Consider the following 142718-nt stretch of genomic DNA (forward strand, 5'->3'; position numbering starts at 1 on the left):
TCTCTTTCCCTGTCCCTTGGAGCTGACTCCAACCTTAGTTGTCAGCTCTGGCTCCAGTCTGCCCCTTGGGATGTTCCCCATGCAAATGTGGATGGAGATTTAGCAGGGAGGGAACATGGATGGACCCATCTGAGGTCTTGGAGTTGTTTGACACCCCATCAGGCAGGCATCTTGTAGCCTGGCTTCCAAGGTTTTTTTTTTTTAGAACTCAGATCTAATGTGACATTTGCTGTGTATTCACAGTTCCAAGAGCCCACCACTCTATGGGACCACCATAGTCACCCTGAGAGGAAGGCAGCATGGTCCTCTATGTCACAGGTGAGGCAACTTGGGCTCCAGAGGTCACAGATTATCTGGGGACAGAATTATCACCCTGGCACCTGCCCTATTACCCACAGTGACAACCCAGGCTTGAAGAGTTGGCTATGGGGGGGGGGGGTCAGCTGAGCTTGCAGTTGGGCCAGCCTTGGGGACTGCTCAGCAGAATGAAGCACGTTAGACTTGCTGTCCCAACAGGGACTAGGCTAGATTTAGTCAAGATGAGGCCTTATATAAGGGAAGGCACTTTATGGTAAGAGCTGGGGCATTAGACACATCACATCCCCATCCAGAGGAAGGGCCAGGCCTGCCTGTCTAGGGATGGCAGCTGGTGATCTATCAGCATAGAGGACCTGCTTCCTTCCTGGGTCACCATCTAGGGCCAGGGAAACCCTGAAAACTCAGCATCAATGCTGTGCACTCTGCAACTCCTAAAATACCAAGTTAGGTTGGATCTACTGAGTCATTGGCTGGGAATCGGGGTAGACAGCCATTTAGGCTACAGATGCTTGCACCCCATGTCTCAGGGCACTGCCAGGGCTCCCTTTGGCCATACACTATGGTTCATGGCTTCTGTATCTCCCACTTGTACCTATTTGCTGTCACCTTTATGCAGGAGGCAGGTTCCCCTGCAGTCTGCCCACCATTGCTTCTGTTATTTAGCTATGGGTGGTGATGGATTAGTAGATGACTCATTCACCTGCATGAGAATGGAGGGGCAGGAATGCAGATTGGGGACCCCCTTTCCAAGTTGCTCTCCACTTCTGCTGTGCCTCAGCTTCTACTGGGTGCTAGCAGTCTGCCTCCTCCACCAGATTACAGCAGTTACCCTGTCTACTGACATCAAAACAGCTTGCAGAGCAGAAGATGGGAGCCAATGGAACTCCCATGGGCATGGAGGCTTCATTGCAACAAAAAAGACTACTAGATGGGATTCTCTTGAGTGCTTCGTGAGGGATGAAAGCAAAAGAAAGGCCCTTTGAGCCCAAGCCTGGGAGCTTGGCCACTCACTGCCAGAAGGTGCTGACCCTCCTGTGTAGAGGATGTTGGCTTGCTTTGTGTGAACCACACTGAGGCTGTAGAGATACAGAAGTGGTCTCATGACGCAGCACCAGCAGGAGTGGTCATAGACCAGGATGCATGTGGTTCTGGTCACTGCCTTCCCCAAGGGAGCCTTTCTCCGTCTTCAGACCTGCTCCAAAGAAGCCAGGGAGCCTGTTCTGCATGACATCTTGTGACTGTTTGGGTTCTGGGCAGTACATCAATTCAGCCCAAAACAGAGAGTTCTCTCTCTCTCTCTCTCTCTCTCTCTCTCTCTCTCTCTCTCTCTCTCCCCCCTTCCTCCTCTCCCCAACTCCTGTCTTGTCTCTCTCTGTCTCCCCCCCACTAACCTCTCCTCCTCTGTGTGTGTGTGTGTGTGTGTGTGTGTGTGTGTGTGTGTGTGTGTGTATGCACATGCATACTGGAGCACAGGGCTTTGTATATGCTTCATAAGTGCTTTACTACTGAGCCATACCTTAGCCCTCAGTTTTTGACTGAGTCTCACTATATAGCTTAAGTTGACCCCAAACTGATGGTCTTCCTCTCCCCAAACCCCAAATCCTGGGATTATAGGTGCGTACAACTGTCCTCAGTTTTTTATTTGCTTTTTGAAGCCGTGTAGGACCTGGCTTTGATTTCTGCAGAGTGTCCCCTGTGGACACAGAGCCCACAGGTCCATTCCTAGTCCTGAGATACATCTCTGGCATGGATCAGGAGTGACTAACAAACCCCAAAGAGAAAAGTCCGTGTTCTTATTTCCCTTAAGATGCAAGCCAAGCCCCTGCTTTTGCACACTGCCGACTTACATCCAGCGCTCACCATGGCATGTGAAGCATGCACTTGACTTTCTCCCAAGTGGCAGGATGAATCCACTCAACACATCCTCATGTTGTATCTTCAAGGATCTTCCCCATCCTCAGAGCAACCCCTCCCCACTGTCCCTATCCCCTGAGAAACCCCCTCTACGTTAACCAGATTTCCCTTCCTTTCAGAGAGACCTCTCCAGGCTCCTCAGATACTGGACAACTTGAGTCCCACCTCACACTTGCCGGGTGGTCTGGGGTAACTCTCTGGGTTCCAAATGCTTCATTGTGCAGCACATTCCGTTCAGTTCTTAGACAAGTACTGACGGCAACTATGTCACTAATTCCCCTGAGATTCCACAGCGAGTGTCAGGGGCCGCTGAGCTTCTAGCCTGTGTTTTCTGTCTCTGTCCTGTGCCCTGGGATTCTGGCCTAGCTCTCTGCACCTTGAGCCTCTCACCCACTGCCATGAAGCCCAGCATTCACAGCAGAGGTACTCACTGGAACGCTAATGGAGCCGGTGAGTGCAGTCTTGGCGCCCTCTGCTGGAAGAGACACTGACTGTGACTGCACATCTAAACATGTATTCTTTCATCTACCTGTCAACACCATTCTCTATTCATTCACTCATCTGCCTATCCAGGTACCAATCACCCATCCATCACCCATAAGTCCTTGGATCTACTCATCCACACACTCATCTGTCCGTACGCTTACCATCTATCCACCCATCTAATCACACAATCATCATCCATCTACCACAATCCTTTAATCTACGCATCCAGCTACCATCTGTCTATCCATCCATCCACTTATCTATTTATCTAGTTATCATCCATCCATCTATCCACCCACCTAACCATATAGTCATCCATGAATCCACCCATTTATTCATCTAGTAATCTTCCATCCATCCACCCATCCATTCTTCCATTTATCCATCCATCCATCCACCCATCCATCCATCCACCTACGAGTCCATGCTCTATCCAGACACCTACTCCTATAGTTGCAATGGCTCCCTCCCTCCCTCCCTCCCTCTCAGTATCACTTATGTCCAAAAGACACCATCCCCTTCCACCATGCCTTTCATTGCAGCACCACCAGCTCTTCATCTGGCCCAGTTCCTGCACAGCCTCAATGCCAGAGTGAAGGAGAAATAAAGGTCCCAATCTGTGTGCTTTTTTCCCATTTGCAGAGCACTTTCCCATCCACCAGTAGCTATCAAAGGCTTAGTCAGGACTCCACTTAACTGATGGGAAACTGACACATGGCACCACCTAATAGCAGTACATTAGAAATAGTCTTTGCAGACAGTGAGGTGTCACTAATCTTGTCACACTGGTCAAGTGCCTCAGGTACTTGAGCCTTAGCTCATCAATGCTAAAGTTAACCATTTAATGGCTACTTGCTGTGTATGGCATGGCTGACGGACACATCTGTGGGCAGGTCACCAGGGGACCCCAACTGTCTTCAGCTTGCACTGTGACATTATACTAAAGCTTATGTGACACAAGAACATCACACAATGCCAAGGTGTATTATGTTTATGTATGTGTGTCTGACAAGCCCAGGAGGATGAACGGAGCCCAAACCAATCTTTCCTCCCTCAGGTTGTTTTGTCAACCGCCATTCCCAAATTACTGATTCAGGAACAAAATAGCCTAGGGTTCCACTTCAGGTATCTTCCCCTTGTTACACAACTAGATCGCATAATGCAATGCCACACTCTGCTTGTCCCCTTCAGAGTTCAGAGAGATGCTCTAGAACATAGAGCCTGTACCTTGCACAACTGTGTCACCCCATGAAAGTCACCTTCTATGGGTCTGATATGAGAGCTGGTTTCGGGATCTGATATTTTGCGTCAGTCATCTGTTGGGTTTGGATTCAACAGTGTCCCTGCTCATAAAGAAGAAATGGTAGAACCTCTTTGGAACAGCCAGAGGGAAGCATCTAGAGGTCGAGACGAGCAGACAAACTGAACCAGGTGAAGACTGTGGCACATGCTAGCCTCCTAGGAGAGGGGAAGGAGGCTCCCTCCACCACAGCAAAGAGGAATGCATGCATGGAGTGGGCTAAACCACCCTCCCACGCTCTTGCTGAAGACCTCTGGGAGCCAGAGGGGACTGTGGGGGTGATGTAGTAGATGTTCTTTGAGAGCCTTTAACTATTGGAAGAAAATGAGGGAATACAATAACCACAGGTCAGAGTGATTGTGGAAGTGTTTCTGGGATCTGTGGAGATTCTTTTTTTTTTCTTTTCTTTTCTTTTTTTCGGAGCTGGGGACCGAACCCAGGGCCTTGCGCTTACTAGGCAAGCGCTCTACCACTGAGCTAACTCTTCTGTGGAGATTCTTAACTAATTGCAGTGTCCCTGACACCATAGGTGGGATGTCCTCACATGAGACCAATAAAGATAAAACAAACATAAAGGTCACGGGTCAGACAAAGTGGCTTGGGCGTGCAGCTGGGTGATAGCATATTTCCCTGGTATATGCAAGGTCCTGCAAGGTCCTGGATTCAATCAAACACTCCAAAAACTAAAATCATTTTTAAGAAGGTAGACAAGACTTTAATAGGGCTTGAGCTTGTGGGTAGAAAGAGGTGAGGTGGCACTGGCCAAAGAGGTGACCAGACTGCCTACTGAAGGGAAGAAAGGCAAGCATTCCGCTGAACTGTTGCAGTGAGCTAAACTGGGTATAGTTTCAAAAGACGTTTTTTTGTTCTGTGTTCAAACAACTGGCCTTGAGGTTTGCAAGCTAGTGGGGTGCTTATATTAACTCAGGAGCTGCTGAGTTGCTTCTGCTGTTGGCACCACCATCAAGGATGCCCTGGCCTTATAGTTTAGTCTTGGCCCTACAATAGGAAGAAAAACTTTCAGTGTTTGGGCTGTTGAAGAAGCAGCAAGGTGAGGTAGAGCACGTTCCAGCTCCAGAGGGCATTAGGCCAAGTGAACTCCGTGTGATTGTTCATGGACAGAACACTGTAAAGGAGAAATGTGTTTCTATGTGCAGAGTCAAGTAGAATCTGGCTCCCGGGGCAGGGTAGCAAAGGGGCAAATGCACTATGAAGACAGAGATGCCAAGCCTTTCACCTGGTCAGTCATCCTTCAGACAGATGCAAGGTGGTGTTCTCACTGAAACAACGAAGTTAGTGGGAGCTACGGATGTACTGCCCAGTCGAAGGACTTCAAAATAAGTGATTTTCAAATTAACCAAAATCAGGAGTTGTCACTGGACTCCGACTGGACCTTTGAGTCTGTTCTTGGGGTTTACTAAAGGCATTTCTAAGATGAGTTTTTCCCTTGGTAGTGGTTTCCATCTTGTCTTCATTTACCCCTTCATCTTGAGGTATTTGGGATCCATTAGAGGCCGTGTGTGGCCATCCTGAACCCCACCTGCTCAGCTGGTTTCATCACAGGGGCTCCTAGAAACCTTCTGGCCCCGCAGCCTGACCCAGCATTCTATGACAAGGCTGTTGAGAGGGAGCAAGGATAGATCAGAAGTTGTGCTGTCAGTGGGTAGCAGATTAAGGGCTGGGAGGGGTCCCCCCATTTTGTCCCCTTGTGGTGATTTCTGTATCTCCCCCGATATAGAAAAAGAGATAGCAGCTTTCTACAGTTCTGCCTGGCAGCCAAAAGCTCTCTGTAGTCACCACAGTGTGGGCGCCTTGCTTCCCACACAGCTCCCAGACTGCCATTCCCAGTCTCAAAGCCTCATGGGGATTGGATGAGGGTGGATACCAAGGCCCTTTGAGGTAATCAGATGCTTACGGGTCTTCCTCCATGGAGTGCGGAGGCTGGGAGGTGACTAGACACAGCTCTGACTGCCACTGAGCACTAACTACTAGGCAGGAGCAAGCAGGGCAGTCTGGGCCTGAGCCTTCCTAATGGAGGATATGGTGGCTCATTTCCCAGCTGCAGAGTGAACAAATGAAAGTGGGTGGAGCACAGCAAGTAGCCAGCTCACCATCTGGCCTCTCTGACCTGGGGAATAAGGGCTCTAGGAGACAAACTATGAGGCAGAAGCATTGAACCACCCCACCCATCTATACCCTGCCCAGAGAACAGAGCCAAAGCAATGCTAGATTTCCAAAATCCTGAAGTGAACAAGAGGTATGGGAACAGTCATTCCTCTTACAACCCTGACAACTAGCATTTCTTTCTTTTTTTTTTTAAAGGAAAGACAGTCTTGTAAAGATTTATTTATTTATTTTGTGTATGAGTACACTGTAGCTGTCTTCCGACACACCAGAAGAGGGCATCGGATTCCATTACAGATGTGGTTGCTGGGATTTGAACTCAGGACCTCTGGAAGAGCAGTCGGTGCTCTTAACCGCTGAGCCATCTCTCCAGCCCCCGACAACTAGCATTTCTTTTGCGAATTAATTTATTATTTATTGTGCATGTGTATGTATGCATGGCACATGTATGCAGGTGCTCATGGCGACTAGAAGAGGGAGTCAGATGCCCTCAATCGGCTGTCACAGGCTGTTGCGAACAACCCAGCATGGGCTCTGAACTTGAGTCCTCTGGAAGAGCAGCATGTGTTTTTAACCCCTGATCCATCTCTCTAGCACCTGTACTTGCATTTTGACTGAGGAAAAGGCTAGCAGGGTCCTGGAGGACAAAGATGGTTGTCACCAATGCAGTCTGAAGTAATGCCAAAGAAAACTTCTGACTCACCCGTCTATACTGGACCGAGTCAACACAGTCCTTGACACCTGCTCTGTGGCTCTTGTCCTAGCGAATATCTTCCCTCCCATCCCCATCTAGAAGTGCATTAGAGGTGCTGTGGAGAACAACAGAGGTCTCTTTTGTTTGGTCCCCAGAGCTATCCAGCACTCCAGTTCTCTGTCATAACAGGGCTCATGGGGACCTTGGATCAGCTAGGTAGTCCACAGAGTATCATGGCAGCAGATTATGCTGGTGCCATTTTGCTAATTGGATCTGGTGCTAAGGAGGTAGCTAGAATCCTAGCTGTCACAGTGGTAAGTGTCAGGGAGAGACAACAATTCAGGAATTGTCCCCCAGGGCCCAGATGACCTAAAGCCATGTTGGGACACCTTTTCTTCTTCCCTCCCTCCCTCCTTCCCTCCTTCCCTCCCTCCCTTCCTCCTTTCCATCCTATTTTCTTCCCTTTTTCTGTGTGTGTGTATGTTTGTGGGGTGGGGGTGGGGTGGGGCTGTAGGTGTCAGTGCATCTGTGGGGGTTGAAGACCAGAGTCTACCTTGAACACTGTTTCCCAATTAAATTTAATTTTTAAAGAGTAGAATCGATACTTTATTGTCATTTATAATCGAGGGCAGTTGGATATAAATTTTCATACTTCATATTTTTTTTCACAAGTTAAAAATTGGCAAGTTTTAACCAGCTGGTGGCTATTTTGCTTTTTCAGGACATGATTAGGAAAATTTATTAACATGGACTCAAGCTTTTCTTTGTTAGCTCCAGAAAATTTCACCCAGCTTTTGACCCCTTTTCTGAGACGTTGAAGATTAGCATGCATTTGGCCCCACAGTTTGCAGCAATGTCCCAGCAGTCGTCCGCATCCACATCAAGGAACAGCACATTGGAATACAGTTCAGAGAGGGATGAAAGGAACCTGGTCATTCTGCAAGGTCCACAGCACGGGCCTGGGAAGTCGAACACCGTAGAGTCATCTCCTGAAGCGTCCAAGGCCTCCTGAAAAGCTTCTAAGCTCTTAATCTGCTTCATCCTTTTGGCTGTTGTAGGAAGGCACCTGATGAGCTACTGAAGAAACAGATCTGAGGAGCCAGATAGCATGCACTAAATCTAATATAACTTATTATTGTCCTGTGTGCATGCTTGCATGCGCAGGCGCGCGCATGCACGTCCTTAGCTCTTAGTTATACAAAATGACCCGTAGCTGTCAGCCAGCTGTTTCTCCCACATCCTAGAGCTCCATCAATAGGTGGAAGTAGCCTTAACAGTCAGAATGTAGCCTACACACGTGCACGTGACCCATAGACTTCGAGTTTGACTATGCAACGCTGTGTATCCAAGCTTCCAACAGCAGAGGTCGCTGCTGAGCAACAGTTCCTGTAGCGGGGAGGGTATCAGCCAGGTACTGGAGATGGGCTGACTACAGATCTCTCCCTCTCAGAAGAGTGGAGAGTAAAAGCTGACCTGCGCATACATTCGTTTTTCCCACCCCCAGTGCTTTTGCTGACACTGTGATTATAGTCGTTCAGACCATCCCATCTTTTAGCGGCACTGGACGTCGCCCATGACATTTTACCCCAAGAGCACAGAAACAGGAGCTGACTGGCTTTACCTCCTTTGTCACCCAAGAGCATCTGGCTGACTGGACAGAGAAAGGGAGTACCTGGGGTACTCCAGGTGGGTAAAAGGGAGTACAGTGACGGGTCGGTTGGAACAACACCCTGCATGATCGGGTGCAGTCTAGTAGCCAAATGTGTCTTCTCACATTCAGAGCAATGGGCCAGGAGTGAAGACAGAGGGGTCTCTCTCACAGGCGCGCTAAAGGAAGCTCATTTGTTGCCATGTCTATGATCTTGGGCTTGGAGTTTGGAGGACCTTGGTTCCCTAAAGCAGTGGTTCTCAACCGCTCTTTTCCTAGTGCCGCGACCCTTTAACAGAGTATCTCATGTTGTGGTGATCTCCAGCTATAAAATTATGTCGTTGCTACCTAATCACTGTAATCTTGTTTGCTACTGTTATGAATCGTAACATAAATAGCTGATATGCAACTTCCAAAGGGATTACGACCCACAGGTTGAGAACCACTTCTCTAGAGCGTCCAGAGGTTCTTCTAGCGAAGTGGGCTGGGCTTATCCCCAGCCAGATGGACTTCTCATGACCCCAGGTCAATCCAAGAACAGAGCTGCTACATAAGCCCAAGTGACGGATCTCAGTCTTTATATAGAAGTTTTGTTGGTGCCCCATAGGTTGCAAGGACTATGGTAAGAATACACAATGTTAGCCCCCAGAACTGCTTCATCCTACAACCCTGGCTAACCCTGTAAAGACTTCCTTCCAGGAAGGAAGCTTAGTTTTACCCACCTAGCAGTTTCAGATTTTTATATAATTGTTTATATAATTGTTTTATATAAAGTTTATATAATTGTTCCTTATATAGAAAACTGTCCTGTCCCCAATGATTGTCAGTGTGTTTGAGTGAAAGTCACCCTGTTGGACCACAAGCCATCTTATTGTCTTTGTTCCAAGCAGCCATGTAAGCGCAGAAGTGTCGCAGGCCACTGTCAGTCCTGCAGTAAGAACAGACTCCACAGGGACCTTCCTAATAGATGGGCTCAGATAAAGGACAGGTCCCACCTGGAGCACGGAGCAGATCTGGAAAGAGAAGGAAGGAGTCCGGGTGGAGGGAAGCAGCTTCGCTCTTTCCTAGCAGCACTCTGAGGTGGTGAGGAGTGTACAGCGAGGCCTGGGTCCTAGGTCAATCTCTGATCCTGCTCACGAAAGAAAGCATTTTATCTTTGAACCTCTGTGGGCTGTTGGTTCCTTCCACTCTGAACATACAGTGAGCATACTGGGATATGGTGCCTGCCTCATGCAAGCCCCATTCCCCGTGAGTAAGGGGTCCAAACAAAGGACAGGGCAGAGGTGGTGACATTAGATCAATTAACATTATACCATGAAAGGTGGGCTTGCTGGCAGACTCTGTGCTGCTGGCTTTGAAGAGACAAGTGGATCCCATGGCCCGTGGGCAGGAGAGCTTGGAAATGTATTTTCCTGGTTGAGTTTCCAGATGAGACAGACCAAGGTTTGGACCCTTGATTGAAGCCTGTTAGACACGCAGCAGAGGTCTCCAGCTACCCTCTTGTCCAAACTCAGGACCTACAGAACCCGTGGGGCAATACTGACTTTGGGGAAATATATAATGTGACATAAAAATATATAATTCAGGATTTTTTTAAAGTGCTGTGTAAGAAAAAAAACCCTCAATTATTGGTATTGAAGAGTGTATGGTAAAATGTGTATCCCTATATTGTTCACTGGAATTATTAAATTACAGAAAAATTTCAAATACACACAGAAATAGAAAAGTAGCATGAACCCAAAATACTCATGGAGAGTGAGGGGGAGAACATCCCAGTGTCTCCCTTTCTCTGTTCTGATGTCTATGAGTGTCTCCTATTGGCTGAAAGCGGCCAGAAGCCATGGTAAAGGATGCTGAGAAGGGCAGCTTCTGGGTTAGCCCCTGCAGTGCGTGCACAGACACAGCTTTCCTTTCTTGCTCCTTCCTCTGAGACTGAGCAGCCTGCTGACGGATCAAAGGTGGATATGAGAGCCAATGGGCCTGTGTCTGGCACATCAACAGGGGCCTGAAGCCCTCTCAGAGCATTATTGGGGCTACATGAAAATGCACAACCAAAATTAACTTATGACCGATGTGTCTACTTTTCTTTTTAAATTTTATTTCTTCGTGTATTTTATGTATACAAGTATTCTATTTGCATCTGTGCCTTCATGACAAAAGAAGGCACCAGATTCCATTACAGACGGTTGTGAGCCACCATGTGGTTATTGGGAATTGAATTTAGGACCTCTGGAAGAGCAGCCAGTGCTCTTAACCATTCAGCCATCTCTCCAGCCCCTTACCTACCTTTCTTGACTGTTAAAGCCATGCTAAAGACTGCATAATAATAATATAAAACTCTCATGCTGAATTGTGTGTCTGATACTATTGATGCTTGTCACCCCATTTTATAACCTTTGTCACTTGCTGACTCCTGTGCTCCTCTTTATCCCTGCTAGAAAAGATCTGTTAAGAGAAACAACCTTTGTTCTCTCTGTGTGTCAATGGGGCTCAGTTATCCAGGACAACACCTAGGAGGTAAATGAGTTTGTGGTGGGAAATGGCAGGGCCAGGGGTATAATTGAGACAAGGCAGGTGGTGGTGGTGGTGGTGGTGGTGGTGGTGGTGGTGGTGGTGGTTATGGCGGCGGCGGCGGCTTTGACTCGTTCCATAGAACTGGGAACTGAGTTCTTATAAGTTCCAGATGAACGAATAAGGTGACAAAGAAAACAAGACACATTTCTGTGTGACAAAGTCATCTAAAGGGGAGGTGGAGCATGATGTCAGTCCTTAGCGGAACACAGAGACCTCAAGAAGAGCTGGTCCACCAGAGGGAGTAGTGGAGGGGAATGTAGGCAAGCCCACCAGACTTAGCCACCAAAAACCATCTCATGCAAGACCAGCGTGGTGTGGAAAGCCTAAAGCTGCAATTAGCCATGCCCCTTACTGGTTCTGTACCCTCGATTAAATTTTCTAACCTTCATGGGCCAGACTTTGTATATCTCTAAAGCGAAGTAATAACAGTGCCACTGTGGATAGAATGAACTGTGCTTGGCACTCGGAGGACGCTTGTCAAGGCTGGGCTCTGAATTCCCTGCCTTCCGGGCATCCCAGAGTGGCCAGAGCTGTCCACAGTGCTGAAGACACCCTTTCCTTCTCCTCCTCCCTCCCACCCTAACTTCTTCCTTTCTCCTGTGGCTCCCCAGAGCCCTGGTGTTTGAACAGATTCAATTTTCCAGATGATTTCTCTGGAATCCTGAGGGAAACGGAGAGGGAATGAGCCATATCTGAGCACTCCCCAGGCAGGAGTTTCAGGAAGCCAGCAGACAACAGGAGCAGTGAGTGGCTAGGACACCACACAGACCTGGGAGACCTCAGGTCAGAGAGTGCTCAGAAAGTGTGACCTCTGAGGACCCTGGTGTGAGACCCTCACGGCTAACAAAGATCCAGTGCCAACTCTGAGAGGCCACCATGGCAGGTGAGTCTGCTTGGAGGATGCACTGAAGAGGGCAAAAAGAACCAGGCTGGGGCAGGAGGGTGATCCTGGGCTGATAGGAATTCTCCATCCTTGTCCCCTGTGCTACTGTCGCTCTTTTTGGTTTGGTGCCTTTGTGCAGGCAAATGCTTCTGTCTTTGAGCTCCAGGGCTCTCTCTGATGGGATCCTTCAACTCCATGAGTGTAGCCTCATAAACCAAGCAACCTATGGCTACCCAAAGGCCCATCTCCAAATCCAAAAAATACAATCCCCCTCCCCACTTCAAGGTTGCCCGTTAACCTATTATGCCCAGTGCAGAGGGACTGGAGGATCTTGCACCCTTTGCAGCAATAGGTGGAGGTAAATATGGCTAAGCCCAGAGACAGAGATCTGTTTCCATGTTCTACCAACCCATGGAACATCAGTGCAAAAGGATGTTTAGAGAATTTAAGTTGCAAACTGAGCTCTCTTTGCACAGTTGGGGAAACCAGGGCACGGACCAGGGCAGAGCTATGGAGAAAGGTGGCCCCTGCTGTGTCCTGCTAAAGCCCATGAGCCCTTTGTGCACCTTTGTAGGCCATTGACTGCAGGACTCTTGCAGGCAGTCTTACCAGCAGGACCTTAGGTCAGGGGTCCAACAAGTGTTTTGCAGGACCAGGGGAAGGAAATAGAGCTTCCTCTCTGTGTTTCAGTGTCCTCATCTGAACACATAGAGGTTAACTTAGACATCAGCATCTTTAATGTCCTGGTGTTCCCTATGAGATAGATAGATAGGTAGATAGATAGATAGATAGATGACAGATAAATAGATGGTAGATGATTGATAGACAGATGATAGATAGATAGATAGATAGATAGATAGATAGATAGATAGATAGATAGATAGATAGACAAAGATAGAATTTGTCTTTGGCTGGGAAGTTGGTGGCTAAGTTCTGGTTCTGATTTGGTCCCACCTTTTGTAAGACCTCAGACAAGTCACTATACCATTCATAGTCAATTTCTTCCTCTGAAACTGAGAGTCAAGCATGTGCTCGGTAGCTTCCGGGATGCCCCATCAAAGTCTGAGTCAGGGCACTTCAGGAAAAAGACTGTGAGAGAAGTGACTGCCACTTAGAACATTGAAGGCTCACACTTTGTTCTCAGCTGGAGACAGACAGGGACCCTGTACATCCAGAGCTCACCCCACAGCCCCAAGGGATTCATTTCCAGGGCAGGCAGACCTCCACTGGATGCTAGGAGACCACTAAGTATCACAACAGAGAGCGGGTGAGTGCACAGGGCTCAGAGACAAACGGAAGATTAGCCTTTTATTCCCTAGCCCTGAATCGGGAGGAGCTGAGTACTTAAGGCTTCAGTCATCAGGGAATGTTGGAAACTCCGAAGATGGAGAGGCTGAAGCTTTGCAGGAAGCTAGACTCAACCTCCTGTCTCCTTCCTGCTTCACTCTTTCTGAATCTTCTGCCTCCCCTCAAAGATCCAAAGATGGGTTGGTAACGAGCATTCATCTCACCATGGAAACGACACAATCTTGTTTCCATAATCTACCAGGTATCTGTTTGCACCTCCATTTTGCAGGTTGGAGACTGCGACTCAAAGAACCTCTGTGCCTAGCCCAAAGCTAGGAGACCGTGAGTGAGCCTTTAATATGGTTCCAAGGCTCTCACCTACCTTTAGTATCAAACATGATTTTTAAAGAGCTGCTCTCCCCAGACCCTTTTTGATGACATTCCAAGAAAACCTTCCCTTCCCCTGAGCTGTCTCCGAGTGTAGGGTTGCTGTGAGCTCTGCCTCCTCCAGGAGGCCCTCACCGCTCTCGTTCTTTCCTATCCATCCTCCTGTCTATAGCCCAGACTCATGGCTAACTCTTCCCTTGGCTGAGTTCTGTATTCCTACTTGCCTGGCAGTTTCTTGGGAGTCAGAATGGATCTTATTCCTTGCTGGGGTTCTCAAAATGACTACACAAATGGTGTGGGCAGAAAAATGGCCAAACCCTGTGGGTGGAGGAGAGGCTGTGGTGTTTTCAGGCAGAGGCCAAGAAAAAGTTAAAGGTGGTACCAAGACCCTCTAGCAGTAGAATAGTCCTCAATGGCAAGGGATGTGGTCCTCGTGCCCACATCAGACACAGCCGAAGTGAAAGCCAGCCATTGTCTTCGCCTGAAGCTAGCCTGCTAGAGTCTTCAGCTCTCTGTGAGCCCCTGTAGGCCGCTGGCTCTAGGATTCTTGAGACACGAAGTCTGGGCAGCAGGGCCTTAGGTAGTAAAATCTCACAGCTGTTTTGTAGGACAGAGCCAAGTGTACTCACTCGGAGGGAAGTCCAAGTGTCCTGGTTGAAAAGGCCCTTTGGAGTGGGGGAGGAGCCAAATGGACTTGGGTCATATCCCATCTCTCTACTAACTCTGTGCTGGTTTCCCTAGCTTCTTCCTCTATGCAGTGGGGTGGAAAGGCCATTTGTTCCAGGCAGGTGTGTGAAGGATGTGAGGAATGGGCTCACTGGTAGTGTGAACACTTTAGCTTCCATTCTTAGCAGGTGAGCTGCTGCACTTGGCACGTGTGCTTTGTTCCCAGAGCCTTGGGCTCAGCAGCCAGGACCTTTGGGTGGAGCTGGGCTTGTAGAGAAGCAACAGGTCAGGGAGACCGTGGTCCTCCTTAAATAGGTAGGACACTGAGTCCCTAAGCACTGGCATTGTGCGGAGTGCTGTCCACAGCACTACATTGTCACCACAGTAAGACTTCTGAGCAGTTTTGCTGTCCATATTCCCAGAGGAAGAAAACAAGGATCAGAGAGACCCAGAGACTAGCCTGAGATCTATGGGGGGAGTCAAGGGGCTGGGTGTGGATGTTATTCCTGTAGGTGACATCCTGTTTGGGCTCCATGCTTGGGACTCTGCTAGACATCAAGGCTTATCCATACCTTCCTCAGGTCTGCAGCAGGGCTGTCACCCCGAAGGCCAGGACTGGACAGCGCCACACTGGAAGACCTGCCGGCCCTGCCAGGGCCCACGGGGACTCACGGTCAGACATCTGAGGACAGTCTCTTCCATATCGGTCTTCTCTGTGGTATTTTGGGGTGTCTTGCTGTGGGCTGACTCTCTTTCCCTGCCAGCATGGGCAAGAGAGACCTTCACCCTTGGGGTGCTGGGTCCCTGGGACTGTGACCCTATCTTTGCCCAGGCACTCCCTAGCATGGCTACCCAGTTGGCTGTAGATCGAGTCAATCAGGACGCCTCACTGCTGCTGGGCTCACAGTTGGATTTCAAGATCCTCCCTACAGGCTGTGACACCCCTCATGCCCTGGCCACATTTGTGGCCCACAGGAACACAGTGGCTGCTTTTATAGGCCCTGTCAATCCTGGGTATTGTCCAGCAGCAGCTCTGCTGGCCCAAGGCTGGGGCAAGTCCCTCTTCTCCTGGGCCTGTGGAGCTCCAGAGGGAGGAGGTGCCTTAGTGCCCACTTTGCCTTCTATGGCCGACGTGCTACTGTCTGTCATGAGACACTTTGGCTGGGCTCGCTTGGCCATCGTGTCCTCTCACCAGGACATCTGGGTAACCACAGCCCAGCAGCTAGCCACAGCTTTCAGGGCCCATGGGCTGCCTATCGGACTGATCACCTCCTTGGGACCTGGAGAGAAGGGGGCCACGGAGGTTTGCAAGCAGCTCCACAGTGTGCATGGTCTGAAAAGTAAGTATAGCAGGGCCCTTCCACACTGTAGGCAGCCTGGACTTCACAGGGCAGTAAGGAGGCCCTGTCTGTATCAACTGAGCTAAGCACTTGCCATGTGTCTCAGCAATGGTCCTGTAAGCCACCCGTGCTGAAGGCTTCCTTCGTTAGGGAGAGCAAAGAACTTGTCACACAGCAGTCAGGCAGATCAACAGGATCTTAAGCTCTGGTTCAAATGTGGGCTGTTGAAGCCTAGGGCATTCTTGGCGCTTGCCTTTGAAATGAAAGCTCCAGGGGTGTTACAGAGATCTCATCACAGCTTAGCATTATAAAAAAAGAAAAGAAATAGGAGAGAATGAAAAGAATAGATTTGAGAATGAACTAAATAGAACAGTGCATGTGTGCATGAGTGTGTGTGTGTGTGTGTGTGTGTGTGTGTGTGTGTGTGTGTGTACATCCATGTATGTATATATGTAGGTCTCAGAGCTACTTTCATTGTACCCCACAGGTTCTGGTATATTCTATTTTCATTTGATTCTAGGAATTTAGAAATTCATTCTCTGGATTCTTTGATGATTCATTCATCATTTAGTAACGAGTTGTCCAATGCCCAGCTTGTGTAGTTGCTCTTGCTATTGATTTATGGCTTTATTCCATTATTATCAGAGAGAATAGATAACAATTATTTCAGTGTTCTTTTTTATTTGTTAAGAATTGCCTTGTCTCCTAAATTGCAACCACGTAGTCATCCACTGCTACTGTGTTTAGTCCTCCACTGTTACTGTGTTTAGTCCTCCACTGTTACTGTATTTAGTCCTCCACTGTTACTGTTTAGTCCTCCACTATTACTGTGTTTAGTCCTCCACTGTTACTGTGTTTAGATCAATCAGCGCCCTCACCTCCAGCATGGACTGTTTTACAAAATCAGATGTACTGATGGTTGGCACATGCATGTTCAGATTTGCAGTAGCCTCCTCCGAGATCATTCCTTTATCAAGCATGCTGACTTTATCTCTTCTGGTTCTTTAAACTTTGAAGTCTATTTAGCCAGATGATAGAATCATTATAGTTGCCTGCTTTCTAGTTCCGTTAACTTGGAATGTCTTTTATTATCCTTCCACCAAAAGGCTGTCTTTGTCAGTGAGACATGTTTCTTACAGACAACAATCGGTGGGCCCTGTTGTTGTTTTATCTAATCTGTTAATCTATGTCTTACAGTTGATGAATGGAAGCTGTTAACTTCAGCATTGTTATTGAAATGTATGAGTTCATTTCTGTCGCTGTTACTTTTGTAATATTTGATCCCTTCCCAATTCTAAATTGCTTATATACTTTTGTATGTAGTTTATTCTTTCTCATGTCCTCATGCATATGTTTAGCTTTCCCATTTGTTATTGTGCTAGCCTTTTATATAGAAGGATAGTAAGAAAGATAGCTTTGCTAGGTATAATAATTCATGTTCTCAGGTCTATCATAATAAAAGCAGATTTCTTAACAGAAATTCTAAAGCCAAGAGGTTATGGACAGTACTTCAATCTCTGCTATTGTTATGATAGACCTGTCCCAGATGTGACTTTGTGCTTAGCTTTGTGGCTTTTAACATACATTCTTTGTTCTGTTCATTTGTATTCTAACTATTATATGATATGGGGATGTCTTGTCTGTTTGGCATTCTAAATACCTCTTGTATTTGAATAGCCCACTAGATTTGAGGAATTTTCTGTTCTTTTCTTAAAATGTATTTCCCATGTATTTAACTTGAAATTCTTCTTTTTCTATGTCTATGACTCTCAGATTTAGTACTGTGGTGTCCCTGAGTGGATCTCATATGTTAGCACTGAATTGACCTCATTGTTCTGTTCACACTTTCTTACTATTTTATTTTCTCCACTGTCTAAAAATTTGAATTTATGTACTTTAACTTCAAATTATTCTCTGTCTTATACTTGGTTCATTCTGCTCTGAGGCTTTCCACTGATTTTTTTTTTAATTTGAGTTTTTGAACTATTCACTTCCAATATTTGAACTTGACTTCTTCCAGTACTTTTTTTTAAATTGATGATGATGTTCTCTCTCTCTCCCCTCTCCTCCCTCCCCCCTCTCTGTGTGTGTGAGATGTAAGTATGTGGATGCCCGTGCTATGGTACACATGTGTGTTCTGGGGACTGAGCACAGGCTGTATGTCCCCGCCAGCGGGGACCCAGTTATTCAGGGTCCCGAAGAGGCTTTCTACCTGTGGGCCAAAATGGGGGTGAAGAGAAGAAGGAGACCAAGCAAAAGTTCTGTTGTCAAGGTCTCGTTTATTGGGATGAACATTGCAGCTTTTAAGGCTTTCAGGTAGGGGGAGTGACCTTTGTGAAATATGAAGGAGGGGGAGATGAGGGTATAGGCAGTGATAGCTGGAGGCAAAGAAGTCAGGCGATGAGGTCAGGTGGTGGAGACACTGGGTGTTGACTGAGGAGATAACTGGTATCTGCTCGAGCTGAGGCATCCCTTGAATGTTATACTCCTGTGCCGTAAATTCATGGGAGAGGCTTTATCCAACAATCTTAAGATTTATGGCAGTCATCTTCGGGGTGAGTCTCTGTGGCCAAACAGCCCAGAGTCACTTTGAACCATGCAGTCAAAAAGCGGCTAGGCCCAAATCCAATATGGCTCCGTGCAGCTGTAGGTCTGCATCATTGGGTGACTAGCATTTTTACCTGCTAAGCCATCTCTCCATTCTCTTTCTCCAGTTTTCCTCTCTATTGGATCCCCTTTCATAGCATGATTGACTTGTTTCACTTGCCCTTTATCTGTCTTCTCTTTTAATTCAGCCAGTACCTCCTCTGTAGGCTCTTCGATTCTGTTGAACATTTTACACTCATTCTTCAGAACTTTCCATTTCGAGCTCTGTTCCCTTCTATTATGTGTGCCCTTCCTAAGGAATTAATGATTTTCAAGCTGTCACATTGCCTTGGTCGTTCATATTTCTTGTGTTTCTCTATTGGGGTTTATGCATCCAGGATTGGGTTGTTGGTTGGATTTTTTTTTACCACCCCTGATACTTCAGTGGAAACATCCGCAATGGTCAAGTGAGCCTAGATCGTAGCTGGCCTGAGGTGCCATTTCTTTCTTCATTTCAGCATTTCTGCCCTCATGCCGTGTGCTCAGGGTACTGGCTCTGGTCCCCAACTACTTCAATGTCCCGTATTCTGACAGCTGATACATGAGTCATTACAAGTAACTCAACAGTCTTCATTCAGAAACCTCAAGCCCAGCCCCAAACTGGCCGTGCTAGTATTTATGAGAGGGACTAAACGTTCTAACTCGCCTTTCTGGGGATCCTTGACTCAACATTTGAATACTCAGCTTTGTGAAATGTCCCCCCAGAGGAGATCTGGGAACACGGCAGTGACAGGCTGGGTCTTGGCATGAGGACCCTGAAACTGGAGAAGGAACAGACTCCGAAGGGGATATTTGGAGGTGAAGAGGGCTTCCCAGTGAAGGCGGCATTAGTGTGGGATTGAGCCATGAATTCAGATAAGGAGGAGCATCCGAGACCGAAGCACCAGCTAACGCAGGCAGTACAGGCAACACGTCTCATGGTGGAGGAAGATGAAAGGCAGTTTTACTCTTCACCGCTGGACCAGGGTGGGAGTGGCTAAGGAGGCTGTGAGACCAGGCTACTGCCACCTCCGCAGGGAACTGAGTTCCAGCCATGATGCTAATGTCCAGATTCAGGCGGCCGAACAGTGAGGGACACTGTAGGAGTTCCTTGCTGGCCCTATTAGCTGTGTGTGGCCTCTGGCAAATCACAAAAATCTGTCTGTGCTTTCCCCGTTCGTTCTTTTCAGTGTTCTGTGCTTTTCCATAGTTCCTTCAAGGGCACGAGGCAGTTTAAAACTCCGAGCTAATGGTGTGTTGAAGAGGAGATGGATATGGCCAGTCAAGAGAGGTGCCCTGACTGATTTTCTCCTTAGTTATGTGGTTCTCGGCTCCCCCTTGTGGCCAAATACAAATATGCTTCCAACTTCCCCTAAGAGAAAACGGGGTTGTCTGGGAGAGTGCTGGACAGAAGAGTGGCAAAGCAGGCGGGGAGTGGCTAAGGCCTATCCCAGTGAGTCTTTCTCAGGAGCTCTTCTCTCTGTTTAGGTTTCAGATAACTCACAGCCACTACTAGCCCAGCAACAGCCCCTTGGGGTCGTAGCCAAGAAAAGAGCTCCATCCATGCTCTGACCTCTGTGTAACAAGGGACCGGCGCCCCAGCACGGAGACCTCTATTCTTTTGTGGTAGCTCCATCTTCCTGGGTTTTCTAGGAAAAGGACAGCAGTTGGGACTTGACCTCATCTCAGCGAACGGTGACCTTCTCTGTCGTGGCTATAAGCTTGTCAGGAACCTGAGGTGGGAAGAAAGCAAAGAAGCAGAGGACATCTGTGGAACTTATCCCTGAGTGGGGTCACTCCATCTTGTGCTTGGGGAGGCAATTAGAGGCTGTGGTGTAGACGGTCCGCTATAAAGAACAGTACCTGAGAAAAAAAGCTTGGGGGTGGGGTGGGGGAGTTTTCTTGGGTCTTCAGTTCAAGGTCAGATGGGTCCATTGCTTTGGGCCTGAGGTGAGACAGCACTTCCTGGTGGTGGGAGCAGTGACTCACCTCCTGGCACCAGGAACCAAAGTCAGGAAGAGGCAAGGATAAATTTCAGAGGTGTGTCCCAGTGACCTACTCCCTCTAGCAAGGTCCCACATTCTATCACCTCCCAACGGTAGCACGAACTCTAAACTCATCCAGGGAAGAAGGCGGACTCCACCAACCAGAGACCAAAACTCCAATACATGATCCCTTTGGAGGACAGACACTTCATAGCCAAACCATAAAGGATATTTCTTTTACTAAGGCAAAATGTAGTTGTCTCTGCTTAGACCTTTAGGTGCCACCCAAGGCCACAGTTAAGGTTAGAAGCTGATTATGAATGAAGCAAAATGTGGTCAGACGGTGGAATATTATACAGCCATATAAAGAATGAATTGTTGATGCTTGTTATCAAGATGGACCTGGAGCACTTCAAGTAAAAGAAGTCAGATAATGAAATATCTGGACTAGACAATCTATTGAGATGGGCAATAGACTAGGAAGGGGGCAGGGACATCAGTGGGGTGACAAACATTCCCACAGACTAAATAGTGGTGATACAATTATGCAAATACATTCAAACTACCAAAATGTACACATTTAAGGATATGATTTCTGATATGGAAATCATGTTAATTAAAAAATATAATCACAATGTCATAAACCTATAATCCCAGTGCTGGGTGGAACGGGGCAAGAGGATCACGGTTTGAGGCCAGTGTGCACTACATGACAAGACTCTATTCCAGAACACACACACAAATCTTTTTAAGTACTATAAACTGGTAGTGAGCCCTGGGTTCAAGGCCCAGCTCTACTACTATGGTGCTTATATGCTCTGGAGAAATTCATAAACCTCTCTGTGCTTTAGTCTCCTCTCCTGAAAGGTTGATAATGATAAAGATACGGCTTCACGTTTTGGTGAAAGTTTGTTTTGTTTGTTTATTTGTTTGTTTGTTTGTTTGTTTGTAGACAGGATGTTGCATTGTAAGCTTAAACTCATAATCCTCCTGCCTCTGTGTCTCAGTGTCCTGAGTGGTAGCATTACACATGTACACCCCACAGTCAGTAGTGAATGACTAAATGTAAGGGCACTTGGATCAACCATAGATAATCATCAGTAATCATCAGGGCCAGAGGGTCGGGATGGGCGAGGGGCTGGTGCAGTTTCTGGGATGGAAAGCCAGAGGGTCATCTTAATGCAAGGGTGCCCTTGATTGAGAAGATTTTTTTCCATCTAGATTTAGTGGCCTCAGCCATAATTACATTCCGTTTGAGGCAAATCTCAATTATACCCTGAACGCTTTGGGGCTGGGGCTACAAGTGTGACCACAGAATTTGGGAGCTCTGAGGGCCTCGGGATTGGGGGTTCTGACAGGGGCTGGAGTGCACAGGTGACCCTGCATGTCCACCCCTCCAGTCGTGGTTCTGTGCATGCACTCAGCGCTGCTTGGAGGCCTAGAGCAGACAGTCCTGCTGCGCTGCGCGAGGAAGGAGGGCCTGACAGATGGCAGACTGGTCTTCTTGCCCTACGACACGCTGCTCTTTGCCCTGCCCTATCGTAACCGCTCTTACCTGGTCCTGGATGATGACGGGCCCCTTCAGGAGGCCTACGATGCAGTACTCACCATCAGTCTGGACACCAGTCCTGAGAGCCATGCCTTCACTGCTACCAAGATGAGAGGAGGGACAGCTGCCAACTTGGGGCCCGAGCAGGTGAGTGTGTCAGTTTCTCTCCAGCCTTGGAGGGTGGAGCCCGAGTCACTGTATATGCACACTTTCCCCATCACAGGCCTTCCTGGCTTGGGCTTCTGACCCACCTGGCTAGCCAGCCACACTCCACTGTGGCCACATGACATGTGTCTGCCTGCCTAGCCCTAAGTATGGGCTTGTGGGCTTGTAGGCACTCTCCCTCCCTCTCCCTCTCCCTTGAGGTTTCTCCTTGATCTCTCTCTCTCTCTCTCTCCCTCCCTCCCTCCCTCCCTCCTTCCCCTCTCCTACTCTGTTGTAATCTCCAGTGACAGTGAACTCCATTCCCATAGTCTTAATTTCCACCACTCTTCCTTCATGCTGCCCTACTTCTCTGGGCTCAACCTCTCTAGCAGGTTGTGAAAACCAGAAAAGAGTGTGGGGAGGGAACTTTCTGAGGTCACCCCTGTGACTCTAAAAGGTGTTAGTGATGGGATGTGGCTCCTGGCTTGGTTTTGGCTTTTCAGGATTCAGCTGAACTCCAATGCCATCACCACCACCACCTCCTCCTCCTCCTCCTCCTCCTCCTCCTCCTCCTCCTCCTCCTCCTCCTCTCCCCTTCTCCTCTCCCCTCCTTCTTCTTCTGGTTTTTTGAGACAGGGTCTCTCCCATGCCCGCCCTAGTCCTGGTTGTCCTGAAACTTTGTAGATCAGGCTGGCTTCAAACTCAGAGATCTGCCTACCTCTGCCTCCTGAGTGCTGGGATTAAAGGTGTGCACTACTGCACCTGCTTCTTAATGAAGCAAGATAGTAGTGGCTTGAGGTGCTACAGGGATGCAGGTGCTGAAGGAGGAGTCATCTCCTGACACCTGACATCACATGCCAGGTGTCAGGGACCTGTTGATAAAGAAGACAGGTTTCATTCTGTTGGGGAACACACACAACAACCAAGAAACAAATCTAAAGGGGTGGTACTGCCCAGAAAGTAGACCAGGATCAAGGGATGGAGGGGTTGGAGTAGAGGAGTAGACAACAGGGACAGGATGCCAGGAAGGCCCCCAGGAGGAGTGACACCTGAGTGGACCAGGTGTCACCTGGTGGGCCACAAATTAAAAATGTCTTTCTATGTCAAATTCATACCACACACATTATATATAATATCATTGTCATATACTGCTGGGCATGAACACGCTTGCTTATGTATCCCATGTTGTCCTTATATGAGACAGAATTTAGCTCACTTTGTTACTGTGTGTGTGGAGCTCTGGGGGATCAGGAAGCATCAGGAGGAAGAACTAAACAAAGAGCAAAGAGGCAGAACCTGCTAGCACCACGGATCTGCTGTTGGAAGCTTTGAGATCCATCTGAGTTAGAGGATAGTACAGCACTATAGTGACCGAGGAGACAGTGGGGTTGTTCAGTGGAGCTGGGGTAATGTGTGGAGAGATGATAACAGTCTAAATGATACTGCAGGCCCCTGAGATGTCTAGGGTGCTAGGATGGAGGACTTTCTCTTCCACAGGTGTCCCCACTCTTTGGAACTATCTACGATGCCGTCATCCTGTTGGCCCATGCCCTGAACCACTCTGAGGCCCATGGAACGGGGCTCTCAGGGGCTCACTTAGGGAACCATATAAGAGCTCTTGATGTGGCTGGTTTTAGCCAGAGAATCCGGATAGATGGGAAAGGCAGAAGGCTACCCCAATACGTCATCCTGGACACAAATGGTGAAGGAAGCCAGTTGGTTCCCACCCACATCCTGGACGTGAGCACACAGCAGGTGCAGCCCCTGGGAACGGCGGTACACTTCCCTGGAGGGAGCCCTCCAGCCCGTGATGCCAGCTGCTGGTTCGACCCCAACACACTATGCATACGAGGTAAGGTAACTCACTGTCCACCCACTAATCTTTAGTCTGTCTAGCCATCCATCTGTCCATCCATCCACACACCTATCTTTCCTTTCATTCATCTGCCCACCCATCTTTCCTTACACGCAATCTTGTCCGTCCATCCATTCATCCATCCATCCATCCGTCTACCCATCCATCTGTCCATCCTTCTGTCATCCATCTGTCCATCCATCCATCCATCCATCCATCCATCCATCCATCCATCCATCCATCCATTCATCCATCCATCCTCCCAATCCATCTCTTCATCCATCTGTCCATCCATCCATTCATCCATCCATCCATCCATCCATCCATCCATCCGTCCATCTGTCTACCCATCCATCTGTCCATCCATCTGTCTGTCCATCCATCCATCCATCCATCCATCCATCCATCCATCCATCCATCCTCCCAAGCCATCTCTTCATCTAGCCATCTTCTCACCTGCCTACCTATCCTTCCATCCATCCACCGCCAACCCACACACTCACCCATCTACCCACCGACATACCCATTCCACCTGTCTCATCTCTCCATGTTTACTTAGCCGTTCTACACTAAAACTCTCCGTGTGGGTAATCAGTCCTACAAAGGGGGCGAGAACAGATATAAAGAAGAGTTATAACCATTCATGGGGAAGCCTCACCAGTAGCTGAAAAGCACCAGGAGAAACCAGCGAGGCTTCCCTTGGATGATCAGGACTAGAGATGCTCCCAGCTTATAGATCTCTTAAGTGCCCATGGTTTTGTGCATAGGCCATTAACCTCCACAGACATCACAAAAGAACTGAAGTTCAGAAAACCTTGGTGACTTGCCCAGAGTCCCACAGGAGGGCAGTGGCTGAGCTCATGCTGGATCCAAGTCTGCTGAATCCAGTACAGGATTCATTTTCCTTATGACCACTGGGGGGCTGTGAGGAAAGACACCCACACAGTTTTGATGTCTGTCATTCATCCATCCTGTCTGTCATACTTTATGACACATGACTACAAACTCGCATATGTGTATATAGGCACATGTGTACAAGCAAATTCTTTAATGCACGCATGATCATTATGGTGACAGTGACAGGTTTAACCAGACTTGTATATGTCCCTGTCCTGCCTCACACCTTCTGTGCTTGCTTTTGTCCAGGCTCAGCCAACCCTCATCTTTTAGCTCTAATCTATGGACACAGCAACCCTTGCATCTTCCCTAACACTCGCCAACCATCCGGCCTCCCTGGACAGGAACACTTGTATCCCTGACCCTGGTGCCACCTCAGCTTGCCTGACTACATCTGCTCTGCAAAATGTGTGTTCTAGCACCGAGCCACACCCATGCCTCCTTGGTCCGTACACACCAGCTCCTTCTCAGAGCATCATTCACCCCAGTGTGCCCAACCACAGACTATGTGTGAACATGGAGAAGCCTCCTGGGCAGGGAGGGACTGAAGCCTTCAACTGCTCACCTGCCCGTCTTTTCTTCTACAAATAATGATTCCTGCCCCCTGCCCCACCACTGCTCACGCTCAGGAGTAGGAAAGAACAGGACAAAGACCCTATCCTCCCACCGATACTCTTGAAGACAAAGCTAGGTCAGACCCTCCAGGGGCTTCAGCCTGTGACAGTCAGAGATGGCTAGAGCCCACACAGGGTAGGGCGGCAGCAGGGCCAGGAGGGACTGGTCACTAGTAACCCCTATCTTTCCTTGCATAGGTGTGCAGCCCCTGGGCAGCCTCCTGACTCTGACGATAACCTGTGTCCTGGCTCTGGTTGGTGGATTCCTTGCTTACTTTATCAGGTGAGGTTCACCGGCCTGGCCCAGACTCTTTAAGTCCCTGAACTATGGGGTCTCCCTTGGCAACCTACAGGGGCTCTCCCCACCTCTACTTCTAGATCTCAGGGCCTCCTTTCCCTTTCTTAGCTGCACTCAACAAGAAGAGCTAGGAGTCCTGGCTGCCTCCTGAGAGGTCTGTTTGAGATCTGAGGTGGAAGCCTGTGACACTGGATGAGGCTTTGCTTCTGAGTTTCAGGTTCCTATTTGTGCAGTGAAGGGCTAGCCAGGCCCATCCCAGGGAACCCTTCTCTTTGCAAACACATCATCTATGTGCATGAATTCAGATGCTCCTGAGCCTCAGTCATGCTTGGAAGCCTTTTCATGCTCACCTCTAACAAAGCCCAGTAGGCCCATCAGGCCCTGGGAAGCTGCAGACCTGAGACCAAGGCCAATGGGCTCTGTATTGACATCACTCAGCTGCCAGCCTTGAAGCTGGCACGGAAAGATGAGGAGGAGGTCGGCGCTGAGTCAGAGGCAGGGCCAATAGCCCAGTTGAGCCCCACTTTCATCTTCAGGTTAGGCCTCCAGCAGCTGCGGCTGCTGCGGGGCCCCCATCGGATCCTGCTGACACCTCAAGAGCTCACCTTCCTCCAGCGAACCCCCAGCCGGCGGGTGAGTGGGCAGACCTGGGCTGGGTAGGCAGAGGGGCAGGCTTCGTCTAGACTCTTGACCTCCCACCCCCATATCTATCCCAGAGGCCACATGTGGACAGTGGCAGCGAGTCAAGAAGTGTGGTAGATGGTGGGAGTCCACAGTCAGTGATCCAGGGGTCAACAAGGAGCGTACCAGCCTTCCTGGAGCACACCAACGTGGCCCTGTACCAGGTGAGGGCTGCTGCCACCACACACCAGGCCTGGAATTGGCTGACTGGCTGTGGCTAGTTTGGAAGAAGCCAATCAAAGGCAGTCTTAGGCTTCCAGGGGCCCCATCTTTTGGGATTTTCTTGGTTGCCCCAGCACATGGACAACAGCTCCAGAAATGAGAAACAGGAAAAGACACATTGCTCCTGCCAGCATGGTTCATGAGGCGGCCTTGGGAATAAGTCTGACCTTGGGAATCAGTCTCAGCTACTTAGCTTTGGCCTCCGCTCAGGTCACCCACCTGCTCAGTGAGATCCCCAGTCCCTAAAGCAGTGAGGCCAGGACTCAGCCACGGACACTTCCAGGTAGAAGCTGGGTCTCGGGCTAACAGGGCACCTATAGAGCGAAAGGTCAAACAAGCAAGGTTACGTTGCTGAGAACCCAGCCATTTCCCAGGTACCAATAGTCTCAAGTTCAACTACTTACTAATACACGGTCCTCTGCCTACGGCTGCTACAGTTACTTAACACGGCTAATTGTTTCCATAGGAAGCAGCGTGAGGCTCCTGTTGCTAATTTTTCCACCTTTCCCCCTGGGCAACCCCACCTTTTCCTTTTCCTACCAAAAGGAGGCTTTAATGACGCACAAAACACAATAGCCAGCAGACTGCAGGTGAGGCTGCACGGAGGAGGCAATCCCCAAGGGACCAGAGTAGAGGACTGGGACCACAGTGAGAGTTGGGCCTCATCTCACATCTCTTCTGGAGCCCCAAGTCACAGCTAGCTTATCACGGGTACCTGAATTCTTGACGGCAAAGACTTCAGCTAGGACCCTGTTTCCTACCCTTCCCTCCTTAGCCCCCGCCTTTTGGTTACCTTGCTTTGCAGACTGGGAAGCTGAGGCTTCAAGCCTCAAAGTTCTCCAGAGCTCCAGGGAGATCAAGTGACCAAAGCCTGCCCCTGGTCCACCCTGAGTCTCAATAGAAGTCTGTTTACTGTTCCCATTAACCAGGCTAGGCCTAGCTCAGAACACAGAAGAGGCATGCGCATGGGGTGGACACTGGGACCAAAGGTGGTTGGAGTGTTCTGTGTTTAGTTCTAGAGAACTAAAGCAGGAAAACTCTTGTTCTTGCTTAAACAGGGAGAGTGGGTGTGGCTGAAGAAGTTTGAGGCAGGCACGGCTCCTGATCTGCGGCCCAGCAGCCTCAGCCTCCTGAGAAAGGTAGGAATGCAACTGGAGGCACATGCTCAGAACGCCCTCACTGATCTGGATTGGTCCCTTTTATCTTGATCACCGCCCAGTGCTAGCAACCCATCAGTCACATGGTCACCTTCACACACTAGCATCCCACAAGCCATGTCAACATCCCAACAGAAGCCTCACCATAACTGTCTGGGTGCAGCTCTTCCTCTCCCAGCAATGGAATCTGGGTACCACCACGTGCCCTCAGACTGTGCCTGCCTCCCTCTGCCCATCCCTGTATCTGTTGTTTCCTCGGGGCCAGGCAGAGTCCTAGGATTTGGAGATGGTGTTCCTGAGAAAGCTTCAGGCACCATCACTGGCCTTCCCCCAGAAGTATCACCATCAGAGAGGAACATGGGAGGAAGGGCCGGACCCGGGAAGACCTCAGGTGCTGTCCTGCCTCCATGGAACACCCAGTTTCTCTATAAGGCAGAGCTAATACTTCCCAGTCCATGGGGCTTGTGAGGAGGGCAGGGCTGTATAGCACGGCCTGGAACTGTCCTCAGCAAGACATGCCTTTGAGAAATGGGGAATTTCATTCCATTCTGACTTGTTATTTTTTATTATTCCCAGCATCAGCTATTTTAAATGAAGTTCAGAGAGATTAAGTGATTGGAGGTAGTTAGGTATTTCCCTTGTAGCAGCTTCTCTAAGAAAAAAGAGCCTTATACAGGGGTCAACCACGTTTGTAAGTTGCTTGGAGGTAGCCACAGAACTCCCCAGAGCCTTCATTGTACTGTTCTGGCTGTCTATTGCAGTATACTCTAAAATACTGTATAAGAAATTTAACTGGTACTTAAATGGATGGTTCTGTTCAGTTTTACAATGGGTGGGGACTGGTCTATGGGGCTCAGAGGTCAGAACTTGGCCTGTGGGCCAAACGTGACCCAAGGCTTTTCTTTACCAATAAAGTTAGGACACAGCCACACTCTCTCCTTTGTGTCTATTGCTGGCTCCTTGCCATGGTGGTGGAAGTGAGTGTTTGTGAAAAGGATGTGTAAAGCCTAAATATTTTCTATCAAGATCATTTCAGAAAACCTTGTGGTTTCTTGGTCCAGAGGGACTGAAGAACTTCATCCACAGGCAGGGCAGTTTAGCTCTACAGGGTATGAAGTCTTCTTTCTTATATTCTGAAGGCATCTACTGGGCTCTCTGGATCCAGAGAAGGGCTCCATACTTGGGGTGCTGCAAGCCATAGGAAGTGGAAACTGCCATTTCCTAAACTCTGAGCCCCAAAATGTATAAGGCCACCCCACTTTGCTCTGTAGTTTATATTAGTCACTGAGCATACTCAGAAGGGGTCAGAGGTCACCTCTCCATGGCAGGACTGTCAAAGGCTTTGAGGTCACTCTTTCTCTCCATGCAAGCTTCTGACTTGGGCATGTCAAAGGAGGGAGAACATTTAGTTGAGTCCTGAGTCATCTCAGTGAAGAGAACCTTGCCAGATAAGGGCTGACTCTGTCCTGCTTGGGCCCGGCCACTGGGGAGGCTGCTTTCTTTCACTGCAGGTAGAAACCCTTGAGTTCCTCTTCCTCCTGCAATCCTGTGGGCTGCTGGGGAGAGGATGAGTAGTTTCTAGATCAATGACTTCAGTCAGGTTGAGAAATAGACCTAGATCTGACTATTGGAAATACTGACAGTTCCCCCATTCATCCATTCATGATGCTTCCACTCATTCATCTGTCCATCTATCCATCCATTCATCCATCCATCCCATCCATTCATCCATCCATCCATCCATCCCATCCATCCATCCATCCATCCATCCATCCATCGATTTGTCTATTCATCTATCAATCCATCTGTCCATCCATCCATCTATCTATTTGTCTATCCATCTATCCATCCGTCTGTCCATCCATCCATCCATACATTTATCAATTTGTCTATTCATCTATCAATCCGTCTGTCCATCCATCCATCTATCCATTTGTCTATCCATCTATCCATCTGTCTGTCCATCCATCTATCCATCTATTCATTCATCTATCCATCTATTTATCAATGTGTCTATCTGATCATCCACCTACCTATTTCCTCATCCAATCCCTGTCCATTTATACTCATCAATTCATCAATCATCCATTCAATTATCCCACCTATCAACCATCCACCACCATCTACCCACCCACTGCTCATCTACCTCCCTACTCCCCCCCCCCTTGTCCATCTCCATTCACCTCGTTACTCATCTCTCCCAGGGGGCCTTGATGAAGGGGCCCCCAGAGGACTCTAAGGGGCCTTTTGCCTCTGCAGATGCGGGAGATGCGGCATGAGAATGTCACTGCCTTCCTGGGTCTCTTTGTGGGCCCTGAGGTTAGTGCGATGGTGCTGGAGCACTGTGCCCGTGGCAGCCTGGAGGACCTGCTACGGAATGAGGACCTGAGGCTAGACTGGACCTTCAAGGCCTCCTTACTGTTGGATCTGATCCGAGTGAGAGCCTCCCCAGGAGCTGAGCCAAGGGTGAGGGGTAGATGGGAAGCGCTCAGATTTCTCATGCCTTTAAATATCTAACAGGGCCAAAGCAGAGCTGGGGCCAGAAGGCCACTGGGTCCTGTGGACATTCCACAGTCCTTCTCACTCCTCATTGACCCCATATGCCCCCTCCCAGGGTTTGCGGTATCTGCACCATCGACATTTCCCCCATGGGCGCCTCAAGTCCAGGAACTGTGTGGTGGACACTCGCTTTGTGCTCAAGATCACTGACCATGGTTATGCAGAGTTCCTGGAGTCTCACTGCTCTTTCAGGCCCCAGCCGGCCCCAGAAGGTCAGCTTGGGAGCAAGGGGCCATGAGTCGGTTGTGATACATTGGCGCTTTTGTGAGGCAAGGGAAGAGGGGGGTCTTGTTGGGACCTGGAACGGAGGGCTTTTCTGTTCTGGAAGAACCTGAAACTCTTAACCTGGGAATCCAGGAGAACAGATGCACTTAAGTTCTGTCAAGAACAGGGCATGATGGCCGTGTGACCCTCTTCTGTGATTGCAGAGCTTCTGTGGACGGCTCCTGAGCTGTTGCGGGGGCCTCGGGGGCCTTGGGGGCCTGGGAAGGCCACCTTCAAAGGTGATGTTTTCAGCCTGGGCATCATCCTGCAGGAGGTACTGACCCGAGACCCACCCTACTGCTCCTGGGGACTCTCAGCAGAAGGTACACGTCTTCCTCCCCTTCTTGGCCTCCCTGGCTGCTGTCTCTGATAGCTAGGAAGTTCTGACTTTCAGGAAAGTTGGGTACACATGCCTAAAGCATGTCTCCCACACATATCTGCAAGTGCGCCTTCCTGGGCCACATGTCCCTTCTTAGCCCATCACCACCCTGTCTCAATACAGATCTCAGTCCAGCTCTATTTACACAGCACACACCCACTTTGAGTCTCAATGCTCTCATCTTTAAAATGGAGTTCCAATAAAACTGTTGGATATTAGGCTTTCTGGCTGATGCGGCCAGGCAGCATCGTGTTTGGAGGCTTGGTTACTTCCCCAGATGGTGTGTGATCCAAAGTCTCTCTGTCTCCATTTTCCAGGTGTTAGCTACACATATTTCCTTCGTTGCTGTCCACCTTGTAGGCAGCTTCTTCTCTTGCCACCCAATCCCAGGGCCAGGCTTCAGAAATGTCCCTCTATTCTGTGGTCTCTGTCAGGGCTCCCTGGACCTTAGGATGCTCCCGCAGTTGTCCCTCCACCCCACAGATCTGCCCAGCCCCACAGATCTGTCTCCTTACCCAGGTATGGCATCCTAAGGAACCACTGTTGAGAACACAGGTATGTTGCGTGTGAACAGTGGATCTGGTACAGCAAAAGTACCTGGACTGTGGCCATTGTTCTTACGCTGCGTTGTTTAACCTCGATTATGCTGGAACTCAGGTCCGGGAGGATGGCTCAGTCGTAAAGCTCTTACCAAGCAATCATGAGAACCAGACCCAAGTGTGGGTCCCCAGCACCCACGTAAAAAGCTGGGGATGGTGGGCACAGCACCAGGGAGGAAGAGACAGAAGGAGCCCAAGGGATGCTGGCCAGTTTAGCCAAATTGGCAGGCTCTAGTTTACTGAGAGATCCTGTCTTTAAAATACGATGGAGATTGATTAGGGGAGACACCCAACATCAACCCCTGGCCTGTATATGCATGCTATCCATACGGTGCTCCCCCACTTCTGCTCACCCACCCCCATACACACCCTACCCAGAATGCTGGAGCCCCCACACTGTCTTCAGCTTTAACGATCTGCTGACTGCAGCAACGCCGATGACAGATGCTACTCAGAAATCCGAGCTGCTTTGAAATGGATTTACATTTCATTCATCACGATGCAGTCGGTATGCTTTTAAAGCTCAGCTGCCCACATGTGCATGGTCTATAACCCTTCCATCTGCACGCACTTCTTTGTAAGCGCACAGTCTCTCAGTCCCTGTGGTTTGAGGCCCTTGGAGTCTGACGCCTGAGGCTGGGACCCTCTAGACAGACTGAGTGGAAATCAAGCATATTTTCATGTCTGCTTTTTACTGTCCTGGATAAGTGCCCCCCACCCCATCCCTAGGAACCTCGGTTTCCCTGTCTATAATGTTGGACATTAATAGACAGTGTATGATAGCACTGACCTCTAACTTCACAGCATTTGGGGAGCAGAGGCAGGGGGATGGCAAATTTGAGTACAATTTGAGCTATATTGTGAGTTCCAGACAAGCGTGGATTACCTTGTTTAAAAACACAGCAATCAGGGCTAGGGACGGAGCTCCGTTGGTAGAGAGCTGCCCAGCACGCACAAAGCCCTGGGTTTGACACTTAGCATGGCATAACCAGCCATGGGGGCACGTGGCTGTAGAATTGGGATCAACGCTTGGGACACATCTGAATCAGAGATTTAAGATCATCTTTGTTTGAGGCCAGCCTGGGAGAGACCCCGTCTCAAATAAAAGAAACAAGCAAATAAAAACCAACCAAAAAAACAAAACAAAACCAAAACCATAAAGAGACAGTGATCCCTCACTATGCCTATCTAGGGCAGAGAAAAGAGGACTGTAGAGGAAGGGGCTGCTCCTCACGGGCTCCATGACAGGAGGGCCCCAGGCCTCCTTAGGCGTTCCCGTTATGCCCCGACCTGCATAGACCATGTAGATGACAGAAACCTATGTTAAGCTGCAGGCTCAGAGCCTGAGCACAGAGCCCAGCTCCTCATCTTCCCAATCTTGACGAATTCTTGGCTCTGCCAGTGGCAGGTGTCTGGAGTGGGTATGGAACTGGGGCACAGAGTGGCAGAGCCAGACAGCCTTAGAGCCAGAACACTGGTCTCTCTGGCCTTGCTATAGTGGATGGCCCTCCCCCTGCAGAGCAGGAATACCTGCCTGCTGAGGGCTGTATTCTCCTCACCTTTGCGTAGTCTCTGGATGAACAAGGCTAGAACAGCAGCCTTGGGTTGGGGAGAGCCTGTCAGGTGCCAGGCACCACCTTCCGCACCTCCTCCCTCAGCACCCTTCAAGAGGTGGCCCTTGCTAACCCTATTTCACAGATGAGAAGACTGAGGTTAGGGGTTTACTATCTTCTCCACCACCCCATAGAGAGTGATAGCATATTCAAAATTTAAACCTAGTTCTCCTTGTCCAAGTCTTCCTCTGACTACAGCCTGAAGAAGACCCAAGAGAACAGCAAGGCAGTGTGCACTGACCAGCCATGCGGGAAACATAGCTTGGGAGCATCCCTAGTGTCCAAATTCCCCCTTTCTACCCTACCCCAAGACCCCTCCCATAATTCCTCAGGGTGCCTTGACCCAAGGTATCCATGGGGTTTGCTGCAGAGATCATCCGGAAGGTGGCATCTCCCCCTCCTCTGTGCCGGCCTCTGGTGTCCCCTGACCAGGGTCCCCTGGAGTGCATCCAGTTGATGCAGCTGTGCTGGGAGGAAGCTCCAGATGACAGGCCAAGCTTGGACCAGATCTACACACAGGTCAGTGCTCCCCAGAGAAGCAGGTGCCTATAAACAATCCTGTCCACAGGCTTCACTTGGCCCTGCACAGTCTCATGCATTTCCAGGACCTGGAAATGTCAGGTAGTCAGGGGACATAGGCCAGCAGCACCACTCTGAGGAGAGCCATGTTTGCTGGTGCACTCCCAAGTGCCCAGCCTGTTTTAAGTCTCTCCATCCTGAAGGTGACCCTTTGACACACATCACCATGGTCTTACCTCTGTAGAAGATTAACGAGGCAGAGACAAGTACCCAAGGGATGTGCTTGGTGACCTGTCTGTCTGAAGAGCCTCACCCAGAACCAGGCCTCCTGGCAACTGAGAAGCCCTTAGTGACTATGGAGACAGCCCTGGTTCCCAAGTCACTGAGAAGGTTAGAGGGACTCTGGGGTCCCTCTAACCTGCCTTGGGACTGCAGTGGAACAGCTGAGGCAAGCCTGCATGCGTTCTCAGGGCTGTGTGGGCCTGACTGGGCAGGACAGCCCTCCTCCAGGGCTGGTCCATCAAACGCAGGGGCACATCTCTGCCTCCTGTTCTAATCTCATGGTCCCTAGCCACAGCACCAAGTTACCAAGGTGATGTTCAACAAGCCTGAGGGGCAGCCAGAGAGGGGCAGAGGCAGCATGAGGGGCAGAGACAACCTGCAAGGTTCCTTGGGACGCTGGCACACATGCCATGCATACTGTAGCATCATGGGTAGCACCCACTTCACAGAGGGGACCTGAATTTCAGAGTTACCAAGCTCCAAGTTTTATGATGGGGGCTGGGAGGGTGGGATGAGTTAGGTTCCTAAGACACTAGGCTGTTATCTTCCTGTGGAGGTTAGAAGTCACCCTAGCTAGGAAGTTAGGGGGAGGAGGCACTGACTCTGAGTGAAGGGTGCCTGTGAGAGAGACCCCTGGCAAAGAAAGCCAGATGAGCACTGTGCTTGGCATGACAAAGGAAGGATAGCATCACGCAGCAGGAAGGACAGAGTCAGGAGACCTGGATCAGCTGCGGCAACTCTTACCTACTGGCGTGGCTAACTAAACTCCCCCTTTCTCTTAGCCTTTTTATATGTTGGCTGGAAAGAGGTGTCATTTGTGGTTCAGTGTCCTGATATGAAAACCCAAAAGCGGTTTCTTTCTGCTGGGCACCGGCAGTACTTGTATTTCTTGAGAACAATGGGTTTTATCCTGTTTCCATTTGCTTTTGTTGCTAAGAAGCTTGTATCTAAACAATGATACATTTCTACCTGCAAACTTCACTCCTGGATTTAACTTTTTTTTAAATCTTTAGTCGCTTTTGGTCCTAATACCATCAGATATTTAAAGATTGAAGTGGAGTTTCACATATTTTATCTATTTGTCTACCCATTCATCCATCTGTCCATCCATCTGTCTGTCTATCTTGTCCATCCATTTATCACTTATCCATCCACTCACCATGCCCCCCATTCATCCATTCATCTATCCATAATGACTCTATCCATCCACCCACCATCACTGTGAAACCTGGGTTTGTTGATGATGTATGCTTGCGGAGACACAAACTCCTCTGCCAAGCTTCTCTTCCTACTTGCCCAACCCACACAGAGGTTACCCCACATCCTCCAGTGCCCTTGTCTCCTGCTGATCCACATATCATCTTCCCTTTCATTCCACCTCCCCAGGCTAGGGCTCTGCTTGGCTCACTCCCAAGCTGTGTGCAGGAGGCACTGATCCTTACGGACGAAGCTGAGCTCTTGTTTTCTCTTCAGTTCAAAAGCATCAACCAAGGCAAGAAGACAAGTGTTGCTGACTCCATGCTGCGGATGCTGGAGAAGTATTCCCAAAGCCTGGAAGGTCTGGTCCAGGAGCGGACTGAGGAGCTGGAACTGGAGAGGCGGAAGACAGAGAGGCTGCTCTCACAGATGCTCCCCCCGTGAGTGACCTGGGGGTGCTGGTGTGCCTCTAGTCTCCCCTCCTATAGGGCTGTAGAACTCAGGAGGTGCTCAGGGAGCCTGGTCTCGATGAGCTTGCTCAGTAATTCATTCCTACACACTGTGAGCACACGTGTGTGAGGGCACAGAGGTCCTTGTGCTCACAGACATGCATTAGGAGAACCTGGAATGTTATGCGCACAATTGTTTCTTCAAGGAGAGGAATGCAAAGCCAGTTTTCCACCCACTGGAGCGGAAAGGGTTTTCTAGCCTGGTGATCTCTTTGCAATCTGTGTGGCCAGGGCTGGCACCAGGTGCTCCCCAAGACCCTTCTCTTAAAATTGTTTTTCTCAGTCACCCTAGATCACCCATCTTTATGGAACTTTACAAGAGTTTCAACTTTACAAAGAGTTGCAACACAGTCAGGTCTGATCTCTGTTTAGCTTACTCGATTCCTCAAAGAGATTTAGGGATGCTTCGTTGTGCATGCGGGATTGAACTCACCATCACAAGAACAGTCTTCTCCAGATCATGCTGTGCTGTAGGTAAACAACTCAGGGTCAGACTCCTGGAGTTTGAACCAACACTGGCTCCTGAGTGTTGTTGCACTAAACTGCCTTCTTGCCTCCAGTGGCAGGAGAAGGGTCTTAGGGAGCATCTGGGGACAGCTCTGGCCACACAGATTGCAGACTCACCTGTCCGCTCTAGCCTTCTTCAGGGAAAACAGGTTTTGCTGTTGAAGGAGCAACTCTGTGTGCATACTATTCCAGGTTCCCCTAGTGCATATCTGTAAGCACACACACCTCCATGCCCCCTCACATGTGTGGGTGCTTCAGTGTACATGTATGTGCATGTGTGTAAGGACAGAGGTCAGCCCCAAGTGTCATTTCTTAGAATACTTTTCATGTTGCCTTTTTGAGATACAGTCTTTCTTCATGGCCTACAATTTGGCTGGACTGACTAGCAACTCCAGGGACCTTCGAGTCTCTATGTCCTCGGTGCTGAGTTTACAAGCATGCATACCACCCTGGGCTTCTTATTTGGGTTCTGAGAATCAAACACTGAGTGACCTCCTCCCCAGCCTCATTTCTTCTCATCTGTCTAACATATTTGTCTAGCCTCTCCCCATACATTAAACACTGAGCTATGCATATCAGAGTTGAGCTCCTACTGCCCTATATCCCAAGAGCAAAGAGTGGCCTCAACCCTGAGAAAGTCAGGACAGGTGTGTCCAATGTGGCCGACACACTGGCCAACTGGGGACATCTTCCCTATCACATCCCAATCTCTAAGCTGGAAAAACAGGGTCCTCATACAGCCCCTCTCGCCTCTCAGGTCTGTCGCCCATGCTCTAAAGATGGGAACAACTGTGGAGCCCGAGTACTTTGACCAAGTCACCATCTATTTCAGTGACATCGTGGGCTTTACCACCATCTCAGCCTTGAGTGAGCCCATTGAGGTGGTGGGCTTCCTCAATGATCTCTACACGATGTTTGATGCTGTTCTAGACAGCCATGATGTGTATAAGGTGAGGACAGCAGGAGACCTGCTTCTAGCTCTCTCTGTAGCCCCCACTGCTAATTTGTTTCTGTTCACTCAGTTTGAGCACTTGTATCAATTAACTATCCCTGTGTAATGAATAATCTCAAAGTCCAGTAGCATACAAAGAAACCATCTGTTACAAACCTCAACATGAGCTGGAAGAGGCTCCTGGATTCACACACATCTGCAGCCAGATGGGCAGCTTCCTGATCTTAGCTTGGTTTTCTGAATCTCTGGAACCTGGACTGGAGGGTCTGGGCTCTGGCCCAACATCACTCTGAGATGGTTCACCTGCAGAGCTGGCTTCCAAGAGAGGGCAGAGGGCATGTTAGCCCTTGATCTCTTGCCTGGGATTGGCACGCTGCTTTTCCTGACAAATTCTGTTGGCCGAGGGGAACAACTTGAATAGGTAGAAGACGTGATATCAGCTGTAGGCAGGGGCTGTTGCAGCCACATCACAGGGGATGTGGATCCAAGGAAGAATGGAGTGTGTCATTTGAGTTTTTTTCTCATGAGTGTTCATGAGTCCATGATCTGTCTGTCTATCCTTTAACATTTATGGGCAGGCCCTTCTGTGCTTGGAACAAGGGTACAGAGACAAGCCAGCTCTGGCTCCCACCCTGCAGGAGCTCTCAGACCCATAGGCAGAAGATAACAATAGCCCCTGTGACAATGAGAGAAGACTGAGGGAGCGAGGGAGAAGGCTGTCTAGTTTGGGTAAGGCCACTTCAGCAGGCATTGTGGGACCACAAGCAAGCACTTGAGGCTCAAGAGGGCTGCAAGTAGGCAATTCCAGATGGGTCACTGCAGAATGTAGCATGGGCCAGCAGTAGAGGTGAGGAGACAGGTTTCAGGGCCTTGGGAGAGGCATCAAGACCTTCTGTGACCTCTTTCTGGTGTGACTCTGGATCCTGGGTTCGGTTTCAGGCTGGCCAAATATGTTGCTTTGGCCAAATGTCTTCCCCTCTCTGGGTCTGGTTTTTATCTGTGGATTAGACAACCCCTATCCTGGCAGTTCACCAGAGACACAGAAGTGTGTCAGTCGCAATTGGGAAAGCAAGAAGTTCACTGCTTCCTCCAGAGCTCAACTGTGCTGTAGAGACCCTCCTGCAGCCCTGTCTCCTGCAGCCCTGCCTCTTATGTTGGTCTAGGAACTGATGCTCACAGGAAGCTCCAGATAACAGAGAAGGTAGAGAGGGTTTTCAAATGTTACCCTACCCAGGCCCTATTTTGACCATGTCTGTGTGTCCAGCAACTCCTTCAGACCGCAGCCGTTAGGAGACAGAGGCAAGGGCAGCTTCTGGAAAATGTCAGGAAATGGAGCAGGCAAAATGCTTTCATTATTTGTAGTGCCCCAGCATTTACTGAGCACCTCCTTATACAAGATGCTGGGTTAAGGGCTTCGTGTGCATGAGGATGAGATGGCGGAAGTGGAGTGGCGTGTGAACTTGAGGGCTGACCTTGCCATTGGACCCTCCGTCCCTTGTACGAAGTTCACCCTCTTCATGACAGTTTCTCTTGGGATAAGGTGGCAGGTGACAGCAGGCCCACAAGTCCTCTGGAGTTGACCCAGCTCTTCTCTGTGTGTACTTGTTGCTGCTGCTCCTCTGTGGACCTCCACATTTCTCTGAGTGTTCGAGGCTCACACCACCAGACCCTCTCACATGACCTTTTCTCTTTCTGATTCATCTTCCTTCTCCCTCTCCCCCTGCTCCCCTTTAGCCATCTTTCCAGTCTCCCAGTCTTCCTTGCTTCCCAGACATGAGTAGGTGTTCTTCTTGGCACTTTCAAATCTCCCCTTGGCAGAATTTGTTGATTCAATCCAGAGTCACAGAGAGGAAGGAAGCCTGCCCGGGTCTACACAAACAGCTGCAGAGCCATGAGGAAACCCAAGTACCCACAGGCTACCACAAGCACTCTCTCCTGCAGACAGTACAGTGGTGACCACCAGACACCTCTGCCACTGCCACTGCCACTGCCACTGGAGACCCCAGCCTCTCTTCTGCTCTCCCTGGGGACTCCATGGCTCCTAGTGACATCTGGAAGGCCCACAGCCCACACCCCGGCCTCCTGTGTGTCCCACAGATCTCCCTGAACCTCCAAGCTTTGATCTGCTCTGACTTACCCCTGGCCTGTCTCTCCTGCCTCTGCTAATCTTTTCTCACACATGTGGCCCTCCCAGCTCTGAATCATGACTCGGCTCTGCTCTGAACTCTAGCCAAGAGGCCTGCATCTTCCCGGCAGAGGGAAAAGAAATCAAACAAGGCCTGCACACCCCTCCAGATGTGGGGAACAGCAGGCCCAGGCTCTGTGATGTGTGATGTATCTCTCATCACTCCCACCCATCAACAGCAGGATCTAGTTACCGCTTTGAATCTTCTCTGGGCTGAGAAGCAGCCCTATAGCTACTTCCTGCATGGGTGGAGGTACGGGTTGGGGTGAGGGAGAGTGTGGGGGATAGTGAAGAGGGTGGGGTGGAGGGACCACCCCGGGATCAGCATTGCTGGGTAAGCACTTTTCTTTACATAGCAAAGAATTGGGTGCTGGGGGAAGGGGAGGCTTGGGACAGGAGAAAAGGGACAAGGGCAGGTGTGGTTCCCCAGCTTGGCCTGCCTATGTGAGGAGTGAGGCCCTAGCCATCAAAGCCATCAAACAGCACCAAAGTTTGCCCACCCTTCTGAGCCCAGATCTCCCTTTAGTGAAGCACAGGGTTGAAATGCAGGTGGCTCAGGTCCTTTACCTAGTCACCAACATGAGGCCAGCCATGGCTGACTGCAGCCCTTCCCCAGTCTCAGGCCTCCACTGAAAACCTCTCACACGGAGGGAGAGCTTGGCCTGAAGTCTTCACAGCATGTCTTATTTAGCACTATGAGTGCCCTTTTTGGGATGATTTAGCCCTCTGTACACATGAAGCTCAGAGAGGGCAAGATTCTTTCATGGAGGTTGCACAGCAAGTCGGTGGCACAGTAAGAGTCCGTAAGCATGCACGCTGGGATGCAGCCCTTTGTCTTGCTTCTCCTCTGTGGTAACCTCCCCTCTGAAGGAAGCACATACATTACAGGCAGCCATGGCCTCACTTGCCAGTGGCTGCTCATCACCGGACAGCTCTGGACACACCACCACCTCTGTGAGGGCCAGTGTGGCTGACCCTGCAGTGCTGGGATGTGGGGAGGTCAGCTGGTAAGAGCAAGGTACATGGCTGACATGGGAGTGAGGCATGATGGTGTTCCGAGAAACAAACAATTCTGACAGTAGAAGGGTGCAGTGGAGGGGGCATCATGCCCCACCTCAGGTCCTGAGGCTGCAGGGGCTCCGTGGGGGCAGTGTATAGCTCACAGGGAAGAAGCTGTGGCTGCAAGGGAAGCCCCTATGTGTGCAAGCAGCAGAGCTACAGTGGTTCCAGAACTTTCTTTCCTTCTTCTACCTCTTCCTCCTCCTTTTTAATTTGTGTGTGCATCTCTCTCTCTCCCTCCCTCTCTCTCTCTCTCTCTCCCTCCCTCTCTCTCTCTCTCTCTCTCTCTCTCCCTCCCTCTCTCTCTCTCTCTCTCTCTCTCTCTCTCTCTCTCTCTCTCTCTGTGTGTGTGTGTGTGTGTGTGTTTGAAGAGAGAAAGAGTGTGCATGTGTTTATGTGCATGTGTGTGTAGATAGAGGGACAATTGTGGAACAATTCTCTCCTTCCATCATGAGGGTCTGGGCTCAAGCTTAGGTCACCAAACTCAGCTGCATACACTCTTACCCATGATTCCATGATTCCATCACACACACACACACACACACACACACACACACACACACACACACAACTTCCAGTCTCCTTTTGAGACAAGTTCTTACTATATAGTTCAAAGATTTCTATCCTCAAACTTAAAGCAGTCCTCCTGCCTCAGCCTCATGAGTTTGAGAATTGCAGACTGCTACAGGCTGCCCTTGAAGCCACTTTCTTTCCAGTATCCTTGGAAGCCAATAGTCAGGACACCAGACTGTCCCTGATAGCCATCTTCTTCAGATGGAGGCCTGGCTGGCTGTGTGACTTCACGCATACTGCTCCCTGGGTCTGCTATCAGAGACAGAGCAGACCTGTCACCTGCCTTACAGACAGAGGCCACCTGAAGCTCGCAGCGCTCATCAGTGCCGAGTGCCTGGGCCCAGAAGTCTGTCAGAGCTGCAGAATGTGTGAGATCTGGAGGTGGTAGGGTGAGAGCTATTGATTGGTTGCGTGTAAGTTTGGTTGCGTGACAGGCTGTCCCAACATGAGGTTGTGGTTTGCAGGTAGAAACCATAGGGGATGCCTACATGGTGGCATCTGGGCTCCCTCGGCGCAACGGAAATCGGCATGCTGCTGAGATTGCCAACATGGCTCTGGAGATCCTTAGCTACGCAGGCAACTTCCGGATGAGGCATGCACCTGATGTGCCCATCCGTGTCAGGGCCGGTCTGCATTCAGGTAGGCAGGGATCATGGTCAGGCTATATCAATCCCCAGAATTCCCAGGGGCAGGGGTTGGGCCAGCTCTAGTGCTGCATCTGGACCTCTGGCATCCTGACACTCTCTCTGAAAGTTTTGTTTCTGGTCACCCTTGGTTACCAAAGGGTCTAGACACTCAGATTCATAAATCTTGGTTCAAAGTTTTCTGACCTTAGCATCTAGTCAAGGGCAGATGATTCCATACGGAGAAGTCGATAGTCTGATTGAAGAGACAGAAATATCCTATAGTCATGGGGACAAGTAAATGTCTGTCGACCTGGGTGTGGAAGAGGCCTCACAGAAGGTCTCTATGCTCCTCCCACCCCATGGCTCCACCCCCATGGCTCCTCCTCCAGGATCAAGAGCAGAGTGGAGGACTCTTGTAGCCTCAAAACCCTCACTGACCTCTACAGTCTTCCCCTGCAGCTCCCCAGCATTCTCTCACCCACACTCAGCCATAGTTTCCCAGGCCTTTGAAGCTCATCTCCTGCCCGCTCATCTTCCCTTCAAGACAGCTCAACACCACTTCTCCACGTTGCTTCCCTTATCCCTGGCTACTGTTTCCCTGTCTCCCATGGGGCCGCCGGGCCCTAGCCCAGAGCCTAGCACATGCAGGGCCTCCCTCAGAGTTGCCACTTACTCCAGACACCATGATCCTCAGCAGGACACACAGAGGGTGGTGTGGTGGCATGGGGGGTGCCCTGTCTGGCCCCTGAGGTCCCAAGCACATTTGGTTTTCAGGGCCCTGTGTGGCAGGTGTTGTGGGTCTCACCATGCCTCGGTACTGCCTCTTTGGGGACACCGTGAACACTGCTTCCAGGATGGAATCCACTGGACTGCGTGAGTGTCTCCGACTTCTATCCCGCCCCTCGTAGAAGTCTTTCTCAACAAACTCAGACTAGCTACGGGAAACAGTATTCAGTTACCATGTCCCCTCCTGGTGGCAGCAAACCCTAGGCTTCAGCACAGGGAACAGAAGGGAAAGATGTGTGTTCTTTAACTTTCCATGGGTTTCTCTGATGATCTCGTGGGAGAACTAGCAGAGAAGACAATGATCCAAGAGGCAGGAAACCTGGGTCCTCCCCTTAGCGCTGCAACCAACCAACTTGCCCAGTGTCCTTGAACAGGCTCTGCCTGGAAGGCCTTGGTGTCCTCCCTTTACAGTGAGGTGACCTCTTGCAGCTTCTGATTTTACTTGGCTGCATGCCAATCCCTATTATGCTAGGTCAGCTCCAGTGCCACCATGTAGAGATCTCCAACATTTTAGGCCCTTACATGGGGAGAAGCTATTCTGGTGGTTTGAAGAAAGCAGCCAACATTGCCACATCTTAGGACCTGTCTCTAGGTGTCGATGGTGCAGTCTTTAATGTGCACACACTGTGTGACTGGACGTGGTAGCCCTACAGGCAAACACTGTATTCCTGGGACACCACCTCCTAACACTTCATTTATGCAGTTTGTTTTGGGGGGGGGGGGCTTTTAGCTATCAAGGGGAATGAGAGGGTTAGGAGGAAGAACCACATGCATAACTGTGTGGTGTGACTGGCTGGGGCTGGAGTCATAGGCTCTTAGGAAGTAGGCTGCCACCGGGCCGTGGCTTGATTTCTGTCTGTCTTCTCAGCATACAGAATCCACGTCAGCCGAAACACTGTCCAGGCCCTGCTTAGCCTTGACGAAGGCTACAAAATTGATGTCAGAGGTCAGACCGAACTGAAGGTGAGGGACTGCCCTAGAGACCGGGTTCTGGGTGCAGGAGGTCTCAGCTGGCCAGTTCGTATGAGCTGGGCATAGACGTGATCCTCTATGGCCCCCAATTTAGAAGCAAGCAAGATTTCTTCCTAGGAGCTATTTGGTTCTATTCTAGAGTCAGGGGCACAGCAGAGAAGTTTGTGGCCACTGATGATCCACTTGAGTAGCACCCTGGTGCCCAGCCCACATAGCACATACAACCCTCAGAGCAGTTGTGAAAAGAACAAGATATCTCCACGTTACATAGTTGAGTGAATCCAATTAGAAAAGCAAAGGCTAGCTCATGACCGATCCAATGATGGCTCTGAGCTTGTGTCTTCTCTACAACACTCCTGGGCTCCTGTGCATCCTTCAGAACCCAGTTCAGACATCACCAAAGCCTACCCTGTCCCAAGAACATCCGTGCTTACTCCAAATAGTGGCTACCATAACTTCCCTGTGCATCCATTGATGGCTTTCCATGACCACGGTGTGATGCTGGGCTCTGAACTTGTCCATGAGCTCCTTCAAGGCAGAGAAGAGTCTTGAGCCTTGGTTGCCTCCTCTTCTTCCTCCTCTTCTTCCACCTCCTTCTCCTCCTCCTCCAGTTCATCTGTTAGGGGAAGACCTGATGAGGAGGCAGGCACCCTAGTTAGTGTAAAGCCCCTGCCCCAGGATTGGGACTGGACCTCAAAACCAGGCACTCCTTATGATTCGTGACACTATGGGGTGTTGCCACAGCAGGAAGTGTAGCTGTAGGAGACACCGAGGGTATGGTCCTCAATCTCTTAGGGGCCAGTGTCTGCCTGTGACACCCTGGGATTGACATGGCTAGAGGAGGCTGGGGGTAGGGGAATGAGCCCAGGGTAGGAATGTTGGACTTGGGGACATGAGCCTGGTATGTCCTGAGAAAGAGGACTGAGTCAACAGAGAAACTCTTCGGGCTGGAATAGCATAGGAGCCCAGTGTCCTACAGCTCCCTCCCACCCAATCCAAGGAAGGCTGCAGAGTCTTCCAAGGGAAGATGGGAAGGAATTCTACACAGTGCATGCCTCAGCTTTTGAGGATCCCAGGCCTGCTTCATCTCTTTAACTGATAAGTATTCTATTACTAACCCTCACAATGGCTTTAGGACATAACAGGAAGCACAGACAGGTGAAGTAAGTTGGTCAAAGCCACACAGCTGTAAAGAGGGAAAGCCAGGCTTCTCCTTGCCTGGAGATGTTGCCCAGAGCCTGGGCCTCTCACCTCTTCCTCTTTGTTCCAGGGGAAGGGCTTGGAGGAGACTTACTGGCTGACAGGGAAGACAGGATTTTGCAGATCCCTCCCTACACCTCTGTCCATCCAGCCTGGGTGAGTGAGGGGTTCCTTAAAACCACTTCCCTATTAGGGGTGACCCCCGTTATTTTAGATTATCAAAGGCCTGACTACTGGAAAGACCTGGGAAATACATAATTTGCCTGGCGTTAACTAAGTACTGTCTCTGTGTGACAGAATGGGTGGCAGCTGTGATTGCTCCACAGCCAGGCTGAGCCACCATTTGGGGTGCAACTAGGGTCCCTAGGATGCTCACTTGGCTAGAATGAACACTTCCTGTGTCCCTATAAAAGCTGCATAAACAGGCCACCTGTGGGCATGTCATGCACCCAGCACTGAGGGTCTTTCTCTTCTGAGCTGTCCAGCTGTGTTCTTGTCGCCATCTGCCACAGACATGGGACTCCTCTATCAAAAGGACATCAACAGGCAGCATGAGGAAGATCCTTTAGAGCTTGGGCCTCTGACAGCACATTCTCTGTCCTCCATCCTTCCACTGAGGGCCATGGGGAATATCAGTGGGTTCCTCCAACAGGCTGCTCCTCGCTCCCCTGCCCTCATGAGCAGCCTCCACAGACAAAGGCAGCAGGCATAGGTGTTATCAGAGGACAGAAGGTTCTGGGGCCATGATGTCCAAGGGGCTTAGTCCATAGGGGAAATGGGACTGGAGGTGCACCAGCCCCTCCCAGATGCCTCTAACACATCGGTTCTCCACCTGTGGTTGGCCACCCGTTTGGGGTCACATACCAGATATCCTGCATACATTCTGATTCAAAACAATAGCAAAAATCACAGTTATGAACTGACAATGAAATAATGTCATGGTTGGGGATCACCACAGCATGAGGGACTGTATTAAAGGGTGACACAGCTGGGACTCACTGCTAAACCTGGCTGCTCTGAGCCATCGGCTTGGCCCCTGCCAGTGCTTACTTTGCCGGACACCTTCTCAGGGGCTTCTGGGCCACCCACTAAAGCACACCTCAGGTCTTCCCACCCAGGGCCTTTGTTCTTGCTGTTGCTATGGCTTAAGATGCACTGCCACTTTTAGGGGTTTCGTTTTGGTTTGTTTGTCATCGCGTCATTTTATTTATTTGCTTGTTTGTAGCACTGGAACTGAATTCAGATTGTACTCCTCCACTGAGTCACACCCTCGATAGCCTGACCCCTTCCTGCATTCAGGCCTCAGCTCACAGCCCGATCCCTCGGTTCATCTGATCTGGCCACACCCTGAGGAAGGCCCAGTCCCCTCCTGCCCTGTCCCCACCCAGGCTCTATCCATGCCCGCAGTTCAGAGAAGTCCTTTCTGCCCCAGCTACTCTGTACCAGGACTGGGATCTGCCGGCTTGGTTGCAATTTATCAACCCAGGCTCCCTAAGCTGATTTTTTCCATTCCTAGGCAGAAACTTTAGAAGGTGCCAGAAACGTTTTCATCTTCTGGCTCAAGGAGGGAAGAAACTGAAGATTAGCCACAAGGAGCATGGCCTGACCCAGAGCCTCAGGCAGGCAGGGAAGGGTCTGTGCTCAGAGCCTACGTGTGAGCTGTCAGGGATCTGCATCTATATATGCACACACACACGCACACACACACACACACACACACACACACACGTATGCAAGCATGCACACACACACACACACACACACACAAGCGTGTGTGCACAGCATCTGGTTACAACACTATCCCATCGAAAGTGAGACTGAGATCAGAGGCAGAAGTCTACGCTGATTTTGTGATGGCAAAGCCATCTACGGGGCAACAGAACTGAGAGAGCCCCACCCCCATCATTCCTCAAGGAGACACCACAAAGCTCCCTTTCTCTTCTCCTCTGCTCTTGCAAACCAGCATCCATGATGTTCCTGAGAGCTGGAAGTGTGGTTCAGTGGCAGAATGCTTGCCTAGCGTCTATGCAGTATTGGGTTTTACCCCTGTGTAGTGCTGTGAAGTCTTGGCTGTTCCTCAGATGCCTGCTTCATTCTCAAAGCAGTTCTGGGGGTTAGCCAGCTCGGGGCATCGTGGGCAGAGCAGACAAGAAAGTGAACATTTATGGGGGATGTCCAGGGAACACCTTGTCCCAGGGCCTCCCAGATCATATTCCAAGTAGAGCACAGAGGGGTGGCCACAGAAGCAGAAGACAGCACATTTGAGCATTGGGATGTTGCGGTACAAAGGTGGGACGCATTAGGTCAGTATGTCCCATGTACCCACTGTGCCCAGTGTGCACCGTGTGCCCAGGGCAGGCTGCTGGGTGTCATCAGACATAAGAGAGAAGGTATGCCTGGCACCTTTAAAAAGCCCTGCAACCTCTCTCTGTTGCTCCTCTCACTTTATGACCCTTGTCTTTTCTTTCTCCTCAGAGACCCATGGCAGGACCATATAAACCAAGAAATCCGGACTGGCTTTGCCAAAGCTCGCCAGAGTCTGGCTGAGCCCAGGAGTTCAGGGGACACTGGGCCAGGTCCCTGATAGCAAGTCGGTGGGCAGGTGCCAAGGCAGCCAAGATGCCCCCATCACCCCTGCCTCCTACGAATGTCTGCCTGCCACCATGAGTGGTATGAGGAGCTGCTGTCTTCCCTAGTGACTCTGGGGGTGTCCTTGCCTCCTGTCAGGAAAACAATAAAAATGGAAATACTCCCTTCCATCCTGCAGTGCTTCACTTCATGTTGGGCAAGCCATTTGATGCAGAGAGCCCACTGTTTCCAAGTCTCTTGTTCCTTATGGAAGACCCTGTCCACAGCACATGGCTAAGGGCCCAAGGCCAGGGTAAGGAGAGCCTTTGCCCCCAGTGGCCGGTGCACACACCCACCCCCTACTCTGTGTGTGTGTGTGTATGTGCGTGTGTGTCCTCTCTGTTATCCTCCCTACAAGCATCAAAAAGATTCTCAAAATGCCCAGAGTATACCCTTGGGCCCATAGGTAGCATCCAGTCCTGACTATTTCCTTGCCTCACCAGAACAGGTCCAAACTTCAGCACCTGAGAGCACAGTGCTGAGAGGCCAGTGTGGGGCCCCAGAATCTTGAGAGAGGAGCCAAGAATTTCTTGGCTGTCTGGAAGTGAGAGTTTGGAAGAATAATACTGAGGAAGAAGAAGAGGAGGAGGGGGAGAGGGAGGAGGGGGAGGAAGGGGAGGGGGAGGGGGAGGAGGGGGAGAAGGAGGAGGAGGAGGGGGAGGAGGGGGAGGAGCCCAGCTCATTAAACAGCGGCATGTCAAAGAACAGTCCCTAAATCCCTGCAGCTGATTTCAGAGCCAGCAAGATCAGCTGCACATGTAACTCATTTTCCCACTGATGGCTGGGGCCCTTTGGGAGAGGGAGATGATGGTAAGACTCTACCTGGGGGTTCTGGAGAAACCTGTGTAGGTCACTGTGTCCAGATTCCCTTCAGCTGGCCTTCCCTACCTGCACAACTTTGCACTGAATCCTTTTGAGCCTGTGGAGACATTATGCCTGTCCACCAAATCATCCTGCAGATGCTGAGAAGGGAAGTCCTCCTGGGTGTTGGTGGGATGTGGCTATGACTTGTGTGGTATAGCTACGGGGGACCTGCTTTCTACGGGGTCTTCACGCTCTGCCTTAGGCCTGTAGCTCTTACCAGGAGGCTTCCCCTGGGTCTGAGACATGGTTAGATAGTGAGGCCCTCTGGAGACTTGGATGTGTCCTGAGGCACACAGAGGTACTGCACATGATGGGCAAACACAAAGAAGTTGCCTTCATCTGGGCCTCAGTGTTCCGTCTGTGAGCGTCGGCCATCACACAGGTCTCCGAGTCTCGGTCCCTACTGTACCACAGAGACCAGATGAATTTACTACCTTGTGGGCTCTTGTGCAATCAGAGGGGGTCAGGGAGCAGAAGCCACACAAACTCAGGGTGTAGGACAGATGTGACTTAGGATGTAAATGTGCAAGTGTCCTGACCCATAAATCTCTGTGGAGCCTTACCTAGACACCAGAGCTCAGACACCTAGCAGGCAGACCATATGAGCCTGTGTGAGCTGTCTCTGTGTCATGCAAACACTGTCTATGAGTCTCTGTGCCTGTGCACTTGTGTTCTGTGTTTCGGTGTGCATGTATCAGTGTCTATGTGGGCCTGGAGATCTGCAAGCCTGGCTTCAGCATGTGCGTTGTTGAATCTGAGTGTCCATGTAAACCCTGCTGCGTGTGTCATGCAGTTCACCTTTGTATGTCCTAGAACACGTGCCCATGTACGTGTCATGTCTAGTGTAACTGGCTTTACCCATGGGCTTTTACACTTGAGCAGTCCAGGAGAACAACCAGCCAGCTGATCACTAAGATGTCCCCACTGCTGGCCCAGGCAGCTGTTCCCAGGCTTCTGCACAGATGCCTTTGGAAGAACCAGGGGATTTGGACCTGGGGTGGGGAGTGGGACCCTAGTTCCAAAGTTGGCCCACTAAGCACAAGTAGTTGTGTGAGTTGACCCCTCTGAAAGTGTTCCCCTGCCCTACACTTCCCTGTCATCCAGAATTTGGGAGTGGGCTGTACCCCCACTGTGCCCTGCATGCTGTCTGCTATGGGTCAGACCTGTCTTTAGCTCTACCATGCCCACCACCCTTGGAGGAACTGTTTGCCCATCTTATGGACCAGGAGATGGAGAGTTGGAGGGGGTAGTGTGCCCTCTCCCTTCCCTGACCCATGCCTTCTAGTGCCAGAGAAGCTCCACCTCCAGAAAGCCATGGTCCCAAATGTGTTCCCAGGGATTTGCCTCCAGGACATGGCTCTCCTCTCCTAGCTCTGGGGCCTTTGGTTAGCTGGGTGCAGTGGCTCTGGAGAGGAGCCAGCCTGGAGTCTGCATGAATGAACTCACACACTCATGCAGGGCCTGAGCCTAGGCTCTATGCTGTCTGTCAGCTGGCAACTGAGATGTCCCTCTGTCCCACCAGCATGGGCTGTCTATCCTTCCATCCTTTCGGAGTGAGATCTGAGGGAAGGGCCATTCCAGCCTCATTAGGAGATGGGGTCACACTTCAGCAGATGGGGTTCTGGTGGAGACAGGTGATTGGGAGCCGATGGTCCCTCATCATGTAATAGGGCACAATTTGGGCAGTGGACTTGGAACACTGCAAAGTCTTTAGCCAAAGCCAGCTCTGCATCTGTCTGCCCCATTGTAGCCTCCCAGAACCCCCAGATCTGTTGCCATGGCACATTCTACACTCTTCCCTGGGGCCCCTCAGGGTGCTCCAGCTTTGCTCCTGTCACCACCTATCTAAATGGTCTTAGCTCTTTCCAGTGCCCAGTAAACCACCACACACCAGTCAAAGCCCACCTGAAGAAGCCTCCTCCAGTTGCTATAGACCCTCCCTCCCCTCTGAATGAGTTAGCAGTTGCTATGGCTGGCATCTCTGGGGTGGCAGCCTTGTTTAGTTCATTTAGCCTAATGCCTAGGTAGACGCAGGTGAGGGGCTGAATTAGTGAGTGGACAAATAAAGCCAAGGAGCCCATAGGCGTCTTACAAGCAGTCCTTCCCTGGGATGCTCGGAATAATGCTCACACAGGACCCAGTGGTTTAGGCTCTACAGCATGTCAGATGGCCCTAGCCTGTCCTGAGCAGCCTCTGCTCACAAGCCCACAGCAATTCCAGCAATGCATAGCCTGTGTATTCCTTTCCAGACCTTTGACTTCCACCCCCTCCTGACAGATTTCTTCTTTCCAGGTCTCCGCTTTCTGCTGTTTCCTACAGGAAGTCTTCCAAGACTTCCCAGAAGCCTTTCTCCCACCCCTGAGTGCTATGGCTTTTCATTCCCAGCCGCTCTGGCTATACTGATCTGAGTATGCCTCTGCTGCAGACCTGGGGCTTCCTGAGCAGGGCCTTGCTCTAGGGACTTGAGTCTCTGATCAGTGGAGAAGGGACTTAGTGTGGCAGCAGTGGTAGTGAGGCTACAGTGGTTAAGTGAGCACCAGTGTAATGTGAATGGAACACTGCTCAAAAGAAAGCCAAGGCTACACTTCGTGGGAGGCCGTTAAATACTGCAGAGCAGGGACACAGGGATTGGCCATCTTCTATACAGTCTCTAGACAGCCTTGAGGTCCTTTATGAGAAGCCAAGGTCCCCAAGCCAACCCTGGCTGCCCCCTGAAGGGTCTAAGGTCTACAAGGCCCTCTTCCCTAGTCTTCACTCACCGAGCCTGTTCAAGGTTCCAGTCTCAGAGAGATGTGTCTTTAAACGTCCACTAGGGGGCAGGCAAGGCATTCCAGACAGGCTTTATGAGCTACAGGCTCCTGGGCTGGCCTTCCCGCTGGAAGAGTGAGGGCAATGGTAGACTCACTCAGCTGTATCCACTTGACAGGGGGCTCCACCTAACCACTGAAGGGCAGCAAGAGATCTCAGGCCCAGTGTCTTGTCACCACACAGAAGGCTTGGAGGCATTGAGAGGCATGTATCAAAGGGTTGGTTGGTATTTCATTAGTCACACTTTCTACCAAACGACAAGTAAGTTGAGTTCATTTAGAGCATGTTCCCTGGCTCATGTGGCATATTGTACCCTCTCCTGGGAAGCCGGCCAAATTGTCCTATTTACAGACAGCGAGACACTTGGTGGCCTCCCACTGATTGGCTTGGCCTTTCTTCTGAGCCCCAGACCTACAGATATCTCCTTGGAGAGTCCCAGGTCTCCCAACTATGCAGGGTACAGCCAGATGTGTGTATATGCATGTGCGTGCACAAATGTGTACAGGTGTGTGTGTGTACATGTGTATGTGCAAATTGTGTGCATGCACAGGTGTGTGTACATGCAATTGGAGCCAGAGGTTGAATCTGAGTCTTCCTTGATCGTTCACCACCTTAGTTTTCTCGCTGTACCCAGAGTTTACTGATTGGGCTGGCCAATGAGCTCCAGTCTCAGACTCCCCACCACTATGATTAGAGGAGCATTTCACCACAGCCTCCTTTCTCTGGGAGTGCTGGGCGTCAGAACTCAGGCCGCTGTGCCTGCATGGCAAGCACTTTACTGACTTAGCCATTCCCCCAACCCTAAGGCCTGGGCTCCTTCAAGGCTTGGTCTTCCCCTGGGGTCTGGGCATACTGTGAGGCTCTCAGAGCATTTTCATGCCACACCAAAAGGAAACTAATGTGGACGGGTGTCTGGGACTCCATCTTCTCCACAGTGCCACGAGGTAAGTAGGGGCCATCCTTTTAGATGAAGGTATTCAGGTTGGGGTCAAGGTCACCCAGCCACCCTATGGCAGAACTGAACCTCAACTCCAAAGCCACCTCTAGCACCACCCTCGCAACCTCATGAGCTGCAGTAATAGGTAACACGGACACACACACACACACACACACACACACACACACACACACACACACACACACACAGTGAGGCCCAACAGTGGAATCATGATCATTCTGGGGTGAAACCAGAAAAGCAACCGGTTAGGCCAATGTCATGAACAGATGTCTACGTGGATGGAGGGGCTAAGGTGGTCACTGTGAACAGGGGCAAGGTCAGGCTGATGGTGTGTCAGGCTGCAGGAGAGCAAAGGGAAGGCTAGAGGCCGATTCAGACTTCTGCTTCTGTGCACAGCAAAAACCCCATAATGTCTCTCCAGTCCCTCCCTTGGTGGCCTTTTCCTGGCTCCTGAGCCCAAGAAATACAGACCTCCGGCACCCCTTGGGGACATTTTTGCAGGATCAGCATGGAGCTCTACATGAAGTCCCTCTAGCCCTTGCCTCTGGAATTTTCCATGAGAAAGGGAGGAGGTGGGGAAGAGGGAAGCAGAGAGGGAGGGGCTGGAGAGGAAAGAGAGGGAGGGGACTGGAAAGGGCTTTTGGTGGCGATAACCAAGGAGGCTTGAGAGAGCAGGAAGGGGAGAGGGGGCAGAGGACATGTGTGGTTGTGTGATTTGTGAGATGGTACGAGCAGTCCAAGAGACAGGAAAAATGGGAGGGGTGGTATGAGCTCCACCACAGTGGCATCATAGGTCTTAAGCAAGGGAGTGGCCTGGTCCATGGCTGCCACAGGGACATAGGAACGAGAAAGGGGACCTTAGACTAGAGAGCTGTCCTGGGGGAAGGGTGAGAACACAGGAGATGTTCCAGGTTCAGAGGGGAGGTGGGAGGTACTAGAAGGTAGACATGGGGAAGGATGCAGACCAGTGGCTGTGTGAACTGTGGACAGAATCCATTTATGGTGGTGGTGAACTGAGGGCTTTGAACGAACTCAGTAGACTGAGGAGCTGGAGGCACAGTGAGGAGCAGGGAGACAGGAGAGCAGTCAGCTCCCTTCTAGGTCTGGCAAGGAAGAGGCCTGGAATTAGGGCTTTGTCCCTACTGCTGGAAAAGTACACAGGGAGAACAGCTATGTAGAATGCTCCTTCCTCCATACTGTGTCTGCCACAGGAAGCTGGGGACACCTACGGACCCATGCAGACAGGATCAAGTTTGTTCTGAGGAATGGAGTTCAGACCTCAAACCCTGGTGTCCTGCGTGCCTGACCCAGAGGAGTGAGATAGCCAGCAGGCAGCAGTCACCAGCCTGGAGAGCAGAAGTCCTAGACACCCAGTAACCATTTCCAAGACGGCAGGCATACCCCGGCCTCCTTGTATCTGTCTGGATTAATCACAGGACCCCCATGGCTTGCTGTCTGACTGATGCCAAAACATGCCTTCCCACTCACCCCTTTTTGTGCCTTAGGAATCAGCTGAGTAAAAGACATTTGGCTCATGTGTAGTCTAACACTGAGAAAATCTGCTTCTGGGCCCTGAAGATGGCAGCCCAGTTCCTATGAGTGTGTCTACAAGTGTGCCTGTGTGTCTGAGTGTGTGTGTGACTTACACACAGAAAGGACGCTTTCCCCACATCTCTAGTATACAAATGAGGATTTGGGGGAGCTGGGACATTTTGTCCCTCCATACACACAAGATGTGAGCCATAGTTTGCATTCTATATATATAGTGTATGAGCGTGCATGTGTGCTGTGTGTGCTGTGGTGTGTTCTGCACGAGCCCTGCATGCTTGTGTTGAGTGTGTGTGTGTGTGTGTGTGTGTGTGTGTGTGTTTGTGTATGTGTGTGTATCTATGTGTGATGACTATGTGACCTCTCTCTCTCTCTCTCTCTCTCTCTCTGTGTGTGTGTGTGTGTGTGTATCTATGTGTGATGACTATGTGACTCTCTCTCTCTCTCTCTCTCTCTCTCTCTCTCTCTCTCTCTCTCTCTCTCTCTCTCTCTCCCTGTGTGTGTGTGTGTGTGTGTGTGTGTGCGCACACACACACAATCTATGCAGGTGCACACACATGCTTGCACGTTCATGTGAAGGTTAGAGGTCAGAGCTGAGTGGCCTCCACAGTCACTCTCCACCTTATTCATTCATTTTTGGTCTCTCACTGAACCTGGAGTTCACTGAATCCCAGGGATTAGCCTGTCTCTTAACCTCCTCTATCCCCCAACTCCTGCTCTCAGTCCAGCCCAGCACTGAGATTAGAAAGCACCATGCTCAGCTTTTAAAGAGGGCTCCAGATCCAAACTCATGCATTCATGATTGACCAGCAAGCACTTGATCAACTAAGCCATCAAGAGATGAGCCCTGAGATGACCTATCAAGAGCTTGAGAGATTGGAGACACTCGCGCCTATGTGACGTTTTGTGTCAGGTGACAGGTCTTGTTTCTGTGACCATGCTCCAGAGATCTCTGACTGTGTGGAAGGCATAGGTGTTGCAATGCTGACACACAGTGTTGGTGGAGCACGTGTATGGCCCTTACCAGCAAGTTAGTGACTGTCCTAGGATTGGGGATGTAGCGCAAGAAGCTGAATCCACTTCCTACCTCCGGGGTTCTGTGACCTTGAGCTGGTCACTTACCATCAGCATGCGTCACCTTCAGGATGGACACGATATTGTCATTGATGATGACTTAAAAACCTGACTTATTAGGTATATCAGAGCTTTTCTGTGCTATAACTCAAAAGTTGCCTAGTCTAGCCTTCCCTTACCAGCTCTGGTAAGGAAGACTAGTGATCCTGGAAATAGGCTCCTGAACTTCCAACCAAGCTCTCACGCCCATGGGGATGCCCTGAGATGTGATCCTAGGCTGGGGAGATGGCTTGGTTGGTAAATGTGCTTGTTGACCAAGCACAAGGGGATCTCTCCGTTGTCCTTTTGTGCTTCAGCTCCTTGTCCCCCCATCACACAGCCCCATGTCCAGAGCCATCCTAGTCCAGGTGCCTCTCAGAGGGAGGTCCATGGACCAGCGCCTCAACACCTCTACGGTTCACTAAAGATCTGGATTCTGGGGCCTCCAAGGTGCCAACCTGCTGAACCAGACCCTCTCTGGAGGCCACAATCCACTTTAACCACCCTCAAGAATCTCATGTTAGGAAGTGTGGGAGCAGGAATCTCTCTTCTCTGAAGAGGTTGTGGTGTGAACTGGCAGCTCTGCACCCAATGTGAAGCATGTTGAAGAAAGTTGAGCTGGGCTGAGAACTGGACTCTTCCTGTGTGATGACAGGCTGTGTTCTCACCTTACTGACCTAGAAGGGAGGAGGCAGACAGCATTCCCTGAAGTGTGGGAAGGTGACCCTAGTGGTGAGGATCAACCACCATTGTGGTAGCCAGATTCCAGAGGCTCTGCTGAGTGTGGGACTTCTAGGAAGAGGGAGCCTGATGTCTACTGCAAACTCAGCCCAGGCAGGACCCTGGCATCTGGCCTCCATCTTAGGAAAGGGCCTCAGGGAACCACCAGGACAAGGTGACCATTGTGAGAGTTTTGCCAGGCCATTGCCCATGTCCTAGCTGCTGGGTGCGTGGAGCCTGAGGGGTAAGGTCTGTGTTACAGCTCTCCCAAACCAGGCCTCCCAGGGCCTTCCTCCACACTGTTACCATCTTCCTGTCACCCATGGAACTCAGGTTTTCCCAGAGGGAAGATGATACCACCGACCAGATGACCCAACCCTACACCATCCTCTTCCACACTGCCATCAGCCCCTCACCACCCCTGACGCTGGGCTCCATTCTACTGAAGATGATCTTGAGGCCACAGTGAGGATGTTGAGCTGAGGGTGTCCTGTTCCCTGGCAGGAGCCTTGTCTTCTACCGGAAATTCAGTTCTGCCAATTGCAGTACTGCCTCATGGACCATGGATAAGGTCATACCATACCACCCTCATGACGATCTGACCTACAAATGGTTAACCGGGAAGCCTGTGAGCTGGGTCTCCCCACTTCCCAGCAGTCCCCGGCTGCAGTATTGTGGTTTCACGGTCCATGGCTCAGCACAGACACGCTATGAAGATGTTTAGAGCTTCATGTTTGTCTTAAAAGTTCTCACTTGGCACCTTGCCATTCCCTGGGGGCCCGGGGAGCCTGTAGGGGGATCAGTCACAGTGCTCACTGCTGGTACTCAGAGCCTGGAGGCCCCTGTGTGATGGCGGGGAGGGGGGTTGGAGGAAACTGGGCCTCAGCAACACCTGCTACCCCTGCATGGATGACTCGGACTTGTTCCACTAAGAACAGAAAACCAGCCCTCTGGGGGTCAGCCAGGCTCAATAGACGTGCTGGCTTCAAGATGACCTACCCAGAGGTCAGAATCTCTGAGCCTGCCCCTAAAAGGAGCCATGATGACCAAGGCAAGGGGAGATCTCCAGAAAAGCATTCACCCTGACCCCACTCCACAGCCCTCTTCCCTCCACTAAAGCCATTCATTCCCCAGTGCAAATCACACACCTAGTTCCTATGTGGGCCTGTCTCCCTGGCCCCCAGCATTGGCTTTGGCTTCAAATTCTCTTCTCTGATATGCCTGAACTGAACTTTCTTCTTGTCCCTTCAAGAGACAAGGGTCAGAGTCATGATCCTGAACAGTCATGGTCAGCACCCTGTCTGTCTAAGGTGAACAGGGGAAGAATGGGGGAAGCCAGGGTTCCGGCCCGGCAGTCAGGGCCCTAATAGCAGCTGATGGGGAACTCCCTGGCTCCCAGGAGCCCTCATGGGTTGTAGGCAGGGTCACAGAATGAAGAAGGCAGAACTGAGCACTACATTCTGGTGCCAGATGGAAACCTGTGCTTGGCTCCTGACTCCCAAGTGGTATTTACCAAATAAGGAGGACTGAGCCAAAATAGGTGTCCGGCGAAAAGCAAGGGAAACTAAATTAGGGATCTGATCCTTCTCGTTCTGTCCTACAGGTAAGCAAGGACAGGAGGCTCACAGAGGTTTGGCAACATGCGCATGTGCACATGGGCTGCATCATCGCTGGCTTTCTGGGTCACTAGCTCCTACACCTCAGGCGTTAACCTGCCCGAGCAAATTCCTCCGGAGGAGTCTTAAGCAAGTGTCTGAGAGCCACTCTCGCAGAGCAGAATCAGTAAGTAAGGACCCAGGAAATGTTATGCCCCCTGTCTGGATAGAAGCACGTCCATTAAAACACCAAAGGTCATGTCTGATCTGCCACCTAAGGACTATGTTGAAAACACCCAGTTTCTGGCAGATGGAAGGACAGAAAGCCGCCTGCCCTCCATAGGTCTTAGAATAAAGTGTGGCCCATGCCTCCTTGTGAATGAGACCCTGCTTGGTTTCTGGCATCTCTCTCCTCAAGACTCAGACTCTGCCTCCTGGGGGGTGGGGGGCATGTGGGGGAGTGTAGGGGAGGGGGAGGAGTGTAGGGGAGGAGGGAGGAGGCATGTAGGGAGGAAGGAGGAGGAGTGTAGGGGAGGAGGAAAGGAGTGTAGGGGAGGGAGAGGAGTGTAGGAGAGGAGGGGGCAGGAATGTAGGGGAGGAGGGAGAGGGGGGAGGAGTGTAGGGGAGGAGGGAGGAGTGTAGGGGAGGACTTTTACACTTCTAGATCAGCCACCCTCCTTGCTCCCTAACTCCTCAGCCTCACCTCACATCTGCCCACAAAGAAGATGCTGGACAATTTTATTTCCCAGCTTTCCAGGGCCCATGGAAGAGGGTCGTCACTGCGTTCTTAGCCCAGGCTGTCTTATGTGATCTCCCCATCCATCTGATCTGTGGGTTTACCATTTATCTCACTCTGCAGAAACAAGTGGAGGTCAGAAAAGTCAAGCAACCTTCCCCAAGTCACACAGTGTGACAGTTCAAAGGGCAGAGATGCAGAAGGTGGGGGCTGAAGAGTTCCGGCTTGGTCCTCAGTCCCAAGAGACCTCTGTAGTGTGGGGGGGGTATGCATGGTTGCCCCTATATCTTCTATCTCTTGGGGAGCCCCATCCGGGCACAAAACCCCATGTGCTTCTTAACCACAACCCCATCCCCTGGGAGCACAAGGGAAGCGAGCTGCTCATCCTGTAGCTTGGGCACCAGCCCTGCCCTGCCCCCACCTTAAGCCAAGCTGTCTGAATCTTTGTTTGTGCTCTGACCACACTCCAGAGTAGCCACAAACCCCTTTCTTGGTACATGACCCCATGGACACGAACCTGAAAAAGGTGTCGGACACCTAAAGCTGCAGATGAGGGGAGGAACATTCTCTAACATCCATTGGGTACAGGCCCATCAACTTCATCCTGTCCTCGTACTATGTCCAAAAGAGCAGCTCTTGTCATCCCATACTTTGCAGAGAGGGAAACTGAAGTTCAGTCTGACTAGATAGTACAGACAAGGGCTGGGGTGCTCCTGGGAGCCAGGACCCTGTGAGTTCCTGAGGTGGGGGTGGGGGGACAGGAAGCTTGGCTACTCTGCTGCCCTGACATCAGGGGATGCCTCCTTCATGAAACTTTTCCTGACCGTAGTGTCAGTGTTCCCACTACTCAGCACTGAATTAGATGGGAGGGAAGGCCCAGCTCCACTCTGGCTCACCCTGCTTGGTGCTGCTTACTCTCACGCTGGCTGCCGTTAAGATATGGTGGACGGCTTTGAATCTTTGCTCATGCTCTGCCCATGCTCCAGAGTAGCCACAAGCCCCTTTTTTGGTACATGACCCCATGGACGCGAACCTGGGAGAACATTATGAATGCCGAACCAGGGACTGGAACACAGTGGTAACGCTCTTCTCCCAGGATCACCCATCTTTCAGTCTAGACCCAGCAGGACACGGTGCCAGTGACTGAGAAGGCTAAGTACTTGAAAAGGCAGCAGCTTTGGGTAAGTTGTGAGACTATCATTATGCAATTCAAGCTATGCGAGCCTCGGGTCCTCCAACTGTACGCAGGGAACTGACAAGTCTCAGTCAACTGGCTTTTCATACATATTCGCCGTCCTATCCTTCACCCCAACTCCAACTCCTGGCCTCAGTTTCTCCATCCGTTAGTTGGAGACTTTGACAGGCTTAGAGATGACTTAAAGGCAGGATACCCGAGGTACGGGGGAACCCCCTCAGGGTCGTCCCAGGGCCAAAGAAGGGTCACTTCCTTCCGTGCCCGAGGTTGTCAGTCACCTCTGGGTGAGCCCACCCCCACCCCACCCCACCCCCGCCTTAGTGCGGTGGCGCCAGGATTTCCTCCGCGGACCTGCGGCTCCCCGCACCCCAGACCTCGCATGCCCACGGCTGCACGTGCGCTGCCCCCGCTCAGTTTCCTTTGTGATCCTTCTCCCTCCAGACGTTTTTCGGTTTCAAGTGCCGCCCTGGCCCGGGGCGGGCGATTCCAGAGCAGAGGTGATGTTCGGTTCCTAGGTCCGCGCAACTGGCAGGGCGGTGTTAGGACCCCGCGGCTCCCAGCCCCAGGGGGCGTGGCCGAGAGGGGTGCTATTTAAAAGGCGGGAGCCGCCCCCTTGCCGCCGGCTGGAGCGGCGCTAGAGCAGCCGGGCCACGGCGGGCCAGACCCCCGGGGTTGTGCGAACGATGTTCCGAGGAGTCGGGCGGCGGCGGCGGCGCTGAGCCAGGTAGGGGCGGCGGAAGGCGGCGGTGCCTAGGGAGCTGGGGCCGGACTCTCCTTCTGCACCCGGGTATTAGCTTATCTACCCAGGGAAGGGTTCGGATAGGCGTTCCCATTTGACAGCTGGGAAAATCGAGGCCGGAAACTCCGTGCGTGCCTCGGAGCATACAGCCAACCTAGCACTTAAGGATTTGAATTCAGGTCTGCCCCAGGCGGACATGGGCTTTCCACACCATCACTCTTGTCTCTGGAGGGGATACCCAGCACTCTGGGAAGACTTGAAGCCTCCCTTCTTTATGGATAGGAGGAATCCCCTACCCCATCTCCTCCCTGACATTTCACATCATATGCTCATTCCTTTGGGTTAAAGTCTGATCCCCTGAGATGTGGGATGTCTCTAGAATGGGCTGCCCTTAGTGATTCACTGCCCTGTGAGCCTTGAAGCTGCTCTCCCAGACCCCTTTTGCCAGTACATCATAGCAGATTGAGAGCCCTACCACTCAGTGTACTCCTGAGCCAGGCCCAGGACCTGTGGGCTCCTCGGCTACCTTAGGAAGGAAGTCTTGGCAGTTGCTTTGGAGACACAGGGCTTGGATTCTGATTCTGACTCTTCTGTTTACTGTACAAGTGACTTTGGGTAAGTCATTTCTCTGAACCACATGGTCCAGGAGAGATTTCTACAGGGTGCCAGTGGGGTCTGCACTAGTAGAGACCACACAGCACTAAGGGACTATATAGATCTGGCTCGGTCCCAGTTTTAGCACACGTAGGGCCTAGGGATCAGGCATTTGGCCTTCCCAAACCTCCGTTCCGTCCTCTGGTCTGTATATGGGAATTATAGTAATCACCTCACTTGGTGGTCATGAGAATTAAAAGACCCGTAATCGACCTATGGCTTAGAAAAATGTGTGACCTCCTTGTATAGTAGGGGCAGTCTTATTTTTATTATAGGATTGCCCCCATTATCTGTCTGTCTGTTTCCCTCTGTCACACACACACACACACACACACACACACACACACACACACACACAGAGAGAGAGAGAGAGAGAGAGAGAGAGAGAGAGAGAGATTCTTTGACACCTCTCCAATCAGAATCCAGCCACCTGCCTGCAGAGCTAGGACCTCTCTCCTCAGCACCATTGGTACTGAACCTTCAGGGAAGGACACTGTAGGGCCTTAGTGCTTTCCTGGCCACACCCCACCTCATCATCCCATGGCTAAGGATAGCTAGTGTCCGAATGGGAACTGGTGTACGCTGCAGATGAATCACCCAGGCAGAACTTGCCCTGGGGGCCATACTAGTGAGTGTTGGGACTTGACAGTGACCCAGGGTTCGAATGCCTCTGGTCTTCCCTGTGGGACTGAAGATCTCAATGCTGCAGATGGGGCACAGCAGGGAGTTTCTCCATCATATTTCTGTGGTTCAGTGGGGGCTGTCCCTTCTGGATATGCAGAAGCCCTATGGTGGGGTAGAACAGGACTTGGCAGAAGAAGGAGAGATAGGGTCCCTTTGGGCATCCCCAGCTTAACCCCAGGTCCTGACTTGTCCTTACTGCAGCCAAACTTCTGACGTAATTCAGCCACTTGTTCCCTGAGAGAAGTTTAGTGAGCATATACTTAAGGAATGAAGCAAATGAGAAATGGGGGGAGGAGGGATACAGCACCCAGGAGCTTGAGCAGGAACATCCTGGACCAGGAGGGAGCAGCAAAGCAGAGTCCCCAGGCAGCCAGGAAGGTACTGAGGTGACTGAGGAGTCTGCTGAGGGGGGAAAGGTGGTAGGAGGAGCTGATGGGCGAGTGTGTGAAGCCTGAACACTACTGGAGATTTCAAAGTGATTTGTAAGATCTGGCATGTGACTTTGAAACGTCACTGGCTGCCATGGATGGGACAGATTGTCCCGTACTGGAGGGAAGCAAGAACACAAACAGTGGAGTTGGCTGTTACAGTGAAGGTGGGCAGCTTTGAACCTGGTGGGCTAGGGCAGGGAGGGGATGGGGGGGGGATGGAGGGAGTTGGGAGACCTCTCCTCATCTGCATCCCACAGAGGAGATTTGCCTGCCGCTGTGCTCTCTATCTGGCTTCCCTGTGTCATGAGGTGTACCCACGGGTACTTTCATTTTAAAGGGTAGGGAATCATAGTGGGGTGTGCTCTGTGCCCCACACTGGGCTGTCCAAAGCTCAGCAACTTCAAGAGCCCGGAGAACACAAGGCATCTGTGGGGGACCAGAAAAGGCTCCCCAGAGGATCTGGCATCTAAGCTCCACGGGGTGAGGAAATATTCAGCTGCAGGGGAGGCAGAGGAAGTGAGGGTTCCAGAGGTCCAAAGGAAGCACACGTGTGTACATGTGTTCAGGGCCCAGAGAGAGTGGGGACAATGTCAAGTCAGGTGGGAGACAAGAGTTGGCCCAGGGAGGGCTGGCTGCCCAGGGCCTGGAGATGAAGGCCGGGGGTTTTCATTTAGCTCTAAGAATGCTGATGTTAAGCAGGTGGGGACTTCATTTGAACCAAAGGAACAAAATTTCCTCATAGCCTGCAGTGAAAGTGGAGCACTGTGGGGCAGGGCTGGGCTCTGGGGGAGCCAGGAAGGAGAGTCAAAAGGCCCATGCTGGCCCCTGTGTGTCTCAGCAAGATGGACAGCCACTGCACTGAGATTCATCCCCAGTGGGTTCTGACCGTCAAAAGAGCCGGCACAGGCCTGCAGATCTCTCCCAAGGCCGTCTTCAGAGTGACAAGTCTCATTCTCTTACCGAGCACCCACCGTGGGAGACCTTCAGGTGAAGGGCACAGAGTCTAGTCTACCATTTAGCTGTGTTGTCTTGGCTATATTCCACAACCTCTCTGAGCCTGGGTGTTGTTTTGGTTTGGTTGCTTGCCTTTTCCCTTCTATAAAATGAGACATGTGAGGAAACAGAACTGAGTCCTTGTGGGGATTAACTTAGTGCTAACCGTCAGGTTTGATGGTGCTGCTGCGACAGTCTCACAGACTGTCTCAGCTGTCCGCAACAAAATTCGACACAGTTGACATTTAACCCCGGAAACAAGGTCAGAGAGATGACAAGACCCGTGTAAGGTCACCCAGCAGGAGCCTAGCAGAGATGGAGGGAGCAGATATCAGCCCTGAGGGCTGTGGGGTGACACTCAGAACTAGATGTGGGGTGACACTCAGTACGGGAGTTAAGTCAATGCATTCAGTTGTTAATTAATTAGGTTAACAGACTGATCTGTGTTTCCCCAGCACCTGGCTCAAGTCCACAGGGATTCACCCCTGCTCAGGGCCTCTGAGGTCCCTGTGGGCCCATGGACCTGGGCAGCCATAGCCTTCAGTGAAAGTAGCTGGCTGGCAGCCTGCTGGGGTGGGGCTTCCTGTCAGTGCTCCCGCCAGCCCCTAACAATGACCAGGTCTGAGAATTCCAACCAAAAGTAAAAGGTCAAAAGGAAGGATTTGCAAAGAATGAAATGTTCCATTTGGGGCTTAGGACCTGGGATGGGGGCCTGTCTGGGGCTTGGAGGGAAATTGAGTCAGAGGCCCAACCTCCCTCCAGCCCTGCCCTAGGGTAGCTCTGTTTCCTGAGCGCCCATCCTAATTGCCTTCTACCAGGTTGGCCTTCTTTAATTTTTTGGTTACATTTTATTTATTAGAAGAGAGGGGTGCATGCCTGGAGAGGAGTGGAAGTTCAGGACCCATCATGTGGGTCCCAGATCAAACTCAGTCCTAATGGCAAAGGCCTTTATCCCTGAACCATTTCAATGGCCTCGGGTGGGTTAGGTAAACGCAGATAGTCACACATGCAAGCTTTAAAAGTCTTGCTTCCCCTGAGTAATGACTCAGCTCGACTTCAAACTTGCAATTCCTGGCCTCCTACCTCAGCCTCACTACTCTCAGCTCCCCTGAGGCCCTGTGCGCAGCCCACATGCCTCCTGCTTTCCTGGGTCCTGCTGGCGGTAGAAGGAGCCGTGGTCTCAACATTCCTCTTTCCTTTCCACCCTAGGCAGAGCCATGAGCTACCAGATCCTGATACTCCTGGCCATGCTGACCCTGGGCCTGGCTATCTCTCAGCGCCGAGACCAAGTGCCCTGTAGGACGGTAAGACAGAGTGCAGGCAGAGTAACGGGTACCTATCCCACCTTTGTCCTGAGAGGGAGGGTCCCACAGCCCAGTCCAGGAACAAAGGTTAGAGAACCAGAAAAGGATAGAGCTTTGCCTTAGTATTTAGTATTTGTTGAGCATACACTAGGCTGTTGAGCCTACTTACCCAACAATCCGATTTGTTTCCATTTTACAGAAGGGAAAGTTTGGAGACCCAACCAAGACCATTCAGCTAGTGACAGTGGAGTCTTCTGGCTCTCTATTCCTCAAGTTGTCCCTCTTATAAATGGTTGGTCTTCTAGGAAATCCTGGGCTACACAAGCTGGGAAAGGCTCCGCTGTACTGATCTTCCTGGGTACACATCCCTTCCCTGGCTGGGCTCCTGGACTTGGCCTGACTGCTGGAATGTTCCTCACTTATTACAGCCGGGTCAAATGCCACCCTGCTCAGGAAGCCTCCCCCACCATTGACAGACTGGTTTCCTCTCTTGCTCCCTCCTCTGGCTCCACGTCCTCCACTCATCTCCTTGCTGAGAAGACTGAGGTTATGTTGCTTCATGCACAGCCCAAGACTGTCTTACCTGGCCAGCCACGAGCTCCTATAGGACAGAAACCAGGCAAACATTCGGAAGACATTGTGACCCCGCAAGGCATAGGGAAAAGAGCCTCTAGGTTAGTGGTTCTCAACCCGTGGGTCGTAACCCCCCACAAGGGTTTATATCAGACATCCTGTGTATCAGATACTTACATTAGAATTCAAAGCAGTAGCAAGGTAACAGTTATGAAGTAATAGCAAAATAACTTTGTGGTTGGGACTCACCACAACATGAGGAACTGTATTAAAGGGTCAGTGTTAGGAAGGTTGAGAACCACTGCTCTAGGTATACTTGTGAGGCAGGACTAGAGAGAGACAGGCCCTCCACCAGCTGCACTTGGGCACAGAATGGATAGCTGCATAAAGAGGGCAGAAATGCCAGAAGCCCTTTCCTGGGGTCTGTGTGCCCTGCTGTGCCCACCGATTCCTTCTGGGAGACCTCCTGAGAGGCTCACACCCCAGAATAATGAGAGCCACGACCCCAGATCTCACCATGTGCTCACAGCCTTGGAGGTCTGAGGCCTTAGATGGCGAGGGCTCTGGCACCCACAGACAGAGGGCATGGGGCAGGGACTCTCTGAGAAGCATGAGATAGGAGAAGACTTTCTGAACTATCAAAAAGAGCTCTATACCCAGCTGCAGAAGAGACATGTGACCCTGTGGGCCCTAATGTAGAAGTGACAGAGATGGGATTGAAATCCAGCCTCCCCTGAGCAGGGCATTGCGGGAAACTCGCCTCCCGTGTATGGATGGGAAGTGAAGTTGGATAGCATGTCCTCCCCCTCCCCACCTCAGGAAGAAAACAGAGCAGTGGCTAACACAGCAGAGGGAGGGAAGATGCTAAACCCCAGCCAAGGCCCCCATCATCTCTGCACCAGAGACGTCTGACTGTCAGTCAGAGCTCAGCAATAAGGGCGGGGAGGGTACCAAGAGGGCCCAGCCCCTCAGGCTCCTTCTGAAGTCTGGGCTGGATCACAGAGGTGGGTACCAGGTGCTTCCCTGGACCTTTGCGGTATCTGATAGACGGTCTCAGGTTATGCCCCACCTCACCCCATTCCCCTTGGGGTCATGGTTCCTCTGGAGCTGATGTCCTGGGGAACCTTTGCTTATCCACAAAGGAGAGGACATGGGCGTGCACTTACATGGGGGAAGTGGGGCATGTACACTGCAAATGCAGAGTCCGTCGTAGTGCGTGGTGGTGTTTGTCCAGCCAGCCTGGGTACCTGGGCAGCTGAAGACTCAGTTTACACAAAAAGAAACGCACACTAGCACTGAGTTCATCTTACTGCTGCTTACAGCAGGGTGGTCCTGGGAGGTAGGTGCCAAGTAGGTGTCTGGTTTCTGTGAGTGGCAGTGATGGGGGTTAATGGGTCTGCTAGAGCCTCAGTTGGCAGCTTTTCCTGGAGGTGTAAGGCTAGTCAAGGTATTTTATGCAGTAGGCATTCACACAGGTGCCCATGTCAGATGGTGCCCCACCTCACCCCATTCCCCTTGGGGTCCTTGTGGGAGCCTCAGAGCTAGGTCAGGCGGGGAGGCCAGACTTGGGTTTCTTCCTTACTACCTCAGCCACTGGACCTCTATGGCACAGGCAGGTTACTGCCCGGGCAAGCCTTGACCTCACATCTGGACAGCAGGTGAGCTGGCTCACTCTGCTCTAATGCCTCTTTCTGTCTTTAATCTGCATATCTGGATTAGTTCTTCTCTCTCTGGCATTGATTGAATCGAGGGCCCTTACTTAAGCACAGATGTCTGCGACTCATTCATAAAAGACATTTCCAGAGGACTTTCTTTGGGCCAAGTCCAAGACACCCATGTCAATCAAAGTGGCCCCTCTCCTCTCAAAGCTCACTGTTTGCAGGTCCCCATTCGGTCATTGTTCAGGGGCACCAAGCCATGGGAGAAGGCACAGTTAGGGAGGGCCTCTGGGAAAGACGTGTTAGGATTCCCGGTGAGGAGTTCTCATACAGATCTGCTCCATGCATGTCCACAGATGGTTATGCAAGAGTGTGAGACCAGTGCTAGTTGTGGTCACTGTGTATAAACTGGATTGGGGTGAGTGGACAGGTTGGTCAGTGGCACAGACAGTCTTGATGGACTCTGTTCTGTGTTTAGGCCAAGGGTACCATAGGCACGTGGGGTTCGAGCAGTCTGTGGGCCTTGAACAGGTGGGTAGTTCGGTAGGAGTGGAGGGAGACAGTTTAGATGCAGGGGCAAAACTAAGCTGGCTGACGTAGACATTACACTCTTTGCTAGGGAGGGTGGGATACCTGAGGTGAGAATCTGGGAGCCACCAGATGGAGACATGCATTTGCATGGAGTTATGACCCTTAGAAACGCATTTTGTGGAAGGAAAAAGGAAAAGAATTGCCAAGGGCCCTGTGTTCGAATCCCAGCTCCCTCCACATCAGCTGGATGATCCTGAAGTCTCTCTTACCCTCTCCAGCCTGGACTTTGGTAAAAATATATAGTTACGTCAGAATGCCCCTTTATACCGAGTGGGCTGTTGTAAGGCTCTGACAGGGACACCAATCTGAAAGTCCTGATGTGTAAAGTAGGTGCTGGGAGGGACAAGTTAATTTTGGGATGAGAAACTGGAGCGTCCATGTTGATGTGTCCTATAAATGGTCATCCGGTTAAATTGTCATCAGGTGACACCTGTTGTGTCCTGGCATCCCTTTACCCTGCTCTGTCTCCTTACTCCTACTACCTTTGGGGTGCTGTGCTGGACCAGACCACCAGAGTGGAGCCACTGATGCGGGGGTAGATAGCAGCTGCAGAAAGGTTCAAGTCCAGAGCCCACTCCAAGTCACAGGAGGAATGTGGTCTCAGGCTAGCTGGACCAAACCAAGGAACTGGCAGGAAGGCCTGCAGGTCTCCCTTTTGCAAACATCTTTTCCGGATGACACCTTGAGCCTAAAGCTAGGACTGTATATCTAGGATGTGGCAAAGACCCAGGTGTGGAACTGGAAGCTATGGGCCCACCTTGGTCATGTTGCTTCTTGGTTCTTGATCACTGAGTGAAACATGTTTTAGTTTCCCACAGAGCAGGACAACAGTCAACACATACGTGTTCTTAGCACTATCTACTATTTCTCTGTCTACTGTTCCCTTCTGTTTAGCACCGGCAAGACTGCCAGTCAGGGACAGAGAGCAGCATGGGGGCATCAACTGGGTGGGGGCAAGGCTAACATCCCAGGTCTCTGGGGTAAGCACCCCATGCTTGGGGAGAGGGTGAGCATCTTTCCTACAGAACCCTGTCCCCATCTATTGTACTGTCCCCATTAATGCCAGCTTCCTTGCAAACCTTGCTCTCCCTAGGTGAACAAGGAGGCCTTGTGCCACGGCCTCAGCCTGCTTCAGGTCCCCTCGGTGCTCTCATTGGACATCCAAGCTCTCTACTTGTCCGGGAACCGGCTGCAGAGCATCCTGGTCTCCCCGTTGAGCTTCTATACAGCACTTCGCCACCTGGATTTAAGTGACAACGAGATTAGCTTCCTCCAGCCGGGGGTCTTCCAGGCCCTGCCCTACCTGGAGCACCTCAACCTGGCCCACAACCGGCTTGCCGCGGGCATGGCATTGAACAGTGGTGGTCTGGGCCGCTTGCCCCTTGTGGTCTCCCTGGACCTGTCTGGGAACAGCCTGCATGGCAGTCTGGTGGAGCGGCTGTTGGGTGAGGCTCCGAGGCTGCGCACGCTCTCCCTGGCAGAGAACAGCCTCACTCGCCTGGCACGCCACACCTTCTGGGGTATGCCAGCCATGGAGCAACTGGACCTTCACAGCAACGTCCTGATGGACATTGAGGATGGTGCCTTTGAGGCCCTGCCCCAGCTGACTCACCTCAATCTCTCCCGCAACTCCCTCACGTGCATCTCGGACTTCAGCCTCCAGCAGCTGCAGGTACTTGACCTGAGCTGCAACAGCATTGAGACCTTCCAGACGGCCCCAGAATCACAGGCCCAGTTCCAGCTGGCCTGGCTTGACCTACGGGAGAACAAGCTGCTCCACTTCCCTGACCTGGCCATGTTCCCCAGACTCATCTACCTGAATGTGTCTAACAACCTCATCCAGCTCCCTACAGGGCTGCCCCAGGACAGCGAGGACCTCCATGCACCGTCGGAAGGCTGGTCAGCCTCTCTACTGTCCAACCCCAGTCGGAATGCCAGCATCCACCCCCTCTCCCAGCTCCTAAACCTGGACCTGAGTTACAATGAGATTGAATTGGTCCCTGCTGGCTTTCTTGAGCATCTGACCTCCCTGCGCTTCCTCAACCTCAGCAGAAACTGTCTTCGATCCTTTGAGGCTCGGCGAGCGGGCTCCCTGCCCTGCCTGGTACTTCTGGACTTGAGCCACAATGTGCTGGAAGCGTTAGAACTGGGTACCAAAGTCCTGGGGTCCCTGAAGACATTGCTTCTGCAGGACAACACCTTGCGAGAACTTCCACCCTACACCTTTGCTGGCCTGGCCAGCCTGCAGAGGCTCAACCTACAGGGAAACCAGGTCAGCCCCTGTGGGGGACAAGCAGAGCCAGGTCCCCCAGGCTGTGTGGACTTCTCTGGGATCCCCACCCTCCATTTTCTTAACATGGCGGGGAACTCGATGGAAACACTCAGGGCAGGCAGCTTCCTCCACACCCCACTTACTGAGCTGGACCTCTCTGCCAATCCTGGTCTGGATGTGGCCACGGGAGCCTTGGTGGGCCTGGAGGCATCCTTGGAGGTCCTGGAGCTTCAAGGCAACGGGCTGGTGGTACTGAGAGTAGACTTGCCCTGCTTCCGTCGTCTCAAGCGCCTTAACCTTGCTGAGAACCGCTTAAGCCACCTGCCTGCTTGGACACGGGCTGTGTCCCTGGAGGTGCTGGATCTGCGGAACAACAGCTTCAGCCTCTTGCCGGGCAATGCCATGGGTGGCCTGGAGACCAGTCTCCGGCGGCTGTACTTGCAGGGAAATCCACTCAGCTGCTGCGGCAATGGCTGGCTGGCGGCCCAGTTGCACCAGGGCCGAGTGGATGTGGACGCCACTCAGGACCTCATCTGCCGCTTCGGCTCCCAGGAGGAGGTGTCCCTGAGCCTAGTGCGTCCAGAGGACTGTGAGAAGGGGGGGCTGAAGAATGTCAACCTCATCATCATCCTTAGCTTCACACTGGTCTCCGCCATAGTCCTTACCACGCTGGCCACCTGCTGCTTCCTCCGCAGGCAGAAGCTCAGCCAACAGTACAAAGCCTGATGGGGCTGGGGGAGCCTCTTCCCACTCCCTGAGGAAGCCAGAGGGGCAGGGAAGCTGGGGTCCAACTCAGGTTACACAGTGGCCAGGGACTTGGTGTCCCACACACTGCCACGTGGACTACATACGTGGTCCAGCTGTGGCGCTCAAAGTGGGACAGTTCACTGAACAGGGGATGCCAATAGCTCTCCACTGAGCATGTTTCAGGCCACACCCATCTCCGAGTACTAGTAAGTGAAACACGTGCCTATCCTCTGGCAAGAGAGGCTGTCACAGAACCACACAGTGACCCCGTCGTATGATGGGCTTGAGGTGGGGAGGCGATGGGCCCCCAGACCCTGCAGCCCCCAGCTGGTCATGGAGAACCATCCTGACTGGCCCGTGAGACTGGCCCGTGAGAGGATCTGTCTGAGCCTTTTCCACCCAGAGCTCTGTCGCATCTGCCGATAATGACTTTCAGCCTCTCTGGAAATGAAGAACTTGTGACCTGAAGAGAGAGCCAGAACTCACCCAGAGGTCTTAAATCTAGCCTCCTGGGCTAGACTGCAGCTCCACAGAACCAGCTTCAAGTGTGGTCACCTAGGCTTCCACGAGGGCCCGGGCCATCCTGTGGCCTGCCTCTGACAGGCCTTTCTCTCCAGCACGCTCTTCTACACACACACTGACCCTGGTGCTGCCTGTTCCCCAAGCCCCTGCTCAGGCCTCCTTCCATCCCGGCCCCACCCTGGCTTTTGAGCCAAGAGAGGGAGAGCCTCAGCAATCTGGTTCTGCTTTGTGCTCAACTTAGCAGCTGCAGAGGCAAATTCAAGCCAACTCTCAGAGGTTTCCATGTTATCTGGGTTACACACAAGAAGAAAACAAGGTTCCTTACGTGTCTCCTCTGAGAGCCTCGTGGCTGAGAGAGATGCCGAAGCCAGAAATGAGTCAAGTCCATGCCCTCCCACCTCTGGGGCCGAGGCCTCGCCAGTGCGGTGCCTGTAGGCTGTCAAGTGGACAGGAAGGGGCCCTACCCTAACCAGGATCCAAGCATACCTGCTGCGTATACCCACTCCCTCTCAGACAGGCACCCACAGACCCTCTGTCTCCCTGCCTCAGTGACCCTTCTCTGTAGAAGAGTATGAATTCTTCCTTCTCTTCTTGCTTCCCAAATCTCATCCCTGGAGTTTGAAACCATTGGCTGTAATCTCCCCACTGAACAAATAGGGAAACTTAGGTGCAGGGCCTTGCTCAGAATCACACAAGTCAGTGGAAGAAACCGTGGGGGGGGGATGCAGCTGCAGCTGCAGGGGGTTTGCTTTGTTTGCTCAAAGCCCTGAGCCCCATGCCTGCATTTCCCTCCTCTCAACAGTCACAGCAAGGCCGGCTATCATTCCAGTCCTCACCAGGCATGGGAAATAAGAGGGTAGAACCCCCCCCCAACACACACCCGAGACACACACACACACACACACACACACACACACACACACACACCACTCACTCTCCAGACCCATGGGCTTCAGGGAGAAAGGGGAGCCCTGGGTCCAGTCACAGAGCTTCCATCATCAGCTCCTCTGTGCTCCGCCCACAGGCTGCCACAGCATCAGTAACCGTCCAAGAAGATGAAAACACCACTCTCTGCCCCACTCTACAGGGGAGGGAACTGAGGCCCAGAGAAGGTTAAAGGCTCAGAGAACCGATGGGCAGATCCGGGGCTAGAACCCTCACTGGGATAGCTCATGGCACTAGGTGCTGCTGCACACGGCACTCCTCGGCCTGGAGGCCAAGGCCTGGCCCCTGTGCCCGAGCTCTGAAAACACTATATCAATGCTGCTCTCACTTCCCAGGACTGGCCTCCACCAGGCCCTGGGACCTGCTCTTTGTATAACTCACATGAATGTATTAAAGTATAATTTTGGAGAAGCTGCAGCCTGCCAGCCTGCTTACTTCAGTAGCCCATACCCTCACACTTGAGTCCTGACCCTTTCTACCCCCATCAGGGGCTTTTGATCCTTGTGAGGCATCTGCAGGGGGTGGGGGGGAAGGGAGAATGAGGCTCTTGGCCTCTGTGCCCTACCCCAACTCTAAAAACTAAAATGCCTGTGGCTCCTTCCTACCTGTCTGCAGCGATGTGCCTGCTGCCTTTCTCTGTGCTCACACTCCCCATCTTAAAACCAGTGAAAGGCCCCGTACCACTTTCCCATCTCGCCTTCCCTCACTCTCTGTGGCAGGTCCCCTTCCCACCCCACCCCACCCCACCCATCTCCTCAGCCCACCCTACCCTGCCTTAGCTGAGGTCTACCAAGGCCTCCTTGCAAGATCTCCGCACTTTTAGACCTTTGTCCCTGGACTGCAGGGCCCCTCACCTCACCTCAGCCTCCTTAACTCCATCCAGGAAGCTGTCTTCTCCTTCTCAAGCTACTTGTTTTCCAGCCTCTCCGTGTGCCACCTCCAAATGATGGATGTTTAATCTGTCCCTCCTAACTGCTTCTATGGAAACATCCAAGCATCCCCTGTCCCACACCCCAGCCAGAGAGTTACCTGTCTCCTGGGGGCTAGAGACTCCAGGGAGGATTTAGTCTGCAACCAGGTCAACTTGGAAGAGGGTGGGGAAGAGAGGGAGGGAAGGAGTGAGGGAGGGAGGATTGAGGAAGAGAGAGGAACTGCCTCACTGAGGGCAGGCATGGGGAAGTTGTCAAGAGAGTCTCAGGGAGAGCAGCATCAGCTCAGCACCTAGGCACTTGCCCTCTGCAGTCTGCTCAGCCTGCTTTTCCAGCAGCCCCCCACTCCGACCCCGGCCTCCCAGCACCCTGGACACATCTCCACAGCTGAGTGGCCCCTGGCCCTCCCCGGATGGACAGCCTTGCCTTCTAAAGATCCCTTCGAATAATTTTTCTGCCTTCAGCCCCTCACCACAGTACTGATCCTCAGCTGTCTTTCTCCAGAGGAGAAACTGAACTTGGGTTTCACCGGGCAGAGCTAGGGATGGGGAAGTACACAGTAGGGGCTCAGTGAAGGCAGGGTTGAACCAGGCCATCAAATGGGCTGGGTCTGGGAGTCACTCATCCAACAGGACCCCAACAGGACCCTGACCTCCTTTCCTGGCAAATAGCAGAGTTATTCACCTGGCCTAGACCCCTCCCACCCTGTCCCCAGTGAGACAGAAATTCCTGTTTTCAGAGAAACACAACACAGCTGCCAACTAGGTCATCAGAGCACCCGGTTCTCTAAGCTTTCAGCCAGTTCCAGGGAGAGGGAGGCCCTCGAGTGCCCTGCCTGTCAGAGGCCACCTCGAGTGTCATCCTCAACTCTTCCAGTTCAGTAGGCTCTTGTGGTGCCCCACCCCCTTCAGCTGCCTCACTATCTCAGTCCTCCTGATCCAGGGGTCTGGGTCACTGCCCACTGCAAACAGCCCGGTCCTCCAGACAGCCTGCAGAACCTTGGGGGGTAGATACCTGCTGCCCCCAAGCCCCTTTCTGCTGTCACCCACTACGTATTGACCATAACTAAGGGCATCCAGCTAAGTCCACGCTGAGCAGTTGATGGGACCTTATTCCTACAGTGTTTGGAGGGATTTCTATTGTATCTCGAGATTCTAGAGCTGAGACCTAAACCCTGAATTCCCACTCTGAAGCCAGTGATTATTATTTTTTTATTGGTTTTTGCTGTGGCTGCCGTTTTGTTTTTATTATGTTTTATTTATTTGCATCTGTGCACGTGTGGGTGGAGGTCAGAGTATAGCTTGTGAGGATCAGTTCTCTCCTACCATTGTAAATATCAAGGCTTGAAATCAGGTTGTCAGGCTTGGCCGCAAATGCTTTTCCCCACTGAGCCATCTTGCTAGCTTCAGGTTCTTTGTTTTCTGACTCCTGTTTTGGGTGTCCTGTGGTCCAGGTTGGCCTCACACAGATGACCTTCAGCTCCTGTCTCCTCCTGCCAAGTACTGGGATGACAGGTGTGTACTACCAGCCTAGCAGTGAGCAGCATGGCAGCCCTAGCATCTGACCCTAACAACCCCAAGCTCTCCCCTTCCCTCCTCTACCAGGAATACCCCACTCACCCGACTCACCCACAAACTCCTGCTACCACTGTCTGAACAGACTACCTCTTCTGAGGAGATGGCCTGGATTGCTTTCTCCTGCTGCCTGTATCCCCATGGAACCCTCGCATCTAGCACTGTGTGTATGTCTGGGCCACTATCAGAGTGAGAACCCTGCAGGGTGGGGGTGGGGGAGAATTCCTACCCAGAATCCTCTGTGTGTCTCTAGGGACTGTAGGCTCAGAAAAGATTTCCAGAATTAATGGCCCCTGCCCTCCAGGACTTAGGAACTCTTGGGCTCCTGACTAGTCTTCAGACAGACCCAGGGGATCCAGAAAGGGCAGAGGAGGGCAGGACATGAACTTTCCAGAGCACATAAGTGTGCTCGCTGGCTAGCCTCTGCTGTCCTGTCTCCCCTTGCCCTGTGGACTCTGTGTTATCTCTGTTCTTCCATTCTCTATACTACTCGTCCTCTCATCTTGTCTCCCCCCCACCACTAGCACCTCTATCTCCTTGGAAACAGTTGTGCTGAGAACAGGAGGACTGGGGGCTGGAGGGGAGGTCTGGGCTGTTTATAGGAACTAGAGTGGCTCCATCCATCAGCTCTGTTTGGAGCTCAGACCAAACATAATAAACAGCCTGGCTCCTCCCCAGCTGTGCTCTCCCTGAACTCAGTCATCCCAATTTCAAGCTGGTTCTCAGGACCCAGCTCCCACCCCACACAGCTCCCACCTCCAACCTCCCATCAGAAGGTCTGCCCAGAGAGAACCCTGTCTGTGAAATCAAACTCAGATCCGGGGCCACCTTTGCTGTGGAAGTGAGGGCAAACTGCCCTGTTGTGACTCCACTTTCCATCTGTATAATGGGCTCACTCATAAACAAGCTTATTTTCAATGCCCGAGTGCTTGAACACACTCGAGATCCTGGGTGCTGGGTCTGTGGGAAGCCTGGGGACAGTTAAACAAAGCCTGTGCTAGGGAGGAGAGGCTGCAGCACAAGCCAGGAAGCTGTCTGTGGTGAGGGAGATTTTGTTCTGAGCGTTTGTTTGCCTCTAGGCACAGGTCTCACAGCTGGAGCAATGAGAGGCTTGGAAGGCCTCTGGGCTGCCTATGGGGACAGCAGGGTGTCAGTGTGAGGCAGAGAGGTCCAAGGGGGAGCCCCATCTGGCTGCAGGAGAGCCAAGCGCAGTGAGGGTTCATCCTTGTGCTCTCCGCTCTTTCAGCACCACTCAGCATTCTGGAATCTTCTCTCAGCAGGAGAGCTTCCAACTTGCCTGGCTCCACCTTTCCAAGTTGCGGACTCTGTTGTGTGTTCACCCCACCTTCCCTAAGACACCCTACAAAGTGAAGATTCGGGAAAACCTACAGACCAGCAGCAGCTGGTGCTTCCGATGAACCAGAGAACAAACGGAAAGTAAAGAAAAGTGTGGATCAAAGGAAAGGAGACAGCTGAACAGATCTCTGAAAGCAGCGATGGCTGCAGCCATGGGGACCCCTGAGTCTTCTTTTTAATTCATTCTCTCTCTCTCTCTCTCTCTCTCTCTCTCTCTCTCTCTCTCTCTCTCTCCCTCCCTCCCTCCCTCCCTCCCTTCCTCCCTTCCTCTCTTCCTCTCTCCTCCTCCCCTCCCCCTCCCCTCTCCCTCCTTCCTTCTTCCTCTCCCTCCCCCTCCCCTCCCCTCCCCCTCCTATATATACATTAAGAACAATGACAAATTGTGCTGTACTATGACAGGAGAGTCAGGGAGACAGGGAGTGGGACCTAGGAGAGTTCCCTCTGAGGACCTGCTGGGGGCTGAGAGATAAGGAGGGGCTCTCTGGATGATACCCCCTTAGATATAACTAAACACTTTCTGAGAACAGAGACAGAGCCGTGGACCTGGGGCTGAGGCCGGCTCTGCACTGAAGGCAGTGGCCCCTGAGATGCCCCCCTACCCTACCCCAGAGTTCTTTGATTCTGTTCTGGAATCATGAAGGAAACCAGTGGTGGTGGGGAGGGGTTGAGGGGTGTAGGGAGGGACCCATGGGTGTGCCCTGCGTTGTGCTGAGGTCATGAGAAGCCCAATTCCAAAGGCCCGAGTTTTCAGAAATACTGCTATACTTATTAGTTTGCCAGAGAACGAATGGTTTCTGGTCTCTCCACATTGTTCATGTCAGCCCGTCCCACCAGCTTCCCCAACCATATTTCATCCTTCTGTCTGGGCTGCTGTAAGCTTTCCCTGGAATTCAGTCATTGCTGACCAAAAATAAACTGTGTGCAAAAACAAATATGTGTAAATTAGAGATTTTCACTCACTGCTTTATCAAAACATAGGACTGTATAGTCTCTGTGCCTTAAAACACACTCAACCGGGGTTGGGGATTTAGCTCAGTGGTAGAGCGCTTGCCTAGCAAGCGCAAGGCCCTGGGTTCGGTCCCCAGCTCCGAAAAAAAGAAAAAAGAAAAAAGAAAAAAACACACTCAACCATATTTCAAAGAAATCCCCTCAAATAAACAGATGTACCTCTGTTTGTGTTTTGGAGTTCATGATATTCCAGTATTAATGTTCTTGATGTGTTTAGCCACTCATCATGGAGGGATGTTGCTTTCATTTTTTACACTCTTTTGGAGAATTTCATACATGGATACGATGTCTACATGATGTCTCCCCTTTTTCCCTGCCTCCAGCTTCTTCCATCTTCCCCAGCTCGCCCACAAATTCATGATCTCTTCTGTGATTATTATTGTTATGTATGTGTATGGATTTACACACATACATACATAAATATAACCTACTAAGTGTGTTTATTGTTCATATGTGTTTTTATTTATGGCTGACCACTTAGGGTCGAATAACCCATCAGGGGCCTCCTCCCTGGGGAAGGCCGATTCTCCCTCTCTTAGCAGCCATTAATTGATTGTAGCTCTTCATGTAGGAGTGGTATCTTAAAAGATTTCCTGCATGCACATTGGAATGTCAGCTGGTGCTGTTCTTGTGCAGGTCTTGTTTGTGTGACCATATTGTTAAAATGTTGTAGGTTGATGTCTGTATGCAGGTGAGGACTGGCACAAGTTAGGTCAAGGCCATGAATGGACAGTAAAAAAGTAAGGCGGGGACAAAGTTTTTTGTAAGGGGAGGGAGAAGGGAAAGTGGGAGAATCAAGATACAGATAGAGAAGGACGACCCAGATCCGGGTGGTCTTAAAAGGCCCTAGGTATATTTCTTAAGGGATGGATTTCTGTAGGTCAATTTATCTTATCTAGGTGGACGGTTTATATCCTTATCAATTGGTTGTGTGTTTATTGTGTGGATGTATTGTGGATTGGGAATTTAACATATAAAGGTGATTGTTGGGCTACAGTTTGTTGAGTCTTGATTACACCGGGTTGTTGGGAGTTCTTACTTTAACTACCAGGGGGCGGTTACTGGGAGTGTGGGCAGAGTCTGTGGCAGGGATCCGCCATAGGCCAGCCCAGGCTGGACTTCTAGAGCCCTGCTCTTACTGGGTAGTTGGAACCAGGGAGTTCTTAGCTAGCAGAGAGCCACAGAGAGACACTAGTCAGAGATAAATTATGGTTAGTTCCAGATGGCCTTCCGGTGCCGGAACTAACTCTAGAGACCAGTGTGGCAAGGTGCCGCAATGGAACAGCTCTCGGATTGCCTGGTCAGAGAGTACTCGGGGGCGACGTGGAGCCACCAAGATAAAGATACCAAGTAGTGCTATATGGCCCCATGGGTGCCAGCACTAGAGCGGGATAAAAGGTTACCTATTTTTTTAATATTTACCACAACCAAATGTCATGGACATACTTACCTAGCAGGGGAGATGCCATGGTTGGGAAGGTGGTTTTTTCAGGGCAAGGCGTAGCCATTGTGTTTCAGATGTCCTGACTCCTGAAATTTCCCAAAGTTCAGGAAACTTGACTTCATAATTTGTGGTAATAAGGAACTAGGTTCATGCTCTCCCCTGCTAATGAAGATGATTGACAGTGGTGATGATGATGAAGGTGTGATGGTGATGGTGGTGGTGTAATGATGGTGGTGGTGATGATGATGGTGGTGATGATGATGAAGAAGTTGTGATGATGATGAAGGTGTGATGGTGGTGGTGGTGGTGGTGGGGTGATGATGATATGATGATGAAGGTGATGAAGGTGTGATGGTGATGGTGGTGATGATGATGACCACGACAATGAAGATAATTCACAGACACAGCTCCTACCGTACATACACTATTTTACAATCACTCTGGTCCTCTGGCTCGGGCAATCTTTCTGCCCCCTCTTCCTCAGTGTTGCCTAAGCCTTAGGTGTAGGGGTTGAGCTGTAGATGTTATCAATCAGGGTGGGCCAAAGCCCTCGGACTCTATGTCTCTGGAAGCTTCCACAGACACAGCCCAGTGTGTGCTTCTGAATTCAACCAAATTAACAATCAGAAATAGCCATGGATACAAATAGACAGAAAATAGACATCAGATGGTAGGCAAAAAATAAGTAATATATTCTAAATCCCTGTTGATTTAGAATTTTACAGAATGTTATGTATATGATCGCTTTGCCTGCACTCATGTCTGTGCACCACATGTGTGCTGGTGCCTAAGGAAGCCTGAGGAGTCAGATCCTCTGGAAAAGGAGTTTACGGTCAGTGGTGAGCCATCTCAGAGGTGCTAGGAACTGAACCCATGTCCTCTGGAAGAGCAGCCTGTGCTTAATTGAAGAGCCATCTCTCCAGCCCTGATTTAGAATTTTTCCATTAAGTTTATTTATTCACTTTACATCTTGATTGAAGCACTCCCTCCCCTCTCAGTTTCCTCCCTTCACATGTCCCCTTCCCACCCCTTCCCTTTCACCTCCCCTGACACCTCAAGCCACTGCAGGACTAGGCACATCCTCTCCCACTGAGACCAGACAGGACAGCCCAGTTAGGCCCAAACTCGAGATCCACCTGCCACTGCCTCTTTAGTGTGGACTAAAGGCGTGCACCACCACACCAGGCTCTTCTGGGATTTACATGTAAGTTTTTAATTTTAAGATGCATTACCATGTATATGTGTGTGGTGTGTATGTCTGTATTATAGGTGCATGCATGCTGTGGCACACACGTGGACTCCAGATGACAGCCATCAGTGTTTGGTTGGTTCTCTCCTTTCACTGAAGGTTCTGGAGAGAGAACTCGGGTGGTCCGACCTGCATAGCAAGCCTCTTCCCCTCTGAGCTGCCTCGCCGGCCCACATTTAAGTTTCTAAGTAGCCCGACATAGACCTCTACTTATGAGTCGTGCAGAGATCAAACTCGATTTGCTTTCAGGTGAATTTATTGAAATTCACAGGTCACTCTGTCAAACAACTATGTTCTAATATGTATTTGGGATCTATCTGAATTCTGGTCTGTCTCACTGGCCTGTTCCTATACCGGCTCCCTGATGTCTGGTTTTAATTTAGTTTGATACCTGCAAGACAAGTCCTCTTGCTGGTGCTTTCTCCACTGCTCTGGGATATCTGTGGGAGTCTCTTTCCCCACAGAAGCCTGGTGGTCGTGGCTCTTCCTGTATATCTCTTGTAAAAACTGCTTTGGAGTGGAAATGTGCTGAGGTCTGACCTTTCGTCTGTCTTTCTTTTACTGTTGGTTTGCTGTTTGTTTTGAGGCAGAGTCTTTTGTATCCCAGGCTAGCCTTAAGCACTCTATATAGCTGAGGGTGATATTACAATCCCAGACTATATGGCCCCAACTTCCCACACTCTAGGATTCAGACATTGCTACCACACCTGGATCACACACGACTTAGAGTTGGTGCTCCCTTGTTCAATTTACTTCTTAGTATTTAACTATTCAATGTTGTAAATGAGTTTGCAAATATTTATAAATTTACAAACATTATAAATGTCAAAAATCAGAAAACCATTGATTTTTATATTTACCTTTTATTTGAGAATTTTGTCATTATTTTTTTGATTTTATCATTATTTTTGTCATTTGTTTCTTTACTAGAAGCCCCTGGGCTTCCCTGGCCACAGCCATTTAGTTCCTGTCTGACCATCTGACACCTCTCCTCGCCTCTCCCTAGCACCACGATTTCCTTCTCTGGCTCCTCCTCCCAAGGCCCTGATTTCCCTGGTTAGTAGGAACAGGGACAGAGTCTACTCTCTAGGCCAAAGATTGAGTGCCGATGGTCTTGGGCACTCAAGGCCTTCAGTCTTGCTCGATTTGGCCCACACAAGCATTGATACAGTTTTGATTAGTTTACAGTATTTAAAAGCTGGAGTAGTTGTTAGACATAGAAGTCTGGGCTTGTCTCTGCGTAGTGTGTGTGTGCGTGCCTGGACAAAGTAAGAACAACAGCTGACGAGTGTCTTCCTCTGTCGTTCTCTACCAGCATCCTAGGGTTCTACTGCTAGACACCATGACTATGGTGTTCTTACAAAGGAGAAGAAAATAGACATAGTTTCACTTCAGAGGTTTAGGCCATTGTCACCATAGCAGGAAGCATGGCGACATAAAGGCAGACATGTCAGTGGACAGGCAGCTGAGAGTTCTGCATCTGGATAGGCAGGCAGCAGGAACAGCAGGTGAAGCACTGGGTCTGACTTGAGTTTCTGAGACCTCAAAGCCAACCCCCTCAGTAACACACATCCCCTACAAGCCACACCTACTCCAACAAGGCCACACCTCCTAAGAGTGCCCCTGCCTGTGAGCCTATAGGGGCCATTTTCATTCAAACCTCCACAACCACACTTATCCTTATTTTGGTTTGAATTATCTTTTGTTAAAGAATACGAAGAAAACAAGGACCTTTTGCTGTTGCTTTAATTTAATTTATTTATTAATATATTTAGTAGTGTGTGTGTGTGTGTGTGTGTGTGTGTGTGTGTGTGTGTGTGTGGTGCATATGTATGGGGTGGACATGTATGATTGTCAGAAGACAATCTTGCAGAACTGTTTCTCTCCTTTCAACTTTTAGTGGATTCCAGAGAGCAACGTGTGCTTGCAGCTTGTGCCTTCACCCTCTGTGCGTCTCACCAGCCCTCCACCATGCTTTCTGAGACAGGGTCTCTCACTGAACCTGGAACTTGCTGACTCAGCCATGCTGGCTGCCCAGGGACCCCTGAGATCCTCCTGACTCTGTCTCCCCAGGACACGACAAGCACACACTACCATACCTGGCTTTTTTGTTTTTTAATGTGGTCTGGAGACATAAACTTAGGTCTCCATGTTAGTTTAGCAAGCACTTTACTGTCATCTCCCAAGTTCTGATTTTTCTCAAGATGCCGTATAATGTGGATCATAGAGTAATGTGTGGCAGGAGCTATGGAATGGCACCTCCCATCTTGACTGTGACTTTCTCAAGGGCAGGGCAGTCTGTCTTCTCAAATCCCCAGCACATAACACAGAGCCTGGTTTTGCTGAGAGTACAGAAGGGCCCTTCCTTTCCTCCCACACCACGCACATGTATTAAAAAACGTAAGCCCACCAGTCAATAAGCACTCAGAACCTGATTGTGCCCTGTCCCCTTGGCAGTCAGCAAAGCACACAGACAGACCATTTTCCAAATGAGAGTTTTGACTCATAAAAGAGACATAAGATTCTATAGGGAACCAGTTCTTCTGAATGCAGTTGTCAAAATGTTTTTTTTTCCTTAAACCACACTGAGATTTCACAAGTTCTCATTAGCATATGACAAAACACGGCAGGTGTTCTGACTTGTGCTTTCCAGGCCCTGATGGATAAAGGATGTTTTCAGAGACCCATGGCAGCTCTGACACAGCTCAGAGAACTCTGACTTCTGCCTGTGGCACTATGGGATTGTGGCCCGTGCCCGAGGAGGGAGAACTGCTGCACATCAAGGAGAGGCTCATGGTGGGGGGGAAGGCCTAGGGCTTGGTTTGGGTGTCGTTTCCTCAGCCAAGTTCTACCATGGACCTTGCAGGTCACAGTTGTTCCTTCAGAAGTGTGAACAGCAGCAATGACACCCAGAGCCTGTCACTATCATCCTCATTTAGGGTGGGACATGTTGGTCCGCCTGTCTGGAGGCCCCTTTGGTGCTACGTTCAAGAATTTCAAAAATGTGTTATGTGCTTTGACCCAGAAATTCCATCTCTAGGAATCGGTCCTAAGGAAATAAGAAACTAGTCCAAGAAAAAAAAGTGTGAGAATGTTTATAACAGCCAATGAACATATCCAGGTTTTTTGGAGCCTGGTGTTTATATAATTTAGGAGGGTCCCTTTAACACAAAGAATGCAAAATAAGAGTATGGAACTGTTAGATCCCTCTCGGGCCTTTGGAACACCCTGGGCAAATGAGTGGGCTTTGATTGGTTTCCCATAGGTTCACTGCAAACATTACACTATCAGTAGTCTTTAAAAAGTAGACAGAGTCTTAAAGAACCAACAGTTGGGAGTTGACATAGTGGACTACACTATGGCTGCCTGGATGGGAGAGAGATCGGCCAGCTGCGCAACAAACATAGAGCCTATTCGTTGACTTGGGAAAATGACCAAAACACAAAGTCTTAGTCTCCTCGTTGCTGGGACAGCCACCTGGCACAGCCACTTAAGGAAGAAAAGATTTGTTTCTGCTCACACAGCAAAGGCACAATAATCTAGCCTCTTTGCCTTGAGGCTGTGTGTCTCAACACGTAAGCTCTCAGCTACTGCTTCAGCACCATGCCTGCCTGCCTGTCTGCCTGCCTGCCTGCCTGTCTGTCTGTCTGTTTGCCTGCCTGTCTGTTTTTCTGTCTGCCTGCCTGTCTGTCTGCCTGCCTGCCTGCCTGCCTGCCTGCCACTACACTCCCTGAGGTGAGGTCATGGACTGTAATCCTCCAAACTGTAAGCCCTAAATTAAACACTTTTTTTTTTATAAGTAGCTCATGCTAGTTTATCACAGCAATAGAACAGTAAACCAAATATGGTGTGACCAAAGATCCCAGTTTTTGGTCAAATCACTTACTAGTTATAAGTTATGGTTTGAATGTAAAGTGTCCTCCACAGGCTCCTGTTTTCAATGCTGGTTCTCCAGTGGGCAGCACTGTTTTGAGAGTCTCCAACAGCTTTGGGAGGTAGGGATGTCCTGGAGGTTGCTGGAGGTTGGTCCTTGGGGATAAATTATCTAGGTCCATTTCTAGTTTATCTCCCCTTTCTGGACCACTATGATGGGAGCAGTTTCCACCACACACTAACCACCATGAACTGATTCCAGGCCTTCCTTGCAATGATGGGCTGCCCCATGACCGAAATAAGTCCCTTCTGCTCATCACCTGCTCTGTTAGGCTCACAGTTTTACAAAAGGAACGTAGATTTTGTCTTGGAGTCATGGCTGTGCAGAGCCTCAAAAGCAACTCCAAGGTCCAGCAGGACACAGCAGCCTCTGACCTGCTCATGCCATGGCCTCCAGCTCTAAGCAGGCCCTGGACAGAGAAGAAGCCAGGCAGGAGTCAGCTTTCTGGAAGAGAGTCTTATCTGGGCCACTGGGGCTAGAACTAAGAGGACTCAGAGCTTGACCTGACTCCTCCCTGGGAAAGTCTACAGATGAAAGGCAGGTGGGAGCTTCCATTGGTGGCAACACGCACAGCAAAGGCTGCAGTGAGAGTGGCCTCCTCATCCTTAGACCTTGGCAGTTGGAGTGTTTCCTGTATGTGACCATACAAGGCACCAACCAGGCTAAAGGATCCCTGCCCTGTCAAAAAGGGATCTCTTACAGAGGGCTCCTCAGCAGGAGAGGGCAGGTACAAGTGTCAGTCAGGTGCTATGGGACACAAGCCAGGGATCAACTGTAACAGGTCCAAAAAGGGAGATGTTTGTCTCTTGAGAGCAGACCAGAGCTCTTGAGAGCGCCACCCAGAGGGGTCTTACTGCAGTTACCAGGGACCCCCACATCCTTATATCTCAGATCCCTGCCCAATCCTGAGATTGATGCAAAGTTGCAGAGCAGGTAAGAGAGGGGTTGGGGATTTAGCTCAGTGGTAGAGCGCTTGCCTAGCAAGCGCAAGGCCCTGGGTTCGGTCCCCAGCTCAAAGAGAGAGAGAGAGAGAGAGAGAGAGAGAGAGAGAGAGAGAGGCAGCAGGGTGAGCCCTGTCCTCTCTGGATGCCTCAGTGATGGCCACAATGGGACAAAAACTCAGAAAGAGTGACAAATGGCACTTCATTTGTTCATCTTTGGAATGCTTACAGATGGTAAACTTTACTCTTAATACTACTTCAGTTCCTGTGTCTGTGGCCTGTCCTCCCAGGTGCTAGGATCACAGATACACACCACCACACCCAGTGAATTGTTTACTTATGAGCGTTTAAGAACTGTCTGTATTTTTGAACCATAGTCCTTTGTTAAATAAGTCTCTTGTAACCATTTTCTCCCACAGATTTGGCTTGGGCTGTCTTAGATTTTTTTTTAAACTCCTTTTAATTTTTTTTTATGTTTAGTTTTAAAGCACAAGTGATCATCTCGATTAGACATACATTTTGTTCTTATGAGTCAGTTTTTTTGAAAAGTTATCACAAGTAGTTCAGTATTGCCTTAGGAATTTCAATAAACTTGAGTCATCAAACAAACTTCTGCCATGACTTTTGGAAGAATTTCAAGCTTGTGGAGGAAATGCAAGAATTATACAATCCCCCTGCCCCCCCCCAGCTCCCTCTGCATTCATGGATTCTTAGTGGTTTTAACATTTTGTCACCAACTCTCTCCCTATGTATACATTTTTCCCTGACCCATTTGAAAGTGACACACATAATGTATTTTCCAAGGTGGGGAAGATATTCTTTTATATAGAGAAATTTAACATAGATGTAATGTGAACTAAATGTGGTAGTTTGAATGAGAATAACCCCACAGGCCCATGCTTGAATACTTGGTCTCCAGTCGATGGAAATGTTTGGGAAGAATGAGAAGGGGTGGCCTTGTTGGGGGAGGTGTCTTGCCAGGGGTGTGCTTTATAGTTTTAAAGTCCCACACCAGGCCTAGTATCTCTCTCTTTCTGCCTCCTGTGGATCCAGATATAAAGCTACTTCTCCAGCACCATGCCTGTCAGCTTCCAGACATGATGATCATAAACCAACCCTCTGAAACTGTGAGCAAGCCCAATTAAGTCCTTTGTCTTAGAAGAGATGCCTTGGTCCTGGCGTCTTTTTACACAATAGAACAATAGCCAAGACACTAACCATCAAGCAAGAGCCAAATTTCACTAAATGACCCCATTATCCCTCCTTTGTAGCACCCTTTCCATCCCTGGCAAAGTCTAAGGTCTCCTTTAACACTGGTCAGTCTGCCACTCTTTCAGAGTCATTTATCACATTGATCCTTTAGATGGGTGCAGATTGGTTATCTTGTAGACAAGTCTTTAATTTAGTCTTGTCTGGGTCTTCTCTGTCCGTCCTGATTTTTTTAGTTGGAAAACACTTTGTAAACATAAAACTAAATTGTTCTTCCTGCTCCAAAGCTGCCATAGGATACACTGAGCTCCAGAACACATGGAAATTGGCCTTCCCAATAGCCAGTCCTTCCTCCAGGAGACATCAGCTGTTGGATTTAGTGCTGTTCTGAGATCTGTCCAGAAAGAGCACCAGCTCCCAGGTGGAGTGCTCACACCCCATCACTGCCTGTTCCTCACCTGTGGCTCTGAAAGACTCAAGCTGGTCCACTTTCCAAGAAGCTACTGGAACCTGGAAAGATGATTTCAAAGGTTCTTGGAGAAGAAATTTCAGAAGCCATGGAGCCTCCACACCCTCTTGGGTTACACCACCTTCCTAGAGACCCTACTATTCAACTGTCCAGAATCTCTCTGACACCAATCCTTCCTGGGTCTTTATGGAATCTTGCGTATTTGCTGATAGTGTTGGTCATTAGAGATCAATTTAACCTTTAGTGTCTATCCTCATCCTTGATGTCAAGGGTTGGGGCCAGAAGTCCAGAGATTTTCCAGTGATTGGCTGTCAGTGGGTGTTACCAGAGGTCTCAGCCATCCTGGTTTTAGCACCCAAAGGACACTGGTATCATACCAAGGATCTACAGACAGAGATCATATATATGTTTCTTGTTTATCTCAGCATGACCCAAGAGTAAAGCATGTTTTCCTCAGGAAACTACAGGAAGGCTCTTTCCATCAGCTCCTTTTGCATCTGTAAGATTTCTCTCCTTATAACAACAAAAAATGAGATTTGACTGATTTCTAATACAGTCCCTTTGAAAAGCTTTGAGATTATGCCAGACATGATATATAACCAGTGATTCCAGCATTTGGGCAGTGCAGCAGGAAGATTTGAAATTCAAGGTCATCATTGGCTGCATAGTGAATTTCAGATCTAGAAAAAAAATAAATAAAGAACCAACTAGGGCCAGGGAGATGGATCAGTGGCTAAAGTGCCTACTTGTGCAAGCATTAGGTCCTGAGTTCAGATCCTCTACACTCATAAAAGCCAAGCATGTTGGGCTGGGGGAGCGGGGCAGAGGCAGGCAGATCTTCGGGTCTCCATGGCCAGGCAGTCTAGCTAAACAATGAGCTCTGGATTCAGTGAGTAAACCTGTCTCAGAAAATAAGACGAGAGTGATAGAGGAAGATACGCAAAGTCCCCTGTGACCTCCATGCATACAGACAAACATACATGCTTGCTTATCATATACCATGTGCCCATAAGCACGTGAACACACACACACACACACACACACACACACACACACACACACACACTCACCAAGCAACTCATGATCCAGGCTATGAGATCTTCTTATCTGGGATGAGAGGCAGGAAGACCAACACTGTTGTCAGAAAGAGCTATGTCATGATTTCTATCCCACCAACTCTAGCTTTACACGTGTCTGGGGAGAGAGAGGTAAAATGAGATTTGATGAAAAATAAGAGTGGATGGGAGATCCTAGTAGATTTTTTAAAAAGATTTTATTTATGTATGTGAGTATACTGTCTTCGTCTTCAGACATAACAGAAGAGGGCATCGGATCCCATTACAGATGGTTGTGAGCCACCATGTGGTTACTGGGAATTGAACTCAGGACCTCTGGAAGAACAGCCTATGGTCTTAACCACTGAGCCATCTCTCCAGTGCCCCCTAGTTGACTTTTGTCTTCTCTAATGGTGGACTTATGCCAAAAAACATTTCATTTGGCCATGGAGCTCCTCACAGCCAAGCCCCTCATGCTACGTTGAGCTGGACATTGGCCTGTGGTGCTCCAGGAAAAAGGAGTCAAACACTAAAAATGGTCATCGTTGTCTTGGCAACTTCTGATCTTCTGGTCGATCCCATTATGGTTTTACCCATAGCCGTATTTCACTGTCTGTAATTTTACCTCATACCCATGAGACCCAATGCCACAAGCTAGTGAGACAACTCAAATAGGTAAAGGTACTCGCTGACAAAGCTCATGGCTTGTGAGCTGAGACCCACACGGTAGAAGGAAAGAAGTTATTCTCTGACCTACACATGCAGACTTACATGAATTAAAACATAGTAACAATTTTTCAGACTATAAAAAGATCCGACCTCACCAGACCTTCACATTTCTTTATACGGTTCACTTCTATGACACGCAAGTGCTCACAGGCACTTGATATTTTAAAAGGTGGAAAAGTGACCTTCTACCACAAGTTGACATTGTGAATCGTGGCTAGGGTGAGGTTATTTGGTGGCTTTGCTCTTTCAACAAGGGTGTCAACTGACCTATGTCATTGCAGACATCAGGGATCGTCTCCTCAGCAGCTTCAGTAAGAGGCAGGCACTGCAAATGGGGAACTGCCTCAAATCAAGGATCAGAACTGAGGTGTCAGTATATGCCTGTAATCCCAATGAGTGGGAGGTGGAGGCAGGAATTCAAAGCCAGCCTTGGTGGCTACTTAGCCAGTGTGAGACCAGCCTGTATAAGCGATGTGAAATCCTGTCTCAAAAAGACAAACCAAGTGGGGTCTGGAGAGATAGATCAGAGGTTAAGAGTGCACACCCTTCTTGCAGAGGACCCAAATTTGGTTCCTAGAACCCGTATCAGACAGCTTACGACTACCTGTAGCTGCAGTTTCAGGGACACCCAATGCCTCCAGCCTCCATGAGAACCACGCTCATTTATACACACATACCCTACACACATAGTTAAAAGTAAACAACCTGGACAGCTCAGTGAGTGAGGGTCGTTGTCACCAGGTCCAGAACCTCACTTCAAGCCCCAGGTTCTACGTTCAGAAGGAGAGAACCGACTTCTGCAAGTTTCCTCTGACCTCCACATGTGTGCTGTGGCATACAGACTCCTACACACACAGTAAACAAATAAATAATAAACAAACAAACAAATAAATGTGATACAGTTTTTATTTTAAAGGAAAATAGCTACACATCAACCAGTAATCAAACTGCCCTTTCGAGGCAGGGTCTCAAGTTATTCCAGTCGGCCTTGAACTGGCTATGTGCCCAAAGATGACACAGAATTTCTAATTTTCCTTCCAGCATTCCCAAGTCCTGAGATTACTGTGTGTGTACACTATCCCAGATTGGGGTGCTGGGGATCCGACCCAGGGCTTTGTGCATGCCAGGCTGCATCGACCCTAGGTTGCTGCCATTTCTTCCTCAGTTTGTCTCCCAGCCCATGCTCATAAGCGATCTAGCCTGTGCCTCTCACCTGGGACTGCACTCGGGTGGTCTTGCCTGGCCTCACTATGCTCTCTCTGTTTTATGTAATAGGACCTCACTATGGTCTATCTGATTCCCACAACCCCACCATGGTTCCCCCAATCCACAGCTCCCACTGCCACATAGTTGCCCGGTAGAATGTACCCTTAAGTTCCCCAGCCGTATGCCTCAGACCACCCTTCTTACCACTACAGGATCTACACCCCGGCTGCCCGTGGGCTGCTCACACTATCTCCAGTCTTTTCCATGTCTGCCATTCTCAGTGCTGCCTGTCTCAGCCTTCCTGGCCATCCACAGTCAGCATCAACACTGCCTGTGTCTGGACAGCTTCAGCCCCCTCTTCCCTAGTGCTTTCCTAGGGCTGGCTCTGCTCTGAGGCCAAAGACACAGTCACAGCAGTGGCTCAGGCTCCACCTCCAAGCTCTCCACTCCAGCAAGGAGATGTCTCAGTACAGGAACAGAGTACAAAGACTGGATACAAATGGAGAGAAAGCATTGTATTTGCAACAGAAAAAACTTTCTTGGCTAGGATGGTAACAAAATAACAAACTGCTCAGCTCCTAAAGCTGAAGGCTGACAAAGTTTGAGATCAAGGAATTAGCCAAGGTTTGCACCCTCTGAATATTAGAAGGGATCTATTCCTGTCTTCCAGGTTCTGGAAGGTTCTAACTTGTGGTGAAATAGCTCCAATCTACACATGGCCTTCTGATATATGTGTCTTCTGTCCACATTTTAAAACTGCACCAGCCATTTTAACCAGTCCCCGTCTGCAGTGACCCAGTTTCTGGGGTTAGGCCTGCAACAAATGAAACTGAGGGGATGAGTAGGACTCACCCCCCAACAGACAAGCCCAGACCCAGAGGACAGGCCCCCAGGAGGGGGAAGGATGGCACTGACTTCTGCCAGGCTGGGACCAGGAGAAAGCTGGAGCACAGGCTGGTGACCAGGGCTGCTGGGTCACACAGATGAAATAGGTACTGGGCTCTGAGGAGGTGGGAGTGGGCCTGGTTGAGAAAGGAAATGAGGAAGAGTCGAGGGAGTCAACCTCACAGGAGAGCTAAGGAACTGACCTTAGTGGCATCCAACGTCAGACCCTGTCAGATATGTTAACTTCTCGGGATATTCTCGATTCTCCTAAACATTTATTTGGGAAGATGTATGAACAACTTCATATTGTACACGTGGGTGCAAGTGCTGGTCGAGCTGTCCAAAAGTCATGCTCTGGTATATTTCTCTAGCTGTTTTGAGACAGTCTTTTGTGGGCCTGAGACTCATTCAGTCTAGGCTGGATGGCCAGCAAGCCTCAGGGATCTGTCTGTCCGCAGCTCTGGGGCTAGAAGCACATGCCACCACACCTAGCTTTTTGATGTGGGGTTTTTGATGTGGAGTCTGAAGACCCTTGTGTTTGCACAGCAAACAAGCACTTTACTAACTGAGGTATCCCCCCAGCCCCTCGTAAACATTTCTATACGGTAGAGATACCATCCTTCTGTTCTAGTTGAGGACAGTATAGCTCCAGAGTGCTACAGGCTGATCAAGGCTGAGCAAGGTTTGAACTCAGGAGGTCTGACAGCAAAGCCCATGCGTGTCCAACTCTGAGCACAGCCTCTCCCTCAGCACCCCACATTCATGCTCAGCTGAACTCCAGCCATCTTCTCGGGCTGACTCATTGAGGATGCTCGTGTACAACTTCCTCAGTCTGCATTGGATCTAAGCCGTAGCAGAATTCGTTACCGGCTCAGGTTCAGTCCACAAAGTTAGCATTCTACCCTTACCATGTCCTGAAGGTTTTCAAAGGTGCTTCAGGATGCTTTGGTATTTTGGGAATGAAGTTGTGTAGGCAACATAGCCTAGATGTCTACAGACCCTCATCTGGAGGAGGCTGGAGTCAGCAGGTCCATTCCCAGTTTCTAGTGGTAGTGATGATTCTAGAAGGCATTCTGGGGCTTTCGCGGGTGGTGAGGGAACGCAGCTCCCTTATCTACAGTAGATACTGGTAAAACACACTGTGGTATCAGCCTTTTCCTTCGCTGTCCCCTCTCCTGACATTCTTACTCTTGCCTCACAGCAACTGGCAGCACGGAGCTCTTGTTTCACAGAGGTGGGCGGGGGCATTGTTTATTCGTTTGTTTGATATTGACACAGAACTCAATACAGCACAGGCTTTCTTGAATTTTCTATGTAGCCAAGGGTGACCTTGAACTACTGATCTTCCTGTCTCCATCTTCTTGATAATGGGCTTACAGGCGTGGGCCACCACATCCAGTTTATGAAGTGCTGGAGAGAGAACCCAGGGCCTCCTGCACTGAGATGAGCAGATTCACATTGAGTCATAGCAGACTCACAATCTGCTTTTGTGGGAAGGCAAACGATAGCAATATTGGACGAGGGTCCCTCCTCCTAGCCTGTTCTTGCTGCTGAATCAAGAGGGAGTCCCCAGGGGACTGCCAGAAGCCCTAAGGCCCATCAGAACAGCCTCTGCCTCTTAGGTATCTTCTACTCCACAGCCTAAGTCACATTTCTAGGCCCAGCTGAGGGTAGGTAGAGAAGCCTGAGGCCAGGTCGCTTCCCCCCATGACCCTTAGCAGGAATGCTATGATCCCCAGACCCCCAGGCCCAAAGGAATAGCCTGCCCTGGGAGAAGTTATGACAGGACCCCATGACAGCCTTTGAGGACTTCCTTATTATCTCTACAGCAATACAGGCCTGAAAACAATCCTAGAGGTTCTGGGGAACCAGGTCTTGCCAAGTCACTCCCCTGCCTTAGGCATGTAGCCAGGTCATGCTGGGAACAGCAAACCAGGCAGGGAGATGGGCAGTTCTGACTCTGAGAATAAATTGTGCCTGTGGTTCGCAGGCCGGACACAGCAGGCACAGCAGGCACAGACCCTCTGGAGGAGAGAAAGAAGTCCTGCACAGCATCCACACAGTGCAGAGCTCAGATGAGAGTCCCGTTGGCTCTGCCCTCTCAGCCGATGCTCTTCTATAGGGCAGCACTTGCTCACCTGTGGAGAGGGAAGAGGTGCCAAACACTCGGTGGACCTCATTACTTCCCTCCCATCATCCCCTTCTTCCATTCTCCCATATATTTTATTCACAGCAGAGCCACACCCCACAGACTATATCATAGACCCCCTCCCAGCAGCTCCAGTCTTAGGTTTGCAGTTAGACTGGCTGCTTTGTAAAGCCTTCTGAGGAGGACAGAGATGATTAAGAAGGGAAAGGTCAAGTGCAATGATTTGAGTCTGCTCCCCAGAACCCACCCAGTGGAAGGAAGGGGTCTTCTGAACTGCACACACATGCCACCGAGGTCTGTCCCATAAAATAAGCAAACAGATACAATGTTTGAAATGGTTTTCATTCGTATGCCGGAGACAGGGTCTCACTATGTAGCTCTGGTGTGTCGGAACTCACTATGTAGACCAGGTTAGCCTCCAAGTCAGAACTTCAATTGCCTCTGCCTCCCAAGCTCTGGGATGAAAGACATCCCACAGCAGGTCTTGTTTATGATTTTTAAAAAAGTATTGTGGAGGATGTGGGATATACAAAGTCAGGTCCCAGATCCAGGCTTTTCATATATAAACTTCGATCCCCTCTCACCTACCAAAAAGCCATCTCTACTGATCTCCACACATCAGGACTGCTTTCCTGTGCATCCTGAGACTTAAGGTAAAGCTGCCTGCACTAAAGGAGCGAGGCAAGCTCTGAGCTTTTAAGGCCATGAAAGGTAAAGAGCCTTAGACGGTCACTCTAAGGGGAGGCTGTCCTTTGTGTCTCTGTTCCCAAGACTCAGCACACTCTGATCTCATGGCACAGGATAAATGTTGGTAGCAAGCTGCTGAACCTTATCTAGTTGAGACTTCTGGATACTCACGTGTGTGTCCAGGACAGAAGGGATGACTGAATTCAAAGCCATGTCTGGGTGTGAGGCCAACCACATCCCTGGGAACCAGAATATTTCTTCCTCTTATGCAAGAAGTCAAAGCCGTTGGCAACAGCTATAGCCTGCTGGCACCAGGTCCCAAAAGGGTCATTGTTTGGCAAAAACAGGAAGCCACTGAAGAGGAAGTGTGATCTCACCTTAGTGAACCCCTGAAGAATGGCCCCTGAAAAACTGTAGGACCTGCAAGTAGGCACTGACAAGTAGCAACTGTGCCCCCCCTGCACTCAAGATTAGGACTGGACCAATCTCAACTCTGGGGGCCTAGGGCAAGAGACAGGGCTGGGAAACCAGGGCTACGTTCTAGTTCTGTGTGACCTTGGGCAGGTCACCAATGCTCTTGGGACACATCTCTTCTATTGCCAAGTAGATTCAAAGCTTGTCTGTTCCCCCACAGCTTTCCAGTGCTTAATATATTCAGTAGAAGGGAAGCCTAGTGGTTTCACAGCACTTCACAGTTAGGGAAGTGCCATTTTATTCCATCCAGCCCTCCAGCAATGAAGCCAAGCAGTACTGAAGGTGGGGCCCTTAACCCTATCTGCCAGAGAACACAGAAGATCAGAGCCAGAGTTCAAACCCACATCCCCAGCTGTGGATGGAGTCTAAAGTCAGCTCTGAAGCAGCTTCAGTGATGGGTGTGTGCGCCCTTAGGTTGGAGCAGAGCCAGCCCTAGGGGACAGACTGGCTGAGCCTGGAGGAACCATCCATGGGCTTGAGGCGCACCTTGCAGCCTCTGGGTTTCTGTATACTTATTTTCTCAATTCAGCCCCTTACCCTTTGGGTGTCCCAAGTTCCTCACACTCTTCCCCTCAGTGTCCCGGTGACCTGGGTGTCTGCCCTGCCTAGTTCGCTCAGTGCTGAGACTGAGGGAGCCCACAAGCACATTGTTACCACCTCAGAGAACCCCAATTCTGTTTGGCCATTCTCCCCACTCCCAGTGTTCACACTAGATCCCAACTGCATTAAGCCAGGCAGTAGAGGGCATTCCTAGAAAGGCTATAATTAGATGGAACAGGACCCAAGTTGTCCCACTCAGAGTAAAGAAAAGGAATCCCAACCCAGGCCAGAAGAGCCATCCTCACCGCCTCTCTTTAGCCAGATAGCCATAGGGGAGCCTGGTGCCTCCACTGCCGCTGGCTGCCATCTTGCACTAAGGCGAAGGGGGCTCAACAGCCATCCTGGAAGCTAGCTGAGGCCAGGAGAGGTAGAGAAGCCAGTTGATGGCAGCTGTGTATGTTGGGATGGGGTGGGAGGATGCAGCCTTAGCCCTGCAGCCAGGTGACACAGAATGGGGCTGCTTAGCCCTGCAGCCAGATGACATCTATTTAGCTCAGGGGAGGCGAGGTTTGATTTCAAATGCCATCAGTTACCCGGGTCTCTTCATCCTCATCTTTCTGCTCTGAGGCAGGAGGGGAAATGAGCCTGCCTCCCCCACTCTGGCTCACGAAAGGCTGATGGCACCCAGCCAGAGACCACAACTTGTTCACAGCTTTTTGGAATCTGTCCATTCTTCCTGTCTGTTCTGCCAGCTGAAACAGTTCCTCTCTCCTGCATCTGGTCCCTGGCCTAGGCCAGGGCCACCCTGCTGTTATTAGCAAGATGGATGAGGTGGAGAGACCAAGCTGGAACCCTGACCCATCTTGCTCCCTATGTCCTGGCAGCCCCTTTGCTCAACATCAGGTTCCTCTCTTCCCTGCAGGAGCCCTGGCTGCCTGGCAGTCTGTGGAGCATAGAATTCTGAAGGCATAAAAGTCTTCAGAGATGAACCAGCGCAACCTTCTTGGGGTAGAACGGTAGAAACGGAGGCCTGGATGTAGGCCAGAGATCCGTTCCAGATCATATTTAGGAGATACTAAAATCCAGGTGTCCCGATTCTGTTGTCTGTAAACTGTTGTCCCTAACAGTTGGGGTAACTTTTTCCATTCTGTGTCCCCAGTGTCACTCAGCTCCTTGATCAGATTCTGTCACCACAGTGTCGATACTGTCTCTGAGATGGGTGGTGTCTCTCTATATTTGCCCAGTCTCCACTCTCAATCTTGCCCTCATCTCCATCAGCCTAAAGGTTATTCTCAGTTTGGACATTCCTGCCATTGCCTGCTTTACTGTCTGTGGCATAAGATTCAGTGTCTGCGGACTTGGCTTAGAGAGGCCGACTGCCCTCCCCCCCCCATCTGTCAAGTACGAGCTATGTGCCTATCACTGCCCGCACTTGTAGCTTCTTTCAGTAGTCTCCCAAGTCCCAGCATCGTTGACTTGTGCAATCCTTCCCAGAGTGGGAGGGTCTGACCCCAGCATTTGCTCCACTGCCCTGTGAGCGCTTACAAACACAGGCCTGTTCAGCATCCATACTGCCCCTCACCTCTCTCAGTTTCCCCCCTGCCTGTGTGTGGCTTCCTCCTGTTGGCTCCAGGTCATCTGTTTATAGCCCTGGGAGGGCAGAGAATATGAGTGGATGCTAGGAGAGGCCCATTTCTCGTTCCAGTGAGGACACAGCCCATCCATCTTCTTAGCAGCCTTAGGTGTGAGTGTGTCTGGACTAGAGATCTCAGGCTCTGAGAAGCAGGCCAAGGCAGGGACTCTATAGAGTCACGGGGCAAAGCTTAGCAGACTCACCCCTCTGAGTGTGGCCAAGAAAAACCATGAACTCAGATCACAGTGCTGGGATTCCAGGAATCAGCTCTAAGGGGTGAAAGTCCAGAATGTGAACAAAGATCACCGTGGAAGAATTATTTTCATAACGGCAAAAATTTGGAAATGATCTAGAAGTCTGGCAGTAACAGAAAATACATTAACATATATTGGACTAGAGAAGCAACATATGGCCATTCAAACGATATTTGCAGAATTGTCATGAATGGGGTCTGTGGTTTGGATGTTGAATGTCCCTCCCAGTGGTTTATGTTCTAGAAGTTTGGTCTTTAGGTGGTGACATGAGAGCTGATGGAATGTCTAAGAGGCGGAGGAGCCTAGTATGGTAGGTTGTTAGGGCTGTGACCCCAAAAGGAATTACTGTAGCACTTTTGAGAGGTTATGATGTAACCAGTCCGAGAGGTTATAATCTAACCCTTCTGAGAGGTTATAATGTGGCACTTCTGAGAGGTTATAATGTGGCACTTCTGAGAGGTTATAATGTGGCACTTCTGAGCCTAGCTTACTTCTCTCTGCTAGTTAAATTTCTATTGCTGTGACAAAGACCACAACCAAAACAACTTAGGGAGGAGAGGGTTTATTTCCCCTCCCATGTTGTAGTACCTCAAGTCAGGCCAGGCACTCAAGGCAGGAACCTGGAGGCAGGATCCCAAGCACAAACCATGGGAGCACATTGTTCTCTGGCTTGTTCCTATGGCCTGCTCAGCCTGCTTTTTTTTTTTTTTTTTTTTTTTTGTTCTTTTTTTCGGAGCTGGGGACCGAACCCAGGGCCTTGTGCTTCCTAGGTAAGCGCTCTACCACTGAGCTAAATCCCCAGCCCCTCAGCCTGCTTTTTGATGTCATCCAGGATCACCTGCCCAGGATGTCCTGGGCCCTCCCACAGCAATCATTAAGCAAGAAAATGCCCTACAGACTCATCTATAGGCCAATCTGATGAAGGCATTTTCTCAGTCAAGAATTCCTCTTTCCACATATGTGTAGGTTCCTGTCAAGTGACAGAAACTACCCATCACACCAACTCTCCAGCTTCCTGCTCCAGATGTCTTCCTTCCACACCACATCCACCATTCACCTTCTGTGTAAGACCCTTGCCAGAGTCTGGCCCTCACTGCTTAGACTTGCAGCCTCCTCCAAAACTTGGAGGTAATAGGTATCTTTGTTGTTGTTGTTGTTGTTGTTGTGGATTTGGCCTAAAGCTTGCATATATGTTATTTGGTTTCCCCAAATTGCACAAGAATCCATATGAAAGATGCTAAGGGTCCCTGCCCCCAGTTGGTTCTGACTGGTAAATAAAGTTGCCAGCAACCAATGGCTGGGCAGGGAGCCAGAAGTGGAATTTTAGGATTCGTGGGCAAGGGGACCAAGAGGAGAAGGGAGAATTGCTGTGCCAGAGATCCAGGTTTGAGAACTGCAGAAGAGAAAGCGTACCAATTGTGGAAGAGCTGGGAAAAAGCAGCCCCAGCGGGCCCTGCAGTTGGGTCTCAGGTAGCAAAGATGGAGTAAAGATTTTAGTAATAACTCAGGATTATCAGTGGGGAGGTGTGAGCCATGTGGAAGTTTGGGAGTGGCCTAGCCATTGAGCTGATTAAGGCATAGTAAATATATGCTGTATGTGCATACGTGTGTGTGTGTGTGTGTGTGTGTGTGTGTGTGTGTGTGTGTGTGTGTGTGTGTCTTTCATTCAGGAATCCAGAACACTGGGGCTGATAGCAAGGAACTTGTGTCACTGCCACTGGGCAATCTGAGTAGCATTAACTGTAATACATTGTAACTCACGTAGTTGCCTCTGATAATTCATTATAGTGACTAAAATACATGGGAAGTGTTAGGGAAGAACAGTGCTGGCAGATGGCTCCACAGGTAAGGACATGTGCCACAAAGCCTGATGGTCTAAGTTCAATTCTTGGGAAGGAGAGAATGAGGTCCTACAAAGAGTCCTTTGACCTTACACAAGCACCATAGCACAATCACGCATATGCGCATGTGCACACAGGTATGCACACACAAACAAATAAATAGACTTAAAAAATTTAAAGGGATAAATAGAGTATAAAACCATGGGTGAGATAATCAAAATTAATTTTAAAAAGCATCAAGTCTGTGAGGAAATAAACTAATGGATGACAAGGTGGTGAGCTTGATTTCCCTGTTTACCATTTCCTGTGCCCTGTAAACTCTGCTATATGCTGCTCTTCAGTTTTCTGTCAGAAAAAATATTTAAAATTAGACAAAGAGAAACCGATGAAATCAACTTTAGCCCCCGCTGTGATGCCTATGAAACACATGACCTTGGTCAAGTCAGCCCTTCCTCTTTAAGACATCATCCCCTCATCAGGTTACCTACCAGTTTTTCTTTTCCTTTTTCTTTTCTTTTCTTTTCCTTTGTGTGTGTGTGTGTGTGTGTGTGTGTGTGTGTGTGTGTGTGTGTGTGTATGCGTGTCTATGCCTATTCCTTTGTTCCAGAACTCTCTCTCAGGGTTCCCTTCAGAGCACTGGAGACCCAGAAGTGAATCAGGCTCTGAACATAAAGAAAACTGTAAACGTTCTTCACAGTCAGATGAAAACTTGGCCAAGATGCTCCTTTTCATCTATGAGATTGACCATAAGCCAAAGGCGGGAGACCAGACCCCCTTGGCAGTACCGTGGGAAAATGGGGCTTCTCACACCCAGTCTGCTGGGAATATGAAATGGTAGGAGCCATATATGGAGAGGAATTTAATAATCTCTAGAAACTTTACATATCTATATCCTTTGACCAGGCAATCTCGCTTCTAGGAATTGATTCCAAAGATATGCTAACAGAAGCAAGACACACATGCATAAAGCTATTCATGGCTGGATCCTCTGCCATGTGAAACCATGAAGGGCCCATTAATAGGGATGGGTTTGCCACAGGAGGTCTGTTCTGACCAATAGTCTCCAGGGCACAACATCAAGTGAGGGAATAAAGCTGGAGAAAATAGTATGGTGCATTAAGAGGATACACAACAATTTGCACAATTTCCTTAATTGAAAAACAATAGTTAAAATAAAAAAAACCCCACATATTAAGAAATTGAGATGGGGTCAACGGAGTAGAGGCAAAAATATCCTCACTGAAAATACATCACTTGTAGAATATTTTTAGAAACAAGAAAATATACTTCAAAAGAATAAAAAAAACTAGGATTGGCATGATGGCTCACCTGGCTCCCAGCCATCCATCCCAGGAACCCAAGTGGTGGCAGGACAGAACCAAGTCCCCAGAGTGGTCAGACATCGTGTCCATATTGATATTTCCAGCATTAGGGACTAGACATCCAAATATAGGCACCAAAAGATCTGAGCAAAATCCTTCTAAGCCTAAGCATTCCTTAAAATAGCAACACAAACTCTTCAGTTTGGGTCTTTATAATAACTTTGCATTACATTTATTTATTTGTTTATATTTATTTATCATTTGTGTGTGCAGGCCTGGCATGTGAGTGCAGGTCAGATGACAACTTTAGGAGTTGAGTCTCTCCTTCCACCATGTGGTCCTAGAATTCATACTCAGGTCACCACTCCTGGTAGCAAGTACCCCTACCCACGGAACCGTTTCACTGGGCCAGGTTTGGCTTTTGTCCCAGTCTTATATAGCTTAGGTTAGCCTCTACCTTACTGTGTAGCCAAGGCTGGCCTTGAACTTACTGCCTCAACCTTCCAAGTGCAGGGTTTGCGGGCATGTATCACCTCACCCAATTTATGTGGTCCTAGACATCCAACCCAGAGCTCTGTGGCTGGGCCAGCATTCTAACTGAGCTACATCCCCAAGGTTTCTCTGTGTAGCCCTGGCTGTCCTAGAACTCACTCTGTAGACCAGGCTGGCCTCAGACTTAGAGGTTCCCCTGCCTCTGCCTCCCAAGTGCTTGGATTAAAGGCATGCGCCACCCTTGCCTGGTTATGGGTGCTTGATAAGTGTCCTTAAGAAAAATAGATTTCCAGCTCTGCCTACTGAAAAGGGGTAAGGTAATGTGTGGGACTCTGGTCTTTTTTATTTTTTGTTGTGTGCCTGAAATTTTCCACAGTAAGCACCTTTGCTGCCCTCAAGGAGCCTGAAGACTCAGTCACACAGGCTAAAAGATGAGCTTCCCCTCGGAAGGGAGAGGGCAGCTGAGTTTCCCAGGGGTGACAATCAGCAGGGGTGAGGTGGGGTTCCTGCAGAGGAGGAACATTAGTGACTGGGTGACTGATTCCTTCTTTCTTTTTTTAAATTATGTTTTTGATACAATACATATTTCATTCTTCCTCATATTACATCCCTGCCAGTTTCCCCTCCCTCAGCTCCTTCCAGTCCCTCTCTCTCTCACCTCCCCCCCAAGTCCGCTTCTCTTGTTCCCTTCAGTAAAGGACAGATTTTCCAGGAATAATAAGACTAGGATATCCCCTCATGTTAAGGCTCTCCAAAGCAACTCAGTAGGAAGAAAGGGTCCCCAAAACAGGCAAACCAGTCGAAGATAGTCTCTGCTCCCACTGTTAGGAGTCCACAAGAAGAACAAGATACACAACCATGACATATTAGCAGAGGACCTAGGTCAGTCCCGTGCATGCTCCCCAATTGTCAGCTCAGTTTCTGAGCTTCTATGAGTCTAGGTTAACTGAGTCTATGAGTTTTCTTTGGTGTCCTTGACTCCTCTGACTCTTAGAATCCTTCCTCCCCCTCCTGAAGCAGGACTCCCAAGCTCCTCCTAATGTTTAGCTGTGGGTCTCTGCATCTGCTCCAATCAGTTGCTGGGTGAAGCTTCTCTGATGACGATAATGCTAGGCTCTGGTCTATGAGTGGAGAGTATCACCAGTAATCATTTCACTGACTTCCGTTGTTGTTGCTGCTGCTGCCGTTGTTGCTGTTGCTGTTATTGCTGTTGCTAGTAGTGCTTGGGTCTGTCCTGGGTCTCTGGGTTATCCAGCCTCTGGCTCCTGAGCTTCCAGGCAGTGTCAGGTGTGAACTTTCTCTCTTGTGGCATGTGGCATGGGTCTCAAACTGGACCAGTCATTGGTTGGCCAGTCCCACAAGTTCTGCACCACCTTCATCACAGCACACCTTGCAGGCAGGACAAATGGTAGGTTGAAGGCTTTGTGGCTGGGTTGGTGTATCAGACACTGGAAGCCCTGCCTGGATGGGGAATAGCTCTATGTTCTCTATGCTAAGGGCCTGCACTGGCCATGAAGCCCACAAGTCTTTGGCTTTCTCCAACCTATGGGGCCTCATCTCTGAAGCAAGGCCTGGGAGCCTCAGATGAGTGCTCTGTAAATCTAACCCCCCCCCCGGGGGGGAGGCAGGGCTTGCGTCTCATTCTACCTTGCACGCTTCTTGACTACAAGAGAGTCACGAGTTCTTCTCCCGCTTCCTTGCTGGAAATCCAGTTGTGTGATGTCAGTGGCATTTCCCTTCAGAAAAAGGAAATGAGGGTAGGGTGACACTTTCCAGGAAAGGAAAGTGAGCCTGGCCCCACCCTGCAGCCCTGGGCATAGCCAGCCAGCCCCGCCCACCTGGGGTCAGGGACAGGACTGAGACTGTCACCATTCAGAGGCCCCAGCACAGCGCTTGACTTTGCAGCAAGCTTGATTTGCCCCTACAGAGTCAGCACCTTCTCTAGTACCAGTGACCCAGTTCCCAGCTATACAGAGGGGTCAAAGTTGCTGGAGGAATTCATGAAATGTCCCAAGGTAAATCCTTTGTACCAGAAAGAAAGAAAGAAAGAAAGAAAGAAAGAAAGAAAGAAAGAAAGAAAGAAAGAAAGGAAGGAAGGAAGGAAGGAAGGAAGGAAGGGGGGGAGAGAGAGAGAGAGAGAGAGAGAGAGAGAGAGAGAGAGAGAGAGAAAGAAAGAAAGAAAGAAAGGAAGGAAGGAAGAAAGAAAGAAAGAAAGAACGAATGAACGAACTTGGTCGAACTCAAAAGGCAAGACAGGAGAACAAAAGTCCAGGTCACATGTAGCATCTGAAGACGTGTCCCCAGAAAGTCCCTATAGGGCTCCCAGAAGGCTGTTCCTCACAGATGTCTCCAGTACCTTTATTAAATTAAGCTAATATCCCACCAGGCAGGGGTGCTGCCCACCTTTAATCCCAGCATTTGGAAGGCAGAAGCAGGTAGATCTCTTGAGTTCAAGGCCAGCCTGGTCTACAGAGCAAGTCTTAGTTTTAGGACAGCCAGGGCTACACCAAGAAACCTTGTATTGAAAACAAAACAAAACTAAGCCATTCTCTGATCTTTAGCTTTTGGCCTCTGTAACATTCCTTAAAGTGCTATTTTGCATACAAAATGAAAACAAATATTAATCTGTCTAATGTAATTGCTATATGCTTTTAAATTGTTCATTATGTGTGTGTGTGTGTGTGTGTGGGTGGGTGGGTGGGTGGGTGGGTGTGGGTGCGTGCGCACATGCGCACATGCAAGAGTGGATGCCATGCACACATGGTAGGAGTTGGTTCTCTCCCCCCATCATATGAACTTGGGAACTGAACTCGGGTCATCAGGCTGGCGGTGAGCACCTTTACTTGCTGAACCATCTTACCAGCCCCGTGTGCCTTGGAATTGGAAAAACAAGTGGTAGATGTAATATGTTTACTACTATCTAGCAAACTGGCCACTTGAAACATTGATTGGGAGTTGATAATCAAGTTGCTACACCGTTAGAAACGTTGCCTGATGTTCCCAGAGGACTTGCTCAGCGTCCCTCCTTGCCATCCCATACTACACAGCGCAACCCCAAGCTCACTCCTTTCTCCATCCCTAACCCTTTGAGCCGTCCACATGAGTTCTCAAGTTGACCATGGCTCCAACAGCTGGACAGACCCATGGAATGTGATCAGGTATGGTTGCCCTAGGCACCCGGGCACATTGATGCCGTAACAGCTTGGAAATACCCCTTACCCTCACCCTGCCCTCTCTCTTCTTGCAAACATGGCTCGGGTCATACTTTCCACCATAGCCCCCACATGGAGGGCGGCTGGCTCGACTTCCTATGCACCCACGGGCTGGGGTTTTCAGGGCTCGGAAGAGTCACATAGGTACATGCTGTTCGGTGAGAGTTTGTACGTTTCCGTGTGTAAGGTCTTAGTGTGGGTGTGCAGGTGTGTGGACGAGTGTGCAGATGTCTCAGGTGCGTGGCAGTGTTCCCCATGTGCAGATGTCTATTATCTGTGCTGGTTGCTATTGGGTATAAATATATACAACTGAGGCATGTACATATACTTGTGTTTGCACAGGTAAACCTTTGTTTATATGAGCATCTATCGCTATGCAAGACCTCACAACTCAAACGAGTGTGTTCTGAGCAGATGCACATGCGCAGAAGTGTATGATACTGGGATATAAATCAGTACGTGTGTGTGCATGTTTGTGCTTTTTTTGTAAGTATGTGTTTAAGTATGTTCATGTACATAAGTGGGGGGTATAGATATGTTTATGTAAGGTTTATGCAACTTATGGGGGCATCCTCATGTAGAATATGGGTAAGTGCCTGTGTTTGTGCTTGGTTGAATGAGTGTGTGCTGAGTTTTTTGAGCCAGTGGAGAGGTACATTTGTGGGGCAGGTGTGCCTGTGCATGTGGCAATGGTAGCCTCTTGCTATCTTTTCTATCTTTCCCTCCTGGGAAAGCACAGAACTTCTGAGTCCTAACCTCAGCTAGTGGCACTTCCAGGAATGGGATTTCCTGAGACCTAAGGAGCACAGTAGGGTAGGGGTGAGACTTGGGCTCCTCAGAGAACAGGGCAGAAAGCCTTCAGAGCACTACAGTAGACAAGACTGGTGACAGGGCCCTAGCCCCCACCATAGTTGTCCCCAAGTGTGTACTACTAGGAAAGACACTGATTTAAGCACAGTACTTGGGCTTTCAAAGTCCCTCCTTTTTTCTGGTTATGACATGAAATAACCCTGTCAAGTCACTTATATGTCAAGCAGGGGCACAGTTTCAAGACCCGGGCTGCAGTGTTCCCTAGAGTTAAACTACACACCCACATCCGTATCCCTAGCTAATTCTTATGAGCGTCCATTGCTTGGGGAGGTTGAGGCCCAGTGAGTGAAAGCCAGCCTACTCTATGCGTTCTCCTCCATCCAGCCTCTTTTCTGGTAAGACTCACTTTTGCTCAGGTGAGAAGACACCTCGAGTTGGTAAAAACATACACTACCATGCTTGCTATGGCCCACAGCCTTCTAAATGAGGAAACTGAGTCAAGCAGAGGAACTAGGAAGAAAGTGAGGTGCACCCAGACTTCAGATGCCTTCTTCCGTCATCAGAATGGTTGCTTCCAGACTCGAACGGCCATGCTAACCCCCACATGTGGTTCTGTGGTTGGCCACAAAGCCTAAATATAGCCAGCAGGAACTGGGGAATCCCCACTGGTGAGTGGAGATGGCCATTCCCCAGGTGTCTGCTGACCTGCCTCCCCCACAGGCTTGTACTGTCTAGAGAGAGCTGGGTGTCTGGGAGGATGTACTGGAGGCCATGCCGAGCCTGGAGCACAGGCTGTTTTATTTCACTGGACAGCAGAGGAAACTGAGGGATGAGAACGAACCCGTTTGAAGCTAAGGAATGCCAACATCACCCCTACTGTGTCTTCTTTATCTCGAGCAAGGGACACAAGTCAAAGAGCAGGCCCTCAGAGCTGCTTAGACTTTGCTTAACACTGCAGCTTCCGGGGTGACTCCCCCTTGGCTGCCTCACCTGCACAGTAGGGGGTGCGTTGCCCCCTTGTAGGAGGATGTGATTGGGATCGAGGGAAATAAGGCTCTTGGCACCACAGCAGGGTTAGCACTACTTCTAGAACTCGGTAGAGGCCATGCTTGCAAAGTAGAAGAAGGGTAGGCAGTGTGCCCCCCTCCCATCAAAGAAGTAAGAGCACCCACACAGGCCAGGGAGGCCCCTGTGGCAGACAACAGATGATGGCCATCATCCACGACTGGCCTCTGGAGAATTTGCAGTTCTCTGAACTGAAACCTTGTCATTTCCCATGGGAAGATGGAGTCCATCACCTTTCTTCTAGAAACTGTCACCTTTGGAATTTCCTCAATGAAGAGGAAGTGGCAGAAGTGACATCACATCACTTCCTAAGCGTAACACTAGCTGAAGGCTGGTGATAGTGACGATGATGACATCCCTCGTGAGAAAGCCCCTGCCTCTGCTAATGTCACAGTCAACAGCCAGCCTCAGCAGAGTGGCATGCCTGTGAAGGACTCTTCAAGTGACTGCATTCCCCAGACAGCCCCGACCAACGCCCTCACCCCTGTGACCCATCCCCCCATCTCCCCCAGCCAGGGAAGGTCACCTAGAGCAGAAGCCACCTCTCCCCTAGATTCTGCCAGAAGGCAAGTTTGAGAGCAAAACAATGTCATTGTTCCAAGCCATTGTCTCAGGTGACTGGTGACAAGACATTGAGTTACAGGGACACCCTTGCAGCTCATGGTAGAGATTCTGCAATCATCCCTCCTGCCTTTGTGTCACAGGCTGAGTTACAGAACTCAGGTTGGGGCCCTTGGACAGGTCACCAACTTTTATGACAAATATCTGTTTGTCATATGAGAACCTCTCAAAGGAACTGGGGTTTGAACAGAGCAGCTGGGAGCAAGGAGACATGAGTTTTAAGGAGCCTGGGCAGAGAGGAGTTCTGAGGGGCCACACTGTGGTGCTCCATCCTGTAAGGACCTCTCCACAGGATACTCATGGACCGACCACAATATGAGGGGAAGCCCAGGTGGGCTGGTCAGGCCCTGGCAGGCTCTGGTCAGTACTGAAGGGGGGAGGGACAGAGGAGGGAACAGCCTGCAAGAGCATACCAGATGGGGTCCAGCAACTGAGGTCAGCCTCTGAGACTTCTCAGAAAACAGAAGGAAGGTTCGCCTTCCCTCCCCCTCTGGCCCTATCTTCAGAGATTAAGTCAGGAGCTCTCCAGAGCAGAGTTGGAAGCATCCTTATCAGCCATGTCTGGGGTACTTGGAAATGTGAACCCTCCTTGACTGCAGCCCAGCTCTGAGAAAACACCAAGCAGAAACATGGTGTATCTTACCCCTGCAGACTTGCCAGCCAGTGCCCCAGGGTCCTCTTCATCGATCTAAAATGTGTGTTGCCTCTTGGAGCTACACTGGGTGTTAGAGGAGCTTTGAAGTTTTTCTGTCAGTGTGGCCCTAGCCAACACACCCCATGAAGAAGATTCCCTACCTGGTGGAGAAAAGTAGGGTGCACAGGCTGTCAGGCCTAGGGATCTGCAAAGCCTTTCATACACTTGCAGCATGCCAGTGCCACTCTGAGTGCTTTTCCCATGTCACCTTGTGTAATTCCCACAGCACCCCTCCAGAGGGGTTCCATTAGTACCTTGCAGAGAAAGAAACCAGGGTCCAGGGTGCTGACCAAAGCAGCAGAGTGTCAGGTGCAGTGCACAGCTGGAGATTTGGATGGGGGTTCAGATCCCAAAATGCTGTCCTGCTGTGCTCTAGTGAGGAACAGACCCAGCAGGGCTGAGAGCTCAAGGGACCCTGAGCCCCCCGGGGCTTCCCATTGCCCTCAAGGTTTGCACACAGTATGGAGGAACGAGAGGTTGAAGGCACAGGAGGGGGCTCAATGCCACCATTTGGGAAGATCTTGGGAGATAGGACCATTTGGGTGTTAAGAAGGTTTGCTAGGTGGGTCACATAGAGAGAAGAATGAGTCCTGGGCAGAGCGTGGAGACCCAGAGTTCTGGCTGCTGTGGGAATGGTATCAGCTGGAGAGGCTGGAGCACAACAGCTCTCAGGAGCCAGCAAAACAGTGAGGGCCACCATGACCACATAGAAGAATTGGGTTTTGTCCCAAGGGTAGGGAGCTATGGGAGGGTTTTGAGAGAGGAGGATCGTGGTGAGTCATGTAGCCACAGTGGATACATGTATGCACGGTGAGGAGGGAGAATGGAGGGGGAGACAGTATGTAGGGGATACAGTTAAGAAGAGAGCAGGCGAGCAGTAAAGTCCACGGAAGGTACGGAATGGAGTGGTTGTTGGGAAGGGGGAGGTGGGAGGTATAGAGCAGCCATCAAGAACAACCTCAAAGGCAGAGAGTAGAGCCAGGCTCAGCTGACAGGTTCTGCTGAGGACATACCAAGCACGGTTGTTCAGGGGCCCGGCTCTGAGCTCAGCCCTGACTTGGGAAGATGTACATCCATGTCCTAACAGGAGTGTTCGGAGTGGATAGAAGGTGACTGGCCCCTTTCAGCAGATTGTTGGCTGAGGTGACTTGGACAGAGTAGGACTTAAGATCCCCAGTGTCAAACACAGAAGGACAAACACCTCACAGACCCTACTCTGTACCCATAATGGCCAAGGATCTGACCTTCTCAGGCCTCTGCTTTGTGTTCTGTTCTGGGTGCACAGCATGGACGCCAGATCAGAAGGCCTCCTTCCTTTCTCTGACTTGCTGACTTGGCTTCCTCTGGTCCTAATGGACCTCAGGCCTTCCCCCAGCGTCAGCAGCCTCTGCTAATCTACAGCTGGTACTGAGCCGAATGAGCTCTCAGCTTGCACGGAGGCCTCAATGTTTGTGCTTTGAACTAATGAACAGACTCCAGCTGCCAAGACCCGGCTTCTGCCCTCCTGTCCAGTTAGTAGTGCCCTGGGACACGGACAGTTCTGAGGCTCCCAGTTCTCCCACTACTCGATATCCCTGACAGTTGTCTGAATGTTGGGACAGGAGGTCTTAAACTCCCTTCAGTTTCAGGAGCAGATCTTGGTACATCAAAGCCCCCCCCCCCTGCTCCAGCTGAACTGGAATGCAAGAGGAAAGCCACTGGGCAGATGCATCGTGACCTTTTAACCTTCTTTACAGAACACTGGGCAGCATCCTATGGTCCCTTCTCACAGGGGCTCAGCGATGAATGAAGGAGGGCAAAGCCATGTGATAATGCAGACTAGAGCTTAGGGGGAGAGGCTCGTGTGCCCATGCCACCTACCCAGGGTTGGGTCTGGTGCTTTGCTGACAAGCGACATGGACTCCTTCTGTACCCTGCATCCTGTCCCAGGGTGAAATGAAGAGGAGGGGTAAGTGGACAGCCCAAGTGAGCATGGGAGCCATGTCCCCTGCTGACATTTCTGGACCACTGCCAGACCAGGGCCTCCTCTCTCCCTTCTCTCCCTTATTTTTCTTTTGTTCTACAAGCTCCTGTCACATGATCTCCTCTGCTTTTTTTAAACACAGCAGGCTCCCCATCCCAGGGCTTGTGTGTAATAGTTCCCTCCATTTAGAGGCATTCGCCAAATGCCAACCTCTCCCAGGCCCATAGTTAATATTTCTATATCCATCCAGCTCTTTTTCTTTTTTTAAGATGTATTTATTTATTTTATGTATCGGAGTACGCCATTGCTCTCTTCAGACACACCAAGAGGGTGGTTGTGAGTTATGGTGTGGTTGCTGGGAATTGAAGTCAGAATCCCTGGAAGAGCAGACAGTACTCTTAACCTCTGAGCCATCTCTCCAGCCCTCCATTTAGCTCTTTAAAATAGCCATTTCTCGATTTTATAACTCTTATCTACTAAAAGTATGCATTTCAAGATTTTGTTTCCTTCACAATCGAGTAATTGTCACCAACACCAGTTTCAGAATACCCTCCCACCAAGATTCCAGACTCATCAGCAGTAACTCTTCTCTCTGACTAGGGCAGCCACGAGCTCTTGTCTTTACGGATTCGTCTATTCCGGATAGTTCATGTGAGTGGAATGTCAGCATGCGGCCTTATGTGACCGGCTCCTATAGTGCTCCTTTTACTCTCGTGTTCTCAAGGTTCATTCACATTGTACTTCAGTTACTTCACTCTGTTCCTGGCCAAATACTATTCTATTGCATGGGTGATACCACACTTGTCACCAGTCACCAGTGGGTAGGCTTCTGAATAGTTTCCACATCCTAGGTATTACAAAAAATGCTAATGGACATTCATGCTGGCAAGTTTTCCTGTGGGCATGTTTTCATTTCTCTTGGGACATTTCCTAGGAATGAAATTGAGGGGTCACTTGATCACTATGTATACTAATCCTTTGAGGAACTACCAGACCCTGCCACAGAGGCTGCACGGCATTGCCCAGTAGTAAAGCAGGGCTCCAACAGCGACACTTTTGTATCGACACTTTGACTGTTAAAATGATGGGCTTGTGTGACTAGGGTGGCTGTGGTCTGACCTGTGCTTATCTGCTGGCAAGTGATGCCATCTTTCTAGAACCTTCCTTGCCAGTTGTGCAATCTTTATGGACATGGCTTTTCAGATCTTAAGTGAGTTCTGCAAGAGTTCTTTATCCATTATAGTTACAAATCTCCTATTGGATACATGATTTACAAAAATTGTTTTCATTCTGTGTGTTCTGGCTTTGGCCTTTTGGTGGTTTAATTTGAAGAACAAACTCTTCTCATTGGATGATGTCCAATGTGTCTAACTTTCCCTTTGCTGCTTACACTGTTGCTACCACATTTAAGAAACCATGCAAAGGCTACAAGGGCTCGAAACAGTGTGTTCTTCTCCTAAGAGTCATACAGTGTCGATTCTTACAGACTTTGATACATTTTGAGTTATTTTTGTATTAGTGTGAGGTGGGAGAGTGACTTCATTCTTATCATGTACCAGCTGCAATAGCTCCCATGTTGGAAAGTCTATGGGATGAGATTGGTGACCTTGCTGAACGGCAATTGCCCACAAATGTCCTTCCAATTTTAACTCAAGTATTATTTCCGTAGGAACCATGGCCGACACACCCCTCACTCTGACCTCATCATGTTTAGATTCCCAGCACTTACCTGTACCATACAGAAAGGAGAATACACGTGTCTATATAATAGCAGACAAACTAACACAGATGGTGGGCTATACAATATAGTTACGGTTTGTAGATCACTCATAGATAATACTATGGTTAAAAGATACATTTATGGGGTTGGGGATTTAGCTCAGTGGTAGAGCGCTTGCTTAGCAACCACAAGGCCCTGGGTTCAGTCCCCAGCTCCGAAAAAAAGAAAAAAAAGATACATTTATATACTAAGTATAAACAAAGATACAGGCCTGAGCCAGATATTGGAGGTTCAAATCCAGCTCTGCCAATTTACTAACTGCCTGGACCCTGTGCATATTGTTTAGCCTATCTGTGCCTCAGTTTCCTCATCTATAAATTGGAGATTTACTTACTTCATGGGGTTGCCATGGTAACATGTAAAGGACATGGCACATGAAGTGCTAACGAGGGATTTGTTATTAAGTATGACATTCCAAAAGCTTTAAGAGTTAAGGACAAACACACAGCTTCTCCCTCGGACTCCTTAGTAGTCTGCTAATGGGAGATCTTCATCATCCTCTCTTCACTTCCTCGGTTTTCCCAGATCACTTCAAGGACTAAATATGTACGAGTGCATCTCCATCCATGTTGGCCAGGCTGGTGTCCAGATCGGCAATGCCTGCTGGGAGCTCTACTGCCTGGAGCATGACATTGAGCCTGATGGCCAGATGCCAAGCGACAAGACCATTGGGAGAGGAGATGACCCCTTTAACACTTTCTTCAGTGAGACAGGAGCTGGCAAGCATGTGCCTGGGCAGTGTTCGTAGACCTGGAACCCACGGTTACTGATGAAGTTCACCCTGGCACCTACCGTCAGGTCCTCCACCCAGAGCAGCTCCTCACAGGCAAGGGAGATGCTGCCAATAACTATGCCCGTGGCCACTATGGAAGATCATTGACTTGATCTTAGACAGACTTTGCAAGCTGGCTGATCAGTACATGTGTCTTCAGGGCTTCTTGGTTTCCCACAGCTTTGGCAGGAGAACTGGCTCGGGGTTCACCTTCCTGCTGATGGAGCAGCTCTGTTGATTACAGAAAGAAATCTAAGCTGGAATTCTCCATTTACCCAGTGCTCCCCCACCCCAGGTTTCTACTGTTGTAATTGAGCCCTACAATTCCATCCTCACCACCAACACCACCCTGGAGCACTTTGATTGTGCTTTCATGGTAGTCAATGAGATCAGAGAAACCTCAACATTGAGTGCCCAACCTACACTAACCTTAACCACCTTATTAACGAGATTCTGTCTTCCATCACTGCTTCCCTCAGATTTGATGGGGCCCTGAAGGTTGATCTGACAGAATTCCAGACCACCCTGGTGCCCTAGCCTCAAATCCACTTCCCTCTGCCCACTTATGCCCCTGTCATCTCTTCTGAGAAAGCCTAACATGAGCAACGTACAGCAGCAGAGATCACCCATGCCTGCTTTGAGCCAGCCCACCAGATGGTGAAATGTGACCCTCACCACATTTCACTTGCTTGCTGCCCGCTGTACAGTGGTGAGGTCATTCTCAAGGATGTTGATGCGCCATTGTCACCATCAAGACCAAGTGTACCAGTTTGTGGACTGGTGCCCCACTGGCTTCAAGGTTGGCATTAATTACCAGCCTCCCACTGTGGTACCTGGTGGTGACCTGGCCAGGGTCCAGAGAGCTGTTCGCATGCTGAATAACACCACAGCCATTGCTGAGCCCTGGGCTCACCTAGATCACAAGTTTGATCTGATGTATGCCAAGCGTGCCTTTGTGCACTGGTATGTGGGTGAGGGCATGGAGGAGGGGGAGTTCTCTGAGGTCAATAAGGACATGGCTGCCCTAGAGAAGGAGTCTGAGGAGGTTGGGGCACAGAGTGCTGAAGGAGACGATGAAGGTGAAAAATATTAACTCACGTGCTGCAATTTTACATCTCTGTGGTCCCATCTTTGACTTTGCGTGTGTTTTAAGTGTCCTAAACTATCAATAAAGGTATTTCCATTTTAAAAATGTAAAGACAGGTACCCTGTGTGTTTTAGGTACCACTGTGTCTTCCTAGCCTATACTGTGCTCACAGGGAGGACACTGGATGCATGCCCTTTGGATTAATGAGGGAACAAAAGCATGTGTGCAGGAATGAGCCACAGATGGTTCTAATCCCACCCTCCCACTGTCTGGCTTGTGATGTCTTTGGACCTCTATAAAGAGAGGGTGTTGGAGTCATGGGTGATTTTTCTGTTTGGATACAGGACTCTTCAATTAAAAGGAACTCACTTTGAAAAGCAGATAACGGAGGCTGCCGTTCCTCCATGAGTACCTCTTTCCCAGAGACTGCTGGACGGTGTGCAAACCACCAATGCTCCCCCAGCTCTCGGCAGCCCATGATTCAGAGGCAGCTGATATCTGAAGCACTAATTCAGGCCAAATGCTGGAGGTCTGTGTCCTGAAGCTCGTGGGAGGTAGAGTGGCACATTCCAAGGGGGAAAACATCTTCCCACAGAAAAGAAAGGGGTAAAGTGCCCTAAAACCTCTGCTCCCTGCAAATGGAACGGTACCTCTTCCCTCTGTTCTCAAGCCCTTCCTTCACCCTCAGCCTCTACCCATACCGAGGCACTTTGACCTCTAAGTTCAGGCTTCCTTCTGCCCACCCATCTGCCAAGCATCTGCCCATGTCACTAAGACACCCTCATTTTATTGCTCGGATGACCTGTGGGAGGCCAGTGGGTGAATGGGTGATCCAAGGATATAGCACAGGAAATGATAGCAGAGGAAAGACTAGACCTTGGGCCCAAACTCTTGCCTAAACCTAACTCCGACAGCAGAATATCAGTGCGGCACTAAAACCCAAGAGACCAGGGAAGACCAGCCCAAGACGTGCTGACAGTCAGCCATGTCCAGCAGCCCCTGAAAGAGAGAAAGGCCAAGAAGGTGTCCCAGGCAAGTCCCTGGGTCAGAGGTGCCCAACCATAGGCAGAGGCAACCTGGAAATGGAGTGTCCCAAGGGTTTGAGCAACAGTCTCAGGAATGTGAACTTTGGAGTTAGGGCAGTCTTCCCAGGTCACCAACAACCTATATTGGCCTCAGTTTCTTCCACCAGAGACATAAGACAATAGTGTCCACGCCACTGAGCTGTTGTGAGGGGAAGCAAAGCCTTTAACTCTGCCAGCATGGTGTCACCTCACAAACACTGTTACTGACTGTCCTTGGTACTGGGGTGCTGACGGTTGAGCCTTCCACATCCCCCAGGTCTTAGAGTTCACCCGCTAAGAACTCACTAAGTTCATCAGTATTACAAAACACATCCCTACCAAAAAGGAGGCCAATTTCTAACATGGACGGTGGGCAGAGCAGAGCCAGCCTGTGGCATGGCGCACTGGGGACAGCTAAAAGACATAGGAGTTTGCTGCATTGACCTCCACCTCAGGACAGGAACTTCATTTAACCAAAGGAATGCACAGAGGTGGGATGGTGTTCGATGGGTGCAAGGAAGGGCAAAGGCTCTTGCCTTGTTCTCAGTCCTAGGGTCTGCAACTTATCAGGGCAAAAAACAGAAGAAAATGAGGGTCTCTTCTTCCACCTCGGGATGTGGGGAATCAAACTCAGGTCATCTGCTTACATGGCAAGAACTTTCACCTGATGAGTCATCTCTCCACAACCCTAGGTCTTTAGAAAGTCTGCAAGGTGCTGAGGAAAGACCTTCCATCAGGGCCCCTGGGAACACTCCCAGAGACAGGAACTGAGCCAGAAAGAGTGGGGATGGTGACCCAGATAGAGGGAAGAGCTTGAGGAGAACCAGAGGGCCACACATGGCAGTTGTGATTTGGGACAGACAATATGATTCCTGGAAGACCAGGCCGACTACAGGATGATGTCACCACTTGGGAACCTGCCCCGTGTCACCTCAAGAGGCAAGGTAACTAGAAGTGAGGCTCTGATCCATCACTCTGCCTTCCCTGGAAGGGATTCTGGATCTATTCTGGGCTCTCCTGTGGGACGGGGTGGGCCGAGAGACTGTCAGCTATCCTCTTGACCCGAGCTTCCTGACATTCATATGAAAGTCAGAGTCTCTGATGGCGTGGTTCCCCCTAGCCCCAGTCTCTCTACCCCCCAGGAGGGGTGATCAGAGTGGGTGTGACCCACGTCTAGGATTATTCATCAAACAGCCAAAAGAAAAAAAGTCCCAAGAGACGCCCACAATAGTAATAAAAATAACAATTCCTTAAATGTATTCAGAAGCACTGGAAGCCGGTTCACTGTAATGCATCTCCCTGTGAGGTCACTAGTCTCTCGTCCTCTACGTGGAGGAAACTGAAACACAGGCAGGGAAGTGACTCCCCTGAGGCTGTGTGGGCTGGTCATTCTGAGACAGCATCTTTAACTGTGTGTGTGTGGGGGGGGGTCCCAGTTGGCAGGTAAGGGGACAGCCATCGTTGTCGAGTGTGTTAAGGGGACCACTGCCTAGGGGCATTAACTCTGTGAGCCTCCCCATCCATTTTTTAAAGTTACATTTGTTTAATATTTATATATTTGTATGTTGGGAGGTGTGTGTGTGTGTGTGTGTGTGTGTGTGTGTGTGTGTGTGTGTGGTGTAGGTCAGAGGACAACTTTCAGGAATTGGTTTTTTTCCTTCCTTAACTTGGGTCCCAGGATCAAACTCAGCTTGTGAGATTTGGAGCCAAGTGCCTCTCCCTACTGAGTGATTCTGATGATCCGAGGTTCCCCATCTTGACAGCTGAAGCTGGCCTGTTCAAAGGGGCTCAGTCAGGCCTACTGCCTTCCCTCCCGGGTCAGCAGTAATAGGGGACACTGAAGCCAGGTTAGTAGCAGGTGAAAGGCCAGCCAGTGGGGTAGACCATTCGCAGCAGGAAGAACATGTATGCTAAGAGATGCAAGGGAGTCATAAGGCTCGGTGTGACTGGATCGAGTGGAGGCGTATGGGAACAAGAGGGGCTCTATCTGGGGAGGCAGAGGTTTATCTCCTAGGAGACCTATGGACATACAATGGGGAGACTAGGGCCCAGAAAGGGGTGTCTGTTTGTCTCCAAGTGCACTAGATACGGGAGCCATGGAAAGGGTATAACCTTTCCTCCAGACTTTGAATTATCCCCACAAGAGAGCCTGGGCAGAAGGCTCCTGGCTCTGGTGTAACTATGGGGGCTTCCCAAGGGTGTCTATTTCATGGTGGAATCTGGTTGGCAGAGCTGCGTCCAGATTGTACTGGCACCACCTGCTAAGTCTTCTCGTGCTGGGAGGTAGGGACCCCCTTGCCCTGTGAAAGGTAAGGTGTGGATTGCCTAATGTCCTCGTCACATTTATTAGCAGGTCAAAGACCCTGCAAGGACTACTTCTAGGTCAGGTTCACTCTTATGCAGTCAGACAATGACTGTCCGTGGACCACTCCCAGACAGGGCCAGTCTGCCAAGCCTTCCAGGAACAGAGGAGACATGATGACCCCCTGCCTGCATGCCTCTGACTAACAGACCCTTGGGTCTCTGAAGCATCACAACACAGCCTGTTGCTAAAGCAACCTGCAGACCTAATGGACCTGAGGTTTGACGCCCTCACCCATTGCTCACACAGAGCACTCTGGGGCAGGTTTCCCCAGCTTAGTGGGCTAAGGGGAGAGTTAATCAGGAGGAGGCAGCCATGTACATTTTAATGCTGAGGAAAGAGCAGACTCCTCATTGAGCTCCTCTTTCTCCCCCTCTCTCTGTCTCCTTCTCTCCCTCTTTTTCTCTGTCTCCCTCCCTCCCTCCCTTCCTCCCTCCCTCCCTCCCTCCCTTGATAAGCCAATAGCTTTGGCCCTAAGGACACAGATTTAAAGTGAATGTCCTAAACCACCTGTTCCTCCTTATCTAGGTCATCCTTATCACAGATAGGACATGGCCACCAAGTTAGGGCAATGCCAGGAACATTCTGGGCACCTCCCATGTTCTCAAGCCCTCAGAATCAGGTTCAGAGCTCCCATCAGTGAGAGGCTGCACCAGCATAGCCTGTACTCAGCTTTGCCAACAACCTTCCCTTTGAAGCAGGACCCCTTGGGAGGCTCCCATACTTACACCAGTGAGAGAGCCAAGAGTCCTTTACCCAGGGCTCCTTGTGGGATTGTCTCAAACCCTGGACGAAGGGCCATGCCCTTCCCATCTGGCTGCCATATTGTAGTTTGTTCTAAGGTAGATAATCACCTCTCCTATGGGCCCCAGCCTCCCCACCGTATGGCCATAGGTTGCCCAGAAGACATATTTCTATCTCCCCAATCGGTCCCCCCTCTTCAGCCTGGGGAAGCACTGGCTCTCTGGCCCAAAGACTTGCCTGGAAGCCTCCCTCAGGGTTTTCTCTCTTCCAAGTGCTACCGTGTGGTGAACCCTCAGGTCTTTTGAGCTGACTGGAGCAGGTCCTGGGCCTCCTGAATCCAGTCTTCATCCAGTCATCTCCCAGACCCTTCAGGAATTTCATTTTCCTAAGTCCCAATTGTCTTCCATGGTGCTGTGGTTCAGATCAAGCCAGTCCCTCTGTTTAGGGCTCAGCCTGAGCCTCCAAAAGTCTTCCTAGCTGCCTCACTAGGCCTTCCTCTGTTCCTTGCAGGCATCCCTGAATAAGAGTCCTGCCTCAGATCTGCTGCAGAACCAGGGACCCAGCCTGCCACACACACATACACACCCTCTTTTTCTTCACTGGGTAAGGAAAACCCAGGATGGCTTTGAACTTCCCATCCTCCTGTTGTTGCTGTGTGCTAGGATGACCAATGTGTCCTACCACACGTCTTCATGCCCGGTTTAATACTATTATGCTTGGGAAAAAAGATACATTCCCAAGAGCCATAATGTTAGGAGACATGTATTCATGGGCACGATTTTCAATTCTGGGCACAGGTTTAATTTTTTTTTTTATTTAGCTGATGTCAAGCAGTTGTTACTGGACACTTATCAGAAAGTATAGCATTTATAGTTCTGAGTAATTCATTCAAAACACACTAAAACTTCCAGATTTCAAAACAGTCTAGAGGGAACTAGAGAGCTGGCTCAGCCATTAAGAGCACCCACTGTTTCTAGTTTGGGATCCTAACAGCCATGTTGGATGTCTCATAGCTGTGTACCGTAACTCCAGCTCCAGGGCATCTGGTGTCCTCTGCTGAACTCACATGGACGGACACACACACACACACACACACACACACACACACACACACACAATTAAAAATAAAAATAGCGGGGTTGGGGATTTGGCTCAGTGGCAGAGCGCTTGCCTAGGAAGCGCAAGGCCCTGGGTTCGGTCCCCAGCTCCGAAAAAAAGAACCAAAAAAAATAAAAATAAAAAAAATAAAAATAGCATGCAGGGTGTGGTGGAAGACACTTTTAATCCCAGCACCCGGGAGGCAGAGGCAGGAGAATCTTTGTGAGTTTGAGACTATCCAGGATTACATAGCCAGACCCTGTCTCAATATAAATTTAAAATAAATCTTCTGGGCTGCAGAGTTGGCTCAATGGCTTAGAGCACGGGTTGATTTTCCAGAAGATCTGAGTTCAATTCCCCAGCACCCACAAAGCAGTTCACAACTATCTATATAACTCTAGGCCCAGGGGACTCTGCTCTCTTCTGGCCTCTGTGGTCACTGACACACATTCAGGCAAACACTCATACTCGTTGAACAACAAGTAAATCTTGAAATCGGACCTCTGGATGTCTGCTTCCCTGCTTTCTTCACGTGCTTCTTTCTGTGACAGAGGTGACAGGTCACCACTTCAGCAGCAGATAGTGTGTCTCTGCAAAGCTCGAGTCGGCATCATGCTACTGAAGTCCTGTGGGTTTCTTAGGTAGCCACCCGTGCCCTCACCACAGGATGTTGAGTTTGCATTTGCATAATGTCTGCTAGGCAGTGGCCTCGGCCACCTCTGAAGGAGACAGTACAACAGTGTCATTGATCTTTCCACAAGTGGAAGGCGCTGGAGCTCTTCGCTCTGAGACATCAGTGTTTTTGTAGCTGTTTCTGGTGAGATTCCTTTTGTTTTTGTTTTGTTTTGGGGTTTTTGTTTGTTTTGTTTTTGGTTTTCTTTTTGTTTGGTTTTTGTTTTTGTTTTTGTTTTGTTTTGTTTTGGGTTTGGTTTGGTTGGTTGCTTTTGGGTTTTGAGACATGTTTTCTCTCTGTATCTCTGGCTGTTCTACCACACACAGAGATTCACCTGCCTCTGCCTCCTGAGTGCTGGGATTGAAGGTGTGGGCCACCATTCAGTGACATCTTATGTCAGGCTTATCAGTGGTGTGAGAAAAACCAAAGCTATGACACCTGTGAGATGGACATGTGTCAGGTGCAACTTGGATAAGATGAGGGCGCCAATGTTCACGGATACCTTAAGTAGTAGTAGAGGTTAAATAGTCCCTTTTTCTAAGAAGTTAAATTCGTTATAGAGTAAGAAGTAAACGTTATAGAGCTTTTTTCTCTAAGAGTTGTGGCCAGGCTTGGTGGTACACACCTTTAATCCCAGCACTCAGGAGGCAGAGGCCGGCAGAAAGAAGAGAGTTTGAGGACAGCTCTACATAGCAAGTTGCAGCCCAACCAGGAGCACACACGGTGAAACCCTGTCCTCAAGAAAGAGAATGGATGGCCCTCACACCCTCGTAGATGCTTTCAGGCTGGACAACGGGGTCCTTGATCATGTTCCCAGACTGGATCTCTGCCACTCTGTCCCACACTCAGCTCCCATTCAAGATCTCTGAACCATCACTCGCAGTTGTGTCTGCCTGACATGTCAACCTCCAATGGACTGGCCTTGGGTTCAATCCTTTCTTAGCCAGCCCAGGATCCCCTTCCACAAAGCCCTTGGATTCTCTGGCTGATGCACTCTGACCTGTAGTGAATGCTTCCTCTAGGGCAGACTCTGACCCAAGGACTTCTGGGATACTGCAGCGAACCAACAGCTAACTCACCTTCCCCCAGGGACTAGCGGGCCAGTGGGGAAGATACCGATGTTCTTCTGTGTGAAGCCTCATTTCTTTTATCCACAGGTAGTCCAACACTGACTCACACATCTCCCAGAGAAACCATTTGGTCCTTAGAGGATGCACCTCCGAGCCTGAACTCTAAATAAAGATTGGTCAGAACAAAGAATGGGAACCACACACAGTGATCATTCTCACACTAGCCAGGACTCCAAACCCAGGCCCTCTAGCCCAAGACAATGTGGCACTTGGAGACCCATCTCAGCCTGGTCCTCAGCAGCCTGGCCCCGCCCCTAGGAGAAGGAACTGGTTGGTCCCCTGCTGCTGGCAGGAACCACTTCCACCTCCTAGTGTCCCTGTATTTAGCCATCCCCTATGACCCTGCAGCCCTCTTCTCCTTTCTCTCTGGCTAGCAGAATGGCCAGGCAGCTGTGACAGCCTGTTTTCCCAGGCCCTGTGCCTGCTTCCCATTCGCCAGCATCCCCACGGGGGTTCAACTGGAAGCTTTTGAATCCTAAAATAGCATTTTGCACGTGTGTGTGTGTGTGTGTGTGTGTGTGTGTGTGTGTGTGTGTATCACATATGCATGTATGTATGATGTATGTTCTGGTTATAGATTTGTCTCCCAGAGAAAGCATTTGGTCCTCAGGGTGTAGACAAAATATCTTGCGTCTGTATGGATATAGCACCTGTCAATAATACATTGAACTGGAGCTTAGGCAGGAAATAGGAGGTGAGACGTTGGTAGGCAAAAAGGATTCTGGGATAGTACACGGCATAGGAGATTCCTCTGGGAAGATGTGGCAAGACAAAGAAATGGTGCCTGGGCACAGGTAACCAGCCATGTGGCAGAATGTAGATTAGAATAAATGGGCTATTTTAAGTTAGGATCTAGTCAGAAAAGAGCCTAGCTATGTGGCCAAGGTATTTGTAAATATATTTTGAGTCTGAGTCTTATTTCTGGGAGCATGGGGCTGAGAGGAAGAATGACCAAACTTCAACATCAGAGGACACACCTCCAAGCCTGAACTCTAAATCATATCTATATATCTGTATCTATATCATCTATCTATATCACTACATCTGTATCTATTTCTATGTGTGTAATACACACACACGCGCGCGCGTGCGTGTGCGCACACACATATTCTGTGTAAGGACAGGATTGCCCATACACTGTGTCTAGGATGGAGGGAAAGTCAAAGATAAATTTCCCAGGTTGCATTGGGGCTTGCCAAAAACGACCTATTCTTTCACTCTTCCCAAGGCAGATCTGCTACACTGTTGTTTTCCACAATACACTGTCCCCCCTTGGAAACAAGCCATCCTTCCCTCTTCACCTCCAAGTCTCTCTGTACTTACTAATGTCCAACCAGTGTGAATTTGCAGCGTTCCTCAAACTTAACCTTGGTGTCAAAGGTGTCACCCCCACCCCTTGCCATGCACCAAGTACATGCCAGGCTCCAGTTCTCTGGCCTGGCCTAGGCCTGCTGGGCGGAGGTTGTGGGCTGAGGCCCCAGCTTGCTGTGTGATGTCAGAGCTATTATTCTTGCCCGATCCTTGGTGTCCCTGTCTAGGGAATGGCGTTGTCATTCACAGTCTTCAGGAATTCTCCCACTGATCTGAGCCTAGGGGTTAAGGACTGGAACAGCTCCATTTACAGAGTCCACCTTCTCTTCCTTATGCCCTCAAATGCAGCTGAGTAGGTGGGATGTCTGTCTACACAGTAAGACAGAGGTCCTGGTAAGGTTACTTCCCAACCAAGGCAGCCTCCCATGCAGCAGGCTCCGTCTTCTGCTAGAGGAAGCCATCGACTAACTGTGCTGTGGCCACACTGACCATCTTGCCACAACTGGACCACAGAGCATTTCAGCCTGGCCACTGCGGCAGGGTGTGAGCCAGCAGCTCTGTGGAGGTTATCAGAGTCCCCAGAGGGAATGGGGCTCCCCAGGGGTAGTGATCTGTAATGTGGAAAAGCCAGTTGGGAAGGGACTCCAGGACTCCATGAAGGTCTCATGAGCCCTCAACTGTGTCATTTCCCCTCAGCAAATGCTAGGCGTGGCTGCCGGGACTCTACCATTTATAGAACTGCACAGGAGACAGTCTCAACCATGGTCTTCGAAGACAGAGGCGTCGTCTGTCCAACTGCGTGTAAATGTTGTAGCAACAGCAAGTAAAACCAACACAATCAACACTACTTGGAGTTTGCATTCCAGTGGAGGGAAGTGAACAGATAAACAAACACATAACGGAGAGTCACAAGCTGTGCGCAGAAGACAGAAAGCAAGGCAGAGAGGGAGCGAAGCTGGGGACGCAGCTATTCCAAGACGCCCGCCCATCCAGAAAGCCTCTCCCTAGGAATCACATTTGAGACAAGAAGTAAAGGAGGTGAGAGGAGGAATGTTCAGGCAACGGAGCAAAGGCCCTGAGGCAGGAGAATACGAGGGATGGCAAAGCAGTTGTAATCCCTAAGGAAGGCTGCAGCAGGGTAGAGGTGAGGGACTAAGTCACAGACACAGTGTGACAGAGGCAGGGACAGCCCACACCCAGCAGAGGTCTTGCATTCTTGTTTGTTTGCATTGTTTCAAAATAGGGTTTCTCTGTGGGGCCCTGGCTGTCCTGGAACTCTCTCTGTAGACCAGGCTGGGCTCACACTCAGAGGTTTGCCTGCTTCTGCCTTCCACGTTCTGAGATTAAAGACACGGGCCACCATGCACGCTTGCCTTACTTTCTTCCTCAATGTCAACTCACTATAGGTAATGTTTTATTTTGCAATTCAGGGCTAGCATACATGTGTAAAATAAAAGTGACACAAACTAGAGAAATGTGCACTGTGTATTTTATGTTAGTTAAAAACAATGCTGGTGCCACCAGGCATGGTTTAGTGTGTCTTTAATCCTACCCAAGAGGTAGAGACAGGCAGAGCCCTACAGTTCCAGGCCAGGCAGAGCTGCATAGTAGATTCCAGTCTCTACTTATTCTGGCTCGGTGATGATGATGGTGGTGGTGCCATCATCCACGTGGTTTCAGCAAGTGTGGCTGCTCAGGCAAATGATTTCAGCAGTCAAAGGCTAAGGCACTAGGATTGTTTTGAGTTTAAGACCACCCTTAAGTTTAAGGCTACAGTGTAAGACCCTGTTACAAAGCAACACAGTAATAATGCTGTCAATGACCTCAAAGCCAGGTGTGACAGAACCCATTTAATTGCAATCTTCACTGAAGCAAGAGGACTGTTATAAAGCCTGCCTTTACAGCAAGACTCTGTCACGATGATAAAATAAAACAAAATGATGTTGGCTCTGATTTCCGAGTTTTTTCCTGGCCCACTGAAGGGTCAGTTTGAGGAGTATAGAGGGAGAGACAACCATGCAGGATTGTGAGAAGGAGTGGTAGTGTGTGTGTGTGTGTGTGTGTGTGTGTGTGTGTGTGTGTGTGCACATTTCTAGTGTGTTCTGACAACTGTATTTAGTCCTGGAAATATTATATTTTGCTTTGGTATTGAGGGTCTTGCCTCTTTGTTTTGCAGACAGAATTTTCTGCAGCCCAGACTAGCCTCAAACTTACTATGTATCAAGCAAGACTTTGAACTTCTGATCCTCCTGTCTCCGCCTCTGAGTTCTAGGTAACAGACCTGCACCATCACACCTGACTGATGCTGTGCTGGGGACTGACCCCAGGGTCTTGTGTGTGCTAGACAGTAACTCTACCCAGGCCAGCAGCGTCCACAGCACACATGTTTTTCAAAGGTGTCTGCAGAGGCCACAGCTGCTACAGTGGCCGGTTAACAGCAGCATTGCCCTGAGAGGCCTTGGGTGTATTTCTGAAGCTGGAGCTGACAAGATTTGCTGACAAGTTTTTTGATGTGGGTGTGTGAGAGACAACTGCAGAGTGAGTAGCTGCCAAGTTCTCAGTCTGGACAGTGGGAGGGCTGGAGGGACTTGTAGGAGAAAAATCACGAGTTCTAGTTTGGGCCAGTTAACTCTGACACTGAAGAGTTGGCTTGGCAGCAGAAGAAGCCAGGGCTAAGTTAGAGATTTAAACATGGATTCAGGGTATCTGTGAGGTTCAGAGCTAAGAACCTGCCTGAGAATCCAAGCTTTGGTACCCAAGGACACAGACTTATTTGAAAGGTGGGTGACAACCATGCTAGGTGCCACAGCTCTGCAATTCAAGTTTCTCAGGAGGCTGAGGCAGAAAGATATACACAGTTCAAAGTCACCCTGAACTCCTCAGCGAGACCCTATGTCGATTAAAAACAAACACTTCTTAAGGACTGTGGATGCGTCTCAGTGGTCAAGAGCCTGCCTAATGTGCACAGGTCTGAATTCAATCCTAGTACTAAAAACTAAATAAATAAATAAATAAGTACACAGGGATGTGAGCTTGGAAGGGTCAGCAGGAGAGTAAGAAGCCTGTGGGTGGAGTAGGCGGAGACCCCGGGGGCCAGGAGGCCAGGTGGACAGTTGTCACACAGAGGGGGCACAGTTCTGCTAAATCCTGTGGTTCAAGGAGCAGTGCTCTGCTAAGATTGATAAGGACAGAAAAGTATCCACTTGAACATCTTAGACCTTTACCCATCAGGCCATGGAGAGCCATGGACACACCTGAGAAGGACTACCTTGAGGAAAGCAGCACGTTAAAAGGAGTTGATAAAAATTATTTATTATTTCTTTATCATTGCTTGAACACTCTCTGTCAGGTGCTATGCCAGCTTCACAGATGACTATAAGTGAATCTTCCCCATTATCCCCAAGGGAGGTGCTACTGTTATTTCTGATTTCCAAGTTGGTCACACATCTTGCATAGTCAGAAGCAGAGCTGGTCTGGAACCCATGCCACTGCCTCCTACTTATAAGGTCAGAGCCTGGACGCAGACTCAAGCCTTCTGGCCGATTTCCCAGTCATCAATGACCTTGAGTAGGTCATGGGTGGGGACTGGTGATGCCTGAAGTCTGGGAACTAGGTCCTGAAGTCTTGATTTCCAGCAAGCCTTCTCCTCTGTCTCTAACCATCCCCAGCTAGACCTTAGAGTCTGAACCAGTTCTGAGTCTTGGCTCTATTGATAGAGCAGCCTGGTGGGCCAGAGCACTAGAGCAACCACAGGATGTGGGTCTGTCCTCTTGAGCAGGCTGCACCTTCTCCGAGTGCCCACCCCTCCTATACATGAGCATGTATGGACACACACACACACACACACACACACACACACACACACAAAACCAAAGGTGTCTAGTTTCTTGAAGACTTTGTTGAGATCTGGTTCCAGTATGCTGATGATCATGGGCTGTTTAGGCCCTAAAGGATTCCATTCTAACCCAGAATAATTGCTACCAGAGGTTGGCCTAGATAAATATGAGGGGGAGGGAAGAGAGGAACCAACTGGCCCCATGACTTTGGAGGGATGGAAGGGGGTAGGATGGGGTGATACAGCAGCCAAGAGACTAGCAAAGACCAGGAGACTCAATAGAACAAGTGAGGAGACACCTACAACGTAAGGACTGAAGCTGGCCCAGGAGGCCCCATCAGACTGACTGACATCCACGAGAGCAAGATAGGGACAGAAACGGGGTCGGATGGTGCATTGTATGTAATCCCAGCACTCAGGATGTAGGGGTAAGTGGACCAAAGCTTCAGGGTTATTCTTGGCTAAGTAACAAGTTCAAGGTCATCCCAGAACTGAGAGACAGCAAAGAGAAAGGAAGAGGAAAAAGAAACACAAACTGAAAAATGTCAGCCAGGAGAGGAAGACTAGCTACAGAGATATCAAAGTGGCATGTGCAGACCAGGGCAAGCCTTGTTCAGAAGGTCCCCATCAGAGCTGGCAGACCTAGGCAGGTACAGCTATAACACAAGAAGTGGCTTTGTCCACTGGCCCAGCTCAGGTTCAGATGCCATCTTTAGAGCACAGCAGCCTGATGTCCCTCCTCCCCTGGGGTCCCTGGCCTCTTCCTTGGCATTGTGTGGCTTCCAGCTACCATACAACCTGGTTCTAGGAAACCAGGCTTCCAGGGAAACAGCACTGAACCATGAGCTAGGAGAACCAGCCTTGGTCCTGTCTACCTCTGTTCTCCCTGTAGCTTTGCGCTCTCTGCTCTCCCCAAGGCAGGTCCTGTGTCTGCAACAGAGCTGGACTGGAGATCACCGAGGCTGCCCAGGCTGCCAAGCATGCCCTGGGTCAGCACCAGAAGCAGGTCTCACAGGAGACTGGCTGATCACTGTCCACTTGGCCCCTTGTCAGAGAATTCTCAATAAGAATATGGCCTGCATCTGTTTCCCATGCTGAAACCCCAGCCCTCGAGGAGATGAGTAATTTGTGGAAGGTGTGACCTTTAGAGGGTGATGAGACACTATTGTGTGTGTGTTCTTATTTTTAAAAATCCCAGAGCTAGTAGCATTCCCACCATCACCTGTGAGAAGGCAGACTTTCCCCAGACACCTGCCTACACCTTGATCTGAGACCACCGACCCCAAGACTATGAGAAGGAAACTTGTTTGCAAAGCACCCAGATTCTGGTACTGTGTTAGAACATGGTCACAGAGGTGCCATGCCAGGGCTAGTAGAAGCCAGAGGCTCAGAGACGAGCAGGGTCTTGCCTGGAGTAGCACAGGTCTGTCAGTACTGGGGTGGACTGAGGCTGTGTAAATCACACACAATGAAATGATCCAGCAAGCGAGGGAGGGTCTGGTAGATGGCCAGTCTGAATTTGGTCACTGATGGATTCCATGTGCCCTGCCTTGTCCCAGACCCAGGAGAGTGAGGACAAGGGAAAAGGGTGAGGCTGTGCTGTGTCTATCCGAACTCCGTGCCCAGGAATGAAGAGGCTGTAGGGCAGGAGTGGCCTTTACCCAGGTCATTTACCTCTGGAAGCTGCAGGGGAGCTCAGAGTATGAGGCACCAGCTAGTGACTGCCGGATACAGAAGCTCAGCCCTGTGGCCTAGGGCAAGCACATACTCTGTAGCAGAAGGAGCTTTCCGCATCCAGACAAGATCCTCATAGACAATGCAGAATGATCAACTCTGTGTCAGCTCCCTTCTGCCACAGTCCTCAGTTATCACTCAAACACTGGCCAGGTACTGCTGTGGCAGCATTGGGCTGATATAGAATCCAAGGAGACTTCCTGACACTCGAGGTGGGCTTGGCTACTACAGAGCAGGCTGACGTAGGAGTAGAACTGAGGGACTGGGGAGCAGGCTCAGCTAATCAAATGTTTGCTGTGCAAACATGGAAACGTGAGCTCAGATGCCTCATACCCATGGTAAAAGCTTGGACACGGCATGTGCCTGTAATCCTGACACTGGCAAGTAGGGTGTGGGGCACAGAGAGGGAGAGCTCTGGACCTTGCTGGCCAGCCAGGCTGTTTAAATCCAAGAGCTCTGAGTTCAATGAGAGACACTGTCTCATCTGTATTTAAGAGAGAGAGAGAGAGAGAGAGAGAGAGAGAGAGAGAGAGAGAGAGAGAGAGAGAGAGAGAAGCTGGCACACACACACCTTTAATCCCAGCACCGGGAGCGCAGAGGCGGGTCTGAGTGATCGGCCAGACTGGTCTACAGAGCAAGTTCCAGGACAGCCAGGGTTACACAGAGGAAACCTTGTCTCAAAAAACCCCAAACAAACAAAAACAAAAAACAAAAATGAACAAGCCAAAAAGGAGAGTGACTAAAGAACACACCCCGTGTGGACCTCTGCGCTCACACACACTGCATTCACCACCCCATTTCCTGCCCCCACACCTGTGAGCGAGTGCAGGTGCTCCCCCACCCCACACACACACATAGGCATGTTCATGTACACACACACAGATCCCACAGTACATGACTATGCATAGAGACGGGCATGCCTGTGTACACACATGGGCATGTACACATGTATGTACACACACATATGCAAGTGCACACACATACATGCATTCCCCCCAACATTCAAGCACATATGCATGCACGCTTAAATAACTGTAAGAGCAGACCTAAAGCCTCTTCAGAGAGGACATCCTGTCACCGCCTACAGACAGCAGTTTCCAGACTCCTGAGGGTGCCTGCCTGCCTGTCTTGCTGGCACACACCTGTTCCCATCAGGCACACCTGGCCTGTGTGTCAGCACATCCCCCAACACATGCTCTGCTCAGGGGGAGAGGGAGGCAATGGTCATGGTGGAGCGTGTGTGCCCAGGCCATGTCTCACAGTTTCTGGTGTCAAGGGCCATCACTGGGGGCTGTAGACTGTTCCGTGTCTTGATGCACCATAATTGACTAAGCTAATTCCCTTTCACTGTACCTTTAGGCAACTTCTAACTTTAGACACGGTAGGCCCTGGTGGACGCACACCCTTTCTCAAGAGCACTGCCCAGGAGTCAAGCCGAGGCTGTCTCCATAGAACCCCTGCCTCAGCAGCTCTAGCATCCACCCCCTCTGCCCAAGGGCTCTCCCGGCATCAAGAGACTTTGTCTGTCTTGTGCAAGGAAGGACCAGAACTTTAACACCTCTGGCAGTCCTCAAGCAAGAGGGACAGTGGTTGGTCATTGGTCCTTAAGGTGGAATGATGAAATGTGTCTACACACAACTCACAGGATACCCAGCAGGATGGGGCCCAGATGCCACAGCAGAAACACACTCAGAAAATTCCACCCCTTACCCAAGGTATCTCTCTCCCAAGCTCACCTGTCTGTCTCTAACAGTTTCTTAGCATCTCCTTCTAAGTGAGCTAACCATAGCCATGTCCTTGGCTCAGGGTCTTCTTGGGGAGAGCAGGCTCAAGCTGCCCTGATTTCCTTCTTTCTTTCCTCTTGAGATAAGAGTCTCACTACGAGGCTGAGGTTGGCCTTGAACTCTTGACAATCCCTTTGCCTCCACCTTCTAAATGCTGGGATTATAGGCGTGAGCCACCATGCCTGGCTGGGGACACTTTGTTTTTGAAGGCTCAGGACTACACAGTTCTGAGTTACCATTTTGGCTCCATTTCTCCCCAAAGCTCTCTTAAAGGTAGAGAGAGCACAGGCTCAGAGTGGACGTCAAGCCCTGGCTCTGGTCTCCAACAAGCCACTCCACCCTATGCCATCTCAGTGTCCCCATATGAAAAGGGCCATCAGGTTACAAAGAGGCCACATACACATACAGTCCAAGGCCTGAAGGAGAACTGCAAGCCAGCCTGGCTTGGGTCCCCCACATCTGCTTCTCGTACAAGACTGACTGACAAACATAGCCACAACCCTACTGGGGTCTCAACCACTGTCGCCCTCTGCACAAGAGCTGTACAGAGGACCACACCTCCATGACCTCACCTTGTCCCCTGGAATCTGACACAAACTAAGTGAAGATTATGCCAGATTCACAAGTCCAAGTATTGTGGTGCAGTGAGGTGGGCTTCCCGGCCTTTCTGCTAGTGAGAGGCTGAACTTCCATCTCCACTGCTGAGCCTAGATCCACCCTGCACGTCTGATGCTTAGTGTCCAGAGCCTGCCTGTCACCCAGACCCTCCTGGAGTAGACAGGATTCCTTGCATCTGACTCAGACCCTGGGGCCGGGAAGCCACATCCCTTGGGGTGGCTGGGAGGGAGAAAGTGAGGCCAGGGAAATTCCCACACAGCTTTGAGATCCCCACCAGCTGGGATTTATACTCATCTTGGGAGGAGGGCAGTCCCCCCTGACCAGACCGGGCTAAGTCTGAAGCTCTGGGAGAGGGAGAGTGGGGGATAGGGAGGGAGGGAAGCCACAGGGAGCAGATACCCCAGCTGCAGCAAGCCCCAAAGCTGCTCTTCCTGGGACAGCCAGTGCCCTGAAGATGACCCCTCATCCACACCACTCTGTCTAGGTTCACCCTCACATCCATTTCTCCAGGAGCCATAGTCCAATAAACAAGAAAAAGGCAAACCTAACCGAATTCATTTAAATTTACGTAGCTTGATACATAAAGAAATCTGTTGTGGTAAAAATAGAAAAAGCGGCAGAACGGTTCCGTGTGTGCACTGGTGGTCACGCTCTCTCGCTAGTTCTGACTCCAGAGGGCCATTGGAACTAGCGCTAATTTATCTCAGATTAGCATCCCTCCTGGCAGCTCTCTGCTAGCTGCAAACTCTCTGGTTCCAGCTACCTGGTAAAAGTAAGTCCCACAGCGGCTGGCCAATTGCGGCTCCCTGCCCACAGACTCTGCCCACACTCCCAGCAACCGTCCCCTGGTAGTTAAAGTATAAACTCCCAACCACCCGGTAAAAATCAAGCGTCAACAAACCATAGCCCAACAATCAGATTTATATGTTAATTTCTCAATCTACAAGACACCCACAGAATAAATTCACTGCCAATTAATAAAGATAGAAACTGCTCACCTAGACAAAATAAAATTGACCTAGACCACCTGGATGGGAGTCACACTCCTCTGTCTCCATCTTCCTCCCTCGCTCCTCCTCCTCACTCCTTCCTCAACTTTTCTCCACCTACCGTTCCTTCTCATCCAATGATAGGCTTCACCTTATCCTGGACCCGCCTTGCTGTATAATGACTTCGTCCTACAGAAATCACGTCGTCATGTCATCAATATTAAAAGCAAAGTGTGACAAATTCCTTTCTTTTTTTGTATTGAGTGGCCATACAGTATACATCTCATAATTTCAGGACTTGTCCGTCGGACTGGCCATTTTTCAAAGTCACACCAGTCACTTGTGGCCATTGCACTGGACGGCATGACTATCACAACCCCAAGTTGACTAGGGGATTCTGGCTTCCCAGGAAGATTCCAGAAGATGCACCAGGTACCATGAGCTTCCTGAACTGGAGAGCCAGAGACAGCCAGTCTCCCAATAAGCTCTAGAGGCAAACGCTCTCTCTTTTGGGAAGACAAGTCAGTCAGTTCTGAGAGGCTGAGTAACTCTCCCAAAATCATGGAACATGATGAGGGCTTCTCACACACCTCCAGCACCCAGACCATTCTACCCAACATGGCGGAGCTTACTGTCTCATGGATGTCCAGACATACTAAGCCAGGAATGGCACACTCAGGGAGGGGTTTTCATCCACCTTTCCTCCACAGAGAAGTGGGAGACAGAGAGGAGGTGGGCTGGTAGTGCTTGGAGGCAATCTGCCCCTTCCCCTTCCCCTTCCCCTTCCCCTTCCCCTTCCCCTTCCCCTTCCCCTTCCCGTTCTTCCCCTTCCCCTTCCCGTTCTTCCCCTTCCCCTTCCCCTTCCCGTTCTTCCCCTTCCCCTTCCCGTTCTTCCCCTTCCCGTTCTTCCCCTTCCCCTTCCCGTTCTTCCCCTTCCCGTTCTTCCCCTTCCCGTTCTTCCCCTTCCCGTTCTTCCCCTTCCCCTTCCCCTTCCCCTTCCCCTTCCCCTTCCCCTTCCCCTTCCCCTTCCCCTTCCCCTTCCCCTGTCAAAGGCTTCTACAGGCAGTGTCTGGTGCTGCCCTGTCTTGCCTTGAGTGTTGTTGCTATGGGGCTTTTCTCACTTCTTCCAGACACGAGGGTAAGTAGGAACAGCGAGGCTAGGCAATGCCCCTCCTTATCACCCCCACCAAGACTCCCACATCCCAAAGCCACCACCATGGTGACTCTGGCGTAGCAGAAGTCCAAGCTCAGTGATGGAATGGAAGGACTACATGAAAGCATGACTTCCTGAGAGGCCAAAGTGTTGGCTGGAACCTGCCCCCTGACTGCAGGAGGAAGGCCCTGGGCAAGAGGGCTCTGGGAGATCTGTGTGTTCTGTTCCTCCTCCCAGGGACAAACACACTCTCCTATTGGGCCACTTCATCAATCCCCTCCCAGCCCTGAATCCATCTACCACCTATGGGTTCGGTCAAACCTGAGAGGTTCACATGGCAGACCCTTATGTCTGTGGCTCAGATGGGGTGCTGGGGTCCAGGAGGGGATGAGACTTGGCCCTCAGGTCACTGTCTGGGCATTGGCCATGGGAATGTGTCTAGCTTCCTTCTTGCTGTCAGGGATGAGTCAGGGCAAGGCCCCTGGAGAGGCCACAGCATTTGTCAGCCACAAAGCTCACGGGCCAGCCATGTTCCTGGAGAGACCTGAAGTCACAAATAGCAAGAGCATGGTCTACACAGTTGGTGAGAAGTGGATCCACAGTTGCTAGACAGGTCTGGGCATCTTTCAGTCATGAGGGGGGATGAGCCAGAGCCTTTGGGACTGGTGCAGGGAGGATGGGGAGTATGGTGGGGTAATGAGAGGACTGGTGAACATTTGGCTTTTTCTGGGGTTGCTGGTTTGAGTGGCTGTGGCAGGATGGTGATGTCACTCGCTGGAGTGTGAGCAGGGCTGGTAGGAAAGGCTGAGTGTGGCTGGGCAGGGTGAACCTAGGTTGAGAAGCGTAGGAGCTGGAGAGAGCCTGGGAAGAGCAGTGGTCACCAGGTCCACTGTCCCTAAGGAGAGTTTAACCCCATTGCCTGCCTTGTTTTCTCCACAGAACACCCACTCTGCAACTCGACCTTAACCTCCAGCTCACTGGCCTTACCCACAGGCAGCTCCCTGACTTGGGGTTGTGTCCATTGTTGGCTTGACTTTTCTCTAGGCTGTGTAGCTTAGAATATGGCTTACCTCGGGAGTGCACATACTGACGTAGGTATGAGGCTGAGAGGCCTGGGGTGTGTGCTGATGTAGACCACAGCCATGAGGAGAAGGTGACAGCCTCTGAGGGCATCTGTCCCTTCAGGGAAGTGGCACCCCAGCCTCAGAGCTCCTCTTTCATAGAAAGGAGGTGATTGCGTTCCTAGAACCGATGCATCAAAGTCCACAGACTGGGCAGCTCCAGTCACAGAAATGTGCTGTTTCACCTCAGGGGAAAGAGGCACAGCCAGAAACAGCCATTACATGAGACTTTAAGGATCATCTTCCCCAGGGCTCCCGATGGCAAACCAGTACCTTTGGAAGAAGTTCTATGGAGGGCCAGAGACCTGTCTTTTCACAGATGTCTGCCTTTCCCCCAAATTTCTCCTTCTAATAAGGACACCACCAGTCTTACAGGGTTAGGTCCTTCCTAATGACTTCACTTTAACTTGGTTAGACAGGAGGGTGACACATTCCCTTCCAGTCTGAGTTACATTGTGAGACCCTGTCTCAAAACAAAAACAAAAACAAACAAACAAACAAAACAAAAACCAAAAAAATACATCACCAAACAAAAAGACACTCATCCCATGTCCTGAGATACAAGGAACCAGGACTTCAGCATGAATTTGTAGTGTCAGGACCACTGAGGGTCCACGTAAGCTATAGTCCATGCCCAGCCCTACTCTGGTGACTCAAGGGACACCCTAGCTCCCCTGGGGTGAACCTGGCTGCACACTAGTCCTGTAATGAGCTACACTATGATGCAGAGTGACGATGCTCCCACCTCCATACTCCGGTTTAACCAGGCTGGGCGGCACAGGCACTGGGGATTTTGGTAAACTCTGGTGAATCTGTCCTGCAGGCAGACATGACCGTCTGTGTGCCCAGTCTGTGGGTACTTCATTTTGTTGCCTCATCAGCAAGTCCTAGCCTGACTGGCAAAGCTGCCAGCATCTGCCCAGATCCAGACTGCTCCGATGGAGCCAGGTGAAGGCAGACAAGGTAACAAAGGATCGTTTGTCCCTGATCCTCCACCCAGAGGTGGAGCCTGTAGGCCTGGGCTGGCCGTGGACAGGGAAGGGCTGTAGGAATTTCCCAGGCACCTTTCCCAGGGTCGCATCAGGAAGTCCTCACAGATCAGTCTGTCACACAGAAGAGATGGGCGTTTGAGCCTTGGGATTCTTTTATTGCAATCTTTAAAAGCATCTATTGCTTTTTTATTTATGTGCACGTGTGTGCGCCTTTGTCGGTTTTATGTGCACCATGTGGATGAAGAGAGTGTAAGTACCTAGCGCTGGAGAACTGGAGTTAGCGGCGGTGGTATGGGCGCTGGGAACTGAACCTCAATCATGGGTGAGAGCAGTAAGTTCTCTTAACTGCTGAGCCATCTCGGTCCCAGCCCCACGATCCTAAGGTAAATCTGAAAGAGGTCAAAGAATAAGATGTCTCAAGGAAGGACAGGGCAGGTAGTCAGAAGGAAGCAAGAAAGAACAGCACCTGTTGGTAGAGAAATCTCTTCCTACTGTATGGATGTCACACCTGTCAATCAAAGCTGATTGGCCTGTAGCTGAGACAGGAAATAGAAGATGGGACATCTGATAGGCAGAGAGAGTTCTGGGATAGAGCGGTGTGTGGGAAGATTGCGTCAAGGGAATGGGAAGGAGGACACATGTGGAACCTGAGCTGAGGTAATCTACCACGTGGTAAAACTTAGTCTAGAATAAATGGGATATTTAGTTATGATCTTACTGGGGGGGGGGGGGGGCAGCCAAAGCTATGGGGTAGGTATTTGTAAACAAATTTGGGTCTCTGAGTCGTTATTTCTGGGAACGGGGGCATGGGAGGAAAAACATATCCCTGTCACCTGTCAGCAATATGTTCTTAGGCAAGCGATGTAACTTCTCTAAACCTCACTTTCCACATCTGCGAAATGGGAATTGTAGAGCCAACACCATATTGTGTGCCTGTGCATATTTATATATGTGGTGGTGTGGTGGGTGGCCTGTGAGAAGCCACATCAGGGCTGGCCAGCATGGCACCGTGCTTCCTTCCATTTCCATCCATCCATCCACATGAGGTGAGATCAGTCCGTTCCACATCTCCTTCATCCCTTACCGGGCTGCACACACCACACTCCTGCCCCAGACCAGACCACCTGTACGTAGTTTTGCACCCGTCTTCTGTCCTCTAGACAGAGGAGCTGGAGGGAGGGGCCTGGGGCCCAGACTCCAGGGTTTGTACAGTCTCCAGCTGTAGGCCCCTTCTGAGAAGCACTGCTGGGCAAAGATAAGTATCTCAGGGGTTCTCGAGAAGTCCCTCGCACAGCGGAGCAGCTTAGGCATGCTTTGTTCCGACAGGTGTTAGGAAGTGCTCACGCTGTGTCGGGTTCTGATCTCCCTCAGACAGGGCAATCTTGGCAGGTAGTAGGCACCAAGTCCCATGCATTCCTGCAATCCCCCCCCCCCCCCGCCATCCCACCTGGTCCTGTACAAAGTCTGGCACAGACAATGCTTTGGTTAAGTGTATGAGTGAGTGAGGCCATGCTGAGAGAACTCATGAGTGTGTGAAAGCAAGCCCGAACCCCAACCCTCAAGGCAGAGAAGCTGGTAGGTAAGTACCCAATAGCATGCCTTGGGCAGCAGTCCCAGAAGCACCAGCCTCTGGCTGGGTGAGTTCAGGAGTCCAGTCAGTGATAGAGACCACCTGGAGACACTGGAAGAAAGTCTCCTTTGAATATTTTCTGTACACCAGAAAGAAGTGGGGAAGGAGTGGTTGGGAACGGACTGGCCAAGGCACACAGCCACTTAGTGGCACAGCAGCCTAGTGCCCAAGTCTCTTGCTCTCTGACCACCAGGGGTCCTGCCCTCAAGGCCAACTTACTCTGACTACTGGGGGAAGGAAGCAGAAGGTTCTGGAAACCATAACCAGGGAGAGCGGTTGGGAAGCTGGAATACAGATCAACATCTGGAGAAAACACAGAGGCTCTATGTATGTCTTCCTTCTTTTATTCATTCATTCATTCATTCACAATTCACTTATTCCTTTCATTCATTCAAAATTCATCTATTCAACAAACTCTCTGAAAAGTCTTCCCAGGTCACACCTAGGGCAGAGCTCCAGGGTGCAGTGCTGAATCTGACCTGCCTGCACCTGCCTCAGAGTAGCTCCCAGAAATAGAGGGCAGGACTGGTGCCAGGCCATAGTGCTGTCTGTGAGTGGAAGCTGAGGTGGGGCTGGGTGGGCAGAGCAAAGAGTCTGGGAACAGCTGCAGAGACATGCCTTCCCTGATTATGGTGGAGCATCTGGGCACCTAGAGCCAACACAGAGACCTATGGCCTCCAGGAATACAGTGAGGAATACAGGCAAAGAGACATTCGCATTCATCTGGAGGCCTGGGAGTATAGCTCGGTTGGTAAAGTGGCTGCCTAGTATGAATGAAACTTGGGTTCCATCCTCAGCACCTCATAAACTGGGCAAGACATCACACAACTGTAGTTCTAGCCCTAAGGAGACAGGGGCAGTTCAAAGTCATCCTTGGCGACATAGCTAGTTTGAGGCAGGCCTCAACTTAAGACCCTGCCTCTAACCAATTAACCAATATGATGTAATTTGATTTACAGAAAAGAAAGTCCATCTAGGACCTGTGGGGCCTGAAGTGTTGGTCAGACATCCAGTAGACTCCAGGCCAAGGACAGAATCTGAGAGGTGTCAGAATAGAGTGTGGTGATGTCCCAGGACCACTGTGACTGCTGGGAAGTGGAGGGCAGAACAGAAAGGAGAGTACAGAGCTGACAGTGTTGATGGAGAGGAAGTTCCTCCTCAGGGGAGCCCAGGCCACTTCCGCCCTCCACTTGGAGCCGGGTGGTGGATAACAGCTGGCCTCAGGCCTGGAGGCCGTGGGGCCTTCCTGCTCAGTCACACAGCACACTAAGGAAATAACTTTATTAGTTAGTGGGTGAAAAACAGGAAATGTACGCTGTGACTCGGGCACCGGCCGGGCCTCACTCACATCTTGTTTCTAGGAAACAGACATGTGGCCTCAGACAAGGTAGGTTTTTCTCAGCCAAATCTTTCTGAAAACACCAGCCTTTTCTTGGGGGGGAAAAAAACAACAACATGTCCTGTAGGTCCTCCAGACAGTGGGGTAACAGTGACACACATCCCCAACCCAACAGAGAATTTTCTCACACAGCACACTCCAGACAAACTTCTATAAGGCCCAGGGTAACAACGGCTCTTTGTCTGAGCCCCTACTATGTGCTGTGTGGCAGAAAAAACTTGGGTCCATTTCTCACTGCAATAGCAAGAGTAAAACTGTCAAAGTAAGCTTTAAAAAAAAATCAACTTTAAGAACATAGGACAGCTCAAAGTCAAAGAATAAAGCAAAGCCTTCCAGATAGAAACTAATCGGAAGGTTGTTACTAAGTAGAACAGGTGCAGCCATTGCTAGAATGTTTACAGAATGTGGGCCCCATTAACGATTCAGTCAACCATGAAGAAACAAAACTGTTGCATTCCTATAAGACAGTGGCAACAAGGTTTGAGGGACCAAGTAAACAAAGTAGCATCTGTAAGATTTTAGCAACTGCAGAAAGAAAGATCCAAATGCATGAATATAGAGATACAGAAACAGACTGCAATGCCTGGGAAATAAGTGTGTGTGTGTGTGTGTGTGTGTGTGTGTGTGTGTGTGTGTGTGTGTGTGTGTGTTTATGCGCACAAGAGTACCAGTCCCACACAATCCAGAAGAGGACGTCAGACCTGAAAGGTTCCTGATCCTCCCTTCGGTTGAAAGCACGAACAGTTCACGCTTTTAACACCTGAGCAGTGGCTCCAGCCCATGTAGCCACTTAAATAAAAACACACGAAGATCTCCTCTGCACACTGATGAGGAACTAAGCTGCACCACAAAGCTAAGAAATCCCAAAGATCCAGGGTCGTGCGAATCATGCTCACTGATAAAAAGAATCAAGAGTGGGAAAACTGGAAAATGATAATTTTTAAATTAGGAAAGTAAGGGGAAAAACTATGACCTATGTCCAAACATATATTTTCAGACTTGATTAAAAATTAATATCTGTCCATGAGGATTTATAATTCCCAGCAAGTAATTTTAGAAACTTAAAATTTGATATTCCCACACAACCTCTAAAACCCGTAGCAAACACTTAACTCAATTCTCCCCATGTAGCCCAGGCAGGCCTAGAACACGGGAGCCTCCTGTGTTACTCTGCCGTGTAATGAGATTACAGGTGTGAATCACCATGCCTGCTTAATAGTACTGTTTTTCTAAAACACGAATCAGAGCTGGGAAGATGCATCTGGGGCTAGAGGTGCTTGCTCCCTAGGACCCACATGTGGAGGAGGGAACCGGTGCCTGATGTCCTCTGGCTTCCACATGTGTGGTGACAGGCACATCCACATACATACACACAAACAGATAATAAATAAATGTAGCAATCAGAAAACTAAGAATGTCATGTCTATCAACATCTTATCAGAAGCTCCAGAGAATAATTAGGGAAGAAGGAAAAAAAGTATACATGTTGAAAACCAGAAGGAAGCTAACAGTCATTTTCCAGATGATATGATTTTCTACACAGAAAAGGAAAATAATTTGAAGTCAGTTATCAGACTTAATAAGAGAGTTTAACAATTTATTTGATGTAAAAAATCAATACATAAAAGTCAATTGTGTTCTTAGACAATACCAGGGTTCTTTGTCTTGTTTGTTTTGTTTCACTATAAAAGCTACTTTAAGGAGGAGATTCGATTCTCATTATCAATGAAAATACACTCCTTGGAATAAATCCAACGAAAAGTCTCAGACCCTGAGCAAAGCCTCACTGGAAGGAGACACAGAAGCCATCCTAAATAAGTAGGATGTATACCACATTCATGGAGTTCGCCTTATGCTACCAAAGGCAGCCTTTCTCCCTACAGAGACCTGTGGAGTCTATGCAAACCACATGAGGTTCCCCATAAATCTCACATTGGAAGAAAAACTGAATGTGTGTTTGTTTCTCCAGGATCTGGGTAGAAGAGCAAATGTCCAAAGCAGGCTTCCCCAGCCAAGGACCAGCAATCTGCACATCCATAGGCACGGCAGCTAACAGATTGGTGTATGAACGATTGCATCATAATACAGACAGGAAAACCTTTACCAACCACCTTTGGAGAAGGCCAGAAACTCCTCTTGACAAACCGATGGGTCAAGACGAAGGCCCATTCACTTGCTGTCTCGCTATTTAAAGTAAACCTGGAGGAAAAGAACTCACTCACTCATAGTTGTGGAAAGGAAGTTGTTGTTTTCTTTAAAAAAAAAAAAAGGAACTGTAATTAATAAATAAAGAATAGTAGAATCGGAATGTCACCATCTTTATGTTTCCTTAGAAACGTCTGGTTACAGGATGCCAACAGAGAAAGTACAAAGCCAGTTTAGAAAAGCAATGCAAGGCCATTCTCAGGGAGGGGTGGACTTTCTTAAAGGGATGCAGAAGCCAGATTGGAGCCCCTCCCAAGCCCCGCCAAGTTGAGGATGCTCAAAGCAGCACGAGAAATAACAGCGAGAGATTACAACGCCCAGGTAAGGCAGAAAACAGTCGACGCCGATGCTGTAAAAACAAAGGAATGCTTTGAAGAGCTGAGGAGAAAGACCTGTTCTTGCCTAATCTGAGTTCTTGAAACTTTTTCTGACATCTGCCCAATCTTACCAAGAATATTTTGAAAAGGCAGCCAAGGAAATTTGATATATTGGATTTGCGGTTCGATCACATAACCACTATTTATCTGCCTGGAGGGATGTAAGAGCCTTTGTCTTTTGGAGAGAGTTGGTGAAGTGAGTCAATGGTTGCTGAGGTTAAATGAACAGTACAGCACCATTCCCTGTGCTGTTCATCCTACTAGGTCTCCAAAGCACACATAGACCCACTTAGCGTGTGAACAAACTCAGTGACACAGTGTCCCATAAGCCATCATCTCGGACACGAGAAATCAACAGCAGGAGAATCTGAAAATGAATCATTTTTAGCAGCAGATTAAGGGGTTAGCATAGAAAGAGAGCCAACATAGCAAGACTGTGGGAAAACATTCTTGTTTCACCCTTTGCTATGCTTTAACTGAACCATTCAGCTAATTCATTAAATGCATGATGGTTGGTGTCATGAAATATAACGTAGTGGTGGCCAGGGTAAGGAGGTACCTGGAAGGCCCATGCCTAGGTGTCCCCCTGAGAAATCTTCCCATATGACAGACCTGCTAAAGAGAGGTTTATTAGAAAGGGAGGGACATGAGGATCTAGAGGAGGGGTAAAGGGAGACAGACAGACATAGGGCAGAGGACAGACAGAAAGAGAGTCTAGTTGGGAACAGGTGGGAACAGAGTGAGCGAGCGAGCAAGAGACAGAGAGGAGAGAGAGAGAGAGAGAGAGAGAGAGAGAGAGAGAGAGAGAGAGAGAGAGAGAGAGAACGTTGGGGCAATGAGTGGTCCTCTGTTGCTAGGTCCCTGGGAGAAGCCTAGTGGAATTGTCTGTAAGTCGAAAGTTGGTGTCTGTGTCAGTGCTGTCAGTGTGCTATGATGTCGTGGTTGGACTAATGAGCACAACCTTTTTGGAGGATGTTTTAGGGTTTCATTGCTGTGAAGAGACACCATGACCACAGCAACTTTTAGAGAGGAAAACATTTAATTGGGTCTGACTTACAGTAAAGAGGTTTAGTCAATTGTCATCATGGTGGGAATCATGGTGGCATACAGGCAGACGTGGTTCTGTGAGGTAGCGAGGAGACCTACATTTGGATCCACAGCAGGAAGAGACAGTAGACCTGGCTTGAACGTCTGAAAACTCAAAGCCCACACCCAGTGACACACTTCCTCAGATGAGGCCACACCACTACTCCACAAGGCCACACTTCCTAATAGTGCCACTCCCCAGAGATCTATGGGGGCCATTTTTTTTTTAAGATTTAGTTATTTATCATAAATAAGTACACTGTAGCTGTCTTCAGACACACCAGAAGAGGGCATCAGATCTCATTACAGATGGTTGTGAGCCACCATGTGGTTGCTGGGATTTAAACTCAGGACCTCTGGAAGAGCAGTCAGTGCTCTTAACCACCGAGCCATCTCTCCAGCCCTTTTTTTTTTTTTTAAAGATTTATTTATTTATGGGGGCCATTTTTATTCAACAACGCAGAGGGCATTGAAAACAAAATTTATTTTTAAAATGAGCCACTAGAAACACACCAAAGCAGCTCATCAGGAATTGGTTGAGTGTGTGAGAGTATTTTTCTAAAGTATGAATCTTTGCAAATATCATCTTTAAAAGATAAGGCAGTTATTTTTCCCACCATGCAAATAGATATTTTTCTGTTTGCCAAGTAACGCAAGCTGGCCTTGAACTTGCTATGGTCTTGAACTCCAGATCCTCTTGCCTCTGCCTCCTGAGTGCTGGGTGTGTGGGTATGCATATTTTAAAATGTATCACAAATGGAAAACATTGAAACAGTATGTGAAGAAAGACATCATAGCTAATTACAAATACATTGTGCATACATTGCTGTCTACATTGAATGGAAGCTCTTCACAAAAATACATACTGAACTAGCAATCTCTTTGTTATAGCTTACAAATTTCGAAGTGAATTATTCAAATTAACAGTGATAGTAAGGTGGTACACACCTTTCGTCTAGCACTTGGGAGGATCTGAGTCTGGGGCCAGCCTGATCTACAGTCTGAGTTTCAGGATAGCCAGGGCAACACAGAGAAATCCTGTCTTGAAAAAAAAAGTGATATTAATATTATTTTGTGATAAATTTTATGTAAGGAAACTGTTAAGAATTTTTTTAGGGTCGAGAATGTACTTGTCAGTGGTAGAGCACTTGCTTAGTGTGTGGGAGGCCCTGGGTGTGGTCCTTAAAGTGAAGAAAAGAGGGAGGGAGAAAATGACCATATATACACTCATCTAGATATATGTATATAATATATAATACACACATATATAAATATATGTATATATGTATGAATGACGTAACAGAATAGCAAGATGAAGTGAGAGGGCTTTGTTCTTCCAGCTATTAAAGTGGGACTTGGTAAAGCGACTGAACCCCCAGCCATCTAGACTTCAAGGATTGGCTGCGGTGTGGTGGTCATCTGTGATCCAGCTCTTGGGATGAGGCAGGAGGATGGAAAATTCCAGGCCAGCCCTGAAGACAGCTTACCACAGTAAACAGACCCAAACTTACACAAAAATTCACTCCAGCTGAATAAGACATTTGCAAACAGTAGTATTCATTTTTTTAAACAAAAAGATAGGCACCTTTCTTTCAGTGTTGGGGTTAAAAAAGAATAATTTTCAAAACAAAACCAGAAGTTCACAGCATGCATACACCCCAGGAGTTCACAGCATGCATATACCCCAAGAGTTCACAGCATGCATACATCCCAGGGGTTCACAGCATGCATACACCCCAGGAGTTCACAGCATGCATACACCCCAAGAGTTCACAGCATGCATACACCCCAGGAGTTCACAGCATGCATACACCCCAGGAGTTCACAGCATGCATACACCCCAGGAGTTCACAGCATGCATACACCCCAGGAGTTCACAGCATGCATATACCCCAAGAGTTCACAGCATGCATACACCCCAGGAGTTCACAGCATGCATACACCCCAGGAGTTCACAGCATGCATACACCCCAGGAGTTCACAGCATGCATACACCCCAGGAGTTCACAGCATGCATACACCCCAAGAGTTCACAGCATGCATACACCCCAGGAGTTCACAGCATGCATACACCCCAGGAGTTCACAGCATGCATACACCCCAAGACTTCACAGTGTGCATACACCCCAGGCATTCACAGCGTGCATACACCTCTGGAAGTGCTCTGCACTCACTCAGAGGCAGAGCAGACAGACTGAGCTGAGCTGAGCTGAGTCTGCTGCCTGTGCCTCTGTGGGTCCAGCTCTGCCTGCTTCCAGAGAGGCCAGAGACGGCATGTGGCACTCTGCCCTGTGGGTTCCCTAGTTGCAGTAACAGAGTGGCGCACACTGGAAGCCCAGAGCAACAAAATGTGCGGTATCTTCTCTTTACTCTCGGTGATTTGGAGACAGACTTTCGCTGTAACCGCCCAGGCTGTCCTCAAACTTACACAGCTCCATCCACTGCAGCCTGAATGCTGGAATCCCAGTCCGTGCTGCTCACACACCAGACTTCCCTCTCCTAACAAGAGCACAAGATGCTGGGCCTGGGGAGGGGAGGGATGGGATCCGGTTTGGTGGAATGGCGTGGGGTGAGGGGTGGGAATGACTTAGTTTCAAAAGTTTTTATCTTGACTACAAGGATCTGAATTAGTAAAGCTCTTGCCTTAAAACTTTAGGATCTGAATTCAATTCCCCAGAGCCTTCATCGAAGTGCCAAGGGTGCACAGAGGGCTGTGCTCATAATGCCAGAGCAGGGGAGGCAGAGACAGGCAGAGAGATGCCTGGAAGTCCGCTTACTGGTCTAGCCTACTTAACAAGCTCTAGACCAATAAGAAGACTTGTCTCAAAAACAAACAAACAAACAAACAAAAAACCAAGTTAGACAAAGTGACAGAGGCGGAACACGTGCACAAACAAAAACAGCACTACTTCTATGAAGCTGGGGCCCATCCTCGTTAGCTTAACTCACTCACCTCTGAAAAGGCCTTGTTTCCAGATAAGATCACATGCATGGGTGCCAGTGCTTTTGGGGAATATCCACTTTAACCTGCACCTCTAGCTTATTCTTACCTTAGTGACACTGTGCACAAGTGGCCCTGAACTCAGTGACTCGACTTACCAGTCTCCAAGTGGGCATTAGTAAGCCAGCATGGCCACATCATGGTCTTGGAGCTAAGGATGGGAAATGGGTCCTGATGACAAAATCTGAACAAAATCAACCCAGAGACCCCGGGCTCAGAAGTGAAGGCCAAGGGGATGATATCTGTGGAGGTGGCTGGTGTATGGCAGGCTCTCAGGGAAGGGAGACCTCTCACTCCCCAGGGTTCCTGAACCTTCTTGGAGGAGAGAGGAAGCCCAGCGGGGTCTCCCTGTGGCTGGGAAGCCCACAGCTCCAGCCCAAGGCAGACCTAATTCTCCCATGCTCCGTCCCTTCAATCCCCATGCATTGTACTGTCAGCGTCATGATGTCTGAGGAGTATGACCCTGAGGGAAAGGGCAGCTTGACCCCAAGAGCAAGCCAGTGGCCTCTGGGAAACCAGCATGAGTTTCCATACTCAAGTCAGGAAGCAAAGTCATAACCCCAAGAAAGGAACTGAAGGATAAAACCTGGGCTTCTCAGTAGGCGGTCTGCCGGGCCCCAGTCCCTCTTCCCTGTCTCCAGAGCCTGGCCCCATTGAGATGCAGGGATGTTTATTTGTGTGTGTGCGTGCATGTGGGAAAACAGAACAAGATAAAATATGTCGCTGCATCTGGAAAGCTATTTTGAGCCAGGCCAGCTGGGCGGCGCTCCTGGTGATGAACCCGGGCTGACCCAGGCTGGGCCCTTCCTTGCCTTATGGCCTTTCTCTCCCAGAGTTCTGACAGCTACACAGCATGCAGGACTGTAGGTTCCTGATCAAACCAGTGGCTCATTCTGGGGTGATCTTGGGGAAGCCTCTGACGCTCCCTAGACTTGATCTTCCAAAAGGGAGACAGGGGCTTCTGCTTCCCCCTCCTGGGGAAAGTTGGCAGTATGAATGTTCGCATGAACTCTGTGTGAAGACAAGAGGCCTGCCTCACAGCCTGCGCAGTCTAAGATCCCCCGGAGGTGGAAGGAATCTCGCCGGGGTCCCTCTGTCTCCCCAGTGGGAGCCTCTTCTCCACTCAATGAACACATTGCCCTTCTGGCCGCAGCTACCCTGACCTGATTTCAGACTCACTTTACCTGCTTCCCGCTGCTCTTAGAAAGAAGTCAAGCTCCCCCCTCAAAGATGTACGTGTGCCAATCTGTACACGCCCCCCACACACCCAATCAACCCCACCCGCTACAGTCCCAGCTCAAGCCAGTCTGTGGGCTCTTCTTGAGCCGGACCCCCGCCCTGGTTTCCTTCTTTGGGCTCTGTCCACTCGGCAGACTGCTGATGAGTCAGGTCACCTTGGAGCAGCACATGCTCTATCTGCCCCACCCCCACTGCATGCGGGTGCTTCAAGAGCACCTCCCAGGGCCCAGGGCTGGCCGGAAGTGATGTTTTCCAATGTGCCTGTCACACAATGGACCCTTAATGCTAGTTTCTTCCTTCCTTATGAACACACGCCCTTTTTTCTTTACAGAACTCCAATGGCACACACACAAATCTCACTGTGGCAGCTGCTGATGTGGACAGGCATGGTGGGAGGAGCAGGAAGCAGAGAGAGCTGGGCTCTGAGATGGAGATACCAAAGGCTGTGAGCACCACTCTCTCGCCAGCCTATCAGCATACGAAGCAGGAAGCTGTATGCTGGGCTCCCAGATGCTCAGCAGCTGGGGCTGGCTCCTACTAGAAGCAGTTTGGGAAGGGAGCTGCAGGGGATGGGGAGGATCGCTCAGTCAGTAAAGTGCAAGTTTGAGGATGTGAGATCCCCAAGACCCATATTTAAAAGCCAGGCATGGAAGACAGTGTTTATAATCCCAATGTGAGTGAGAAGGGGACAGGTGGATTTGGGGGACATCATGGCCAGTCAGCCAATGAGAGATTCTGTCTCAAAAAAAAAAAAAAATGTTGGATGGCTCCTGAGGAGCAATACCCAAGGGTTAGCTCTGCCCTCCACGTACACACTTACATATGTGCACCCACATGTACACATGCACACAATTTTAACACCAACAATAAAAATGATCCAAGCAGAAGGGTGGCCCCCTTGAATCAAGGAGTTTTGATAGACTCCCCAATCCTGAGAGTGAGGCAGGAGGGAGAGAGATCCCCAGAGAATGAAGCCCACGGCTCCCAGTAGTGAGTTTTGAGAACAACAATGGAGCCTGGAATAAGGAAGGGAGGCGTCTCAGAGCCGCATAAGCCACCAAATGCCTCAGCTGGTTCATAAA

General features: G+C 50.0%; 2 protein-coding genes, 2 long non-coding RNA genes and 2 pseudogenes across 7 annotated transcripts; 4 read left to right on the top strand and 2 right to left on the bottom strand.

Annotated features, from left to right (window-relative positions):
• Positions 1-7482: 7482 nt before the first annotated feature.
• Txn1l1 (thioredoxin 1 like 1) lies at positions 7483-7877 on the bottom strand (annotated as a pseudogene).
• A 3964-nt stretch (positions 7878-11841) lies between these two features.
• On the top strand, positions 11842-47188 carry Gucy2d (guanylate cyclase 2D). The gene is given in 19 exon segments (NM_130737.5): positions 11842-11941; positions 14863-15621; positions 21632-21927; positions 23422-23776; positions 25489-25573; positions 26125-26221; positions 26305-26433; positions 27550-27630; positions 29908-30084; positions 30263-30419; positions 30636-30794; positions 33433-33581; positions 35337-35500; positions 36834-37026; positions 41310-41484; positions 42246-42344; positions 43126-43220; positions 44500-44585; positions 46905-47188. Coding segments are annotated over 19 exon segments (3372 nt in total). The 5' UTR covers positions 11842-11934; the 3' UTR covers positions 47014-47188.
• A 12024-nt stretch (positions 47189-59212) lies between these two features.
• On the top strand, positions 59213-71118 carry Lrrc32 (leucine rich repeat containing 32). Of its 4 annotated transcripts, none has more exon segments than NM_001170434.3 (3): positions 59266-59318; positions 63305-63399; positions 67315-71118. In NM_001170434.3, coding segments are annotated over 2 exon segments (1992 nt in total). In that variant the 5' UTR covers positions 59266-59318; positions 63305-63312; the 3' UTR covers positions 69220-71118.
• Positions 71119-73172: 2054 nt separating this feature from the next.
• On the top strand, positions 73173-76013 carry LOC147996892 (uncharacterized). The gene is made up of 2 exons (XR_015651997.1): positions 73173-73373; positions 74488-76013. It is a non-coding gene; the product is annotated as an uncharacterized LOC147996892 (long non-coding RNA).
• Positions 76014-87492: 11479 nt separating this feature from the next.
• Positions 87493-93003, bottom strand: LOC134484907 (uncharacterized). The gene is made up of 3 exons (XR_015655257.1): positions 92851-93003; positions 91703-91885; positions 87493-90833 (listed from the first exon to the last, which is right to left on the bottom strand). It is a non-coding gene; the product is annotated as an uncharacterized LOC134484907 (long non-coding RNA).
• Positions 93004-108762: 15759 nt separating this feature from the next.
• Tuba1c-ps2 (tubulin, alpha 1C, pseudogene 2) lies at positions 108763-110149 on the top strand (annotated as a pseudogene).
• The last annotated feature ends 32569 nt before the right edge of the window (positions 110150-142718 follow it).

Source organism: Rattus norvegicus, chromosome 1 (assembly GCF_021556685.1).
Source record: "Rattus norvegicus strain SHRSP/BbbUtx chromosome 1, alternate assembly SHRSP_T2T, whole genome shotgun sequence".
Taxonomy (NCBI): domain Eukaryota; kingdom Metazoa; phylum Chordata; class Mammalia; order Rodentia; family Muridae; genus Rattus; species Rattus norvegicus.

Excerpts from the sequence above, each read along its gene's own strand:
- Lrrc32 (XM_087656810.1), top strand. The coding sequence starts at position 61,194 with ATGGATGGGACAGATTGTCCCGTACTGGAGGGAAGCAAGAACACAAAC. Across the intron at positions 61,267-63,304 it reads AGTTGGCTGTTACAGTGAAG|GCAGAGCCATGAGCTACCAG; the intron begins GTGGGCAGCTTT and ends TTTCCACCCTAG. Across the intron at positions 63,400-67,314 it reads ACCAAGTGCCCTGTAGGACG|GTGAACAAGGAGGCCTTGTG; the intron begins GTAAGACAGAGT and ends TGCTCTCCCTAG.